Here is a 144,179-nt window from a genome sequence, read left to right as displayed (position 1 = left end):
CAGGCTGCCCACCTGCCTCAGGCCCTTGGCCACCCTTCCCCTCCCTGTGCCCAGTCCCCAGTCGTGCCAGAGAAGCTGCGCTGCCGCCTGGTGGGAATTGGGGGAAGGGAAGTCGAGAAGAAGGGGTAGAAGCTCCTGGGGTAGAGCTCGGGCCTGCTGCCCGCACAGACTGCCGTGGCCGAGAGAGTAGGATCCTGGCCGTCCCTGTGCCTGTCTTCTTGGAAGGAGCAGGGGCGCCTTGTAGCTGCGCCCGCCCGTGAGGAGCGGGATTCCGCCACAGGCACTCAGCCAGCAGCTGCAGGCTCTGTTGTTTTTACACCGGTGACAAATGAAATGGCCAGACACACTGCAGTGTCTGAAGAAACCTCTGTAGAAGAGCAGGATGCTGTGGACACGCTGTGGCCCAGACAGAGGCTGCCAAGCAGATGGAACCTGCACTAGGCCAATTTGGCCAAAGAAGGCCCCATAGTCTCCGTGAAAGAGTTCCAGGCAGAAGCTGTTGTGTCAGTAACAGTCTCAAAAAAAAAAAAAAAAAAAAAAAATCAAACAACAACAACAACAAAAACCCCACAAACCCACCAACACTAAAGATCAGTTTTGAGTCTGATTTGAAAGCTAGGATCCAATTCTGCAGAGGCATTGAAATGGCGAGATGCCACCCTAATAGCCAGATCTGCAGGTCCCTCCATCATGCCAGCAAGAATGCTCCATTCACCCTTCCTCAGCTTCTGGTTCTGGTTTCAGAGCTCTGTCTGTATGGGAGGGGTGTTAAAGCTAGAGGGGCCTTTACCGACTTCCTCTTATGCCCAGATCTGAATATGGAGGTCAAGAGGGAAAAGTGACACGTCCTAAGTCCGAGTAGAGTGAACACCCTGCAGAGAGGCCTGGTCTGCTCGCTCGTCAGACTCTGGGACTTGTGCTGCGAGTACTTTACCCCTTTATAGATTCTATACCTACTTCATTTTGTGTACTTACAAAGATAAAAGCATTTAATCATTAGTTATTAATGTTAAGTACACAGCAAAAGCATAAATATGACCTTTATTCTTGGCTTCAAACCTGATCTAACTTGCTGAATTTCTTATGGGGTCATAGATTCAGGGAGATTCAAGGTGAATGACTGATTGTATTTGTTTTCTAGGGCTGCTGTAAAAGATTACCACACATTTGGTTGTTAAAACAAGCAAACAAACAGGAATTTATTCTCTCGCCATTCTGGAGACCAGAAATCTGAAATCAGGGTGCCAGTAAAAGGCCCTAATCCTTGCAAAGGTTCTAGGGAGAATCCTTCCTTGCCTTGTCCAGCTTCTGGTGGCTCTTGCAGTTCCTTGGCTTGTGGCTGCATCACTCCAATCCCTGCCTCCATCTTTACATGGACTTCTCCTCTGGGTATGCATCTTCTCTTCTATCTCATAATGTCCTTAGATTTAGGGCCCCCACCCGTGTAATCCGGGATGATCTTCTCATTTTAACATCATTAATTGAATTGTATCTGCAAAGACTCTTTTTTTTCCATAGAAGATTGCATTCACAGATTTTGGGTGTCAGGACATGGACATATATTTTGGGGGGTCACTATTCAACCTGCTATAACTATGGACTCTGTCTTGGACAAAAGGTTACTTTAGGAAATCAGTGGTAAAATTTGTCTACATATAAGATGCAAGTTGATGTGTTGCCCTGGAATCATTTCCTAATTGCTTCCAGTATGCAAATCTTACCTCTTTGATTAAGTTCTAAGTTGTATGTCCAGGGCTTTTAAAATTGAATTCCTCAATCTAATTATGAACTAGTGTCATCCCATTGTCTTGGCTTGCAAGAGTCCGATAAGTTTGCTGTTAACTTTATTTTTGTTCCTTGTATATAGTATGTTATTTTCTTCTCTGGCTGCTTTAAAAATTTTTCTCTTTATCTTGAGTTTTCAGAAATTTGATTATGATATGCCTTATTGTGTTTTTTATTTGTTTGATTACCTTGCTTAGGGTGTGTTGAGTTTCTTGGATCTGTGATCTTATTACTTTCATCAGACTTGGAAAAATTTTGTTCATTATTTCTTCAACTATTTTTCTCTGGCCTCTGTTTCTCATTCTGAGACTTCAGTTATATATTTTTTTCAGACAGCTTTGCATTGTCCTGAGAGTCACTCAGTCTCTGTGCATTTTTTCTTTCAGTCTTTTAAAAAAAGTTCTGTGCTTTATTTTGGATACATTCGATTACTATGAGTTTCTGTCCCTGTGTCTTTTCTGTCTAATTTTCTGCTAATCCTATCCAGTGAATCGTGAAGAATAGTTTTATTTTAGAATAGTCATAGATTTATAGAAAAATTGTGAAAATATACTCTGTATATCCGCTTTGCTATAAAGAAATGCCAGAGACTGGGTAATTTATAAAGAAGAGAGGTTTAATTGGCTTACGGTTCTGTAAGCTGTACAAGAAGCACGAATCTGGCATCTGGCTTCTAGGGAGGTCTCAGGAAACTTTCAATCATGGTGGAAGGCAATGGGGAAGCAGGCAGCACATCTTACATGGCTGGAGTAGGAGGAAGAGAGAGAGGGGAAAGATTCTACACATTTTTAAATGACCAGATCTCACAATAACTCACTCACCCACTATTGCCAGGACAACACCAAGGGGGATGTGTTAAGCCAGGAGAAGCCACCCCCATGAGCCAATCATCTCCTACCAAGCCCCACCTCCAACTTTGGGGATTACAATTCAAAATGAGATTTGGGTGGGAACACAGATCCAAACCATATCACCCCAACCCAGTTTCAATTTTCTGCATACGGCCAGCCAGTTTTTCCAGCGCCATTTATTAAATAAAGAATCCTTTCCCCATTGCTTGTTTTTGTCAGGTTTGTTGAAGATCAGATGGTTGTAGATATGCAGTCTTAGTTCTGAGATCTCTATTCTGTTCCATCAGTCTATGTGTCTTGTTTTTATACCAGTACCATGCTGTTTTGGTTACTGTAGCCTTGTAGCATGGTTTGAAGTCAGGTAGTGTGATGCCTCCAGCTTTGTTCTTTTTGCTTAGGATTGTCTTGGCTATACAGGCTGTTTTTTTGTTTCATGTGAATTTTAAAGTAGTTTTTTTCTAATTCTGTGAAGAATTTTAATGGTAGTTTAATAGGAATAGCATTGAATCTATAAATCACTTTGGGCAGTATGGCCATTTTCAGGATATTGATTCTTCCTATCCATGACCATGGAATGTTTTTCCATTTGTTTGTGTCCTCTCTGATTTCCTTGAGCAGTGGTTTGTAGTTTTCCTAGAAGAGGTCCTTCACTTCCCTTGTTAGCAGTATTCCTAGGTATTTTATTCTTTTTGTAGCAATTGTGAATGGCAGTTCAGTCAAGATTTGGCTCTCTGCTTGTCTATTGTTGGTATAAAGAATGCCTGTGATTTTTGCAGATTGAACATATTTTTTAAAAAGATAAAAATAAAAAATAACAATAAATAATACAAATAAAAATACAGTATAACAACTATTTACATAGAATTTACATTGCATTAGGTACTATAAGTAATCTAGAGATGATTTACTGTATACAGGAGGGTGCACATAAGTTATATACAAATGCTGCTCTGTTTTATGTAAGGGACTTGAATATCTGTGAATTTCATCATCCATGGGGTCCTCAAACTAATTGCCCTTGGATACTGAGGGATGACTGTACTTTATTTATTTTAATGCTCAAAATTTTACAGCATTGACTTTCCTTAGTTTGCTACTGTGTTCCTCTGTCATTTTACTTTTTAGCACTTTCTTACATACTGCCATTTTTTAATAGCACTTTTTAACTTCTGGCACTATAAGATGCCCCAGGCTCATCTTGTATATTTCCTGCCCCAGTCCTAAAATCATTCATTTCTCCAAGGAGGCCTGGTTCCTTTTGTTGGAGAATGGTTTTAGAAACCAAGATCTGAGCACTGGCTCTACTAAGTGAAATTTTCATTTCAGATGGTGTATTTTTTTTTTTTTGGGACAGAGTCTCACTCTATTGCCCAGGCTGGAGTGCAGTGGCGTGATCTCGACTCACTGCAAGCTCTGCCTCCCAGGTTCAGCCTCCTGAGTAGCTGGGATTACAGGCATCTGCTGCCACACCTGGCTAATTTTTCTTCTTTTTTTTTTTTCTTTAGTAGAGACGGTGTTTCACTATGTTGGTCAGGCTGGTCTCAAACTCCTGACCTCGTGATCTGCCTACCTCGGCCTCCCAAAGTGCTAGGATTTCAGGCGTGAGCCACCGCGCCTGGTCCAGATGGTGTACTTTTATCTTAGAAACTTCATTTCATTCTTTTTTTAATATCTTCCATTTATTTCCTCATTAGCTTCATATTTTCCTTGAGATATGCATTCACAATTATAATAGCTCTTTAAAAATATTCTTATCTAGTAGTTCTATCCTCTCTGGCTTTTATCTGTCATTGTCCTTATTGATTGATTTTTTTTCTCTCGATTATGGGTCACATTTTCTTACTTTTTGACATGTTTGGTAATTTTTTTTATTGGATTTTAGACATTGTGAATTTCACATTGTTGTGTGTCTGGATTTTTGTTTACTTGTTTTTTTGTCTTACTTTCATAATATTTTGGTTTTGTTTAGGCAGGCAGTTATACTTGCAGATCAGTCATCCCTTGAGACCTGTTTTTTAGCTTTGCTCAGGCAAGGCTAAAATAGCTTTCAGTCCAAAGATTGTTCCGCCTTACCAGAGAGACATGAATACCTTGGATAATCAGTAAGGCCTCTCCACTCTGGCTCTCAGGAGCTCGATCAATTCTAAGGCCCATGCGAGCTCTGGGAATATTTAGTTTAGCATGTTTTAGTCATTCTTTGTCCAGCAGAGTGGAATATTGTTGTCCACATGCATGACCCAATACTCAGCAAATGCTCAAGTAGACATACTCTGTATAATCATGGCCCAATACTCAGTAAACGCTCAAGTAGACGTACTCTGTGTAATCAGTTCTCTGCTTCACAACTTCCAGCTGCCTCAGCCTATCTGATCTCTGATGCTTGTTTTCTCAACCCCCTTTCCTGGCTCTCTTTGAGTCCTCCCATCATTGCAACTGCAGTATGAAAATTGCCTCTGTCATAGATGATCATAGGGCTTACTTTGTTTCTTTCTTCTCAAGGGTCATAGTCTTGTGCTGCTTATTACTTAATGCCTGAAAATAATTGCTTTGTATGTTTTGTCCAGTTTTCTAGTTGTTTTCTCCAGGATTTCAAGTCCAGTGCTTTTACTCTCTCATGGCCAATGGTCCCTTTAGGTTTTATCGTGATGATGATCTTAATCTCCACATCTGATCTTCATTCAAATGTTGTGCTATACATTGGGATGCCTTTTAAATTTGGAAAATCATGCTCTTGGAAATTTTTTAGGAAACGTTCTTATATTATGTCTTTGCTAACTTCCTGTCTACTGCCATCTACATTTTCATTTTCTGGAATTTCCATTGGATATTGGATCCCTTGGATTGAGCCTCCATTTTCCTTGGTTCTTTCTTTCTTTTGTTTGTTTGTTTTGGATACTGCCCTTTTCTTTATTATTGCCTTATATCTGATATGAGATTTACCTGACCTTACCTTCTGTATGAGTCCGTTTTCACATTGCCGTAAATAACTACCCGAGACTGGGTAATTTATGAATGAAAGAGGTTTATTTGACTCACAGTTATGCATGGCTTGGGAGACCTCAGGAAACTTATAATTATGGCAGAAGGCAAAGGGGAAGCAAGGCAGGCCTTACATGGCAGCAGGAGAGAGAGAGAACAAAGGGAGAAGTGCCACCCTTTTAAACCATCAGATCTTGTGAGAACTCCATCACTAACACAAGAACAGCATGTGGGAACCACCCCCTCGATCTAATCATCTCCCACCAGGTCCCTCCCTTGACACGTGGGGATTACAATTTGAGATGAGATATGAGTGGGGACACAGAGCCAAACCATATCATCTTCCAATTATTCCATTGAATTTTAAATTTCTATCATATTTTTATTTCTAAGAGCTTTTCTTTGTTCTCTACTTATTCATTTTTATATTACTTTGCTCTTATTTCACAGATGCAATATGTTCTCTCATATCACTAATGATATTAATTAAAGTTTTTTTGCAGTCTTTTTCCTTGTATCATCTTGCTTTTTTCTGGTTCTTCTATTCTGTTTGTTTTCATCTTGGTCATGTAAGAGTTTTTCCTTGAGTGTCTCTTCACCCGGCGGGGGCGGGGGGGTCACTTTTTTAAAGTAAGGCACCAAGGGCCAGTGCAGTGGCTCATGCCTGCAATCCCAGCAGTTTGGGAGGCTGAGGTGGGAGGATCACTGGAGCCCGGAGGTTGGGGCTACAGTGAGCTGTGGTCATGCCACTGCACTCTAGCCTGGGTGACACAGTAAGACCCTGTCTCAGTAATAATAATAATAAGAAGAAGAAGAAATCAAAAAGGCTGACCAGAAAGCCCTGTGTATATGTGTTGGGCTTATGACACTGGTGGCCTTTGTTGAGGAAAATTGAGGGACCAGCTCCACTGAGGAAAATTGAGGGACCAGCTCCACTGAGGAAAATTGAGGGTCTCCAAATATCATGAGTTTGCAAGTATTTTCTCTGGCATAGCATCCTGCAATTTCTTTTCTGAGGATTTTACTCTGGTTGCTTTTCTGGGTCTGAGCAGTGGGAAGGGGATGGAGATATCTCACTATTTACTAAAAGAATTGTTCCTCAATTCTTTTGCCTGGAAAAAACTCCATTTTTTGCCCTCTTCAGCATCTGCAGGGAGAGGAGTCAACCAGCCACTTGAGAACTGGATGGAGGTTGAGAATTGGAGAGACCTAACTGTTCCCTATTAGCTTAATCCTGCTGTCCTTCTGTTTAGTTTCCCCTAGTCCTGTGCCTTGCCTTTGAAGATTCTATATGGAAAATTAGCTCACTTCCCATAGAAAGCCCCTCAACTCCCTTTGTGGGGAATGAGGTTTGACTTTCTTTCTCTCTGCTAAGTCATTTGTCTTTCCTTTTTCCAAATTCTTTTTTTCTCATTGACACATAATAGATGTACATATTTTGGGGGGTACATGTGATAATTTGTTGCATTCATACATTGTGTAAAGATCAAATCAGGGTAACTGGGATATCCATGACCTTAAATATTTATCCTTCTTCCAAAATTGCATCTTCCCATTTCATGTTTATAGATATTTCTTAGTTTCCTAAGGATGGGGTGTATTTCTGTGACTTGTTCTCCTTGCTGTTTCTGAGTTATTTTTGAGAGAAGGCAGCCGGTGAGTATGTCTTTACTCTGCCATTCTGCAACCAGGTCTCTTACATTTTTATAGCAGAAAACATGGCTCACCATATCATGGATTTCTATAGTTCCTTTGTTTTTTAAAGTTTAAAGCCTAAAGTTAGAAATAAACAAACTTTTAATCTACTTTGGGCTTTACATTTGCTAACTGGAAGAGATGAATTCTATCGAAAAAGGGCTATGGACACATACCACCAAGCATCTGGGTAGAATACTACTTTAGTGCACAGGTGTTCTGCCTGTGTGACCACAAGGTAAACATCTGGATATTAGACATTTTCTTCGTTAGTTTTCACCAGATGTTTGGTGTTATGGAATAGGCATAGCCATGTAATTAAATTAACTCGCGAGTGAAACACTGAGTTTACAAATAACCGGGTGCAGTGGCTCATGCCTGTAATCCCGGCACTTTGGGAGGCCGAGGAAGGCGGATCATGAGGTCAGGAGATCGAGACCATCCTGGCTAACACGGTGAAACCCCGTCTCTACTAAAAATACAAACAATTAGCCGGGCGTGGTGGTGGGCACCTGCAGTCCCAGCTACTCGGAAGGCTGAGGCAGGAGAATGGCGTGAACCTGGGAGGCGGAGCTTGCAGTGAGCAGAGGTCGCGCCACCACTCCAGCCTGGGCGACAGAGTGAGACTCCGTCTCAAAAAAAAAAAAAAAAAAAAACCAAATAACTTGAAGCTACTCTTCTGTACATCCTGCGTGTGACCACGAATGAGTGAACCTGTCATTACATCAGCCCATCCACTGATGAATGCTATAAGAGGGGCCAAGGAATTCATGTCTGTGGGCACTGATCTGGTGACTGTAACTTTTCTCTTTCGTTCCTAAGGAATCTGTTAAAGTATCACAAGGAGATAGTTTTCCATCTATGCTTTCAGAGGCTGAAGAGCTGCCTTAGAGATCTGATTAAATGCACATATTTCTTCCACAAGTTGGATCTAGGATTCCTCCTACCATCCCTAATTTAACTGGGAAACAACACTTCTTTTTTAACTCTACTGATATCTTGAATATATAATTCAGCAAAATCCCCTTGGCTTGAAAACTGAGCTGGATTGGACTAGAGGACCGAACGCGTTTGTCAGGTTGGTGCTCTCGGTGGAGTGAGAAGATGTTTAAGTCTGAAGGCCACTGTCAAGGCTTTTTAAGGCTGGATATTAGCAACAGATACATATACACACATAAATCTATTTTTGATTACTCTGCTCTTTATTTTCAACCTGTTCTGTAAGGTAGAGCTCAACTCCTACTCCCTGGCGGAAGCTTTCTGAGCCTTTCCTTGGGCGTCCTCACTGGCTTCCTTGTTTACGATTGGCAGTTGGTTAGCTCTGTGCTTGACTGTTGCCAGTGTCACCTTGAAATGAGGGACCTGTATCTCCTGTACCTCAGAAGAGGTACAGTGGAAACCGGATGAAGGCACTTGCTCTTCTGGAAGCCTCTGAACTGGCGCTGTGGGCTTAGAGTAGTGTTGAGCAGAAATGTACACAGCACTTTGTTCTCCAAGGGCACTCAGTGCGCCCGGCCCCACCAGTGGCTTCCTTCCTGGGGATGCATCCAGTCGGCCTGGAATTTGCCGGGTCGGTTCTCTAAGGTGATGTAGGTGAACTCCATGGTACAAGGACCTCCAGAGCAGGTGCAGGACTCAGGCCAGCATGAGAGGAATGTCCCTCCACCCCTCACAGTTCTACACTTTAGGAAACTCTCATCCTTTAGGCAGCAGAGATACACAGGAAGGGCTAAGATGGGCCGCTGTCACAGGGAGAGCCGGCAGCCTCAGAGGGAACTGAGATGATTGCTGGTTAAAAGTCTCTGCATGGGTCTGTTGGGTGGCTTTGGGTAAAAGGACTCCCGCGGCCAGATGTGGTGGCTCACGCCTGTAATCCCAGCACTTTGGGAGGCCGAGGTGGGTGACGGCTTGAGCTCAGGAGTTTGAGACCAGCCTGGGCAACATGGTGAAACTCTGTCTCTACAAAAAATACAAAAAATTAGCCAGGTGTGGTGGCACACGCCTGTGGTCCCAGCTGCTCGGGAGGCTGAAGTGGGAGGATCACTTGAGCCTGGGAAGCCGAGGCTGCAGTGACCTCAGCCTGCACCACTGAACTCCGGCCTGAGCAACAGAGCCAAGCTCTGTCTCGAAAAAACAAACACAAAAAGGGACCTCTGCCAGAAGGCCCTTGGAGTGATATAAACGTAGTTGGCAGTAAAAAAAATTTATAATTAATTACCCAGGGCAGGTCACACACACACACACACACACACCCCCAATAAAACAGAAATCAGGAACTAGTGATTTTATTTGCTCTTTAATTTTTTTCATTTTCACATTTTCATTTTGTCTTAAAAATTTTACTTTTTTCAATATAAAAAGAATTAATAACCGACCTGTCATCAAGGTAACCAATATTAATAGTTTGGCATGTCCACCTTTCTGTCTTTTTTTAGTTCAAACTTTTTGGGGGGTGTCACTGTTGCCTTTGCAAAAAGGAGATTATAATATGAACATTTCTTTGCATCTTGACTTTCATTCTTTAGAATGCATCCTGTCCTCTTTCTAGATCAACAGATTTTTTTTTTCTTTTTGAGACAAGATCTCACTCTGTCGCATAAGCCGAGGTGCAATGGTGCATTCTTGGCTTACTGCAACCTCTGCTTCCCGGATTCAAGCGATCCCCCCAACTCAGCCTCCTAAGTAGTTGGGACTACAGGTGCACGCCGCCAACACAGCTAATTTTTTTTTTTTTGTATTTTTGTAGAGACGGGATTTCACCATATTGCCCAGGCTGGTCTCAAACTCCTGAGCTCAAGCCGTCCACCCAGCTTGGCCTCCCAAAGTTCTGGGATTACAGGTGTGAGCCACCGCACCCAGTCAACAGATATTCTCAATTTGTTCATTTATGTTGGTGCATGACATTCCAGAGAATAGATCAACCACAGTTAATTCAATCACTTAGTTATAAACATTCAAGTTTTTTCTAGTGATTTTGTCACTACAAATAAGTCTGTAGTGCTCTAATGTTCTACTATAATTATGTATTTATTTTAGAAAAACATTTAAAACATATTAATGAAAAAGAGATTAAAAGAAAGATAATTATACCATGAAGCTGGGAAACACTATACTATATAATACTATACAGTCAATGATTTTGAATGAATACATAGATGAATATATTAAAATGTTACCTGGGAACGTGGCTCCATGCCATCTCTCTCTTGCAATAACGATCTTTTCATTGCAGTCTATGTCTCCCAATGCACACTGCAAAGGCCTTAAGATCAGGAACCAGGCCTTTCTTCCTTGGCTCCTCCAAAGCTCTGAGCATCGCCTTGCCAAAGGCAAACAGTCCCAGGCCCACACATCCCAGGGTGCTCTAACACTTTCTTCTAAAAAATAGCAGTTTAGACTTCAGAATGAAATTTTCCCAAGTATACAATGTTATAAACTGTGTATTCTCATGCCAGCCCACAAACCCTTCGTTTAACCCATAATGAAGCTGAACTATGTACTTATAATATTATAGTTTCTTATTATTTCTGTGGGAAAAAAATGTTCTGAATTCCAAATGAGGATCTGGGCAGAGGAGCCCTCCTCTATTCTGTGTGTGTGTGTGTGTCTGCGTGTGTGTGAGAGACAGAGAAGGGGAGAGATCCTTTCCGTCATTGCCCTCAAACAAGATGATCTTGTCTTTCCTCTTCTGCCGCTCTGGCTGGGTGTGGACATTGAGCAAGTGAAATAGACAATATGATAAGTAAATATGAAAGTGCCAGAAAGAAAGCCGAAGAACAAATTTAACATAGATGTCTGATATTTTTCTTTGAGTCCTCATTCATTTTCGAGATTTAAGAATTTGAATTTGATTGCTAAGAATATAGTAATTGAAATTTAATGTAAGTGAAATGAGATTTACAATTAGAAAAGACACTTTAGTTGTTACAGATTTCTCAGAATTCTTAAGCATATTTAAAACATGATATTCATCAAAACAAAATATTATTTAGATATTTATGATGAGCATGGGATGTATCATTTATTAATAGCTATTGAGCTGGTCGACTGATACATTAGTTTTATACTTTGGGAGCACTGAATCCCAGAAAGTTTGTTCTTATATGTTATTATAAGTTCCTTTGGAGAGTCAATATTTGAACTGCTAAGATAAAAACAAATACTTCTAAAAAGGAAGTATTTTGATGAAATGAAAGACTGGGAGAAACTATACAGCATTTGTAGGAAAAAATTATCATCTATGTAACTTGAATATACACATAGATTTAAAAATTCTTAAAAGACATGTGTTAATCCGTGCTTTCTGTTTTGAAGCATGGTAGAAAAACTAGCTAAGCATTACAGGCAGTGAATATCAAAAATCATAAGCATATCAGGAAATAGGTTCTGAAATCACCTATAAAATTATGTAATATTTTGTCTTTTTTTTTTTTTTTTGAGACGAGTCTTGCACTGTCGCCCAGGCTAGAGTGCAGTGGCGCTATCTCGGCTCACTGCAAGCTCTGCCTCCTGGGTTCACTCCATTCTCCTGCCTCAGCCTCCCGAGTAGCTGGGACTACAGGCACCCGCCACCACGCCTGGCTAATTTTTATTGTATCTTTAGTACAGACGGGGTTTCACCATGGTCTCAATCTCCTGACCTCGTGATCCACCCGCCTCAGCCTCCCAAAGTGCTGGGATTACAGGCGTGAGCCACCGCGCCCGGCCGACACGGGGTTTCACTGTTGGCCAAGCTGGTCTCAAACTCCTGACCTTGTGATCTGCCCTCCTTGGCTTCCCAAAGTGCTGGGACTACAGGCATGAGCCACTGCGCCCGGCCAGCATTTTGTCTTAATAAAAGTCAAATCTATTCTCAAAAATGTCAACTTTTCAATAGGAAAAAGAATCACCCTTAGCCCATCACTCAGAGACACCCACTGTTAATGTTTTGATGTACTTCCCTGTGGTTTCATGTATGTGCCCATCTTTATGGTGGTCATACTCTTTTCCTTTTACTCTCAATGAATAGCAGAAATATTTCCAACTAACATGCTTAAGTTCATAATCAGCAAAAGTATCAACAAATGAAAAGATATCTGTGTGGTAAGATATTTCTAAGCATTGTGAGAGGTGATAGAATGAGGGATAACGTTCCTCCAATTTCTCCATCAGCAAAAAAGGTTTGTCAGAAACTGTCATAACAGTGTGACATCCACTGCACACATTGTGAAACAAGTGGCCATAATGCTGTTGGTTGTGTAGAGTCTGGATAAGTAAGCAACAATGAGGAAGGGGCCCCATGTTGGAGAGGGCCCCAAGTGGAGAAGAACAATGAACAGTTGTGACAGATGGCTAATCACAAACATCTGTGAGCACAACGACATCTGTTTTGCCCGTAGCCCTTCCAGCACGACCCTATTAGACTTCCCTCCAGCCTGTTTCTTTGCAGACAGCCCCTTCTCTGCTGTGCTGCCTGTTGCAACCTTGCAGCATATTTCATACTTTCTCTAATAAATCTGCCTTTTTTTTTTTTTCCTACAACTATCCTGGTAAATCCTTTACCAACTGTGAAGCCTGCCCTGGCTAGTAGCACCCATGACACATTCTACATCATTGGAAAGACCAAAAGATCTTATCAAGATAGGAAATAAAACTAAAGAAAAATGGAGGCATTTTGAGCATGATTTGACGATGATGGCCCTGTAATGTGGGTATCTCACAAGTGGCTGGCCCTGCCTGGCTGCCCAACACAAACTTGCTAACTAAGGTGATGCTGGCCAAGCCTTCTCCTGTTTGCAGTACTGTTTCTTCTCTCCTTCAGTCTTACAGCATTTCAGTCATGTTTGGCTGCGTTTTCTTTCTTCTCTCCAATTATTTGAAATGAAGTAAAACTAACAGTTGATATTAATGACTTTGATTTTTTTTCCTATTTTTTTAAGCAACATAATCTTTTTCCTAAATGACATCCTACCCAGAACTTCAATATGTAAGACAGAAAAAAGCAGACCTTCTTTGTTTGGAAAGGAGCGGTGCCTAAAGCCAGAATCCACAGTTTCAGGTTGAGAAAATATATGACGGGCTGTTGAAACCAGTATTTTCTTTCAAATTACAGCACATTCAAATTTTACTTATGCTGATTGTTTTGCCAGCAAAAATTCAGTTTTGCAGAAACCATTTATCACATAAGGAGTTTCTGATGGAAAAATCTGGAAATTTTTAGAAATCAAAAAAGTGCTGGTTGGGCGCAGTGGCTCACGCCTGTAATCCCAGCACTTTGGGAGGCCAAGGCGGGCAGATCACGAGGTCACGAGATCGAGACCATGGTGAAACCCCGTCTCTACTACAAACACAAAAAATTAGCCGGGCGTGGTGGCATGTGCCTGTAGTCCCAGCTACTCAGGAGGCTGAAGCAGGAGAATGGCATGAACCCAGGAGGCGGAGCTTGCAGTGAGCCGAGATAGCAGCACCACTGCACTCCAGCCTGGGCAACAGAGCGAGACTCCATCTCAAAAAAAAAAAAAAAGTGAATACATTTGAAACCATTACAAGTTTGAAATGAATGTTGGTTTTGTGGTGACACAATCTCTGAAAATTATTACTGTTCATTCAAGATGGAATGAGGTAAATAGTGTGTGCCTGAAATCCACAGTTAAATATACTTCTTTTTTTTTTTTTTGAGACAAGGTCTTGCTCTGTTGCCCAGGCTACAGTACTGTGACACCATTGAAACTGACCCAGTAGTCCCATAGACAGTTTTTTTCTTGGAAAACCATATAAATTGATCCTTCTGGTCTTAAAGCTTGAAATTTACATTTGTTTTATCTGAGCTTCTTCCTCAGGAAAGGACCTCCAGGTCTGGCAAAAAGTACCTAAGAACTGAAACTTACCAGATAATCATATCCAGACAATGAGATGCCAGGCCCTCATTCATCATGATTGCTTCCTTGCCCCTCCCTAGTTCCTGCTTTCTTACACATTATTACACTTCTTCCCTGCTACATAAACCCCTAATTTTAGTGGTCAGGGAGATGGATTTAAGACTAATCTCCCATCTCCTTGGCTGCAGCACCCGATGAAAGACTTCTTCCTTGGCAATAATTGTTGTCTAGTGATTGGCTTTCTGTGAGGTGAGCAACGGGACCTAGACTGAACCCCTGGCATTTTGGGGACATGGTCACGGCGCACTGCAGCTTTGAACTCCTGGGCTCAATAAATCCCCCCATCTAAGCCTCCCAAGTAGTTGAGACCACAGTCTCGAGCCACCATGCTCAGCTGATTTTTGTAATTTTTTTTGTAGAGACAGGGTCTATCTGTGTTACTCAGGCTGGTCTTGAACTCCTGGGCTCAAGCAATCCTCTTGCCTTGGCCTCCCAAGTGCTGGGATTATACATGCAAACCACCACACACACCTGGCTTGGCCTAGCTTGTTTTTTTTTTTTTTTTTCTTTTTAAAGTTGTGTATTTGTGTGGGTGTGTTTGGTAAAAGAACATTAATTAATTTTATTTATTTGTGGAAATGGAAATTGGAGACAAAGTTAAAGGAGAATAAATATTTTGACTTAGGAATTCAAAAGCAGAATTAAAAAGACTGAATTGTTTTAGAGTGTTATAAATGTGTCATGCAATAGACTGAGAGGGCAACAAAGAACAGTTGAAAATTCCTCTAAAAAATCAATGACTTGGCAGGTGCAGTGGCTCACACCTATAATCCCAACATCTTGGGAGGCTGAGGCAGGAGGATCATTTAAGGCCAGAAGTCTGAAACCAGCCTGGACAACATAATGAGACTCTGTCCCTACAAAACATAAGAAAATTATCCAGGCATGGTGGTGCACACCTGTGGTTCCAGCTACTCAGGTGGTTGAGGCAGGAGGATTGCTTGAACCCAGGAGTTAAAGGCTGCAGTGAGCTGTGATTGTGCCATTGCACTCCAGCCTGGGTGACAGGGAAAGACCCTGACTCTAAAAAACTTAAAAAAAAATCAACAACTGAAGAAATTCTTGCATTTCATTGATGTTGCAGAGACAATTGGGAAATATATAGTGTCAATTTTTAAAACCACAAGTCCATCTTATTTAGAACCCTTCAAAATCTTCCTATTGCTCTTAAAATAAAATGCAAACCCCTTATTCTGGTCTCTTCCACCTGTTCACCACATCCCTGTCCTCTTTCTGTCACACAACTCTGAAATCGGTCATTTCCTGTCTGTTGCCAGAATATTGCCAGGCCCTCTTGCTTCCCAGACCTCTGTCCCCACTCTTTCCTCTGCTTGGGTGCAGCTGGTATCTGTGGAGGGTCGAATTGTGTTCTCCTCCTGCAAATTCTTATGCTGAAGTCCTAACTCCCAGTACCTCAGAACATGGCCTTATTTGGACATAGGGTAGTTGGAGATATAATTAGTTAAAATGAGGTCCTATGGGAATAGGGTGGGCTCCTTATCCAATATGATCAATATAAGTGTCCTTATAAAAAGAGGAAATGTGGGCCGGGTGCGGTGGCTCACGCCTATAATTCCGGCACTCTGGGAGGCCGAGGCGGGCGGATCACGAGGTCAGGAGATCGAGACCATCCTTGCTAACACGGTGAAACCCCGTCTCTACTAAAAATACAAAAAATTAGCCAGGCGTGGTGGCGGGCGCCTGCAGTCCCAGCTACACGGGAGGCTGAGGCAGGAGAATGGCGTGAACCTGGGAGGCGGAGCTTGCAGTGAGCCGAGATCGCACCACTGCACTCCAGCCTGGGCGACAGAGCAAGATTCAGTCTAAAAAAAAAAAAAAAAAAAAAAAAGGAAATGTGGACACAGACACATGTGCAGGGAGAACACCACATAACCATCAAGACAGAGATTGGGGTGATGCATTTACAAGCCAGAGAATGCCCAAGCTTGCTGGCAAACCACCAGAAGCCAGGAGGTGTGGAAGTCTCCCCCACAGCCTTGAGAAGGAACCAACTCTGTAGATGCCTTGTTCTCAGACTTCCAGCCTCCATAACTATAAGACAATAAATTTCGGTTATTTAGGCCACTCAGTTGTGGGACTTTCTTACGGCAGCCTCAGCAAACTAATACAGGACCACATCATTCTTCACGTCTTGGCTTAAATCTCATTTCCTCAGAGCAAGCTTCTTGACCACCTAGTTGACACAGTATTTTCTACCAAAGCCCCTGTTGATTTCCTTCAGAGCAATGAGACAAACCTGTGACTATTGTGTTGGTTTGCTTGTTTATTTGTCTGTTGCCTTCACCTTCACTAGAGCATCAGGGGCATGGGTGCAGGGGTCTTGTCTGGCTCTTGCTGTCTTCACAGCAGCTCTCAGAGTGCCTGGAGCATCCCAGTGCTCAATAAACATGGATGGTAAATGACGCCAAGATGCATCAAAGGTTAAGGAGAATGCGCCAAGAGCTGTGTATGTGAATTGCCATGCACATTTGGTATTTAGCAGAGAGAAAGTTTTTTAAGGAAGTGAGAACATTTTTAAGTGTTCTCAATCCTTTGTTTTATGACACTCTGCTGTCTTTCTGATTGGCAAATTTCCAAACATTTTCAAATAGAATAAAGGTGTATTATTCCGAATGCTATGAAGTTTGGGACAGAGGAGAACACACTGAACATCATCACGCTTCATATGCTGAGACCAAAGGCTTACAGAGAAATGGTGAAAGTTGCAGCAAATGAGCAAAGAACCTGAATAGACATTTTCCATACAAGACATACAAATGGCCAACAGGTGTATGCAAAAGTGCTCAACATCATGAATCATCAGAGAAATGCAAATCTAAATCACAATGAGATGTATCTCCCTCCTGTTAGAAGGGCTATAAAAGGGAACCTTTGCACACTTGGTGAGAATATAGACTGTCGCAGCCATTATGGAAAACAGTATGGAGGTGCCTCAAAAAATTAAAATGGAATTACCATTTGAATGAGACTACCAAATGGAGCCACCATGCGATCCAGCAATCCCACTTCTGGGTACATATCAAAAGGAAATAAAATCAATATCCTGAGGAGATGTCTGCTCCCTTATGTTCACTGCAGTGTTATCTCCAATAGCCAAGATGTGGAAACAGCCCAAGTGTCCACTAATAGATGAACAGATAAAGAAACTGTGGTTCATATATACAATGGAATATTATTCAACCCTAAAAAGAGAAAGAAATCCTATCTCATTTGCAACATGGATGAATTTGGGAGACATTATGCTAAGTAAAATAAGCCAGACACAGAAAGACAAATATTGTGTGGTTTCACTTATATGTGGAATCTATAAATGTTAAACTGATAGAAGCAGAAAGTAAAATGGTGGTTGCCAGGCATTGGAAGTGGAATGGAGCGATGTTAGTCAAAAGATACAAAACGTTTAGTTATGTATAATATCAATATGTTCTGGGAGCTAATCACAGCAGGGCGGGTGGCGGATGTTTTAATTCATTTGTGGTAATTGCTACACAATATATGTATTGTCAAATAATCACGTTGTTTACTTTGAATATGTTCAATCTTTATTTGACAATTACATATTTTATTTTTACTTACTTTAAATAAATAAATCTATTTATTTATTTACAGATAGGGCCTCCTTCTGTCACCCAGTCTGGAGTTCAGTGGCATGATTATAGCTCACTGCAGATTTGAACACCTGGTCTCGAGGGAACCTCCTGCCTCAGCCTTTCAAGTAGCTAGGACTATAGGTGCACGATACCACACCCTCAACTTGTGTGTGTGTGTCTGTGTGTGTGTCTGTGTGTGTGTCTGTGTGTCTGTGTGTGTGTGTCTGTGTGTGTGTGTGTGTGTGTGTGTGTAGACAGTCTCGCTATATTTCCCAGGCTGGTTTTGAAATCCTGTCCTCAAGTGATCCTCCTGCCTTGACCTCCCAAAGCTCTGAGATTACAGGAATGAGTCACCACGCCTGCCTGACAATTAAATATTTTAAAATAAGAAAACAAATATAAACACTATTAAAAATTTCTTCAAATATACAGATGACCAGTGAACCAAGCAGTCTCCTAAATTTAGGTTACAAATTTGAAATTTATTCTTTAAAATATCTTCGATACCCGAAACCATTATAGTAATTGCTCTGCAGAACATGAAGGCAAAGCTATAGACACCATGTCCCTCCGTCTTTAAAGGTAAAAGGACTACTTTAGAGTTTGTCACCATAGAGAAATAAGGAATATTTCACATGTTTCACAGCCATTTGGGAAATTATGCCAAAAAACACTTCATGAAGTTTTCAAAGTTGAAAGCCTTCCTTTGGGAAAGGAAAAACACACGCATGCACGCACACACACGCACACACACAGACACACATACAGACACACACAGACACACACACAGACAGACACACACACAGACACACACACACACAGACACACACAGAAATCCAGGCAATTTTAGAGAATGTGTTTTCCCTTCATAACAGGGCAGAATGAGTATCACCCAAAACTGAGTAATATATTACTCAATGTAAACTCCTGATTTTCAGAAAATAGTTGCAACAAAATGACCCCCACTTCCTAGTTTCTTGTAAAATGGAAGGAACCATTACATAAAGTAACAGTCAAACATGCTCAAGAAGTTTTCAACTTAAGGCCAATGACCTTTGAACTTTGACTGATGGTTCTTTCAATCCCATCACTGTTCTATTGTCGCAAAAAATTTAACTTGGCTGTGTGTTTATTCAACTTGGACTTCACAATAATGTCCTTTGCAACACGGGACTGTTATCTGTGGCTTCTGTATTGGCAGCTGTACTGGCAAGCTGGAACCCTCGTTTTCCGTGACTTTCTAACCTCCTGAATTGCAGCACCTTGGAGGGGAGCTCCAGTGGCCAAGACAGAAGCCGTCCCAGTGATCCTGGGAAGAACACTGAGCATCTGCTTGCAGACCTGGGGCTCCTGATTTAATCATAGCTATAAATACTTAGGTTTTCATTTATATGCCTTCACGTTACGCATTCCTAAGTTGAATGTACAGTTCTAAAGGCTGTGATTATAGGTGGAGATGATGTTGGTGCCATTACTGGGATGCCACAGTGGAAATCAACATGTCAACCTACGAGACGGTAAGAAAACGTCTTAGAGGGACTTTCATTCATCTGGTTCACTGCTGTATCCCTAGTGCTGGGAATGTTCCTGAGCACTCAACAAATGTTACTTGAATGATTATCTTATGAAACTTTGTTTCAATTTTAGGAAACTAAGTTAAAAACCTATTTGAAAGGGGTCAACTTTGAATGTGTCTTTACATTTCTGCCTTAGTTAAGATCCACTCAGGGAGAGATCCCGCACTATTGTGCTCAAGTAATATTGTCCGTACCTGACTTCCCTGAAAAGAAATGAGTCCTGAGGCAGCCAGGCAGATCTTTTAGGATATTCCATCCCACAGGTGAAATATAAACATGCTTCATCCAGGAGATGACTCTAGTTTCACTATACAAGACCCTTCAACTTTTTCACATTAGACTGAAGTGTTTGGTCAGATTTCCTCAGTATGGCAAAGGTTACTCTTTTTTTTTTTTTTTTTTTTTTTTTGAGATGGAGTCTCGCTGTGGCTCTGTCACCCAGGCTGGAGTGCAGTGGCACGATCTCGGCTCACAGCAAGCTCCGCCTCCCAGGTTCACGTCATTCCCCTGCCTCAGCTTCCCGATTAGCTGGGACTACAGGCGCCCGCCACCACGCCCGGCTAATTTTTTTGTATTTTTAGTAGAGACGGGGTTTCACCGTGTTAGCCAGGATGGTCTCGATCTCCTGACCTCGTGATCCACTCGCCTCGGCCTCCCAAAGTGCTAGGATTACAGGTGTGAGCCACTGCGCCTACTTTTTTACCCAGGCTTCCAAAAAGGCTGGAATTTCCACAGAGATTTATTACTATATGCATCTCATCAAAGGGCTAAGATACTTCTTGACTGTGTATATCAGTACCATGTGGCTGTTTTGGTTCATTTGTACATTTTTGGTTTGCAGTGACATGTCATCAAGGGCCTAAAAACAGAAATTCATTCTATGTTTTATGAGTTTAGGGGCCTGGAAAATTGCAACAACACCCGTGCTTCAGGGAGGCCCCGGGACTCAGGAAAGGGGGCAGTCTGTGAGTCCTCCCAGTTTCCCAGCTAATCAATGAAGTGAACAGTGCAAGGTTGTGGAAAAGATGTTCTCTCTGATTTGGGACATGTACAATTTGTTGCACCTGAGGCATGTGTAGGAGTTAATGTGTTCAGAGCTCAGAAGTTACAGATTTTGGAGTCATCAGCAAATAGTGATATCTGAAGCCTGGGCGTGGAGGAGAACACCCAAAGATAAAGCATGTAGAATGAGAAAATAAGAGGGTTGAGGATAGAATGCCTGGAAACACCATAATTTAGGGGGCTGGCAGCAGACGAGGAGCCGGCCAAGAACTAGAATAGGACAGCAGGCTATCACATGGGCATCGCGGAGAGCAGGCTGCACAGTCAGCATTCTTAAATCCTACACAGAGATGGAGGAGATGCGGATTGGAAATGGTCCCTTAGAAAGATCACTAGAAGGAAATACATAAAAATATCCACAAGTCTATTCCTGACTAGTGAGATGTCAGGTGGCTTATGTTCTTCTCTCACCATTCTTGCATCTTCTAAATTCTGTACAAAAAACATTAATTACATTTATATTAAAAGCTATTAAAATATAAAACAAGGCTCTGATCAAGTCTAAAATATTTTATGAGAGCCTGATGAAAAGAGCAAGTAATTATTAATTCACAAGTATTTCAGTGCCTGTGTGCTGGGCACCATGCTAAAGATAAAACAATGAACAAGAGGACGGCTCTGTTGTTTGACAAAAAGGAATGGAGGCTGGTTTGGCAAAGGAGGGATGTAGGGCTTGTGGGGCACAATGGCAGGAGATGAGGCTGGAAAGGTCGTTTGGTGCCAGATTACAATGGACTTTATGTGTCTTGTCAAATAATATGGTCTTTATTCTGAAGGCTACAGAGAGGCTTTTGAGGGGGCAGTGTTAGGTTTGGAATTGTGCTTTACCTGAAGTTAATTTTCTACTGGATTTTGGCAGTAGTGTGGCTGCTGGCCTGGGGGAGTCCAAGCAGGAGACCAGGAGCACAGGCAGCAGGCAAGTGCAGTAGCTGAATGAAGGCAGTGACCTGAGCACGGGCCAGGCCCAGAGATATTTAGGGGTAGTGTCAATAGGATATGACTGATTGGATGTATGTTGCACGAAGTAGGACATTAAGAAAAAAAAGGAACAACAAATTTCTTTCTGCTTATCAAAGACCATAATGAGGGCAATGGCCTTTCCTGAAACACGTTCCTTGGGAAGTCGAGCATGAGCATAACAATAGTTTGGAAGCTATCTGCACCCAGCAAGTGAGTTTCCGGTCAGCCTCATGCATGGCAATAGGTGGTTAGGATGCAGGATACAGGTTTGTGGCCCCAGCCCTGTCTGGCTCCCCTGAAATCACACCACAGAGGCAGCTGCCTTTCATAAACACAAGGCAGGCAGTGTTAGCTGGTCCAGCTAGACGTCATTATTTCTTTCACCTGGGGCCTGTGCACGGAGGCTGCTGACATGAGAGTGGAGGCCCACGTGTGTGGTGAATGAGACGTTCAAAGTGACACCTTGCATTCTTCCCTTCTTCTCCACTCTCCTCTTCCTGCTCCAGGGAAAATAAAGGAAGATGATTGTTTTGGTACAGAAAAAAAAAAAAAAAGAATAAATACTAGGTTTTTAACTTGTGTCCCCGGGTTGCGTAAAGAATGACAACTATTCTATAGTTTGTATAGACTTTCCCTCAGTGGTCATTGCTATATGACGTAAGAAAGTCAGTGGCTGGGCCACGCACTGTCACAGGCCTGTGGTCCAGCTACTTGGGAGGTTGAGGCAGGAGGATCGCTTAAGGCCAGGAGTTCAAGGTTACAGTAAGCTATGATAGCACAGCCTGGGTGACAGAGCAAGACCCTCTCTTTTTTTTTTTTTTTTTTTTTGAGACAGAGTTTCGCTCTCGTTGCCCAGGCTGGAGTGCAATGGCACGATCTCGGCTCACCATAACCTGCACCTCCTGGGTTCAAGCAATTCTCCTGCCTCAGCCTCCCAAGTAGCTGGTATTACAGGCATGCACCACCATGCCTGGCTAATATTGTATTTTTAGTAGAGACGGGGTTTCTCCATGTTGGTCAGGCTGGTCACAAACTCCCGACCTCAGGTGATCCTCCTGCCTCGGCCTCCCAAAGTGCTGGGATTACAGGCATGAGCCACTGCACCTGGCCTACCCTGTCTCTTAAAAAAAAAAAAGTGAGTATTAAAATAGAGGGGATAAGGAATAATGTGTATGTGAGGTCTATTTCTGAGACCAGAGCCACAAAACAGAATCCTGAACCTTAGCCATTTCCTTACCACACACGTTTACTTGGATACTTCCATTTTTCCAGTCTATATAATTCAGTACTTGTGTGACAGAGAGGTGTTGGAGGTTGTTTTTTTTTTTTTTTTTTGGCAACTGTTTACAAACAGCTATGGTCTCCCTGGAAGGAACTTCCTCTGTTGAGTACAGAAGTCTGGGAAAAGACTGGTGAAATTGCATGCGAGGAAGAAACAGGTCTAACTAAATGTGAATCTATACTTTTAAAGCAAGGGACCACAAAGGGTAGGTCCCAAGGAAGTTGCATTGCTTGCTGCACCTGTCACACAGGCTGTACCTTCTTCTCTCATTTATTTCCATTTACAGCATTGAAAACCGAGGCCAAGGGTGACCAGCCAGTGAGTTAAGGAGGCCCCCGCTGAACTTTGCTTGAAGTGCTCCAGTATAAAGCCTCTCTCCAGAACCAGCCGCCACCGAGACGTCTTGAAGTCAAAGTAACTCACACCCTGGTCCACCTCGCCCTGCAGTGAGGAAACTTCGGTCGCACAGGCTCCAGAACTCATCTTGGCGTGGGCTGTGACTTACTGGGGGATGGGCCGCCTTTTCGTTCTAGCTCCTAAATGGAGCGGAGCGCCAGGTGGTGTCAGAGGGGGCGGCGGCCCTCCAATGGTGGCACCCTCAGCCACGGATAAGGTTCCAATTAGGTAAGGACGCAAGTAATGCTGTCGTTTCGGCTGACTGCTCCTTTCATTCCTTGGAGGTGGTCAGTGTCACAAAACGAATTTTCATTTACTCTAAACAGTCACACCAGCCCTGCTAACTGGATGGTCGGAGCCCCGTGCCTTCGCCGGACGCCCTCCTGGAACCTTGAGGCCACCCTGAGGATGGAGACTCGGGTGCCCGCTCTCCTCCCCTACCGCCGCGGGCCTGCGCCCCCCACCCCGGACCCCAACTCGGGCGTTCTAGCCGCACGTGCGGACGCCCCTGGGTGCGAGCCACGGACTCACGAGCCGCTGCTTGTTGCTCCCGCCGCCGCGACCTGGGGAAGCGAAAATGAAATTGACTTTTCCGAGAAATGATGAAAGCGACGCTACCCGCCAATGAGCTGCTGCGGCGAACTTCCGCACCTCCCGGCCGGGCCGCTCGCGCCCTCCCTCCGCCTCCACCTCCCGGTTGCACAAGCTTGAAACAAACACTGGGGAGGAAGGGCGGAGGGAGGAGGGCGGAGAGGGGAGGCGAGGGAGGGAGCGCGGCCGGAGGAGGGCGGGGGGTGGGGGGATTTCCAGCCGCGGCTCTTCGCAGTTTCCTCTCCTTGTTTTGCTTTCGATCTGGACTGTTCTCAGGCAAGCCGGGGAGTAACTTTTAGTTTTGCTCCTGCGATTATTCAACTGACGGGCTTTCATTTCCATTTCACACACCCTAGCAACACTTATACCTTGCGGAATTGTATTGGTAGCGTGAAAAAAGCACACTGAGAGGTAACATTTTTCAAATAATAGTTGTGACTGTGAGTGTGTTTCTCTCGAGGGCATGTTTCTGGGGACTGTGGGGGGCCGTGTGTGTATGCGTGTCCTGATGCCTTGACACGATGTTTTGCAGACGGAAAATGCCGGGGTTCCTAAATATTAATACTGATTTTTGGAGGAACAGTCGGCGCAATTATGGATAATCTGATTTTAGGGGAAGCAGGTTCTGCTGCTGTTGCTGCTGCTACTGGGGCTGCTGAAGCTGCGAGGAGGAGGAGGAGGAGGAGGAGGTAGAGAGGGAGGAGGAGGAGGTTGGTGGAGGTTTAATTTCACTTTTGGATTTGCAGATGCGGAGAGGTGGCTCCATGGACACAGACCTGCTGTGTGTGCTTCTGCGCCCCAGGTGTTGTGTGTGGGGGTGCAGGTCCGCTGGAGTCGGGCCTCATTTAAAACAAAATTGTGTGTATGTGCGTGTTTGTGTGTGCGCAGCCACCGCCGCCAGCGGATCCGAAGGAGGGGAGCGGGTCCTTCTCGGTGCCCGCGGCGGCGCCTCTCCAGGCTGCCTCCAGCGTAAATAAGCAGGCACCGCCGCCCGCCCGGCTGCCCGCGCCCGCTCTCCCGCCGGGAGGAGCGCCTCCAGCCACGGCCAGAGGAAACTTGCTGGGGCGCCCCGCGGCGGTCCAGGGGCTCGCCTGCCTGCCGGGCTCGGGGTCGGGTCGCGGGCGTCGGGTGCCAGCGGCCGGGGCGGGACGGCGGGCTCGGAGCCGGGCCGGGCGCCGGGCCTGGCCGACGCGCCCTGCTTCCTGGGGGCTGGGCTGGGCCGCCGCCGCCGCCGCCGCTCGGAAGGGACGCCGCGTCCTCCTTCCCGCCGGCCAGCGCCCGGTCGGGCCCTGGGGCTTTGTCACTGCACTTGTCCCAGCGCGCGAGGGGCTCGGGCGGCGGGTCCCAGGAGGGCACCGCGCCGAGGGGTCAGCCGCCCGGGCCGCGGCCTAGCGCCGTGCGCCCCCGGGTCCCCGCAGGCGCCCCCGGCCGGCCTCGCGCGCTGGGCCTGACCCGCCTCGGCTACGGAGCGGGCGAGGTGGGGGCGGGGAGCCTCCGGGGACTGAGCGGCGCAGCGGGGGCCGGCGTCCCCTCGGGGTCCCGGGGCGCGGGCCGCGGCGGGGTGGGGACGCGAGTGCCCGCCCCGTGCCCTCCGACCTGGCTCCGGGCGCCGGGTGACATTCGCCCGCTGGCCGAACATGGTTGGTGCAGAGCCGCGGCGGCCGCCACTTCCTTTCCGCCTCGCCGGTAGGGCTCGCCCACCGAGTGAAGCCGGCCGCGGCCAATCGCGGCGCCCGCCTGCTCCCAGTGGCACGGCCTGGGGGCCGGCGCCCGCCGGGGCTGGGGAAGCTGTTCCAAGTTCCAAGGGTCGCGGGTGTAACTCATGCCCCTCCCAGCACGCGCCGGCGTCTCCCCTTGGTCCCCGGTCTGGGTGCGTTTGCCACCCTCTCCTCCTTGTTCCCTAAGAAGCGGGGGAGGGGAAGGAGGCAGGCAGCCTGGGCCGGGCGCCAGGGCCGTGGTCGGGCACCAGGTGAAAAGCCCGGGTCAGTCTGTGTAGGCCGGACCCTTGGCGATCGGCTGCGGATGTGACCCCGGGGACTGGCAGCCGAGGTAGCTCAGAAGAGCGAGGTGGCTTTCGCTTGTTTCTAACCCGCTACTGTCTGAAACTTGGGGACATATTGCCCGCCCCCTCCCTCTTCCACCTCCTCCCTCCGGTTGCTCCTTGTCCTTGGTTATGGAAGGAAAAAACTCAGTTGTTCTAAATGAGGAAAAGTGGTGCTGGCATTGGTCTTCAGCCACTGGCTTCCTTATGGCTGTGACTCGGTCTGCTTTTGATGAATGGCCAGGAGGTATGGAGGATAGTTAGATTTCCTGTTGTGGATTTTCAGGAATCACTGAGACTGCTGTCAAGCCTGCAGTCATTTACTAGTTTTCAGATCGGCTGCAGGTTCTCTTGGAGCAGTTCAGTTTTTGGTGCTTAAGGGCAGGTGCACGAGGGGGTCTGGGGTTAGACCAGGCGGTGGATAGTCTTGATGCCAGGCAGATGCAGTTATCCCTACCAGGCCCAGAGCGTGACTCTGTTTAACTTCACTGCGCACGCAGATTCAGGATTCTCTGATTTCCCCAACTTTCCTTTATTCTTCTTTTAGGGGGAGAAGGGGCAAAAATAGAAACCTAAAAAATCTTGGGAAAAGGAGCCTTTTCTGAGGAAACTTCAGCAGATGAAATATTTAAGACTTGAACTGGGATCTGTAGGGGGAACGGTGGAATATCTATTGATTGATGTGTCAAAGTCCGGAATTTCACTGTAATTAGTGAACGATTATAACTTGTAACTTTGTCTGTTGTGTAAGAAATTACATTTTGGTCTCTTAGATCCAAGAGTTCTTGTCTGTTACGATTTGTAACTGCTTGTTAAAATTAAACATTTACATATTTCATTCTCAGTGAGTTGTCATTTTTTTGTCAGAGAAAGTTCCAGTTATTTCAGATTTACTTACCTGTAAAAATGTCAGCATAATCAAAAGTAAGGATTTGTAGTCAAACTGGAAGCAAATTATGGCAAACACATGCGTGCCATGAAGTTCGGACAGCCTTATGAACAATGGTCCCACTTTTATCCCAGTTTCTGAAACACTTTGTTAGGCAAATAGTGTACCAGGGCAAAAGATGTTTAAACTTACTGGAAAAAGAGAAACTTTGGATGCTCCACATTTGATGTGCATCAATTTTCTCATGTTACCAACAATGTTATATTTTTATTCTTAACATCCTCTCGTACAAAACTGTTGTTTTTAGAGCATTTTCACATAATATCCTTTTGGTAGTGAAAAACCACTGTACTCTATCTAAATGGAGTGTCTGGGTTATAGTTCCCTTATCTGCCTTATACCAAAAAGGGCTTCACGCAGACCAAAGAATTTATGTACACACTCAATAAATATCCTTAGAACATCTATTATAAGCCAGACACAGTGCTAGCCTCTGTATACTCAACTGACAGCGAGAAAGACGGCGTCTTTACACCAGGTTGTGTTCTGGTTAGTGAGCTGACCATTAACAACAAAAAATACATACAGTTATTACCTTTTGGGGTTAGCTGTAAGGAGGGTAATAATAATTCTTAACTATATCTCATTGTGTTGCTTTCATGAACAATTGAGATACTGTATGTGAAAGAACATTGCATAAATTATGGCAATCTACAAATGTGTAAGGCATTAACTTTCAAACTTCTATCAGATTATTCTTACTGTAAAAGGGCCAGATAATCATGACTGGATTAGACACTATCTTTCTCATAGAATTTCCAGCAAGGAGGGATTTTACTTCTGAGCATATATAAATAATGATAAAATATCAAACATGGAATAACTGTTTTATGTAAAGTATCAAAAAAATTTAACAGTGAAATTCGATATTGTCAGTGAATTTTTTCCTGTCAGAAGGAAAGTTAGGTGGTATCCATGGAGACCAAATGATATGGAAATAACAGTGATTGGACCAATGTATTTTCCCTCTTTATGTCAGATAAGAAAATCTTCCCAAGCCTCTCTGTGCTTTAGTCTGAATCTTCTTCACTCTCTTGTGTCAGCTTCTTTGTTATCTGTCATTGCAGGTGTGCACTGGGCTGATTTTAGTATTTTGCTTTTACCATCCTTTTTTTTTTTTTTTTTTTTTTTGAGACAGAGTCTTGCTGTGTCGCCCGGACTGGTGTACAGTGGCACAATTTCAGCTCACCGCAACCTCTGCTTCCAGGTTCAAGCAATTCCTGTGCTTCAGCTTCCCGAGTAGTTGGGACTACAGGCGTGCGCAGGCGTGCGCTACCATGCCTGGCTAATTTTTGTATTTTTAGTAGAGACGGGGTTTCAGCATGTTGGCCGGGCTTGTCTCGAACTCCTGACCTCAGGTGATCTGCCCATCTCAGCCTTCTGAAGTGCTGGGATTACAGGCGCGTGAGCCACCGCGCCGGCCTGCTTTACCATCTTGGCTCATGTGCATTTATTGAATGCTTACTGTGTGCCCAACACTGTATATGTGACAACATACATGCAAGTAAATATTAACTGATAGTATATATTTATAACATATATTAAAATACATAATATATGCAAATAAACGAAACTGCGGTGAAATGTCAGTTATTATTAGCAAAAATTAGTTCTTATTTTCATCTGTGTCAGACACGATGTTCCTTTCTGCACAGGGGTAGGAGGTCAGGACCTTCCGTCTCTGCCTGCCCCGTTGGCCCCCTGTGTTTGGCCTGAGTGTAATCAGTGGTCGGTGCACGATGCCAGCTTAATGCACAGTGTGCTGAATTGAGGAGTGGCTCTGGTGGTGGGAGCGACTGATGGAAAAGTGGGTGAGGAGTTTCCATCAAACTTCAATTTATCAACAAAGAACAAAGAATGATGAATAACATATAGGGTCCAGATTTGAACGTGAAGCTAGTATTTTTTATAGAGTACCGAGTAAAACACACAAGCAGGAAACCCAGCTCACAGGTCCCCTTTGTCCCTGGGACTCCATCTGAGGCTCTTTGGATTCAGAGCAAGCAGTAGGCCTGAAGTCTTCGCATTGACCTTCAAAGATCCCCTAAAAATAATTTTCCCCCTCAGAAGCTCCATCTTACGACAAACTGTCTCTGAAACAAATTGTGTTTATTTAAGAAGACTTCACGTATCCTTTTTCTTTTATTAGAGTCAAAGTCTCACTCTGTCCACCAGGCTGGAGTGCAGTGGCTCGATCATAGCTCACTGTAGGCTCCAACTCCTGGGCACAAGTGATCCTCCTGCCTCAGTCTCCTGAGTAGCTGGGACAACAGACGTGTGTCACCCCAAAGCCCGACATGCAATTTTGTGTAGAGACGGGGTCTCACTATGTTGCCCAGACTGGTCTCAAACCCTTGGCCTCAAATGATCCTCCCTCCTCAGCATCCCAAAGTGCTGGGATTATAGGCATGAGCCACTGCACCCAGCCCTTGTGCCCATTTTTATTCCTCAGAAACACATATGACTTCCAGTCAGAACTCCTGATTGCCTTGAGAAAACTAGTATCATCAAATCTTGTTGATCTCATTATAGCCAAAGGTAGAGACCTGTGGTGTGTTGGACACGTTGGCCAGCTCCGTGTGAGAGAAACGCACCATCCTGTTAGGCTTTCTGACACACTGAAACGAGCCGAGACCCTCCATCAATAACTCGAGGTCTGCTTGGGGATCCAGGGACCCCATGCAATTATTTTGAATGAATAATTGATTTTGTTAAATGTAGTAACACAGGCAGTAGTTTTCTTAAATGCACACATTGTGTTATTATTTCGTTTGTTTATTAAATATTTGTTGACAGCCAGCTGTGTACAACGCTCTGCGGTGGAAGGTGCGTGAACTCAGATGCCTAGAGTGGCCTTTTAGTTCTCCAAACACTTCCCCCTTTGGAAGTTTTCACTCTGTAAAATGTGGCTGGATAATTCTGTCATCCTCAGGAGATGGAACCTATGTGTGTTATGAAGATCACCTGGGGAGGGGACTTTTAGAAATTACACAGGACCTTTTAGATTTGAGACTATCTATAGCCGCCTTTCCCTTCCTTCCCCTTCCTGCCCTGATAGCAAGCCTCTTATTCACCACTGGATCCCTGTTCCCCAGTCTCCCTCAGGTGTGTGGCCAGAGCAAAAATGGAAAGCCACTGAATCAAGGATCTCTTCCCAGGGCCAAATAGTTGATCTTTTCCTTGGCTCAGATGAAACCTCTTTCCACATTTTAAAGAGCGCTTTGGACAGGGGCCTGTGGTCACTCTGTTGGCTCTGCCCACTTGCCCTTGCTTGCCATACAGAAATGGGACTCAAGTTTGTGATACATTGAATTTTCCTTTTTTTTTCTTTTTTGAGAAAGAGTCTTGATCTTGTCTCCTGGGCTGGAGTGCAGTGGTGTGATCTCAGCTCACTGCAACCTCCGCCTCCTGGGTTAAAGTGATTCTCCTGCCTCAGCCTCCCGAGTAGCTGGGATTACAGACACATGCCACCACGCCCGGCTAATTTTTGTATTTTTAGTAGAGATGAGGTTTTGCCATGTTGGCCAGGCTGGTCTCGAACTCCTGACCTCAGGTGATCTGCCCACCTCGGCCTCCCAAAGTATTGGGATTACAGGTGTGAGTCACTGCGCCCAGCCGAATTTTCCATTTTGAAGAGGCAAGAAAGACTTTATTTTATTTTATGTATTTGTCTCTTTGTCCAGGAAGGCCATGGAGAATTAGGCGTTTGGTTTGGTTTTGTTTCTGTTTTGGTTTATAGCTCTTTTATCAGTTTAGTATTCCCTTCTGATAAGCAAGAAAGAGCGGAGTTGACAAAGAATGTCTGCGGATGAGAAGCAGGTGTGTGAGGTTCTTTCTGATGATGGATTCTAAGTATCTGTATCCCAAAGGCAAGACTAATTTAGTTCAGCAAAATACCTTAATTTAGGATTTTGTGTGATAAAAGCCTGTCCTGTTTTCATTAAATGAAGATTTTTGAGAACCACTTGCTGTGTAATTTTCATAAATAATTTCATTTGGGCATACTTAACACTCTGTTGCTATCTGCTGAAGGCATTTGATACTCGCACACCTAATGCCATCAAAGGAGAGATGAGCATACACTTTAATTTGTTCTTATTGAGCGTACATTTTAATTGTTCTTATGAATGTCAGATTTTGGGAAGATCCAAAGAAGTACTCTGTAGACAGAATACGCTGTCCTGGCCCCCTAAGCTTAGAATCCCACCAATTTTCCCATTTCATGCGATTGACCTTTCAGATGAGGAGGAACTGCATACAAATTGCTTTATTTCAAGTAATATCTACCACGTTATTTTTGAAAGAATTCTTTTGTCCTTTTTACCCTAGATCTATTGCAGAAGATGAGAAAAATTGCAGTGGTGATAAGAGAGTGTCTTAACACCTAGATATAATGGGTGTGTCGGGTGATAGGATAGGAATGGGAGGCTGGTGGAAAGTGAGAGCTGGGGGATGGGGTGATGAAAAGGAAAATAGGTGACTAGTGCCTCCTGGATTCTTGAATGGGAGAGAGTGAAGAGACAATCAGGCAGGGAGATTTTCTGTCTTTGCACAAATGTCACTGAAAGAGTTTTAGAGGTCGGAGGGGTGAGTTGAAGTTGGTCAGGCAATTAGTAATAACTCAAGGACCAGTTGAAAGACTGGAGGACCCTCCACTGCTGACTTTGGGGTCAGATCCTTTTATCCTGGGGATGATAAAGGCTGATGGGAAAACTGCTAGGCAGCTGCTGACATTATACTACCAGGAAACCTGAAGTTGTGAGTAGTTGTCACTTGGACATGGCTGAAGTCACCTTAGGGGTACAGTTATGTTGCTGCATCATGACATTTAGGTCAACAATGGACCATATACATGACTGTGGCCCCATAAGATGATAATATCATACTTTTACCATACCTTTTTCTATGTTTAGATACACAAATACTTCCATTGTGCTACAGTTGCCTACAGTCCTCAGTACAGTAACCTGCAGTACATGTTTGCAGCCTGGAAGCCACAGGCCATACCATAAGCCTGAGTGTGTAGGAGGTTACACCATCTAGGTTTGTGTAAGTATGCTCTGTGATGTTCACACAATGACAAAATTGCTCAATGGTGCATTTCTCAGAATGTATAAGTGTGCTGGTGTTGATGCATTGTTTGGGGATGGGGAAACTGATACTCACTATGGGAGGCCCCAAACTCAATCTAAAATTGCCTTTGGAGGCAACCACGGAAATACTGTAATAGCTCTCTTAGGCCCTTCTCCCCCCGTACTGATCTTCCTTGGTACTGTTTTATTTTATTTTTAAATTCTTGAAATAATACATAATAGATGTACGTATTTTCAGGGCACATATAATAATTTAATGCATTCATATTTGTAATTTGTAATGATAAATCAATGTAATTGTGCTATTGAAATTGTGGGAGGTAAATATGGAATCAGGGAAATAGAATGGGCTGATAATGTGTTTTCCTAAAGAACAGATGGGATTGGCCAGGCGCAGTGGCTCACGCCTGTAATCCCAGCACTTTGGGAGGCCGAGGCGGGTGGATTGCCTGAGATCAGGAGTTCAAGACCAGCCTGGCCAACATGGTGAAACCCCGTCTCTACTAAAAATACAAAAATTAGCTGGGCATGGTGGCGGGCGCCTGTAGTCCCAGCTACTCGGAAGGCTGAGGCAGGAGAATCGCTTGAACCTAGGGGGTGGAGGTTGCAGTGAGCCGAGATCGCACCATTGCACTCCAGCCTGGGTGACAAGAGTGAGACTTCATCTCAAAAAAAAAAACAAAAACAAACAAACGAAAAAACAGATGGACAAGTTAAAACTGAACTATGAATTCCATAACTGGGTAGTGTGGGTCACTGAGTTGGGCACTGAGTACTCCACAGTGACTGCAGTCAGGATTCTACATTGAAATAAACTTTCTGGAATTTACCTTGGTGCTATATACTTAAAGTCTTAAAAATGTTAAGCTCTCTGTTCCAGTAATTCTGCTTCTTGGAACCTACTTATGTGAAGTAACCAGAGATGGGAACAAAGATTTATGTACACGGATGTTTATTGAATTAGCTTTTGTTATGTAAAAACTTGGAAACAAGCTAAATATCCAACAATAGAGACACATTTGAACGAATTACGGCACATCCAGACAGAGTATAGGTAGCTTATAAAGCTCGTGTTTTCGAGCAGCGTTTAGTGATAGGAAAAGATTTATGATCTATGTTGATTGGGTGGGGAAAAAAGGATATGAAATTGTGCTTCTAATTTTATTTTAAAAACATATGTGTATATTGGGGTATTTTAAAAAACCTGGAAGAAAACATATCTTTTTGATGGTGGAATTGTGGGTGTTTGGCTTTTTGTTTCCTCATTGAAACATTTTTGTATTTTCCAAATTTAAAACAGCAAGCACAGTTACCAATTACCCTTTTAACCAGAAAAATATTCTCAAGAGAGTGCTAACATGTCATCTCTGCCCTCACCTCTGGGCCACGTAAGGTTAGGAAAAACACGCTGGGTGCTGCTGCGGAGGAGGCTGTGCGTGGATGGGGCCAGTCGCGAGCCTTTCTGCCTCCATATGTGGAGCAGGCTCTAGAGCCAGGGCTTTCCTGGCCAGGCTCTTGGAAGCCCTTGTCCTCAGACAGCTGTGGCTACTTGGAGACACTTAGATTGGTGGCTTTTTGGTGAGGCTGGGACATAATGTTTTGTCAGTAACTGTGAAGGGCTTGAGATATGATCTCACTTCACAGTTAACATTCTTTATACATATGAATACTGCAGAAACACAAAACCCCTGGGTAGGAGAAAAGAGTTCCTTGTTGATATTTACAACTGGGGCAACAGCCTGAGTGACACTGCTGTGTCAGGCCCCTAAACCTTGACCCTTAGGTGACACTGAAAACTAATGGCATGTACATGTGGGCTACTCTTTGTTGACAGGGACAGAGCAGCTGCCCCTCTCCCGTCCCAAAAGGAGAGAGAGAGAAAAAGAAAAAAGAAAAAGGAAAAACAAACAAACAAACAAACAAACATCTTAGCTCCCCTGACATGGGATGAAAAGGTTCCAGGGGTCTTATCCTAACCTTTTAGAATGTGAGACACTTATAACCTGGGGATGTCTCCAAGGTCTGTTTTTCATCCCTTTTGAAATACACATGCCTAGGGAGATACGTCTACCCAGCACCTTGGGAACCAGTCTAGGCTGAAATTATTTGGTCCTCTTGAGGAGATTAGAGGTTTTATTATCCTTTTGGAAAAGAGCATTTAATGTACACAAATGGCTACAGATCTAATTCTCATGGTAAGTGAAGTATAAAATGTTTGTAGGGGAAGTGAGAGTGAACATTCCCTGTCTTCACATCCTATATTTTCCCTGTCTTCATGTCCTATATAGTCCCTATCTTCATGTCCTGTACATTCCCTATCTTCACATGCTATACAGTCGCTATTTTCATATCCTATATGGCTCCTATATTCATATCCCATACATTCCCTATCCTATACATTCCATACCTTCATGTCATATATGGTCCTATCTTCAGACCCTTTATAGTCCCCATCTTCATACCCTATACATTCCTTATCTTCATGTCCTAAACAGTCCCCATCTTCATATCCTATACATTCCCTATCTTCATTTCTTAACAGTCCCCATCTTCATATCCTATATAGTCCCCATCTTCATGTCCTATACATTCCCTATCTTCGTATCTTCATATCCTATACATTCCCTATCTTCATGTCCTATACATTCCCTATCTTCATGTCCTATACGGTCCCTATCTTCACGTCATAAACGGTCCCTATCTTCATATCATATGCATTCCCTATCTTCGTGTCCTATACATTTTTTCCCTTTATATTATATTCATTTCTGTATCTTAGGAGGTGAAGGCACTTTACAGGAGTCTGGAAAGAAGCCTGAGAAGTTTTATTTCCCCCTCACACCTGCCTTTACAAGACCCCTGTTGGAGAATGACAGTAGAACTTAATCAGAGTGTGACCTCTGACTTTTCACAGCTGAAGACCTCAAATCTCCAATTTTTATCTGAAAAAATATTAGAATAGTTTCTCTCTCTTTATGAACATGGAGACTTTTTGGATTGTTACGGAAGCAGGATTGGGCGTGACCATTATGAGTTCAGAGGCTGAATGCTGTAGCACAGCCCATCAAAAAAAAAAAAAAAATATATATATATATATGTACATACACGATATTGTCCAATACAAATATAATGTGAGCCACATGTATAGTTTTAATTTTCTAGTAGCCACTTAGAAAAGTAAAAAGGAGTAGGTAAAATTAATTGTAATAATATATCTCATTTAACTAATTTTATCTAAAATATTTCCGTATGTCATTAATGTAAAAACACTAATGAGATATTTTGTATTTGTTTTTCATACTGAGTATTTAAAATCCAATGTGTCCTTTACACCTATAGCACGTCTTAATTCAGCCCAGCCACATTCCAAGTGCACAGTAGACCCATGTGGCTGGTGGCTACCATCTTGGTTGGTGCAGCATAAGGAAATGAATCAAAGTGTGAAGAGAATACAGGGGGAAGGTTGTAGTACAGTCCTGAAAGGACTGAAGGAAAGTAGAGTTGGGGTGGTTGTTTTGGTCATAACTGTATGAATCTCCTTGTGCCTCTCCCCACAAACCGTACCTGATCTCTTCAGCCTAGAACAATGAAATGCTCTGAATTTCTATAGAAGCAGCATACTCTACGTCCCATTCCTAGGGTAGTTAGCTATCTGCATCTTGATGAGATGAATGTTTTCTAGACTCTTGAACTGTTATGAAAATCTTAGATTATTTGGATTTTTCCATTTGTATCACCTATGTGGTAACTTATTTGAGAGCCAGGATCTAGTCCGATTTATTTGCATTCCTCACCAGTGTTTGACACCTTTTAGACCTAGATAAATACTAGTTTATTTGATTTTCAGCTGTAAAGCAAAGGTTAGCTTGAAAGGCTGAATTCCAGCTCAGGAAGGATGGCACAGATCTAGTTTGTACTAGAAACCTATGTATATGAATTGAACACATAAACATTAGCATTTGTCACTTTGTATTAGGATTTGTTACTTTGTATTAGGGGTTCCACACCCAGAAGGTGAAAAATTGTTTGGTTTTTCTCCTTTGTATCCAGACCTTTAAAAAATCTTATGAGTTCATTCTTTTGATGTTTAAGTTCCAATGATGATACTAATACCTTCTTGTAGGGATAAATAAGCTACATTTGGTGATGAACTGGAGATAAACATTTGGAAGCTGCTACTTTTTCCATGGGTTCTTTGTTAACAATAACTTTGTTATTGACAAACGCAGCCCATGACATCTAGGCAATGAAATTCTTTTGAAATCAAGTATAGTATTTTACAGGTGCCTTCATTTGTTCTCTTTGACTGTAATTGTTGGGTTGAAGCAACAGACTTCTCCAGAGAGCCAAGGCAATTTATTTTCACTGAAGAATACCTAAGAACTGCTTAGGTAGCTTTTCTCTGCAAGATTAAATGCGACCTTCATGGAATCATGTTAGCAGGGCCAGCAGCTAGAAAAATAAAGACTAAACCAAACCTTCAGCAGCGAAATTCCCAGCCGCTCAGTGGCTCAGAGCTTTCCTGATTGCTTTCTTCCAATGAAAACACTGTAGATTAGTTTTAAGTGAATTCTAGTAGCTTTGGGGATTTGCAACTGACAGAAGAACAGCAAAGTGTAATCTCACTTTAAAATAAGAGTCCTGAAGGTAAATCTTTATTGGCTGTTTCTTGGGATGCTGGGATTTTTGTTCATATGGGAAAACTTAACTCATACACACTGTTTAGCTGACCTTTGAAGGTAAGGCCCTAGAAGGCAGATGGAGGCTGGACGCCTGGGGATGTGGGGCAGAACTGCTGCTCCTCTTTCTTCTCTCCATTGTAAGGGGGGTGGAAACTTGGGGAGCCTGCGAGGAAGGCCCCTGTAGAGAATGTAGATGACTCGTTCTTTCTACTTGTGGGTGTGGTCATCCTGATGATTGGTGAAGTCAGGGTGAATTGAAAATGTTACAGGAGAGGATTTACTTAACTTACAGGTGCTTTTAATGCATTGCAATTTTTTTTTCTTGAAAGTCGTCGCAGTTTGGGAGATGGGGGGGGGGTAGAGGAGAGTGCTCAGCTGAAACCGTTGACTATTTTGATCATTCATCCATTCAGTCATTTATTTAGTGGGTGTTTATTCAGTGCTAACTATATGTAGAGGGAGGTATAAAACGAAAGAAAAGTAATCGTCTTGGATTTGAGGTAGCCAGGTAGGTAGATGGTCTGCATTCCTTAGAGTTAGGAGCCTCATTCATCCAGATAGAGACAACACAATTAGGCAAGTAAGATGACAGTTCCAGAAACGATTTTACTTGTCTGTGAATCCCTTTTAGAGTTCTTCCATGGACCCTCTGGGGTTGTTTCAGATTGTAGGGGAAGCCACAGTGCTGATGTGACAGATTTTTTGCCAAGTGTATACATTTTATTATTTTTTTAAAAAACAGATTCTTAATATACTGTAAAATAGGCATAAAACAATGTATCGTTTTGTTGTTCTTTCTGTTTTTCCACAATTCTCCCACATTGAGTTTGGAACGTGGAACTATGGTTTGGTGTCTTTTGTCATTAAGGAAAACTGATGGGGTTAAATCCCGATAATTATCTCCCCTCTCTACTTCCCCTTCCCTTGTGGGGAGACACTGTAACCAGCAGAGCTGCAGAATTAGTACTCCTGCCCCCCACGGTAAAGTGAAGGAAGCTGATGAAAGATATCCAGGAACTCTTGGCACTACTTTTGAAATTTTTATGTGGATTTGAAATAATTTCAAAATAAAAAGGTTTTTTTAAGGCTTCCCATTAGTGCTCTAGAGTTACTGTTGCTTATTTAAAATAACAGCCTAATAGAGTATATTTGTCAGTTCCTTCGTTTGCTTCCTCACATCGATCTAGAAGGGATTTTATGTAGCTCTTTTTCTAGATAGGTCCTACTTTAGATATCATTTAGAACCCTTTCCTCACAGGGCTTGAGAAGACATCGCCTTGAAAGGGAAACCGGCCCTTCATTTTGAAAATGCCTCCTTTTCTCTCTTTGCATGTGTGTGTGTGTGTGTGTGTGTGTGCGCGCGCGTGCGTGTGTGTGTGTTTGGCCATAGTGAATACTTTAAGTTGCTTGAAATTAAGGAATAATGATCATCCATAAAAGCACTGAAGGAAACAGTGGCAGCAAGGACGGAATTCATAAATGCATGTTGAAGCATTCTTTTTTAAACTGTGGTAAAATTTACATAACAAAATTTACCATTATAATCATCTTAAAGTGTATAATTTGGTGACGTTAATTACATTCACAAGGTTGCCTAACCATCACCACCATCCATTTCCAGAACTTTTTCAGTATCTGGATCAGAATCTCTATACCCATTAAACAATAACTCTGCTTCCCGCAGCCCCTGGCAGCCAGCATTCTACTTTGTCTGTGGATCTGACCACTCGAGGTATCTCATGTGAGTGGAATCATATAGTCTTTGTCTTTTTTGTCTGGCTTATTTTGCTTAGCAGAATGTTTTCCAGGTCCATCCATGTTGTAGCATGCGCCAGCGCTTCATTCCTCTGTAAGACTGAGTAATATTCCTACCTTGTGTTCGTCCATTCATCTGTTGATAGACACTGGGATTCTTATTAATTTGGCTATTGTGAATAAGGCTGCTGTGATCATTGGTATAAAAGTATCTGTTTGCGTCCCTGCTTTCAATTATTTCAATTCTGTAGAATGGCTGGGTCATACGGTAATCCTATGTTTAACATTTGAAGAACCACCAAATTGTTTTCCATAGCTGTACCATTTCGCATCCCCATCAGCAATGCACACAGGTTCTAGCTTCTCCACACCTTTTGCCAACGTTTGTTATTATTATCCTTTTTTTTTGATAGGGCCACCCTAATAGGTATGAAGTGGTAGCTCGCGATGGTTTTGATTTGCATTGCCCTGGTAATTAATGATGCGGAGCATCTTTTCATGTGCTCCTAGCCATTTGCATATCTTCTTAGGAGGAATGTCTATTCAAGGGCTTTCTTCATTTTTGATTTTGTTGTTTTTGTTGAGCTGTAGGTTCAAGTCATTCCTTTCGTGGTTTGGAAAATGACACACTAGTAAGTCTGAAAAACTAAGCTTCTCCCCATTACAGTATATGTAGCATGTGGCAAAAGTTCTGTTTTAGAATTTTGAGATGCTGTAAAGCTGATGAAGCACACTTTGAGGAATTAACTTATGCTGGAGTGAAGTAAATCAGAGCGCATAGGTAAGCGAGAATCAGTTAGAATCTCGCACCATGCTGGAATTGGGAGTTTCCGTAGCAATGATTGCCTGCCACTTCCCTTCATTTTTTCAGCTGGAGAAATCAAGTAACCTGCTCAGTGTATTGTGGCCAGGTTAAGTACTTAGTATGTTTTGTTGAACTGTGCAGTAAATAATTATTTTTTTCTGTTGTATTTTGAATCCAGAAATGTTTTGTGAGAGGAGAAATAGCAGTGCTTGAATATGGTAGTGAATTTATCCTCGTGGCTGCCCTTGTGGTAGCCTCTCTGCTTGGGACTCGAATATGGTAGTGAATTTATCGTCGCAGCTGCCCTCTCTGCTTGGGACTCATGAAAAAAGCCTCAGAGTTCTTCACTTCTGTGTTATTTCAGGATAAAGATTAGTAAAAGCAGCCTCAGAGTAACATTTGGGGACTTAAGAATTTAAATATAATCCATTCAATAATGGTTCAATAGTATTACTGAGTGCATGAAAAAAATATTGCCGTAATAACAGATCTGTTAAGTAAAATGAATAAAAGCATTTGTATATTTATTGTGAATTGTTGACAGCGTGAGAAGCCATTCATTTGTTCTTACAAGAGCCATAGTAGATAAAGAAATTCAGTGAAATACCACAACGGTATGGAAGCAAAGTCATTGTTGGTTTAGTTTTATGTCCTGCGGAAATTTTTCATTGTACTCAATCCTTTTGAAAAGTTGAACTTTATTGAATAATATAGCCTGGCAAGGTCATGTGTGGATTATAACCGAGTTGTAAATAATTGTAAGAAGGTGCATAATATATGTGTTGTGAGGCAGAGTGGTAAGAGGAGTTGCAAAAATTTTTATTCTCTTTAGGCTTGGGGCAAAGATTTTAAAAATCCTTAAAATTAGTTTTAAGTACTGTGAAAACAAACATGATAATGAAGAAATTAAATTGAAGACTCTCTTCTGCAAACAAATATCTTAAATAAAACCCTCCAAGGAAGTCATTCCTTCCGCAGACATTTTTGAACAGCTGTGTGTGAAGCCCTATGCTGCGAAGATGTAAAGTTGAAAATTTCGGATCCATGCTCTCAAAGAGCTTATCGTTTGGTTAGAGAGACAAGGAGGTACATAACCATTCCTGGTCATGAAAAGAACGAAAGATGGGCTTCATGGAAGCACAGCAAGCCAAAAGCTAAGGGAGAGAAGAGGAAGAAGCGGTATCTTCTTTTTATTCTTTTTAATTTACTGGAGCTACCCATCATGAACTAAGAGTTATCTCTTTGACCAGAGAAACTGGGGCGTGCCTCACCACTGACTTCTGACTGGCCGGAAGGAGGGAGGCAATGTCATCTGGTGGCCAGTGGGTGAGCAGGGCATTTTTGGTTGAAAGAACAGCAAGAGCAAAGACATGAAAGGTTGACAGTTTCTTCTGCTCCTGGTGCATGGACCGCTCTGCAGGGTGGCTGGAACAAACAGATGAAGGAGGGAGTGTCAGAGCCAGTTCCTGGTGGCCACAAATATCTCACTCAGTGCATGTGTTCCTGTTTCCCAGTAAGGAAGGGTTTTGTTCTGAGGATACAGCCAGCTTTTTTCTTTTTTTTTGGAAGGTTATTGAGGATTTGGAACATTTTCCCCTGTGCATTTCAGAAAATGATAGCTGATGACTGTTAGCAGCAGGGCGTGTCGCAGCTGTGCACCTGCAGCATTGGAGAGGAGCTCTGAGGCGTGTGCATTTGTAGTCTGTGGTCCATTGCGGGAAGGACTGGGTTGTGCCTCTGATAATAGCCAGGCCTGTCTTTGAGGTGCTTTTATATAAGTTTCTAAGAGGAAATGATGAATAGGTACAAAAATATTTTTTGTACTCTCTTTTGTTTGTTTTGAATCGGTTTGTAAAGAGAGTGATTATGAATAAGTTTATAATCCTCAAGTGAGGAGGAATTAAAGACAGTTGGCTCAAATTCAGGTAAGAAACCCAAGTTAGAGAATCAAAGATAATGGCAAGATCCCCCCAGAAACAATGCCTCCATAGGGCAGAAGTTAGGACAGGGCTTCCTATCCGCCCAGAGTGTCCCCAGGTCCTCCGAGTGACGCCACGGAAGGGCTGGGCGAACACCTCAGGTGCAAACCTTAGCCAGCAGGACTCAGGAACTGGAGGGAGCCCCGGAGCTGGCCGTGCCATGTTGAGGCTTCTTCCCTGCATTGGGACCACATGGATGATCCAGGAAAATTCCCCTCTGTCAAGGTCAACGGACAACCTTTAAGTCACCTGCCTCCTTAATTCCCATTTGTCACGTAACACAGTCTATTCACAGGTCGCAGACGCCAGCGTGTGGGATACTTGGGAGGCGTTATTCCACCTGTATCATGTTTTAACCAAACCACCTCACACTCTTCATCCCACGCAGCTACAGAGTGATTAGGGAGATGTGGCCATCAGGTGCCGAGGCCTTCACAGCTGGGGTGACCGGCTGCCGTGATGGCATTGACTGGATGTTTGCCGGACTCTTCACTTCCCTGGGGGGATAAATTGGAAGGTGTTATTCAAAGGCCTAGATATTCCTGTGGTTTATTTCAGTATTTCACCGTCTCCACTCTGTTATCAGTAACTGCCTTTTCTGAACCGATTGTATGTTGTGGAGGGCCGAGCCACATGACTCGCGTAGACTCGGTACCCTCAGCACGTGTTGGCTGAATTCAGTTGCAGTGATTGACTTGGTCCTGCAATTGTTATTTCCTGTCCAGACACAGAGACGCCTGCAGGACACTGGTGCCCCTGGGCTCAGGCACCCCGTTTCCCGGTAGGGAAGGCGGACCGGGCAGCAGGAAAGCGCGTCAGCCGGGTGTGTGCCCTGGCTGGACTGAGGGGTTTCCTCCGCTCAGGGACCCTCGCTAAGGTGCAAGGACACATGGCTGACTCTGGACTAGCAGCTTCAGGGAAACCTTCCAGCAGCTTCTCCACCGCGGCTCTCAAGTTCCCTGTGGCGCAGCTTCTTTGTGTCACCAACGGTGGCTCAAACATGCGGTCGTCACCCCTCCCTTGCCCTTGTCGGTGTTCTTCCTTTTGTTGGGAATGTTCTGTCTTCCCTTCCACCTGAGGATCCCTCGGCTTCCAGGCCCAGTTCAGATGCCCCCTCTTCTAGGAAGGCTTCCAGAGTCCTCTCTTTCTTCTGGGTTTTTACATAAAATATTAAAACTCCTCCATAGGCCTTTGAAAAAATTCATCTATTTAAAGTGCAGAGTCACATTTTTGTGAGGCGAATGAACTAATGGGGGTGAGTCTGATGCAGAGAGGGAACTCAAACCAAGTGTGTCAGACGCCCGTGATCAGTGTGATCAGTGATGGTGGGTGCACGGCCGCAGGGCAGGTGCCCACTCCAGCGTGCTCTTCCCCGGCAGGCTTCGAGTCTCACCAAGTCTTGCTTGAAAGCTTGCTTTAACACTGACGTGCCTGCCTTCGTCTTTGCAGGGTAAGTCCTTTGAGGCCAGAGATCATGTCTTCATCATCTTTGTATGCTCCACAGAGCTTTAGATAATGCTTGGCACACAGCGATTTTCATGTGGTTGGCTCGGGGTAAGGTTTTTGGAATGAAAAGTTGAACCAACGTAATTCAAAAGTGTATTAACATCCTTAGCTGGATTCACCCGGAAAATGGCATGTAAATAGTAAAATTTTTTTTTAGGTTGTATGCTTTTTGTAGTCATTTTGTTTCCTTTGCTTGTCATTTGTTCATAAGTTTATCCATCACAACGTATAGTTAATATCATCTGCCTTATCCTCCTCAGCCCTTGCCCTCAGTGAGTTTTCCAGGAGGGATTCATCCACTTTCTTATCAATGAGTGATTGCTACATGTCATTATGTGCAAGCTACGGTGCTCGATGTTTTGAGATGAGTGAGATGGGACTCCTCCTCACAGGACTTTATACAGAGATAAGCCTGTTGCCAAGTACCTGAAGCTGTAAGCTTTGGTTGCATCAGAAGGTGGAAGGAGGCTGAGTGCGGTGGCTCATACCTGTGATCCCAGCACTTTGGGAGGCTGAGATGGAAGGATCAATTGCGGCCAGGAGTTCAAGACCAGCCTGGGCAACATGGGGAGACTCGTTTCTCTACAATTAAAAAAAAAAAAAAGAAGAAGAAGAAGGGAGGGGGAGGGGGAGGGGAGGGGAGGAGGAGGGGAGGAAAAAGAAAGGAATCAGTGGGATAAGAGGTTAGAAGAAGAAGGTGGAGGGAATCAGTGGGATAAGAGGTTAGAAAGGTGGGATGGGGATGAATTATGGTGGCCAGGAGTCCAGATTTTATTCAGTGGGCGTTGTGGAACCGTGGAGGGATTTTCTGCAAGGTCAGGAGCCATTTGGGGAGATTAATCTGGCCAAGAATGTGCAGGGTGGAGAATATGCTTCTGTTACAGAAGGTGGACCCTGGACATCGTCTCGCTCCTTGTGGAACACGCTGGCTTAGTCGCTGCAGTTAGGTGGGGCACGGGCCCTACTGTTTGAAATTCCTTTGGGGAAGTCTTAGGGGAGACCAAGGAAATCTCACCTCATACTTTTCCTCCTAACATAAACTATCTATTTCTTCTCACGGTAGCTCTGCTAAGTTGCTGTTAAGATCTCTGTTTAGTGATGAGGAAACTGTGGCTTGGAGAAGTTAAAGGTTGTGAGTGGTAAGGTTCCAATTCAGGTGTGCTTGACGCCAAATCTGAGCTCCCACTCCCATATTATGCTTTAACAAGGAGAGGAAACGAAAAGAAACCACTGTGGTCCCGGGAGGGGTTGGCAGAGAGGGGAAATAGTGACCATCTGATGGATGCCAGATCCGACCCTCCAACCTCTGGCTACCATTCGGAAACTGGTGAGAGGCAGTAGGTATCTTCCAAAAATATTTGAAGACCATTCTGCAGCTTGCAGAGGAGACATGGATTCTTGCTTCGGAGGTATTCCTGTACTTAGAGTGGTAGCAATTTTGGCTCTTTTTCCAGTTGGAATTCATTGGTAACTGGGATGGTTTATCCCAGGAATAGAATCAAACTAGCGGAAACTGCAGTGCGTAAGTTTATAGTTTGTGTGGTGGAGCTTGACCAGATTTGAACATAAAGAGTTAAATTGGATGTCTCCATAATAATTAATAATAATAATAACACCAAGAATAGCTGGTAACCTTTATGGAGCGCTCCCTGGCAGAGGGGATAGCTTAAAGGAAATCCTCAAAGGAAAAGTGGCAGCAAGAAGCAGACCCTGAGGGCCAGCCTGTGGATGTGGAGTGTGGGAGGAAATCATTTATTCTCATCCAGGAGGCCCTTCAAATCAACCTTTCAGAACAAGTTATTTTCGGGCAACTGGTTTTTGGGAAGGCGTTGGTTTTCAAGGTAGTCTGCTAGTGATGTGATTGAAATCAGAAAGCAGCAATTTTGTTGCTCTATGCAAATAGGTTTTCTTAGGTTCCAGTTCCAGTATGCTGGCTCTTTGAGTTTCTGTTATTTGACTTTTCACAAATACTGGCCACAATGACATCTCCTCTCTCTTGTCCCCTTGTCTTTTCTGTGTTCCTGAAGGGGAAAAACACACCTTTTGAGGTCTGTGGAGCTCAAAAATGAAGTCAAAGGTGACTGGGTGACACAAACAGCTCAGGTAATTCAGGTCCTGCTGTTTCTGCCACACTCATCCTCCTCAAGCCAGCATGGCTCAGTTATCCACTTTGATGTCCACCCTTTTCCCATGTGCCTCCTCTTATTGAACTTGTTCTCTGTACTGTTACCTCTCCAGTGTCTACACCAGAGGACTGAGAGGTCCTTTCCGGCTTGCATACTGCAGGCTGACACAGTCTTAAAGGAACTTCCCATGCCCTCCGAGGAGGAGGAGCTGTGCCTTCTCGAGGTCACGTTACTTCTCCCGTACTGCAAAGGCAGTGCTCAGAGGACGTGCTGATTAAGGGAAATATAGGATCACTTCTTTTCCCATTTTCCATATGGAAAGAAGCTTTGAAAATGCAGTATGTGCTCGAGTCCATATGCTTCGAAATCTGTGCATGATTCTTGCTTTGCTGAATTTCAAAGGCTGATGCCATCTAGATGCTTTGACCCAGGGCCAGACACACCTGAGGGTCCCAGCATGAGTTCAAATTTATAAAATACTTTTAAAAGTCAGTCTACCCTTTTAGGTCTTAATGGCCTTGCATAAATTTTTCTAGAAAATGCTCTTTAAAAAAAATGATGGAGTAAAAAATACTCGTAGATTTTCATAATTTAAATGTATCTGGAAGGTAATTTATCTGCAATTCACAGTTTTCTCATGTTGTCTGTTTTTTACGGAAAAGAATATTACCTGTATATCTGCATCAAATTTAATGATCATTGTAGTTTTTTTTTTTTAATTTTAAGACAGCATGTTTCACACATGATTAGATTACTTGGGAAGCATTCCTAGAAGTGACATGGCTGGGTCCAAGGGTGTGTTTTTAAAATTTTTAATACCTGTGGCCAAGCTGCTGTTTGGAAATTTTGTACCTATTTTATATTCCCACCCATAGTGCATGTAAGATGCAAAACACTATTCTAGATATTTTACGTGTTTATTGCTTTTTTCTTTTCTCTCTCTTTATTTATTCTTTCTTTCTTTCCCTTTTTTTTTTTTTTTTTTGAGACAGGGTCCTGCTCTGTTGCTCATGCTGGAGTGTAGTGGCATGATCATAGCTCACTGCAGCCTCTACCTCCTGGGCTCAAGTGAACCTCCTGCTTCGGCCTCCCAAAGTGCTGGGATTACAGGCGTGAGCCACTGCATTGCCTTATTTTACATGCTTCTTCATTTAATCTTCACAAAGCCTGATGAGAACAGAGAAGGTCAGTAACCTGCCCAAAGTCACAGCTAAATGATAGAGCTGGGGGCGAAAGCAGGCAGTGCAGCAGAGCGCCACAGTCCATGTTGCTGCCGCGCCCGCTCTGCACTTCCGTGGCGGCTGGCATGAGAACATGAGCAAAGAGAGGCTGTGATGAGACTCCTTCCTTCTGGGAGCCCCTAGATACGGCTATGGCCTCATCTTTCACTCTCCTGGATTCATCAGGTAGGATAGGTGCAGAATGCTTTTCCTGGGCCAAAGCCTATGGTCTCGCATTCTTTGTGCAGCGGTATAATTTGGAAAGAAGCAGTGGCCACTTTGGAGAGCCACCCCCTTTGCTCAGCTCTCCTGTGCCCCTGTGCTGCTGTCATTGCCCCTGTCACCTCTGCCGGCATCATTTCCCATGACTGCAGTGCTGGGGGGACTTGGGCCTGGCCTGGGTCCCTACATCACCTGAGGAGGGTCTCCAAATAGAGCTGTGAAGGTTTCACAGAGTTTGTGTAGGGATTTCAGGCTTTAAACCCATGCTTGTCTTTGCTGCTGCATTTGGTGTGATGGACTGCAAAAAATGTGTATGTTTTCATCGGTGCAACCCTAGGGTCACATAGGGTCAAAAGGCTTCCTCTTTTAGGAAGAGTCCCAGACAGCTGCTCACTTATCTTCTTGTTCCATCCCTGTTTGTGGGGGATTTGTATTTTTAATTGTCTTTCACTCTGAACAAAGACTGAGCAAGCAGAAAGTGTTGGGAAGGGCCCCAGGGAACATTCTGGCTTTGTGTTTTCTTTCTGATCTGTGAGCCTGGGGGACTTCAGTGTTCACGTTCCTGACAGGAGGAGACAACCATAGGAACTAGTGTGGTGTCCAGTGCCAGCTGGGGATGCACACCAGTTTCCTAGCATTTATGTTTGAGGAACAGTGGCACATGTAGAAAAATACTATTTCCCAGGGGTTTTATATTACCAAGAATACCCCTGAAGATGAAGCCCATTTTTGGATCCTCAGTTCTCATGATAATGGAGTCTGATGACCTAGAGTCAGCTTTGGCATGGGCTAAGCCAGAGCACCCTTTTAAAATGAGGATGGTAATGAGACCAACCCCATGGGGTTACTGTGAGGGTTAAATGAGATAATGTATAGAGTTTAATGCTGAGTGCACCATGGGTACTTAGTAAATAGTCATTGCTCTCATGATCCCCACCACCACTATTATCTCCCTAGACACCAGGAGAACAATTTTGTGAAGCAACTTTGGACTTTTGCATGTATATATTTATAAATAATTCAGTGCCTGCAAATGTAGAAGCTGATTTAAGTACCTTGGCCCTTAGGGTAGGAAGGTCTCTGGGGCCCCTTCACCTTGACCCTCTTTACCTTTAGAGCTTTTTCTTTCTTCACACTTTCATGAGGAAGTATGTGCCTCTCTGAACTGGATTTCTACCCAAGTACCGTGGAATCGAAACAGTTCAGTGCTTTTAAACTTCTCACGTTGCATGATATTTGTCATTTGATTCAAAATTACGTGATGAAAGAAATGGAGGAGGTAAACTTGCCAGACAATTCCTGTGTATGTTTTTGCGTTTGTGCCTCTGGGTATTTAGTCTTTTCGGTTTGCACCAAGGCTTCCGCGGAGGAGTAGGGCATGTGAAATGGAGCAGTTGCTTATGGACTCATCTCAGTGGATGGTGTGGATGTCATTCATAGTGCATGTACAGCAACAAACAAACAAACAAATGCCATTTAACTTGATCCTTGGAAAGGTATTTTTATAATAACTTTAGTTTTTAAAACAAATATTTAGAATGTCATGGAGAAAGAACAATGATATTACAAATGCCATCATAAAGGAACCTTAGGGAGACTATTTTAAAGAAATTTTGAATCTAAATATTTAAAGCTTTTCTTATTTTATAAGTATTTTATGTATTTGATTGGTAAGGTAAAGCACATACGTATTGTTAGATAAACCCGACTTAAAGGAAATAATACTTTTAAATGACTACTTAAGATTTCAAATTTTATAAAAATATTCAGGAAAAGTATTTTTCCACTTTCTAATAAGGAGAAATAGTTTGCATTACATTTTTTCATTTCAGAACTAAACAGTGCTATTATTCACTACATTAAGCCTAGTGTGTGCCAGATTAATGTGTAATATAAATACAGTTTAAGGAAAATGATGCTGATTTTTGTATAGCCTGATAACAATAATATATTCCAAGGACTGAAATAACTTGAAATCTACTGCAAGCCCCAAATCCCTTATTTGCAATCCAAAATGCTCTGAAACTGAAAGTTATTATCATGACTCATTTGGCAGGATAGTCTGCCCTGAATTGACATGAAGCTATTCATAGCTTTTATTTATCCCAATCAGTGTGAATGTTCGTGTTTTGCTGCAGAAATATTAACTGTGTTGGATTAAGGGGTTCTGCCCTAATTACTTTCCGGGGTGCTATGTTCCTTGTGGTGTATGGTATATGTACTGCATTATCTTGCTAACGTCCACACACTTTTAAATTCCGAAGACTTTATCCGGCCCCAAGAATTTGAATAGAAGATGGTGAGCCTGCGTCAGTATACATAGCCCCTACAACCAGAGGCTTCTCACATCCTGGTGTTTCCAGGAACGGTCGCTCTTTATATCTGTTTCAGGTGTCAGTATTAATGAGACCCCATTCACGTTCAGAAGTGCTCCATTTTGGCTTGGTCACCATACTGACCACATACCATAGTTCTTGGTAACGGCCAACGCAGCGTTGGTGAACATCAGTACATTTCTAGTGAATTCCCACGTATAAAATAAACAAGATCTACATAAACAGGATTCAAGATTGCATCTTGAAAACCTAAATTCATTTCAAGCATTATTGATAAGGTATCCCCGACTGCCCGTCTAGACAGCATTTCCCATGCATTGGTGCACGCTTCTTTTGATGGCAGTTCATCCTTCTCACTGTGATTGCCTGTGTCCCTGCCTTTCTAGGCTGCAAGCTCCTTCCGTCATCGCGTATCACTATGCTGGGCGTATATAGCAAGTTCATTATTTAGTCAACTAATACTTATTGAGCGTTGGCCTTTGCCCTACTCTGGGCCCTGGGAATAGCATGCTGAACAAAACAGAATTGGCTTTGGTCCTCATGGAGATTCTCGTCTACAGATTTGGGGGACTGGTCTGGCCAGATGGAGAAGGCTTGCTGTCAAGTGACTTTGAAGCCAAATCTGAAAAATGAGTAAGAGTTAGCCTGTGAGAGGGGATGCTCTTGAGGCTGAGGGGCGACAGACACAGAGCCTTGGGACGGACCCCTCGCTGGAGGCTTGTGGGGTAAGGACAGGCTTTAGGCAGTGGAATGATGAGAGTGTGTTTGTGCTTTTGGAAGGATGTTCTGGCTGCAGGGCAGAGCTGGGTTGGGGTTGGGGGCCGAGGAGAGCAGTCTGAATGGCTGCCTGGTCCAGGCTTTGTGGAAGGAAGGAGCGGTTCTTCACCCCTGGTTTCGGTTTCTGTTCTGAGTGTGGGAGCTGTTCGTGGACACTGCTGTGTGCTCTTCTCCGGAGTCTGAGGCCAGGGGAGTGACTGCAGTGTTCAGCCAAGTATGAGCAAGTGGAACTGACGGTTATTCAGGCTTCCGTCTTGCACACGTCGAGGAAACGTTGTAAACAAGAAACAAAAAGCAAAGCCCTTACTCATAGTGGGGCTTCCCTGAGCCAAGTGCTTGAAAAGCTGTGGGAGTGGGAACTGTTGTCATGATCGAAAATGAAACTATTCTGGGAATGCCAGCTTTGGGGCGCTGGGAACCCTGAAGTGTCCTGCAGAGAACTGGTGGTGGAGGGGCCTCTGGAGGACAAACATCTACAATTTGCAAATCCATCAGTGACCCAGCGATGGCACTTCTGGCGGTTTTTCTTCCACCTTAACTTTGAGGTGAGACAGTGTGACTTGGAAACCAATTCTGTGCTTTAAAATATAAAATATAAATAACTTCTATTGAATTAGCACAGAAGTTTGGCTGGAGGTAAATCTTTGGTGCCTAAATCTGAGCGCTTTTCTCTCAAATACGCACGAGAGCTCTTTGGCGGTCTTATTTTTCCTCTTCTACACAACCGAACAATTTAAATGAATTATGGACCATCACTCCTCATCTCCCCCAGGAAATGAAGCTTACAGCCTCCTTGTTCAGCTAATTGTTGCTTGATTAAGCTGTCCCTTATGGATGGATAGATAAAGTGATTGATGCATGTGCTTATTAATACCATCCCCGTGCACGGAGGAAGAATAAACCGCCAGCAGCTTCATTTAAGCACCCCAAAGGGGGTTTCCTAGAGTTTGTTGTATTTGCAGAAAGGCTGTCATCGTCTTTCCCTCTGTCCTGGAAATTACTTACCTACTTGGTATTGTCTTTCTGGCCAAGTCGTTTTCTTCTGAGCTAATTTCAGACTTCCACCACAGTTTAACAATAGTACAAAGAATTATTTTTCTACACCTTTGGAGAGTAACTTGCCAATACTGATATCGCATCACTCCTGAGTACTTGAATGTGTCTTTGCTGTAACGAAGACAGTCTCCATTGAGACCCCGGCACGACCATCAGACTCAGGAAACCAGCACCGCTGCGTGAGTCCCCTCCCACCCGCAGACCCCGTTCCTGTTGGAATGTCTCAGTCATGTCCCTTGCAGCAGGAGAGTCTGATGCAGGACTAGGTGTTGAATTTCGGTGCCCTGCCTCCTTCATTATTCCTTGACTAACATGAACTTGACACTTTTGACAATGACAAGGCAATTATCTTAGAGAATGTCTATCCATTTGGGCTTGTTGACGTTTCTGGTTATGCATTTCTTACAAGAATATCACGGCGGTGAGGCTTTCTTCTTCTTGCATCCTTACAGGTGATACATGCCTTTGATCTGTCTTAATTGGTAATGTTCATTTGATCTTTTAATTAAGGAGCCATCAGTCAGGCTTCTCCATGATAAAGTTAGTCTTTTTCCCTTTGTCATAAAAAATATTTTGTGGGAGGTATTTTTGAGGCTATGTAAGTATCCCATTTTTCACCAGCCTTTTACCCACTGGTTAGCATCCACTGGTATTTCCTGGCTGAGTATTACTTTGATAGCTACCAAATGTCGATCTTCTAAGTCCATCATTCTTCCTACGTTTATTTGTTTGCATTCTACATTATGGGAAAGCTTTCTCATTCCCCTATTTATTTATTTGTAGATTCCAATTTTGTTCAATGACAAATACATTTCAGTCATGTATTTGGGTGCTCAGATTGTCTTAGATGTGGCCAGTGGAAGCCGCATCAGGTTGGGTTCTGTTGTCTTTTTTTGACATGTTGCTATTATCTTTTGAGCCCTTCCTTATTTTCTGGCCCAGGCTTATCTTTTGCTTTCCCTGCCCCAGCTCTGGAGTCAGCCATTTCTCCAAGGAGCCCTGATTCCTTTTGGTGGAGGATGGTGTTTGGAAACCAAGATTTGGGCACTGCCTGTGCTCATTGCTGTTGGGGTCTTGCTGTTCCCACGCCCTTTTAGTGGCAAGGTTAGAGAATATGTGTATTAGTTACATATATACTTACACATATGCATGCTTTTTTTTTTTTTGAGACGGAGTCTTGCTCTGTCGCCCAGGCTGGAGTGCAATGGTGCGATCTCGGCTCACTGCAAGCTCCACCTCCTGGGTTCAAGCAATTCTCCTTGCCTCAGCCTCCCGAGTAGCTGGACTACAGGCACCCGCCACCACACCTGGCTAATTTTTTTTTTTGTATTTTTAGTAGAGACGGGGTTTCACCGTGTTAGCCAGGATGGTCTCGATCTCCTGACCTCGTGATCCGTCCGCCTCCTATGCATGCTTTTTTACCTCTGTATTTATTTCTGTGTTTATTGAGATAGAAAAAGCACAAATTCAAGTCAAGTCCTCCTAGTGCCACAGCCTGGGTTATTATAGTTTCCTTTCTTTCTGTATCTGTAACTTCCTTCTCCAGTAGTCAAAAGCCTAACTTCCATTACCCTGGTATGTAATATAATTTACCCAGTTGCCTGTGTGTAAGTGGTCTTGTGTCCCCACGGCTGCCCCACCACAATGACGATGCCCTCCTCACCTCCCTGCTCTGGCTCCCAGTCCCTGCACAGGGCTGTGGTCTCCCTGCTGTGTCTATCCTCACTGCCCACATGGCTTTCGTATTCTGTGTGCCAGGTGGCTGCTGCCCCAGCCACCCTAACAGGTGCCCTCTTTCTGCCAATTCCTACCCTGGCGGCATCTGCCCCTCCACCCCTAGTGTCTACTCTGTTAGTTTCCTGTGGCTGCCATAACAAATTACCACAAACTGGGAAGCATGAAACAACAGAAATTTATTCCCTCACAGTTTTGAAGGCCAAAAGTTGGCAATTAAGGCATGGACAGGGTTGGTTCCTATTGGGGACCCTGAGCGGGAATCTGCCCCATGCCTCTCTCCTACCTTCTGGTGGCGGCTAGCAATCCTTGGCCTTCTTTGGCTTATGGAGGAGTCACTCTAATGCCTGCCTCTGTCTTCATACAACATTCTCCTTTCTTCTATGTGTGTCTGTGTCCAAGTTTCCCTCTTCTTAAAAGGATGCCAGTCATATTGGATTTAGGGCCCATTCTAATCTGGTATAACCTCGTTTAACTTGATTATATCTGCACAGACTCCACATGCAGAAAAGGTCACATTCACAGGCTCCAGGTGGACATGAATGTTGGGGAGCCACTGTTCAACCCAGTACATCTTCTTTGCTGCATTGCATCAGATGGGCTTTCGGAGTAAATCATTCATAAAGGAAGGGTGGAGGAGGAAGGGTAGAAGGAAACGCAGTTGTTTTGAGAAGAATGTTCTCTATTACTATATTGTTCTTCTTCTTCTTCTTCTTCTTTTTTTTTTTTTTGTGTGTGTGTGTGTGATGGAGTCTCACTCTGTCGCCCAGGCTGGAGTGCAGTGGCATGATCTCAGTTCACTGTAACCTCTGCCTCCAGGGTTCAAGCGATTCTCCTGACTCAGCCTCTCGAGTAGCTGAGATTACAGGCGCACACCACCATGCCCAGCTAATTTATATATATTTTAGTAGAGACGGGCTTTCACCATGTTGACCAGGTTGGTGTTGATCTCTTGAGCTCATGTGATCTGCCTGCCTTGGCCTCCCAAAGTGCTGGGATTACAGGCGTGAGCCACTGTGCCTGGCCTATTGTTCTTATTTTCTCATCTAAAATTAGGGCACCCTGCTGACATCAGGACAGTCTTGGAAAACTCAGGACTTAAGAATGAGCACAGGATGGCACTTAGTGTGATGACAATGGGCTGTTCAGGAAACACGTTCACTTTCTGTTCTGTGCCAACCCGGGGTTGGGGCACACCCCCGCCCCCCAGAGGCCCAGTTCCAGGTCAAACAACTGTCTCCTGGTGCATTTTGTCAGCCCGGTGCATGCTCTGAGTTCTGTAAGTGTGAGTGAACGGGGAGCTCTGACTGTCATTGGTGCTGTAGGGGAAGAGAGCAGTGTGTCAGCACGTGGACTCTGCTGGGGACTCATGGGGAAGCCACCATAGTACAGCAGGGCCTGGAAGTTTGTGCATGGTCCTTGATTGCCCTGATGGTTAAAACCACCTGCCCCCCACTTTTTTCACATTATGTTCTATGCATTCCTGCACAAATTAAATATTCCAAATAGTAGTTCTCCCTTATCCGTGGTTTTGCTTTTAGTGGTTACAGTTACCCATGGTCAACTGAGGTCTGAAAATATTAAAGGGGAAATTCCAGAAATAAACAATTTGTAAGTTTTAAATTGTGCACTGTTGCAAGTAGCATGATGGAATGTAACATGCCACCTCTTCCTGCCCAGGATATAAATCATCCCTTTGTTGAGATAAGGGGATCTTCTGTAGTCCCAATACTCTATTATTTGACTCTATTACATTTTCTTTAAACATCTTCCTACTGTCTGGTATTTGGGTTAGTTTTGCTATTATAAATAATGCTCTTTGAACAAGATTGACCACAAATTTGTGTCTGCAGAAACTATTATTTGTTAAATATCAACTATTGATGGATCAGGTACTAGGCTAGGCACGTTACACATCTTATTTAATCCTTACCGCAAACCGTGCAAAAGTTATCCTGTTTTACAGAAGAGAAAACTGAGGCATAGGGTCTTGGGTTCTATTACCTTCTGCGTTTGGTTCCTGAAGCAGTGCCCTGGGAAGTGGCTATAGTTGCCAGATGGAGACCTGAATGGCTTCTACAGTTGTGGAGACGGTGACCAGCACCAGGGGATTTCTGAATTTTTCGGGCAATGGCTTGTTGATTTCTCATTTAAGGTCTCATTTTTATCACTATACTGTATATGAGATAAGGTCCCTCTCCTTATCTCATATACAGTATAGTGATAAAGCGTCACTAGGCAAGGCTGGCTCCTGCCCACTTGTCATGGATACGGGAGCCGCTGAGGTCTTACCTGGTCTCTGCCCTGCCCTTAGGGGGCTGTGCTGTCCTGGAGTCATGTGGCTGTCAGACCTCGGGTGCCATCCTGCGTCCTGAATTGCAGCTGCCATCCTACTCCATGGTGAATAAGGATAGGCCTGTGAAGGGCCTAATCACTCATTAGGAAGTTGCATGTTGTCAAATTAATGAGCTAAGGGTCAGACATGATTGATCACCATTAATACCCAAACCATTTCCTAGGGCTGTCATCTCAGCAGGAGTTGTGGTCATAGATGAGTCTACACTGGCTAGGGAAAGCTTTCTGGGATGGGTGGATTTAAAACTGTCTCCTGGGCCGGGCGCAGTGGCTCACGCTTGTAATCCCAGCACTTTGGGAGGCCAAGGCGGGCGGATCACGAGGTCAGGAGATCGAGACCATGGTGAAACCCCGTCTCTACTAAAAATACAAAAATTAGCCGGGCGTGGTGGCGGGCGCCTGTAGTCCCAGCTACTCGGAGAGGCTGAGGCAGGAGAATGGCGTGAACCCGGGAGGCGGAGCTTGCGGTGAGCCAAGATCGCGCCACTGCACTCCAGCCTTGGCGACAGATCGAGACTCCATCTCAAAAAAAAAAAAACAAAACTGTCTCCTGGATTTCTCAAAGAACTAAAAATAGAACTGCCATTCAACCCAGCAATTCCATTACTGGGCATATACCCAAAGGAAAAGAAATCATTCTAGCAAAAGACACCTGTACTTTTATGTTTATTGCAACACTATTCACAATAGCAAAGATATGGACTTAACCTAGGTCCTCATCAGCAGTGGATTGGATAAAGAAAACATGGTATATATACACTATGGAATACTACGCAGCCATAAAAACAATGAAATCATTCACAATAACAAGCATGGAGCTGGAGGTCATTATCTTAAATGAATTAATACAGAATCAGAAAACCAAATACTACCACATGTTCTCACTTATAAGGAGGAGCTAAACACTGAGTACACATGGACATGAAGATGGGAACAAGAAACAGTGAGGATTCCAGAAGGGGAGAGAGGAAGCAGGGCAAGGGTTGAAAAACTACCTCTTGGGTACTATGTTCACTACTTGGACAGCAGGATCATTAGGGGCCCAAACCCCAGTATCCTGCAGTATACCCATGTAACAAACCTGCAAATGTACCCCCTGAATTTAAAACTAAAAGCAAAAACAAAAACAACCTGTAATCCCGGCACTTTGAGAGGCTGAGGTGGGTGGATCAGCTGAGGTCAGGAGTTTGAGACCAGCCTGGCCAACATGGTGAAACCTTATCTCTACTAAAAATGCAAAAATTTGCCGGGCGTGGTGGCGCATGCCTGTAATCCCAGCTACACAAGAGGCTGAGGCAGGAGAATTGCTTGAACCTGGGAGGCGTAGGTTGCAGTGAGCAGAGATCGCGCCATTGCACTCCAGCCTGGGTGACAAGAGTGAGACTCTGTCTCAAGCAAAACAAAACAACCCCTCCCGCCCCGCCGCCCCCACCGTCGCCACCCCCACAAAGTACTTGGTATCAAGTGGTAAAAAACAAACAGGGCTGAGAGATTTAAGTAGGTTAGAGAAAGGAGTTTTGGGGCACAGGGGTTTTTTACTTCTTAGAGGGCCTGATACTAAAAATGAGGTCATTTTTAGAGTAGGAAGCAAAACGGCCCCATAACGAAATGTTTGCTCTTCATATGTGCTGAAATGGCAGGAGGTGGAAATTGACAGATATTGAAGATGCTTCGTACTTCAGTGGTTTTCAGCACCTTAAATAAATGCCAATGTGAAATTAACATTAAGATAGTGGCACGTTTGCCTTCTATGGGACTTACTTGTGCTTCTGAACTAGTTCTTCAGGTTCATCAGTTATGGGCTGGGCAGGGCACACTTTCCTCCCCTTCTGCCTTCAAAAGATCCTGCAAGCACCCAGGTGACCCTGCTTTATGGCAGAAGCAGCAACTAAAATGAAACAACTGATTCATCTGCATCCAGGTGATGCAAAGCAAGGAAAAAGCCCCTCTGGTTCTCTCTTGTTTCCTTAAAGACAGCATGGAGGTGAAGGGGTGGAGAGACGGTGAGTATCTTTTTTTTTTTTTTTTTTTTTTTGAGACGGAGTCTCGCTCTGTCGCCCAGGCTGGAGTGCAGTGGCACAATCTCGGCTCACTGCAAGCTCCGCCTCCCGGGTTCACGCCATTCTCCTGCCTCAGCCTCTCCGTGTAGCTGGGACTACAGGCGCCCACCACCACGCCCGGCTAATTTTTTGTATTTTATTTTGGAGTATGGGAGTGTTTTCCTAGTCCGGACTACAAACGGGAAGCTCGGGTTCGCCAGGAAACGCAGCATGTTTTGTTGATGCCCACTCGCCAGGAAAGTATTAAATGGGGCAGGAAGTGTGACTTTAGAAGGGGCTGCATAAAGGAGGCTGGGAAACTGCTTCCTGTGCACCAGGGCCAGCTCAGGAGCTGGAACGCTGCTTGGCAGGCTGTGGGGATCTTGCTGCCCTGGCTGTGTCTCCTTCCACACAGGCTCCCAGTGCAGATGCCAGGTCAGACGGAGGTGTGGGTCCCTCTCTACCTCTTGATGTGAACCCCAGTTTGGCCTGCCTGTGCAAGCCTCATATCCAAAGGCTAAATAAGGGCCTAAGACTCCAGTTCAAATATGAGTTCTACCACGCAGTAGCTCTGTGACCTTGGGAAGTTACTTAACCTTACATGCCTCAGTTTCTTCATCTATAAAATGGGGACCACAGTAGTACCCACGTTCTTGGGATGCTGTGAATCAGGTGAGCTTATCCTCTTAACGTGCTTAGAACTTGCCTAACACTGTTAAGCGCTTAATACTCCTTAGCTATTGTTAATACCCTCATGGTGGAGGATATTGACAACATCGGGATAAGTGGGACACTCCCTGCTGGCCAGCTGGTATCATTTTCAAGGGTTTGCAGGTCTAGATCTGGATCAGGCAGTTACTCACAGAGAAGCTCTCTTGTTTACCAACAGGTTGTGTTCCAAAGGTGATTAAGTTTGCAGAGTGTGCATCAGGCTTTTTAAAACTAAGCTTTTCTCAAAACAAAGACGTTTCAGTAGCAGGAACACTACAGGGGTGTCACGAGCAGGTATTTTCTTTCCACCAGACACCTGACCACTCACTGTGATTTGGAAAGATTAGAACTGGCCTGGAAACTCTGTTTCCATCTTTGATGACAAAGCTTTCCTCGTTCATGGTAGCCACATTTCAGGTATTCAGGAGCCACCTTGTTGACTGGCCCGATAAATAACAAGTTAATTGTTGCAAAATGTCTACTGGATAGTGCTGGTCTACATTCATTGGGTGTTTGCTGGGTGCAGAGTACAAGGCCTATTTAGGCCTAAGGAGCATTGGTCTCAGTGGATTAAAGCACATCACGATGAACCGTTGACTTTAGGGCAGTGTAAGATGCGTGCTAACTCACTGTTAGAGGCAGTGAGCTTTATGACTTCAAGGGAGGGGGGCATGTATGTGTCTTGTGTTGGCCAGGCCAAGTATTGTGGAAAGGAGACATTTGAACAATCTTTCAAGGTATGGCGAGATGTTTCCAGGCTGGGCCTTTCTCCTGAGCTCCAGCCTCGCACAGCTAATAGCCCAGCCATCACCTCTTTTTGGGTATCCCAAAGATCTCCAACTCTGTAGGCCCCAAACCACTCTCAGTATCTCTCCTCAAACATCCCGCATCTTCTGTTGCAGAGTGGCACTCCCACCCGTCTAGTTTACGAAAGGGAAAAAGGTCACACCCAGATGAGTGTGAAGAGGGAGGGGAGGTAGACATTCAGCAAGAAGAGCCTCGCAGATCTCTTTTCTCTGTGAAGCTGGAGGTGGGGAGGGATCTGAAATTGCACCTGTGGAAAATGGGAACAGGACCTGAGGAGAGGAAGGCAAGAAAGATCTGCAGAGACTCTGAGAGCTCAGATGAGGCGATCAACCGTCCATCTGCTGCAAGGTTCTCCAGCCTATCACAAATGTTTGCAGTGTGAGCAAAAAAGATGGAGGCATGAGGTCCATTTGTAGAGGGAAAGTGGTCAGGCCACTGTGTGGGAAGGAGAATGGAGCCGGGGAATGGGCATTCTAGGGAGCAGGGCAGGGGGCCTCTGGAGCTGGAATCCCATGTTAACGTTGCTGCCCATGTTAATACATAAGCCTACATAGTCTTGTACTCTCACCCAGCAGACACGCAGTAAGCATAGGCCTCCACTGTGTGGAATGTGGAAGTGGATAGAAGGGAGGGTGGCCAGGACGGGGACGCTGCAGCAGCTCAAGGCAGAGCGGAGCAGCCCCTGAACAGGCTGCAGCGGGAGCATGGAAGGAGGCCGTGGGTAACGGGGATGGTCCGATGGATGGAGACTGCACCCCTTGGTGGCTGACATGGCAGTGGGTGGGAGGGCCAGGGAAGTGGCTACTGAGCCAGGGAAAGTCAAGAAAGTGTCAGCAGAGAGGTCTAGCTGCTTTCCCATTCGTGTTCTTGCACTGTGTTTCTTAACATCTGCCTAGGGAACTGCCTTTTGAGAGTTTGTGGGGACCTTTCTCAGAAAAGTACACATCTGGGTGAACGTTAACACATTGCATGTATTTTTAAGACTTGATCTCTGGATGAAGATCTGCTGTTCTTGTTAGGCTGCATTGAGAACTGTTTTTTAGAGTGACCACTGGGTCATCTGCAGAACCAAGAACCAGTGATAGGTGACTTTTGTGCACACACACATAGGGGCCCCAAGTCAGTTTGCTCGATTGTGGTTCTGATGCAGCACACATTTCAGGTACCAGAGGAGTCTGTGGTCAGAGACAAGGTAAATTTTATAAAGTAGCTATGGGAATAGCTTCCGAAAGGATATAGAAAACGTGCCTAATAGGAAAATTGTGCATAGAACGGCAAATATGTAAAACTGTAATCTGGATGATTTGCAGCCTGGAAAACTAGTTTTGTGGTATTTAAAAGCATTTTAGACTTTTAATTTCATAAACGTTTATATTCCATTAATGATGAAACCTATTCACCACTGGCCTCCTGTTTTCCCACGACTCAACTCGAGATGTTTATTAAACATCTGGAATCTGGAAGTCCATTGGGTTAATGGATACTAAATAACAGTGATTTTCATACTTAATTGCTTATCAAAATTATTCTAGGAGAATAAAAAAAATTCCCAGTTCTTATTTCATTCGAGTGGGGCCAGGGACCTTTTTTTTTTTTTTTTTTTAAGTACCCCCGCTCCGCCCCGCTTTTTTTTTTTTAAGTTTTAAGGTGATAGCATTGCAAGGCAGTTTTGGGATAGTGGCATGAACAGAACAGAAAAGAATAAAGGTGGGTTATGATGTGTTTGGAGTAGCAGTCCTGCCCCATCATTCATCCTGAAAAATCTACATAGCAGGAGAATTGGTGGTTGAATTGCTTAAAACCTTATGAGTTTTAAGCTGGAGACTCCCATTCTTAAATGAATCTATGACTTTCTAAAGTTCAACAAAACTTATAAAAATCAGTTTTGCATTGGTGCAGATAATAAGTACACTGAGAGGCATGGTTTTTTATGTATCTAGCCCTCCATCCAAACGTTAAACGTCTTTCTGATTTCAGGACTGGCAATGGCTGACTTCAGCCTTCAGGGTCCCATGAGAGTCTGGAGAGTGATTTGAATATCGCAGGCAGAGCAGGATTAAGCATGACCACATAGGAAGGTCTCAGGCTACCTCTCTCATATACAAGATCCTATTATCTTTGCTCTGAACGTGCTATTTTCATGCCATGAAGTTCTTGTACGTTTTGTTTGCTTCTCTTAGTCAGTACAGCTCTTAGGGTCTGCTTCTCCTTGTTCCTCTGTTTCTACAAAAATATTTAAAAAATTAGGCCAGGCGCGGTGGCTCACGCCTGTAATCCCAGGACTTTGGGAGGCCAAGGCAGGTGAATCACATATCGTCTTCTCCTGCATTCTGCTTCCCACAGTGCCCCCTCCCTCTCTCCGCCGTCCACATGCTCACACACCTGCACACACACCGTCGGGAGGCAGTCCAGCCTAGTGCAATGTTTTTATACCCCTTCGACCCCCAGGACCAGTGTAATATAATGTGATGTGACATTAAATGGAAGCGAACGTTTCATAAAACAATGCTTACTTCACTTTGTTCAGGGTGCTCCCTCATTTTCCATTCTATCATATAGTAAATTAAAATTAAGTTAAAAATGCTGATCTTAATGCAATAAACGATCCCACGACCCTCTGGTGGGTTGTTAACAGAGACTTGCAAAACACTGGTCTAGAGGTTTCTGGCATATTCTTTGGAGTCAGACGGATGTAGATTTGAATGTTTGCTTTACCACTTAATGGCTGTAAGTGGAGCTTTGTAAGTAGCTTCATTTCCTCATCTGTAGAATGGGGAGTAGCTACTCTGCCTCATGTGGCTTGTTGGAAGATTAAATGAAATAATGCGTGAAAGGCATTTGGGCTGAGGGTCAGGCACCTAGTTAGGGCTGGAATGGTATTAATGATGGGGATGATGATGATGATGTTCAACTTCTAACCCCAGCTTTCTCTCAATTTACATAACTTTCATGGAAATTCTTACTTTTGCTGAAAAAGCACACAGAAGTCATTGTGAGGAACCTGCCAGAGGAACTTGCATTTGGGAAAAGACTATTGTGTGCCCAGGAAAAATTACTACTAAACACTGCTGTTAGATTCCTATACGCGCGTCGTCGTGTGTCTGTCTGTGTGTGTGTGTGTGTGTGTGTGTGTGTGTGTGTACATTCCCATAGCCACTGTCCTGACCCAGGGCGGTAGTTCCAGCTCACCTCCTTCCCTCCGTTTGGCTCTGTGTAGAGTGCTGCATGACTCATGAAACTGAGCATGGCTTTTCCTAAGTCACACACTCAGAAGTCGTTACAGCAGCCTGCGTCAACAATCTCAGACTCTAGCTGGGCATCCGAGACCCTCCTGAGGTTCAAGTCCTGGCTCCTCATCTAGAGGCGTGGGTGACTTGGACGTTTTCTTTTCTTTCTTATTTCTTCTTCTTATTTTTTGTGGGGGCTGCCTTTTTGGCTATGCTCTTCCTAATCTCTAAAATGGGGATAATAGGCTGCGCACGGTGGCTTATGCCTCTAACCTTAGCAGTTTGGGAGGTTGAAGTAGGAGGATTGCTTGAGGCCAGGAGTTTGAACAAACCCGGGCAACATAGGCAGTGAAACCCCTGTTTCTACAAAAATATTTAACAAAATTAGGCCAGGCGCAGTGGCTCACGCCTGTAATCCCAGGACTTTGGGAGGCCAAGGCAGGCAGATCGTCAGGTCAAGAGTTGAAGACCAGCCTGACCAACATGGTGAAACCCCGTCTTGACCAAAAATACAAAAAAATTAGCTGGGCATGGTGGCGTGCGCCTGTAATCTCAGCTACTCAGGAGGCTGAGGCAGGAGAATTGCTTGAACCTGGGAGACAGAGGTTGCAGTGAGCCGAGATTGCACCACTATACTCCAGCCTGGGTGACACAGCGAGACTCCGTCTCAAAAAAAACAAAAAACAAAAAATTAGCTGGGCATAGTGGATGCACCTGTAGTCCTGGGTACTTGAGAGGCTGAGGTGAGAGGCTCTCTTGAACCCAGGAAGTCAGGACTGCAGTGAGCTAGGACAGCACCACTGCACTCTAGTCTGGGTGACAGAGTGAGACCTGTCTCAAAAATAAAATGAAAAAATAAAATGGGGATACTAGTATTTAATTGGTTAGAGCTGTTATGAGAGTTAAAGATGATTGGTGTGAAATACCCAGTGCTTGCTTCTCACACACCGGTGACTCTAATGAAGACACCCATGTTGGTGCATTAGGCAGTTGCTTTGCTCACATCAGCAAACGCATCTTCAGTCCTGCTTTGGCCGCCGATACCAACCTTTCACCTCCCCTGGCTTGCCTGCCACCTTCTCCCTGCCTAGATAGCACCTCCCCATCCATTAAGGTCTTCCTTTACCATAAAGCTTTCCCTTGCCATAAAGCTTTCTCTTAGAAGCCCATTTAACAATGATTTATGTATTCCTTATGAACTAGCTAACTTAGTTGGCAATTATTAATACACTACCTTCTGATCTTTATTGCATAGTCTTTTATTATAATTATAGGATTATTAGTTCGCTTTATGTGATTTGTCTCTCACATCCTCAGTTAACTATTTGTTCCTTGAGGGTAGTGATCATGTCTTACCCGTCTTTGAATCCCCCACAGCACTCAGCACAGTTCCTTGTAACAATGTGTGTTTAATGAATTTTTGCTGATCCATTGGGTGACTGGGTAACAAGAAAAGGCGTTCCATGGCCAGGCGCGGTGGCTTACGCCTGTAATCCCAGCACTTTGGGAGTCCAAAGTGGGCAGATCACGAGGTCAAGAGATTGAGATCATCCTGGCCAACATGATGAAACCCTGTCTCTACTGAAAATACAAAAATTAGCTGGCCACGGTGGCATGCACCTGTAGTCCCAGCTACTCCGGAGGCTGAGGCAGGAGAATTGCTTGAACCTGGGAGGCAGAGGTTGCAGTGAGTTGAGATCGAGCCACTGCACTCCAGCCTGGCGACAGAGCGAGACTCTGTCTCAAAAAAAAAAAAGAAAGAAAAAAGAAAGGCTCCAGAGATAATATGAATCCTAAGGTAATGTTATGTTCCTCAAGATTTGATTTATATTTACTTTTGGTAGTTCCAGGTCATTTTCATTTGATCAGGGATTGAGATGATTCAAAGCTGGGCTTCAGCCTTGGATATTAGTTTATTTCTACTTAGTTGTATTACTTACAAAGCTTGTGGGGGTGTTTCCAGGAACCCCTTTACCTAGCTGGGTCCTGATCTTCAATTTTTGTCTTCTCAGTCACCTGAGTGTATCAAAAGCTCTGCTCCATTTCAAAGCCCCACAGCCTCCTCTTCAGAAAGGAGCAGCTGTCCCTGCACTAGGATGACAGCAGCCCTAAATGTCAGGTTCACCTTCCTGGGTTTCTTTTTCTCCTAGATCTTGCCCCCCTAATTTTTAACTACCTTGTTAGCTCTCCGATGCATTTAAATGGATTTTAAAAATATATTTTGTCCATGTTTCTTAGTTGTTCAGCCTGGGAGTCAGGTCTGAATTACCTATTGCGCCATTACCAGAAGCAACACCCCCCTCTCAGCTAAGGAATTTATTACCTTAAATCCAGCAGGCACATTTAGAAGTCTCTGGAACAGAGAATTAACATGATTAAATGGTATTTTAGGAAGATGACTGTCAGTGGTATGCAAGACAGAGAGGAGTTTGGAAAGTCTCAGTAAGTAGAACAATTAAGAGGTCATCATAACTCAGTGCTTTCTAAAGTAAGATGAAGGCAGAGGTTACAGTGGATAAGCCTGGGTGTTTCATGTTAGATAGGTCTGAATTTAAACGAGAGTCTTGGCTCTCCACTTACTAGCAGGTAATAAAGGATAATAAAGTCCCTACATCCTAGGGTTGTAAGGGTTAAATGACAAAACTGGTAGAAAACCCTAGGTTTATTTATTTATTTTTATTTTTATTTTTTGAGATGGAGTCTAGCTCTGTCACCCAGGCCGGAGTGCAGTGGCGCAATCTCGGCTCACTGCAAGCTCCGCCTCCCGGGTTCACACCATTCTCCTGCCTCAGCCTCCCGAGTAGCTGGGACTACAGGCGCCCGCCACCGCACCTGGCTAATTTTTTTGTATTTTTAGTAGAGACGGGGTTTCACCGTGGTCTCGATCTCCTGACCTCGTGATCCGCCTGCCTCGGCCTCCCAAAGTGCTGGGATTACAGGCGTGAGCCACCGCGCCTGGCCAAAACCCTAGGTTTTTTATTTTTTATTTTTAGAGGGGGGCTCTCTTTCTGCCACCCAGGCTGGAATGCAGTGGTGTGATCATGCCTCACTGCAGCCTCGAACTCCTGGGTTCAAGTGATTGTCCCACCTCAGCCTCCCAAGGAGCTGAAAAGACAGGTGTATCCCACCACACCTAGCAAGAAAACCCTAGTTTTAATACCCAGCACATAGTAGGTGCTCTGTAAATGGTAACCGTTGCTCTTACTATTCTAAGAACCAAAATTCAGTTATTTGGGTGAAAATTCAACCTCACTGTTAATAGCACTAATCATGGATAGTACTGTCAACTTCATGGGGGATCATTCGTGACTTACGAATATTCACAATGAATAGCTTGCATGCCTTATACAGCAGGCTTAGCACCAGTGATATTCTCAGTACCCACCATGGGCTGAATTGACTTATGGCCAGATGCCACGGTTTTGAAGCCAGTCCCAGCCTCAAATCTCAAAGGTGTAGAGATAGGTGATTTTACAAAGTGCCTTTCGTCAGGCTGCAGGGTAGATGCTTCAGCGCTTTTACTTACTTTGAAGTACAGGTTGCTCATATATTAGGTTTGCAGAACCATAAAATTTTAGCAGTTTACTTCTAAAAACAACCTGATGTACAAGAAGAGAAGCTTACAAAAAAAAATCAGATTATGATTCATCATATCGTGGATAACCCCAGGAATCATCTGTTTAAAACGTCCCATTTTTCTAGATGATCAAAGTGTGGACCAGGAAGATGGAGGGATTAGCCCAAGGACACACACCAGCAATGGCAGAGTCAAGGCCGCAACACAACTGTCCTGATTTCTGTGCATTTTGGTTCTTAGACAAACATAGCCGCTCTGTGTCCTCTCCACTGAGTTACCTGCCTTCTCTAACTCCGTTCGAGGTTCACGTGGCCTGGCTGTGAGTGCCTGTGGGAGGCTTGCCTTACAGAAAGACCAGCGTGTCACCTTGACTTTCAGTAATGGAAGCTAGATGATACATACCGAGTAAGCATCTTTCTTTCCAGTCCTCAGTCCTCTGACCCTCTGTGCCTGTCATCTCAGTCTTTTAATCTCTGGAAGCATAATTAATCTATTTTTAGTGTCCAACTAAATGATCCGTTTCTGGCGCTAGGCTTGAGGTAGATTCTGCCTTTGCTGTTTTTCACAGAAGTAAAGATGTATGCTCACCCTCGGCTAGTCATGAGAAACCTATGCCAAATGGCAAACTTTGTACCGTGTTGTGTGGCAAGGGCACTGGTAATGCACTACCTGCCCAGGGCGTGGGAGGTGGGTCAGGGGAGAAAAATCAAGTCCCAAAGGAGAAGGGCCTTCATGTGACTGGGTTAGCTTTTCATTGAGTCTCATTGGAGACGTCCTAGCTACAAACAAATCAACCAACCAACCCAAACAAACAAAACCTGAAGTAAGTGTAGCCCTTTTGAAGTTTATTTTTTTACTCTGACAAAATACTTGTTCAATTTTTTGCTTTTTCTAAAAGTTACTTATAATTAATAACAGTCCTGATTTAAGATCATGAACTTTTCTAGTAAGTTTGAGGTTTGGCTGAGCTGCACCCTTACTAGACAGGCACATTGCGTAAGTGAGGAATGGACCCAGCCAGTGGATGACAAGCCCGGCACGCCGACCAGCGGAGAAGTCTATCAGAATGGCCAAAATGACCACACGGCAGGAGCATGGGAGAGCCAGGCCGCTGAGCATGAAAAATAAGGGGACTCTAGAGCTTTGCTTCTCAGAGTGTGACCCAAGGACCTAGGGGCTTGTCAGAGATGCAGACCACAGTGGTCGCCTTTAATCTGACTTGGGATTCCTGTGCGTGTTCAAGTTGGCGAAGCGCTGGTCTGGATTTCACAGTCAGCTCTTCCCTTTACATTGGCAAAACTGACCCTATCATTCTTTTGCTAAAATCCTTCGGTTTCCTCTTCAGTCTTAGGTCATGGTCATGACCAAAATCCTAGGCTTGGTGTTCTGGGTGAGCCGGGTCTCTGGGCCCTCCCTGTCACTGACTGCCGTCCACAGGGGCCACCTTGCCTCAGGGCCTTTGCAGCTCTCCCTTCTCTGTTAGTTGCTCAGGGCTGCCATAACAGACGGCTTTCACACAACAGAATGTATTCCATCACAATTCTGGAGGCCAGAAGTCTCAGATCAAGGCATCAGTAGGGCCCTGCTCTGCCTCAAGGCTCTAGGGGAGAATCCTTCCTTGCCTCTTCCAGCTTCTGGTGGCTCCAGGCATGGTCGGCTGCAGCAGCCTCACTGCAGTCTCTGCCTTTGGCTTCACGTGCCCATCCTCCCTCTGTTTCTGTGTCTTCACGCGGCATTCTTCTGTGTGTCTGTGTCCACACGTCCCTCTTCTTATAAGGACATCGGGTTCCTGCGAGCTACTGGTCACAATATTTTGTCAGCTGATCATTGTATAACCTTGTCCTATGTGTTTCTGTTTGAAGACACCCTCTGTACTATTTATTGTTGATTGATTATCATTGAACTTACAGCACTATAATGCATGCCCGAGCAAAGCTTATCTAATATACGTATTTTCCCTGTAAGGCACATCATAGCCTAGTTCTTAGAAACCCAGGAAGGCACTTCAGCACAATGCCTGGGGGCCATTTTAAACAGCAAAGTCACCAACAAAAAGCATAACCATGTGAAAAATGTCGCACTCCGTAGCCTGTGAAAAGGACACTTGTTTGCCATAGGAGAGCAAGAGCAGGAAGGCAGAGTGTGGCCTTGTCCAGCCTCAGCTGGGAACACGTGCATCAGATGACTTGAATTCAGCACACGTCCGCAAGTGACCACGAACGCATCTGAGTATTGATCTGGGGGTTGCGGATATGTTTTAGTGAGTAGGCAAATTCACAGATACAGAATCTGCGAACAGTTTGGATTGAATGTGTCTTCACACACAGGCTTTAGTTTTAAAGACAGAAAGTTGGGTTTTTTGTCTTGGTGCTTTGCTTTACCTGACAATTGACTTTTTCAACTACGGTTTCAGTTTAAAACTGATCTTCATTGTCTTTCAGAGAGATTCCCGTCTGTGTGAACTTTAAAAGCCATCACTAACGTAAGAACAGGAACCACCGTGGGTTGGAGGGGGGCACCTGATAGGAACCATACCATGTGGCTTTTTGAACTATTTCAGATGTGACCATTGTTTTTTTTTTTTTTTTTTCCCCCAACTGGGTTATTTGTGAGAAAGATAATGGAGGAAATGTGATATTATTCTGAGTACTAGCTGGAAGCAGGGCCACTTCCACACACCTCTCGTGTTTCCATATTGCTAGGCTCAGGCTCAGCCGCAGCACTGGGGACCACGCACAGCGCTTCTGCATGTCAGGCTGTCAGGAGAACTGGCGTCTGTTGCTCTCTACTCATGACCTCTAGACCTACCCCTCTCCTGTAACTACTCTTCCCTCGCTCTTCCCTCTACTTTCTTGACCGCTCTGGGTTTAGTGGTCTCCAATCTGTGTCTTGAGGTCTTTTCCAGAGGGAAGATCAGGCTGGGCTGGTGGTCACCACCCTGGCGGGCAGAGCTCTTGCAGGGTGAGCCTTTGAGGGGTCACTAGTGCAGTCCTCTGTGCACAGCTTTCCCCAGCACTCCCTAGTCTTTTCTGAAACTCTCTATCATCCTGTACCCAGGACTCTTCATGGGGCATGGTACCTCCCTTCTTTCCAGTGTCCTGTTCAACTGGGAGTTCCTAGATGGCAGGGAATGGCATCTTTCCCTGTTCCTGGAGCATCATGCTCAATACATGACCTTTGAATGGGTGGGTGAACACATGAGTGAATGGGACAAATGAATGAATGAGACCAAGAGCAGCAGTATCTGCAACTCCTTGCGGCCATTCCATGTTCTTGTGAAATATCTCTAAGGTTCCTGTTTGTGTCTCAAAGAATGGTGGCTGGAGCCTCCATATGAGTGGAGGTGGCCAACCTGTGACGACGCCCCACCTAGGCCATCAGAGCCATCTTCAGAGCTGGCCTGGGCCTGGTAGTGAGTGTTTCCTGTGTGGAAGGCAACATTTGGGCTTTGTGGGACTAGCAAAAGACCTAGAAGAGGGCAGAGCATGGGAGCTCACGTCTGTAATCTCAGCACTTTGGGAGGCCAAGGTGGGAGGACTGCTTGAGCCCAGGAATTTGAGACCAGCCTGGGCAGCATAGGGAGACCCCAGCTCTACAAAAATTTTAAAATATTAGCTGGGTGTGGTGGCTCACACCTGTGGTCCCAGCTACTGGGAGGCTGATGTGGGAAAATCGCTTGAGCCCAGGAGATTGAGGCTGCAGTGAGCCGTGATCACGCCACTGCACTCCTGTCTGGGTGACAGAGTGAGACTCTGCCTCCAGAAAAAAAAGGCGATGCTCTTCCTGTGGTAGAACTTAAATTTGGTTAGGAAAAGAGAGTGGACTGGACACAGCTGAGAGGTGTATAGGTAAGGCAGGGGATAAGATGAAGGACTTTACTTAAAACAACTGCCCTAAAGCAATGTTTGATTTTTCAAAGGAGCAGTGTAAGATCAGTGAGTATCATAGGAGCTGGAGGCAGAGGGACTGCTTTAGGCGGGAGTGGTCTGGGAAGCCCTTGTGGAGGAGGAGGCTGGGTCTTAGAAGGCGGGTAAGGACCTGCAAGGCCAGGGAATGAAGAGCAGAGGGCATGGGATGAGCACGGAGCAGGAGGTGCCTGCAGCAGTCAGTGGGCCAGACTGTGGGAGGCATACAAAGAAGAGGCTAGGGGCTCCTACAGGCCCAGGGTGAGGCCTGGGGGCCGTGGGGGTCATGGAAGGATGCTTGTAACTCTGGCATATTCTGGGCGCAGGGAATAGAGGAGAGAGGAAGTCCATGGCAAGCTGGAAAGGAGAGTTATTGAGACATCAGCCCAAATGCCAATGAATAGAATTTTCAGAGCTCAATTTTGGAGGAAATGAACAAAAGAAGGAAGGGACCAATCAGGATTGAGAAGAGGATTACAGTGTCACACTGTCTGTGAGGTCCTATAGAATGGAGGCTTGCACCTGAACCGTCTTTGCTTTTGGAGCCCAGATTAGATGTAAATGCAGGCATAGATAGGGTGAAGATGAGTGGGGGACAGTGTGGAAGTACTTTGTTAGTGATTCCCCTCTGGATCTATTCCGATGGACCAGGAGAAGTCTATCTTAGAAAGGAATCTGGAAGCAGCGGGGAGGCATTGTGTGGGCTGGCGGAGGAAGGGTGGTCAGACTATGAAAATGATTTTCAAAGGGAAAGTAAGTTAAAGGAAAAGGGGGTGATGTCAGGTCAGCGGGGAGGCTGGCATTGAAGGAAGACACTTGGGTGAGAGGTTGCATTCGGGTAAAAGCAAAAGCAAAGGAGATACCTGTGCAGGGTGCTGGGGGCTCTGGAAGGAAAGTCGGGAGGGACGGGTAGTTGGTGGAAAACTTTGGGAAAGCCAAATTAACTGATTCCTTTCGATCTTTAAATGTTAATACTGGGGGTTGAAAGCGTTTGTATAACCCAGATTCTCAAAAGGAATGGCTTGGCTATCATAATTTTTTCCCACAACTGCTTTGCTCTGCCCACCCCTTGGCTCTTGGAAGGATAATCCCCAAAGGCACTGGGGTCTCTGAGCAACCGAAGCCTCAAAACACAGCCAGTGTATTGGGGATAAAGCCTCCCTCTAGGCAAATTCCCGTGGAGGCGTGTGGGTCCTGGTCTCCAATGTCCATAGGACCCTCCCAGTGGAGGGCAGGCCTAGACCATCCTGTGTCCCCAGATAGCCCCCCGGCCGGTGCGAGGGCTGGGTTTGCACAGCTGGCTCTAGGGCACAGCCCCTGAATACACCAACCCCCCAGCCCCCGGTCCCCAGCCCCAGGAAAGGAGAGAAGGAAAGGGTCAGGCGGGGTGTAGAACTCTGCAGTGCAGACACCACACTGGGTGGCACCAACGCCTGACGCTGTGTTTCTCTCCCGCAAGGGCACCATGCCGGTGGAAAGGATGCGCATGCGCCCGTGGCTGGAGGAGCAGATAAACTCCAACACGATCCCAGGGCTCAAGTGGCTTAACAAGGTGAGTGGATCAGGGTGGGTGTATGTGTGAGAGAGGTGCTGGCTGAAACACGCCCATGCGGACTGCCAAAAGTAAAATGGTTTATATTCAAAATCTTAGGCTCATTCATGACAAAAACCAGCCAACCCCAAATGATCATAAAACATCAAGTTATCATCTCAAAGGCTTTTTTTCTTTTAGAGACAGGGTCTCACTGTATTGCCCACGCTGGAGTGCAGTGGTGCAATCATGACTCACTGCAGCCTTGACCTCTTGGGTTCGAGTGATCCTCCCACCTTAGCCTCCAGAGTGGCTGGAACTACAGGTAAATGCCACCACACCTGGCCAATTTTTGTATTTTTTTGTAGAGCTGGGGACTCGCCATGTTGCCCAGGCTGGTCTTGAACTCCTGGGCTGAAGTGATCCCCGCACCTCAGCCTCCCAAAGCATGGGGATTACAGGCATGAGCCACTGACCTCGGACACAAAAGGATTTGTATCCTGTCCGGCTGTAGCATCAGCCTGGAGTCTCCAGGGTCTGCTCACCTGTGGTGTTTTGGCTGACTGCCTATGGAAAGCTCCTTGCCATGTTGTTCTTTGAGGATTCTTACCCTCTTCCTTCTCCAAATTCCTTTTTTTGCTTCTCCTGGCCTTTTAGGACTAGAAGACATGGGAACTCCAGGGTTTTATATTAGGAATGGAGCATTTCCTTTTCAATGTTCTCTGTTTAAAGAAAGCTTGTTTTTGTCTTTAAAAAAAAAAAAAAAAAAAGCCTTCTTTTTACCTGTGTAATGAAGCCCTATCTGTGCGTCCACCTTTCCTAAGAAAGCAGCCAATCATTTACAGCCTGCCCCTTCCATGCACAAACACTCCCTTACTTTGTTAACCTAAAAAGTCTTAATTTGATTGATCCTACCTATTAGGGGTGAATCAGAAAGAGATAATGTAGGTAAAAATGAAAAACTTCTAGAACTATATAATCTAGAAAAGCAACTAAATATATATCATGCCTTCTTTAAGGAGGCCCAGGAGAGAAGTTCCTCTTTACCAGGAACAGTTCTGAGTAAATGCCTTTTTCCTCTTCTCCACTCCCTCCCCTTTTCTTTTTAATCTTAAGGACACAGTGAATAATTTAGCTGGCCAGGCTTTATCTTTGTATCAGGTACAAGAGCTTTGAGCCAGATTGCAGATTGTAGCCTGCTTCCAACAAGGGAACAGGATATTGCAGTATAATTTTTTTTAACTAATATCATTCCTGGCCTTATTGGCTCTTTTCAGATATCTTTCAAATCTTATTTCTTTTCATTCTTTTCCTTTTATCCACTTATTTTGATTTTTTTTTTTTTTTTTCTTTAGACAAGGTCTCCCTCTGTTGCCCAGGCTGGAGTGCAGTGGCACAATCTCAGCTCACTGTACCCTCTGCCTCTGGGCTGAAGCGATCCTCCCACATTTGTCTCCCAAGTAGCTGGGACCACAGCTGCGCTCCTGGATAATTTTTATATTTTTCGTAGAGATGGGGTTTCACTATGTTGCCCAGACTGGTCTGGAACTCCAGGACTCAAGTGATCTGCCCACCTTGGCCTTCCACAGTGCTGGGATTACAGGCATGAGCCGCAGTGCCCAGCCTGATTGTGAATTTAAGGTTACTGTGTTGAATATCTCTGTTTGAGCCTTTCTGAAACAAGGTGGAGAACTAAGTAAATAGAAGTGAAGAAACCATATGCGTATTTCCTGTGACCTGTCCCATATCTTAAGGTCTTACCACAAACAATGTATTTTTCTAGGATTGCTCTATCTGTGTTTGAGATTTACGTGTGTAATCAGCTTCTCCCAAAGAAACAAACAAGAAATGGAGTTGCTTCTTGGTCAGCTCACTTAGCAGGGGTGCTGTGGAGGTATAAGGAAGGGGGGACCAGAGTAAAGGGGAACTGGAGAGTCAGGGTAGCAGGTGACACTGAATGAAAGCTGACGTGTACTCAGCACTTACTGTGCGCCAGGCACACTTCTAAGCAAGGTACGTGCATTAACTCACGTCCGCCACCATGGGGTAGGTACAGTTAATATTTTCCATTTTACAGACAAGGAAACCGAGGCACAGAGAGGTTAAGTAGGATTCTGTTTTGAGGAACAAGGTAGCATTACTGTTTGATGTGGAGTGGGAGAGGAAAGCAAATGCTTCTGTGTTCTCAAGAGAAGTAAGTTGTCTGTTTTTGCTTTTCCTTTTTTAAAAATACCTCCACTAGTTCTGGTTGGCAGGATGCAGTGGAGAACAGACAGTGTCTCACACCTCTCCTGCTGAGCAGGTGCCTGGTATGTTGACCACTGTGATTGGTTTAGACTAACCGTTAGTCCCTTCTTGGTGCTGTAGTAGATGGAACTGTGGCTCCCCCAGAAGATATGTCCACATCCTAACCCCCAGAACCTGTCGATGTCACCTCATTTGGAAAAAGGGTTTTTGCAGATATAGGGAAGGACCTTGAGATGAGATCATCCTGGATTTTCTGGGTGGGCCCTAACGCCAATGAGGAGTGTCTATAAGAGACAGAAGAGGAGAAGGCACACACAGAGGAGAGAGACATGTGAGGACTGAGGCAGAGACTGGAAATAGGCAGCCACAGCCGAGGGACTCCAAGAAGAGGCGAGGAAGGATCCTTTCCAGAGCCTTGGAAAGGAGTGAGCCCTGGCTGGGTGCAGTGGCTCACGCCTGTAATCCCAGCACTTTGGGAGGCTGAGTTGGGCAGATCACCTGAGGTCAGGAGTTTGAGACCAGCCTGGCCAACATGGTGAAACTCCATCTCTACTAAAAACACAAAAATTAGCTGGGTATGGTGGCAGGTGCCTGTAATCCCAGCTACTTGGGAGGCTGAGGCAAGAGAATCGCTTGAACCTGGGAGGTCGAGGTTGCAGTGGCGGAGTTTGCAGTGAGCTGAGATTGTGCCACTGCACTCCAGCCTGGGCGACAGAGCAAGACTCCATCTCAAAAACAAACAAATAAACAAAAAACAGAGTGAGCCCTGCAGACACCTTGATTTTGGACTTCTGGCCTTCAGGACTGTGATGGAATACGTTTCTGTTGCTGTAAGCCACCCAGTTTGTGTAATTTTTCACGACAGTCTCAGGAGATTGATGCACCCTCTAAGGGTCAGCTCCTTACTGGGACTCTCGGTTGAGATGCCTTTTCTTCCATCTATTTTGTGCATGTTTTTCTGATACAGGACCAGAAGGCAAATGGATTTCTCTTTGCGCAAATGAACACTTGGCCTCTTTCAGGCAGTCCTTACCTGCTGAGTGTCACTCATCTGGCTCTTGGCTCGAGAGTTCTCTTCCTGAGGCATGGAAGGAAAGGAGACCTCTGTGTCATCTCACTGGGCTCCTCCGCTACAGCTGGACATGAGCCAGGCTGATGAAGAAGAGCGTGCCCGTGGCTGCCGGCCCGTGCCGCCTCTCAGCACTCCCTGGCACAGAAGCCAAGGCCTGCACTGTGGCCCCGAGGCCCTGTCAAGCTGCATCCTGCTGAGGCCTAGCCAGAGTGGGCACGTGGCACTGCTCGTGCACACGGGCACTGCCATCACTGTCACTGCAGGCCTCGGCTGGGGTCAGGATCTCTTCTCTGCATACCTACACTCCCACAGGGCATCTTTTTATAGGTTTCCACTAACTTGGGCTTGTTGGCATTCATCTGTCCATATAAATACTTAACTGAGAGCCTAATGTTCTTCTCTCCCATTCACAAGCGTTCCGCCTGGGAATCCTTGTTTATATTTTGAGTGGTTTGAGGTCATTCCAAGATCTCTTTTGCCACTGAAGACTGTTGTAACTCTTAGAATACACTGTCCACGGGGCTGTGGGACTCACTTCTGCTTCAGTTGGCATTCAGGATGTGTTCATGTTTATCGTGAAGTGCTCCAGGCTGGGAGCCCCATGCACCGGTGCCTTGGCTGTCTTCATCGTGTCTGCATGCTCAGGGCCAGGCCTAGTGCCTGGTGAGTGGGAGGCCCTCTGTCAAAATCGTTCTGGGAATACACAGATGAATGTTGTGGACTTGAAGGGGAGCAACATTGGTGGTGTTTTTGTTCTGTTAAGATAATCAGATTTATGGACACCGGCTCGACAGTTGTCACGTGGCTCTCAGAAAGTCCATTCAACCTACTCCATTCTTAGTAAGAGAGAAAGAGTTGGTTAATTAATGCCTTAAATTTGTTTCCATCCGCTATTGTCTTAGTCTGTTCCCTGTTGCTTATAACAGAATACCTGACTCTGGATAATTTATAAAGAAAAGGAATTTATTTCCTACAGTTATGGAGGCTGAGAAGTCCAAGGTTGAGGGGCTGCATCTGGTGAGGGCCTTCTTGCTGGTGGGGACCCTCGGCAGAGTCCTGAGGCAGTGCAGGGTATCACCTGGTGCGGGGGACGAGCGTGCTCACATGCTAGCACAGGTCTCTCTTCCTCTTGAAAAGCCACAATCCTACCCCCATGACAACTCATTAATCCATTAATCCCTGAATGGATTAATCCATTCATGAGGGCAGGGCCCACATGATTCAATCACCTCTTAAAGGCCCCACCTCTCAGTACTGCCACATTGGGGATTAAATGTCAGTATAAGTTTCATAGGGGGCAAATATTCAAACCATAGCACCTACTTTTAATAAGTTTGAAGGAGGGTGAGAATGGAATGCGTCCCTTGGATTCCTCTGAAGGAACAGTGAGGAAGTTTGGAAAAGTGCATTATAACCAGCTCATGAATGAGACCTTGGCTGGGGCCATTTACCTTTGGTTATGGGTATTTGCAAATGTGCATAGCATGTTTGAGTAGCCTAATGACAAAAAAAAATAGGATAGCAAATTTTCATACGCCTGCATCTAGATGTATGAATATTTTGCCTTATCTTTGTGTGTGTGTGTGTGTGTGTGTGTGTGTGTGTGTGGTATTTTAAAGCAGCTCCCTGACAGTGTACATTGTAAGACATAAGGACATTTTCTTATATATCCACAGTATACCATTGTTAATTGGACAAAACTAATACTGTTTAATATCATCACTGCTCCATTCATATTAAGAATGCCTTCTGTATTCCCAAATAATCTTTTTACAGTTGATTTGTTCAAATCAGAATTCAAAGACTGTCCACAGGCTGTGTTTGGTGTTTATGACTCTAAGTCTCTGCTGACTGTGGGCCTCTGTTTTTTTCCTTCTTGCCATTGACTTGTTGAGACCAGGTTAGTTTTGGGTTTGTCCACGTGCCTGCTTGTGGTTCCCTGGACCATTTCTTGAGGAAGGAAGGAGGCAGTCGCATCCGGGGTCCTGGTTTCTCTCGTAGCTCCGTGTGACCCCCAACACTGGTGGGGTTATTGCTGTTCTTATTTCCTCCTGGATCTATGCACTAAGGCAGGGGAATCATCAGACCTTTCCCTTTTTTTCACTTTGAAAGTAGACTTGTGTTTGTGTAAACATCAGGCTATCTCTGACCAGGGTAAGGAGTCCAAACAAAAATAGCACACTAATTGGAACATCTTGCAAATGTTGGGGGGAAGAAGAGGCAGAGGAGATAACAGAACTAGTTTCCATGTGGAGCCAGGGAACATTTGTTCTACGTTGCTCAAGATAATCTCAGATGATTTTCTGAAGTCAAGCAGCGCTCATCTCTCCTGCCTTCCTTCAGATGGGCAGAGTTCTGCACACACGTACAAATGGTGGGCCCTGGCACGGGGCATCTATCCATACACAGCATGTACCACACCACCTGTGCAGGACTGGTCACTCAGGGATGAGACACCTGGCACATACTGACGTCAGGGGGTCTACACACACATAGCAACACCGTCATGTCCCATGGAACACACAATTTGTGACCAGAATGTTTACTGGTCAGAATCTCAGTTTTAAAATGCATCTTGCCTTCTCTTACCTTTTCATATGGTCTTCTTCAAAAAAAGAATCTGTGATATGATTTTAAAGATATTTCTGATAAGTTTATTAGTCGTTTCTTTTTTTTTCCTGAAATATGAAAAACTAGTTAAAGGTGACATGTAGTTTAAAAAATATTTACCATTTTAAAGTGACATTCACGATGTCATGCAGCCATCACCACTGTCCAGTTCCAGAACTTTCCCTCCAAAAGGAAATGCTGTACCCGCTAAGCAGTCACTTCCCATTTCCCTCCCGGCTAGCTTGTGGCAACCAGGAATCTGCTCTCTGTCTCTATGGATTCACCTTTTCTGGCTATTTCATGTAAATGGAATCATTCAATATTTGGCCTCTTGTGTCTGGCTTCTTTCATCCAGCATAATGTTTTCAAGGTTCGTCCACGTGGTAGCATGTGTCAATACTCTATTCCTTTTTGTGGCTGAATAATATTCCATTGTATGGATATACCACATTTTGTTTACCCATTCATCAGCTGATGGACCCTTGGGTTGTTTCTATCTTTTGGCTTTTGTAAGTAGTGCTGCTAGGAACGTTTGTGTTTTGGTTTGAATGTTGGCTTAGAATTCTTTGGGTATATATCCAGGTGTAAAATTCCTGGATCATAAGGTAATTCTGTGTTTCACTTTCTTGAGGAGTGGCCAAACTTTCTCCAGAGTGGCTGCACCATTTTGCATTCCCACAACTATGTAGGAGGATTCCAGTTTCTCCACATCCTCCCCAACGTTTGTTATTTGTGTATCTTTTTTTTGGAGTCATGTCTGTGGGTTAGTCTGTTTCATGTTGCTACAAAGGACTACCTGGGGCTGGATAATTTATAAAGAAAAGAGGTTTCTTTGGGTCAGGGTTCTGGGCTGTACAAGAAGCATGACCTTCGCATCTGCCTCTGATAAGGCCTCAGGATGGGAGGCAAAGGGCATTACATGGCAAGAGAGGGAGGAAGAGAGAAGGGTGCAGGCGCCAGGCTCTTTTGAATAATCAGCTCTCACCGGAGCTAATGGAGCGAGAGCTTACACATTACCACGAGAACGACACCAAGCCATTCATGAGGGATCCTGCCCCATGACCCAAACACCATCCACCAGACCCCACCTGCAACACTAGCGATCACATTTTAACACGAGATTTTGAGGGGACAAACACCCGAACTGTTCCAGTCTACTCAGGCCTGTTGCACATTTCAAGAGGGTCCATAGTGTATGTTGCTAGGTTCAGTCAGCACTTTTGTAGTTGCGTGACTTTTGCGGTTTCTGTGGGACTAGGTTTGGTTGTGTGTGTGTGTATGTGTATGCATGCATGCGTGCAGATGCTTAAAAAGATCTACTTTATCTGTATCAATTTTGTGTCTTGCAAGTTAGATTTCAGATTGTATCACCCTAGAACTCCTTTGATCTAGAGAAAAGTGCAACAGCAAATTCTTAAGAATCTTGGTGTTTAAGCATAAAGCTTTAGATTCTGGGCGTGCACTTCAAGAAAAGCTCTTTCACTGAAATCAATTTTCACTTGTATTCATTTTCATGTGAACATCAATAAACGGCATTAAGTGATTTTGCTGTCGATTTTCATCTACATTAAAGCATAAAATGTCACCCAGCCCCTTTCTGATCACTGTCCTTTTGAAATTGGCTAACCTGAAGCCCTCTCTGTCGATGATACAGAAGGAACACCGAGGAATTTATGAAAAAGTCTCTCACTTTCAGTTCTCCTTTAATAACTGACTTTTTAGAAGATGGTAGAATTTTCCTTTTAACAGGTTTTGGGAAACTCTCCAATGTTCCGAAATAGTCTTCGTTCTGCCTTTGTGATTGGTTCTGTGGAGAGGCGCTGAGTCTCTTTGGGGACAGCTGGGACCCTTTCTGCGTTTCACTGTGTGAGACTAAAGTGCTGGAAACTCCCTGCTGACATTTCCTCTCCTTCCTCAGCGTCTAGTGCAGGGATCCGCATACCTAGCAATTAGCAGAACTGCCTTGAGAGCTTTGAAAGAGTACAACCTCCTGGGCTTTAATCGCCACAGAATCCAGGTCTCGACTGGTCTGTCATAGGACAGGGACTCTTCCAAATCTAAAAGCTGGGAGACAATGAATGGGTGATTAAGCAATAGCATAGAGAGTCGCATGACCTGGGTTTTGAACTTAGACACTTATCCTGCAAGTTCCTTGACTAAATAGTTAAAATCTGCTTCTCGGTTTCCTTAGCTATAAAATGGAAATCGTAGCATATACCTCACTCAGTAGGCTGTGGGAGGAAAACAAAACTGAGGTCCATGTGGATGTGGGTAGTCAGATGCACAGTGCCAGTGGGACCTTAGTACCTGCCACAAGAGCTGCTTGGGCCAGGCTCCTCATCTGTAGCTTTATTAAGAGTACGGCTTTGTTACTAAGCCATGGGTTTCCAACCATGTGTTTTTCAGGGTTGCTTGAGGTGGTTTTGAGTTACAAACCTCAACATTGAGAGAGATGTAGAGATAATCTGATACAAGGATTGTATTGAGGGATCTTTCTCCAGAAAATGTGTCATTTCATAACCTCTACCTCTTTGTTTGCACTTCTTGCTATTTCCTGCAGGCAGTAGACCCACAGGGATTCGAACATTACTTTCTATTTCTGTTGGATGCAGAAGCAAATGGAGATATTTGGTTTCTGTTGCTGTGACAGTGGCCTCACATGTACCCGACTTTTCTTTAGTAGCATCAAGGGTTTTGGAAAGTTGTCTAATTTTTAATTTACCTAAGATAGCTGGAGTTACTATTTACCAAACGATGAGAATAAATTATAAGAGTAGGCATTAGAAGTTTCAGTAGGTGGCCATTTTTCTGTGGTTTTATAAAAAAAGAGGCACAGGGCCCGGTGTGGTGGCTCACACCTGTAATCCCAGCAGTTTGGAAGCCTGAGGCGGGCGGATCACTTGAGATCAGGAGTTCGAGACCAGCCTGGCCAGCATGGCAAAACCCTGTCTCTACCAAAATTACAAAACTTGGCCAAGCGTGGTGGCACATGCCAGTAATCCTAGCTACTCGGGGGCTGAGGTGGGAGGATCTCTTGAACCCGGGAGATGGAGGTTGTAGTGAGCCGATACCGTGCCACTACGCTGCAGCCTGGGCAACAGAGCGAGACTCTGTCTCCAAAAAAAATATTGAAAAATAGAAAAGAGGCACAAATAATGGAACACACTGGCATATCCCAAATCATCACCTTTGACCTTGGAAAACATTCCTGCTCTGCAAGACTTCACGAGACCGACTGTCACTTGGGGTAGGCGATCAAGATGTGGGATCCAGCGGGGGAAGTGGGTTTGGTTTACAGTAGATTTTCTTGTCAACAGTCAACACATTCAGTGATGCTTGGTGGGGAATCTTGCTGGCTAGGCCTTCACAACCTTTTGCAATGGTGGGCCAAAACCCATGACTGCAGTTCTTCTTTACCTCTGTTTTTTTTTTTGTTTGTTTGTTTGTTTTCAGGAAAAGAAGATTTTTCAGATCCCCTGGATGCATGCGGCTAGACATGGGTGGGATGTGGAAAAAGATGCACCACTCTTTAGAAACTGGGCAATCCATACAGGTACTAAAACTCCCCGTGGCGTTTATAGAGGAAGGCACTCTTGCTTAGTTTTGTTCTCATTACACATAAAATATCCTGGCTCATGACCTCATGAAGATGGCTCTGAAAAACCTGTGACTCGTCCCTAGGCACATCCAGGACACATGGGGTACAAACTACAGCCCTCAGAAGTAACGCTCCTCTCATCCTATAGACTCTTAGTCCTTCAATTTCCTATAAATGTGGTATTCTAAGAAGTTCCCTAGGTGTTACCAGGGGAATAGAAACTCAGTTGTTCTGATGCTATAAACTTTGATCAAATTTATCTCCCCCCAAAAGGTAGTCAGAAATACATGTATTTATTACAACCTTTACGTAGGGAGCTATTTACAGGAATGGACTTTGTTGGAGCATCAGATGAAAAAGAGGCACTCAGGTTCCCTCTGACTGTTGACTCTGTAGCCTGTCAGTCTTCTGTATTTTTCTTACGCTGATGCTCCATTCTTCCAGCATTTATAGTTTCCTCAGGCTGTTCAGTAGAACCAGGGTGACCAGCTTGTCCCAGTTTGCCTGGAACTGTTCAGGTTTTAAAAGCAGAATTCCCACATCCCAAGAACCTTCTCACTCCCAGGCACACCAGGACAATTGGTCACTGGAGGTATAGCCTGGAGTGAAAAGGTTTCCTTATATTGCCTGGCCAGCAATACTGTGTTTCCAGAAATTTCTTCCTCTGTATCTAATGTTTTCTCTCTTGTTCTTAATCTTTGTCTATTTTGTTAGGAAAGCATCAACCAGGAGTAGATAAACCTGATCCCAAAACATGGAAGGCGAATTTCAGATGCGCCATGAATTCCTTGCCTGATATTGAAGAAGTCAAGGATAAAAGCATAAAGAAAGGAAACAACGCCTTCAGGGTCTACCGAATGCTGCCCCTGTCGGAGCGGCCTTCTAAGAAAGGTAAAGGCATTTACAGAGTAAAATAAGATCACTCAATTTGTGTCATCGTGCCTTCGTGATCTCTTCATTTCTACATCTGCAGTCACTTCCCAGGTAGAATAGCCTGTCCATGCTGTAGGGGATCATTCTGCCTCTACCTGGCTTGGAAACAAGGCTTTCAATTCACCAAAGGCAGTAAAAGATACATGTGGAATTTTGACCGTGTACAGATTAAAGCAACAGGTTCATTGAGAGTTTCAGAAAGAATTTAATGTGAGGGGAATGTTTCTCTGGAGGCCCTTCATGAATTAATCCAAAACTACATTTTTGTTGCCACAGGAAAGAAACCAAAGACAGAAAAAGAAGACAAAGTTAAGCACATCAAGGTAATCTTGGGTGATTCAGAGAGAAAGCCAAAGTTGGGATCCTATTAATGACTCATATTCTGCTTTGTAAAGACGAGTCACAGGGCCTCTGTGGACTGTGTCATCTTTCTTCCTTTGCTTGTGTCTTCTGTGCTTTACATGTTTGCTCTTCAGCATGTATCCACTTGCAGACGTAGGTACACAGGGCCCTACCTCATCCCGTTTCTCTGGGAAATTTATGAATGAAGTCACAGATTCTCACTGTGCTCGGCAGGCTGAGGCCTCCATCTGGCCACCACAGCCGTTGCCAGCGGTCATTTTGTGCCAGCTAAGCTCCACAACAGCTTAAGTCTCATACTATTCAGTATATTTTCAGGCTATTAAATATACTTTAATATGTATTAAATATTATAGACCTCTATAAATGTATGAACTGTATGTTACAGACATTCCGTCACAGGCCCTTTGGTGGGGGACGCAGTGGTCACCTTCAGCACTCTATCAGCACGGCTCTCAGTGGCTGCCTTCTGTCCACCGTAGAATCATCTCTCACACCCCACAAGGGTCTGCCGTGGGATGTGTGTGTGTGTGTGTGTCAGCTTCTCAGTAGGCTGTGGAGTCTGAACTCCCCTGCAGTCTGAGGATCTTTGTGCATAGATTAGATGGCCCTCGTTAAATAGTAAGAGAAGAGCCGAATATGCCCCGCAGAACTGGGGACAAGCTTCAGTTGCTGAGCAGAGAGCAGACACTGCGGTCACAGACCCAGGATCTCGGAGACATTGTCGAGCTCACTGGCCTCCCTTTGCAGATGAAGAAATTTAGGCGGAGGGTGTTTTTGCAGTGATGCTTTCAGTTTCACTTTCACTAGTTTTTATTTTTAACTAAATTTAAATATTGTACTGTATTAAAGGCCTAATTTTGTTTTAATTTTTCATTGTGGAAAGATTTTATGCACATAGGAAGGAGACAAATGAGTAAAATTTACCCCATAGGCCATCATTCAGATGAATTTTCACCTTAATCAGCTCCTGGCCAGTTTTGCTTCATCAACAGCCCCTCCCATTTCCTGACTTCTAACATGAAATTGCAGCCCTTCAACCATTTTTGACTTATAAAAGTAATTTATTTATTCATTTATTTATTTTTTAAATTGTGATGGAGTTTTGCTCTGTTGGCACAGGCTGGAGTGCAATGGCACAGTCTTGGCTCATTGCAACCTCTGCCTTCTGGGTTCAAGTGGTTCTCCTGCCTCAGCCTCCCAAGTAGCTGGGACTACAAACACATGCCACCATGCCCAGCTAATTTTTGTATTTTTAGTAGAGATGGGGGTTTCACCATGTTGGACAGGCTGGTCTTGAACTCCTGACCTTAAGTGATTCGCCCACCTCAGCCTCCCAAAGTGCTGGGAATACAGGCGTGAGCCATGGCACTCGGCCCCAAAACAATTTTTTATAGTTCAGCTTAATGTGTGAAGCAAATGCCAAACCTCATAGCATTTCTTCCATAATAGTTCAGTATATATATTTAAAAGACAAGTGCTCTGTAAAAATACCATGATGTCATTACTATACCTGAAAAAGTTCACAGTAATTTCTCAATATCAGTGAATATCCAGCCAGTGGTCAGAGTTTCAGTTGTTTCATACGTGTTATAACATTCATGTAGTTTGTTTACTTAAATTAAGACCCATCTAAATCCACATGTGATTTTTGAATGTCTTTTAAGTATGTATGTTTCTCCTATATTACCTCTTAAAACATTTTTTTTTTTACAATCGAACAAACCAAGTTATTAGCCATATCATTTCTCACAGTTTTTTTTTTTTGTTTTTTTTTTTGTTTTTTTGAGACAAGGTCTTACTCTGTCACCCAGGCTGGAGTGCAGTGACGTGATCATGGCTCACTGCAGCCCCAACCGCCCGGGCTCAGGTGATCCTCCCGCCTCAGCCTCCCTCTAGTAGTTGGGTCTACAGGTGTGTGCCACCAAGCATGGATAATTAAAAAAATTTTTTTTTACACAGGTGAGGTCTCATTCTGTTGCCCAGGCTGGTCTCAAACTCCTGGCCTCAAGTAATCCTCTTGCCTCGGCTTCCCAAAATGTTGGAATTACAAGCGTGAGCCTGGCCGAGTTTGTATTTTTAAGGCCTACATTTTGATTCATGTTATTTAGTCAGAAAAGTATAGCTTTCTCACAAATGTGTGAGAATTTGCTACAATTTCAAGTGTGACTGAATCGTATTTACTACTATTTTCCCATTATCTAGCTCTGTGCCTGGTCCAGAACAGATCACTAATACGTATTTAATAACTGAATAGATGCATCGGCATTTGTTGACTAAATAGATGTATAAATAAGTAGGATATGTGGGGTGGGAGTGAGGGGTTTTCCATTAGGATGCAGATTTAATTTCATAATCTCAGTTAATGGAGAAATAAGAATGGAGTAACAGCTGATGCCTTTTCAGCACACTTTGCCCACATGTATCCACTGTATTCCACCCAACGCCAGATGCCAATGATGCTAAGATGCACTGTTATTTTATGTGTCTCTTAGAGAAACTGCTTCCAATGAAACCATGACACGTAATGGATTGAAAGGCATGTCCTCTTTCAGGGATGTGGCAATGCGAGGAAATGTACATCTTAGTAGTTCATGCCATGTGGCGGTCCCGTTTGTCCGGAATCTCTACGGCCACATCGGCACTGGTGGTGTCTTCACGTGGCCCTAAAATGAGCAAGTTGTGGAAGGCACAGTCCTGGGTGGGCTTGACCATCCTGGCCCAGGGAAGTAAGTGAGAGATCCCCTTAGGTGCAGCCGTGTGGGTCAAGAGCCACCTTAGCCAAGTGTGTTTTATGAAATCCTTGTGCCATGAAGATATGATTCATACCTGAAACTTTTTTCTTGAAAGGACCTGATTCCTTCAGCAGAAGGCAGGTGATTCATTAGGCCTAAACACAGCCTAACTTTTGAATTTAGATCTACTTGCATTGTGCTTTACAGTGTAGCGGGGAAGCTCAGAAGAGGCCAGTGGGCTTCTCGAGTTCTGTGCTTCCTGGCTGTTCAAGCCACTGTGTGGACTCAGTGTCTCTGTAGAGTGTTTGAAAAGTGAACTCCCCAGGGCGTCTGGAATTGGAAAGTCAGAAGACAATTACTAGCTATTAATATATTACTTTTTAATTGTATATCAAAACACCCAAGCACTGAGTTAATATATCCTCTGCAAATACACTAAACCTGCTTAGTCTGTCCAAATATGTAACTGGATACACTAGGTAGGTTTCTTCTACTGAGGAAATTTGTCTTTCATATGGTAACTAGGTATGAAAATTTGCTGTTGAAGCAAGCTTTTCCCAGTCTTCAAGTTGAAGTTTTAATTAGTAAACAATGTTTACAACACGTAGGCCAAGTGTTAGAATTTTCTTGGGGTTCCTCATGATTGATCTCCATGCTATATGTCCCCCAACAAATAGTCTCCCCGAGACTGGAAGACCCAAGGCCCATTGGCCATGTGGTAGGTGCAGAAGCGGCCTCAGCATCCTCTGACATTTCGCTTTGTGAGCGTATCCCTACAAACTCAGTGAGCCACGTTTTCCTTGAGGTAAGCCCCACCTGTGCGGCAGTAACTGGATATCTAAGGAAATAAGAACAAGAAAAACAGCTGGGTACAGTGGTACATACCTGTCCCCGCTACTCAGGAGGCCGAGGTGTAGGAGGATGGCTTGAGCCCAGGAGTTCGAGGCTGCAGTGAGCCATGATTGCACCACTGCACTCCAGCCTGGGCAACAGAGCCGGACCCCTTCTCCACCTCAAAAAAGAAAGCAAAGCAATAGTGAGAAATCCTGGATTCTACATCATCAGTGCATGTATATGTTTCAGAAGATATCATGGAACAGTTTGCTCTGTGAGACTTGAGACAAGGCCAAGAATAATAAGAATAGAAGTAGTTAAAGCAGAGGGTGCTAGTTGATATTTTTGAGCTGATTCCAAGTTCCCAGCTATGATTATTGTCTCACTGAGTTCTCCCTGTGAGGGGCAGGTCATTTCCCTTTTATACATTTAGGAAATGGGTGCACAGAGAAGCTGATTCATTTTCCCAAGGCTGCATTGCTTTACATAGCTGAGATCTGAATCCAAGTTTGTCCACCGGGTGCCTCGTAGTCTTTGGGGCCTAAGCCAGGCCTTGAGGGGTGGACAGGGTCAAACTGGTGCTTCCCCAGCTCTAGGGGCATCAGGAATGAAGGCCTGGAGATTAGAGTTGGTTTGTCTTTCCTGGATGAGACAGGAAACTGGCTTAATTAGAGCAGGAGTTTGTGTGAGGGGACAATGGGAAATATAGGCATGTAGGTGGGGCGAATAGAAATGGGTACTTCCTGCTTCGGAGGGTTTTCTGCAGCTGAAACGTACGTGCCTTGAAACTGTAAAGTGCTTCCAGATCGAAGTGTTAGTGTTATGAAGGAGACAGAATTGGGAAGGGCTGCCAAAGTCGCTTGGAAAAGATTAGGCCTGGTCTGTATTCGTTCTGAGCACAGACCTATGGGTAGAAGTTATAGAAAAGCAGATAGGGGTTCGGCTGCTCTTTCTCATAGAGCTGTTGGCTCTAACAGTGACGTGAGCTGGATTAACACACGGCACACTCCCTGGCAGGGCTGCTACTGGAGTGATCCCTTCACTAGTTGGAAGAGGTCTTCAGTTTTCAAACGTTAATCAAATGAAAACACACGCCAGCAACTCACTTGAAAAACAGATAAGCTGAGAGGTGCCCTGGGTGAAGCAGGTTATCAGGCTTATTCTGCCTGCCCGGAATCCTCCCTTCCCATGTGGTGGCTCAGAACGGGAGCTCCGAACCCAGTCTGAAGAGCTTGAGGGACAGTTTTACCGAATGAGACACAGTTGAACTCCTTGGAGCACACTTAGAGCAGGAGGGAATTGATATGTAAAGGAGGCCTTTCTCACCAGTATGGGAAGGAGTGGGAGGCAGGAGAGACTGCTGTGGAAAGGCGGTAGCTGGTGCCACTGGCATGGAGGGAGGAGACGTTTCTCCAGAAAGTGGAAGAGGATACGGAGGATGCAGATAAGAGCGGCCTAAAGAGGAGGCCCCAGTGTTTTGCACCTTCAGAAAGGAGTGTTGGGAACGGAGGTCATTTTGTGGAGAGGGTGTTTCACTTTGGACATGCTGCCTTGGAAGTGACAGAGAGCCCTGAAGGTGAATGCCAGCTAGCAAGTTGGAGGGCATAGCACTCGAGTGAGTGCCCAGCGGGCAGATGTGTGGTCATTTACCTGAGAATGGCATTGGTGGCTTTGGAAACTGATGCCTTCTCTAAGAGGAGAAGAGGCAGAGAAAAGTGAGCTACAGGAAGAAGTCAAGAGGGAAGCTGCAGTGAGAGAAGGGAGGACGAGAATGACAGTGGCCTCATTCCAAGCAAGGAGCGGAAGGAAGGTGGTTCTGGGACCGGGCAGGAGGCCCCAGCCTGTCTTACGAGAGCTTCTGTTCTCAGTGGCATTGCGCCTCTGTGCTGGGTGTGTGCACTCGCCAAGGTCCAGTTCCCTGACCCACTTGTGAAGTCCAGCTGTCAGCCTCCACATTCTGTTAGCAGAGACCTAGAGATGCCCTGAAATTTGATGTCCTTAAATCTCGCTTCAAAGAGACTGGCTTTGCACAGATGAATTAGAGCGTTTTGGAAGGTGGGAGGTGGGCTGGAGGCCCATTAAACCGGGCTTCAGGGACAAGGGGCATTAGCACAGTGTTGACAGCATGGGTTCAGAACAGAGGGGAGTCCCTCTGCCGTCCTCTAACTCTGGTCCGTCCCCAAGCCCATTCAGCAAGTGTAGCTTCAAGACCAGCTAAAAGTGTATTATTTTACGGATCTAAAGAAGCGTGCTCCTGTCCCTGAACTCTGTCTTGTGCCAGTTTGCTTTTGCTTAAAATCCCTTAAACCAGAGACCAAACCTTGGATTCTGTAATTAGAGCAAAGGTTCTTGAGCATCAGTGTTTGGCGGCGTTCACGCACCGTGGAGGAGTCTGGACCCAAGCAGAGTGTTTTTTTCTTTGATTATCTTTGGAGCAAGGGGAGAAAATTAAAAGCCAAGAAAGCTATGGGTTACTTGATTTACAGAAGAGCCTCTATCTAAAGTGAGAAAGGGAGCAGAAAGAGGAGATGTGAATCCTGGCCAGGATTAACCGGGCCAGGTTACGGTGCAGCAAAGCAGGAGGCAGTTGAGCCAGGGCAGGAGTGGGGAATCGGGCGTCCAGGAGAGGCTTCGGGTGAAGAGTGTCAGGGCCTGCAGGATCTCTGTGTTCATTTTACGTAGAGAACTCCACACCCCTTTTCTTCATTTGAGATATTTGGATTTTTAATATAGCTTAGATTTAGATATTCCTACTTCTAATCATTTCAAAAATTTTGACCCAGTTTAGTGAAGATCCTTCTCTCTTGGGCCTGTTCTGTACCCTGGATGGAGGTGTTTCGAGAGGTGCTGGCTCCGTTTTACTGTGCCATTGACTGTACTGTCTGTCCAGAGTGACAGTGTCAGTGAGATGATTGGCACTGATGGCTTTGAAATGACAGGGTTTCTTCTGAAGTGGGGTGAGGGGAGTAACAGTGTTTGGAATAGTCTCTCCCAGCCTCCGTCGGTGGAATATATGATGCCATTATAGAAGTGTCAGTGCAGGATACAGGGTAAGAATGGAGAGAGTAGAAGGCCGGGCACGGTGGCTCATGCCTATAATCCTAGCACTTTGGGAGGCTGAGGTGGGCAGATCACCTGAGGTCGGGAGTTCAAGACCAGCCTGGCCAACAGGGTAAAACCCCGTCTCTACTTAAAATACAAAAAATCAGCCAGGCATAGTGGCAGGCACCTGTAATCCCAGTTACTTGGGAGGCTGAGGCAGGAGAATCTCTTGAACCCGGGAGGGGGAGGTTGCAGTGAGCCAAGATCATGCCATTGCACTCCAGCCCTGGTGACAGTGTGACACCCCGTCTCAAAAAAAAAAAAAAGTATGGAGAGAGTAGAACAGTGTTCAAAAGAGTGTCTCAGTCTCCACTGGAATTAGGGCAGGATACAAGGGCTTCTTAAGACAGAAAGCTCCTGGAATTGAACCATATTTCGTGACCAAAGACAGAGTTCAGTTCCGGTGTCTCCGCAGGCTAAAAGTAGCGTGATCTTGGAAAATTAATTTAGTCTCTGAGGCATCGTTTTCTCAAGTAATAAAAGTATCACTTGTCACTAATTAAACTGTAGATCATGTGTAACACTTAGAGGTCTTCAATGGAGAAATCAGAATTAATTTAGCTTTTTAAATATAGGCAAGCCTGACTGCCTCATTACTTTTATAAGAAACCTAGAAACAGAATGACTAAAAAAATAAGGTCAGACAGCAAAGGAAGCCCATACAAATGAGCAATTCTCTCGTAGCTTCTTCAGAGGCCTGCACTTAGTTCTTTTTGAGGGAGTTGAAGAAATGGAGGTGGAATAGTGAAAGGTGGGGCATGACTCGGGGTGGGGAAACTGATCACGGGTCATTGAGGATGCCATTGAGAAAAGAGGCTGCCGTCGGAGAGGTGGAGAATTGCAGCAGTGTCAGACAGTTCAGGCCGCCATGGAGGGACAACGTGGTCCATCAGAGGTCAGAATATGGGTCCGGGGGAAGGGATTTGAGAAAAGGCCATTGGATTTGGGAGAGCAGAGTTTTGTTGGTGACCTTTGGTAATGGTGAGTACATATTTACTAATAAGTGCCATGTACGTAGTTAGCTCATTTAATCTTCACCTTATCCCTATGACATGGGTCCTATTATTGTCCTCAGTTTACAACTGTCCGCGGTGCCCTAGGGTGGCTTACAAAGGTTAAATAAGGAGCCGCAACTAGTGAGGAGTGGAGGTGCCAGGCTTTGCTCCAGGCCCTTCTGATTCCAAAGCCGGAGCTCTCAAGACCCTTCTGGGAGCTTGATTCTGCAGGTGGAGAGGAAGCGAGACTGCAGGAACTAATGGGGGCCCAGGTGGAGAGGCGAAGTCCAGAAAGGCAGACAGCGGGTCGGAAGTTTGGTTGTGAAGGAAGGGAAAACCTGCTGACTCACCCAGGTCACAGGCAAGTGGTTTTTTGTTTTGTTTTTTTTTTGTTTTTTTTTTTTCAGAACGGGCAGACTTTTTTTTTTTTTTCTTTAAGAATCAGGCTCTCACTCTGTCACCCAGGCTGGAGTGCAGTGACATGGTCATAGCTCATTGCGTCCTCGAACTCCTGGGCTCAAGAGATCCTCCCAACACCATGGCCTCCCAAGTATCCAGGACAGGAGGCGTGCACCATCACACCCGGCTAATGCTTTCATTTTTTGTAGAGACAGGGTCTTGCTATGTTGCCCAGGCCGGTCTCGAACTCCTGGGCTGAAACGATCCTCCAGCCTCAGCCTCCCAAAGTGCTGAGATTCCAGGGTGAGCCACCGTGCTTGGCCCAAGAAAGGGCAGATTTCTTATTTAGAACTTGTAAGAGAGAAGGGTGCAAGATGCTGGGGGAGAAAGGAGTAAAAATCATGCCTGGTAGGGATGGATGTTCTGGGCCTGCCCTTATGTTGGACCTTTGGGACATCTGGTAAACCAGGCAGTGTATGGTTTATTTAAAAACCGAGCTATACAGTGGAGCGATGCCTTTGAAGTCATGTTATTAAGGTGGGAGTTTGCCAGGTGGGATTATGAAGGAGGAGGTTATTTCCCCTCCTTCCGTTAGTGACTTTTTGAGGATTTTGGGGGGATTGATTCCAAGTAGTGTATAAATAAGCTGATGAGAACACCCACCATGTTTCAGAGCCGACCACTGTTGACTTTTCCAAGCGCAGTCACATCTACTTGCATGATCCTCTGCTTCCAGTCCTGTGTTCCTTCTGCTCTCCACCCTCTTCCGCTTGGGATTCCTTGGGCGTTGTCCTGTGTGGCTTTTGTCTGACTTGATTGCTATCATAGCAGCAGATGCAAGCTCACCTTGAGAGCTGAACGTCCACAGGCACCTCAGGGCTGGCTTTTGCAGAGCTGTTTAGCACAAGGGAATGGAGGGTTCTGGTGCACTTGAAAAAAAGCGCACATTTAGAGCTCCAATAAGGGAAAGGAATTTGTTCTCATTATTTCATTAGTGTGTACGTGCAGAATTCTTGGGCTGGATGAGATATTCAGCCACCTGAAGGGCATTTATGTAAAGCCCATGGTGTGGGGTTGCCTGGCTGGACTCAGGCCAGGGTATGGCCCTCATGATCAGCCAGCCATCCAGTGCAGGGCCTCAGGTGGCCAGAGGCCATGGCAAAACTTATCTGCAGAGAATTCGTCTACAACTTCCTCTGGGCTCCTGTTCTTGGGCCAGTCACTGAGGCAGAGCTTTTCCTAAGAAATAATTATGAAAGAGGTAGCATGATTCCTCCCTTAGGAGAAAGCCGGGCATTGATTCTTCTGAGCACCCCTCAGAGGAGGAAGAGTGTGGAATCCACACAGGGCAGCCTTTTACAGAGACAGTGATGCAGCTCTGTGTAGCCCCAAAGCTATTGTCTGCAGGTGGAAGCATTTCCTAAAGGCAAGCCAGATGGGCCGGTACCGTTTTCTTGAAGGAAAATGGAAGGAGCTGAATATCCAGCCGTGTACCCTGGGCAGAAATGTGCTTTAAAACAAGCCAGTTTAAAGAAGCAGGGAATGAGTGTATTCGGCAGCTGAGCATGAATGACCCACGCATTAAAGCAAGTAGGCAGAGGGTAGAATTTCAGCTAAGAGAAGGGAGGGGAAAGGAAGTGTTCTCAATTCTTTTTTCTTTTCTTCTTCCTAGCAAGAACCAGTTGAGTCATCTCTGGGGCTTAGTAATGGAGTAAGTGATCTTTCTCCTGAGTATGCGGTCCTGACTTCAACTATAAAAAATGAAGTGGATAGTACGGTGAACATCATAGGTAAACTGTTTTGACGTCTCATTTTTTATACATACCAGCAGCCCCCTGGGGCCTAAAATTTGTAAAACAGTGAACTTCAAATAACATAGTCAGTGGGAGGAGGTCTTGGAATCATCTCAGAATGCAAGTTCCAGCCCCCAGATTTCAAGGCTGAGAAACGAAGGCTTTTGAGGATCAGATAAAGGAACTTAGACGGGTCAGCCTCCGTGGAAGAAGGCTGGGGTGACCTCCCAGGAGGAATGTTTGTTTCCCAGCGGCTCATGGCTAGCGATCCCAGTCTTCCACTATTTGTTCCACGTGGACAAAAGAGTATTTATTGAACTGGGGAACCAAGGAGTGGGAAGATGGTCCTCGCGAGTCTTCTCAGCAACTGCTTCCTGGCAGACAGAGAAACTGAGGCACAGAGACATGTTGCCAAAGGGCCCACCCTGATTCAGCAGATATTTTTGAGCACCTTCTGTATATCAGACTCAGTACTAGCAGCAGGAAATAGATGGAGGAGGCCCAATTTCTTTTTTCGTGGAGGGACACAGATAGTAAACAAAGACACCCCCAGATAACTGCAGTGTTACCATGTGTGGTAAATACTGCGAAAGAAAGGAAAGGAGAGAGAAAAACCAAGGTACCAAACTGAGATCGGAGGTCTCAGAGGAGCAGTGTTTTCCCTCCTTCGTAACAGTCGAACAACTTCCAGATGTGGCTGGCTGTGCCCACCCCCGAGGAGGGCAGGCTCTTCACGATGAACATGTGTCTTCTGATGTTCCTCCTGTCCTGTATGGCCAGATGCACAGGTGTAGTGCCCAAAACACCTCAGCCTGCTTTCCCTTTAAGGGGAAGGAGAAGAAAAAACTCCTTTTTATTTTTACTTTCTTTTAGCATTGAATTTTTGTTGTGTGTGTGGTGACTTCTGTTTTTAGGAAACGGAAGAAGCCAGCAGCATGCTGAATTGTCCTGACAGGGCTCCGCTGGCCTCTTGCCGAGGTCAGCAGTGCTTTTTTTGTATTGAAACCATCTCCCGGGCAGTGTAAAAAGTTTGCAGGTGCGGACATTCTGTCTGACCGGCCTCTGCAGTGCTGTATAACCCTGTTGTATTTCTTGATAAAACACAGCCCCACCCTATAACAAAGCAAAGATTGCTATGAAACCAGAGAGTCTATTCATTACTCTGGAATAAATAGAGCAGTCTGTAGTGACCAGACATATGGCAATTAGGAAGTCATGGAGTTGGGATTTTTGTCTTAATTTTGGCTGCCCAAAGTGCCCCCTGTAGGATATTCTTTTTTTGGTAATTGTTTCCAAATTTGCCTGTCTTTATCTACGGTGAAACTCAAGCAGCCTTTTAAGGCAAGCCTGCAAACCCAAGTGTCAACATGGGCTCCTGAAGGCGCAGGAGAGCAGATTCACACTTACTGACCAGTGTTAGGGTCCCCACGAGGGCCACCCAGTTGAACTCAAGGTTGGCAGACTCTGGCCCCAGCACTTGCTGTGGTTTTAGGATGGCCAGAGGTGACACAAGGCTGTGGAACCCTGGGTCTTCATCTCTTCCCGTATCCTTCGTTTCCCCTTCTTTTTGCCATATTTTATTGTGCTTCAGATAGAAATTCTATTTATAAGATAAAAAGTAGCTCTGGGGCTGAGCGCGGTGGCTCATGCCTGTAATCCCAGCACTTTGGGAGGCCAAGGCGGGTGGATCACAAGGCCAGCAGATCAAGACCATCCTGGCCAACATGGTGAAACCCTGTCTCTACTAAAAATATAAAAATTAGCTGGGCTTGGTGGCAGGTTCCTGTAGTCCCAGCTACTCAGGAGGCTGAGGCAGGAGAATCACTTGAACCCAGGAGGTGGAGGTTGCAGTGAGCCAAGATGGCACCACCGCGCTCCAGCCTGGGTGACAGAGGGAGACTGCCTCAAAAAAAAAAGATAAAAAGTAGCTCTGGGTGAATCTTTAGATGGAGGGCACCACCTCTTAGGAGATCACCCATGCTGTCAGCCGTGCCCATGCCTTCTTCCTGGAAGCTGAGTTGTCACCCCTTAGGAGAAGGGGCCTGAGACAAGACATTTGATTTTATCCACACCCCCTAGAACGCTCTTAGCAAGATGAAACTCCATATGAGATGTGAACCCTTACATCGCAATATGCCCAGACACAGAACCCACAACAACATACTTTATTCTTGGCTGTATTGGACCTGGAGTGCCTGGGCACTGAGGTGAGACTGTGGGGCCACTCCTCAGTCACCAGGTGCCAACCGAGAGACCTGGGCAGTGGAGTTTTGCTGCTGTGTTTTCAGCCTTAAGAAGTTTTTATTTACCCAAGAAAGCCGTCATCTTTTTGTAAGGCTATGTATTATTTTCTCCTTCCCTCTCTCCCTGGCTGCTGCTACCTCATTTATAATTAACTGTCAGCTCCTCCTGTCTTTCCTCACCGTCCCTCTCAAGTCCATCCCCTTGTTTCTGACACTGTGTGTGGGCCTGCCTTGGCTGTCACCTGGGCTCTGCTTCCATTCTGCTCCCCATCTATTCTCACAAAATAAAGAATGCCAGTGCATCATGTCACCGCTGCCCCCAAGAGAAGGAGTTGAGTGCCCCCAGGTCCCCGGGGTCTGGCATGACCTAGGCCCTGCCCACCGCTTTCATACCTGTCCGAACTTGAATTACTCTGAGCAAGTTACGCTCCCTGTGGCTGCTCATAGAGACAGTGGGGTTGGTGGCGGGTCTCCTTATGGTGGGGCAGCTGCAAAGGCTTTGTCCACAGGGCACAGTGAGGGGTGGACATGTGGCAGTTCCAGCAGGAGCAGTAGCTCCAGCCCAACACGTCTCATCCACACTTCTGCTCCCAGATCGCTGACCCTTGAGACACTGGTTACCTCTACTGAGTTTTGTTTTTGTTTTTTTTTTTTTTTTTGAGACCGAGTTTCACTCTGTTGCCCAGGCTGGAGTGCAGTGGCGCAATCTCGGCTCACTGCAACCTCCGCCTCCCGGGTTCAAGTGATTCTCCTGCCTCAGCCTCCCAAGTAGCTGGGATTACAGGGATGCGCCACCGTGCCTGGGTAATTTTTTTTGTATTTAGTAGAGATGGGATTTCACCATGTTGGTCAGGCTGGTCTCGAACTGCTGACCTCAAATGATCCACCTGCCTCGGCCTCCAAAAGTGCTGGGATTACAGTGTGTGAGCCACCGCGCCTGGCCTCTACTGAGTTTTTACTGGGATACATCCTGTGCTTCCCTTCGTGTAGTAGACTGAGATGCTGTTTTCTCACAGGGTGCAAGGTGCACGCTGCCCCGTCCCACTCTTGCCCCCTCCTGCATTCTGTCACCCTGGTGAGGTGTATGCAGCCTGTAGTCAGGGACAGCCTGGCCCAGGCACCTACAGAAGATCCCTGTCTCTGCATCACCAACCCCACGGTGACCGTCTCTCCTACCATGGCTCTTGAGTGCCTAAACCAAATCATAGCTGTATTTTATACCGAAAGAGCACGAGATTAGAAGTCAAAAGATGTGGGTTCTGGACCTGCTGCTGAAGTTTTTTATTTACCATGTGATTTTGGGCAAACTCCTTAATCTTTTGAAATTCAATTTCTATATAGATTGGAAATAATATACAATTATTTATAAAATGGAAATATTTAAAATTATATAGAAAATGGAAATAATCGTACTGATCCTGCCCATCTCACAGAGTTATTGTGAGGATGAAGTGAAATGTACAGCTCAATCACTCTGGGGCTAGAAGGGGGTAAATGATATGTTATGATTATGATATTACCAAAATCATATTAAAACATATTTGATTAAGAAAAGTAGCCTCCATCTGTGCCGTGTCATCAGGGCTGGTGTGAAGTTTAACTCCTGAAACTTTCAGAGGGATCGGGGGAAATTTCCCTGTATGATGCTCTGCTGATGGCCTGATTTTATATGCCTGCTAGTAAGTTTCATTCTTGACTCTGCAGCTACCTGGGTGACCTTAGCAATTTACCTGAGCTCTGGGTTTCAGCTTTTTTCAACTGTAAAATGGTAGGACCAAACCACCTCCAAGGACCCCTCTGTTTCTAATAATCTGCTTTTAAGCACTTTCTCTGAGGCGTGGGAGCAAGCTGCTTTCTCAGGTGGAGACCTACATTAAGTCAACAATTGCTAATAAAGTGAGAATGACCTTTTAAAGAATCAAACCGGTTCATCAGTAACCAGCCATAAATAATATTGTTATAATTCTCAGCAACTAGATTCACATAAAATTGCATTCCTGTGGGTGACTCTTTTCAGATGTACTGACTTTAACAAACTGGAGAAACTTAGTGGATTTCTAGTTCTTCTGTTTGAGAATTTCCCTGGCACACAATAGAGAACCGTTGAAAAGAAATGTCACTATTAGTTATGAGCCTGAAGACTCACTAAGGTGAGATTCAAAAGTTTTTATCCTGAGAGGGGCTAAGAAAGCCCTCAGTAGCTCAGTTTGGACTTCATTAACTCTCTCTGTTAAGGAGACCATATTATAAAGAGTTGAAATTTGGAGTCGGGTAAGGCTAACACTGAATCCCAGTTCTGCTGCTGATTGTGCCTCTGACCTTGAATTAGTTATGTAGTTCTGTCTCGTACGGTTGTTTCAGCATGTCTAGAATGGGGATCGCTATTGTGCTTTCCTCGTGGGTTGTGAAGTCTTGGGAGGTGGTAGGGAGAGGCAAAGATCAGTGCTCAGAAAGTCAGCTTTTGTCATTATTATCAGTCAGGACACTCTTTGGTACCTAGAGGAGTGCCACTTCTGACTCTGCTGTAGCAGGTAAGTTTGTTATTCGTGTGTCTTTTCCCCCGTCAGGAGTCAGTGTTGCTGTCTGTTTTGCCGCTTGGTGGTTCAGGGAAATCAGTTCACATGGCGAGAGAGAGAGAGAGAGAAACGGTTAGAGACTGGTTAGGGTGTTGATGCTCATCTGAGAGCATTTTGATATTGGGATTTCCCTGCTTCTCTCATGGGCTTTCACTCGAGAGCTGGAAAGTTTCTAAAGTACCCACGATGTTTGGATGGAGAGAAGCCATTGTCCCTTACCAGGGCATAAAGCAACACACTCCTATGGGGGAATCTGGCCTGAGAGATGACATAATTATATTAACGCGGTATCCAGATCATAGCCCAGAAAACAAAGACTGACTTTTCTGTCCTGGTCACCCACATTCAGGACACACCTAAAATCTTCATGGACGTGCTTATCTGCTTTTTTCCCCAAGTCATGTATATTAAGTGAAATATGGTAAAATTCACCCCTTTTAAGGCATACGGTCCTATAAATGTTGACAGATGTGCTCAGTGGTGTAACTACCACCATACTCAAGACAGAACATTTTCATCACCCCAACACGGTTCCTCCCTGGCCCCCAGCCCTCGCACCCACAGCCGGTTTCAAGAGTCCACTTGCCAGAAGTCTTGACGTTTTTCTAGAAAACATTGATTGTCACGTCCCGTATTTGCAGATTGTCACAGTCCCCTGCAGGACTCGACTCTGGCTTCAGTCAGTGAGCCTCGGCCCCGTCCCATGTCCATTTATTCAGGGGAGAGTCCCTGAGTGCCTCTCCGATGGGAGTTGTGAGCATGTGTCATGACTGGACACAAAAAGTTCATACTTTGGTTGAGGCGAGTTGCCATTGACCAACTCAAAGCTCCATACGGGTATACAGAGTTAACCAGCAACACGGGGCCAGAAGTGTCACAAGGTCGCGGCCCGTTGTAGTTTCGGCCGAGTGACGGGGACGGTGAGTGAGAGGCACCCAGGGGAGAGAGGCCAATCTGTGCCGGCGGGTCAGGAAGGGGCACCAGAAGTCAGGGGCATGGTGAATGCTGCCTGTTGCTCAACCCCCACCCCCGTGCCACTACGTCATTGAAGCCTTTGATTCCTCAAACTGGAAAAAACACCCCACTTCTCCAGCTTCCATTGTATGGCCCCCTTCTTTTTCTTTTCTTTCTTTTCAGTGTTCACAGCCTTAAACTGACTCTCTAGACGGTTAGTCGCTGGCCTATAGCCATGTATATGCACTTCTTACAAACCGGATCCTTGACTGCATCTATCTTCCGCTGCTCCTTCTAGCTGCCCTGGGAGGCTAGGAGGTGCAAAGCAGGTGTTCCATAAATCTTTGTTAGTTGAATAACCGACTAGGACGTCATGGGGAAAAGCAGTGAGAGAAAGAATTCCTGGTTGGAACAAAGGGATCTGACTAGGGGGATACTTGAGCTGCTGCCATTGTTTGTAGTCCCAGCTGGCTTGCTGTCTTTCTGTTAGGAGCAACATGCAAAGGAGAGATGAGTTTTGAAATATTGGAAGTTAAAATGGCTTCGACTTAAGTCACATTTATCTAACACCTTCATTGCCTTAGTGTGCAAGGTATGGCTGTGCCCTCCCTCCTCAAACTCTCACACCCCATTTGGTTTCTGCCTCCACCCACCAGCTGCTTCTTAGGACTTAGGATAGGGCAGGACACTGTCTTGTTTTCCTGCCATTTTATTTTACTTGGCGGGAAGAGGCAGAAGAAACTTGAGAGAGGTCAGTGTAGGTCAGCGTCAGTCTGTGTCTAGTGACCTGCATAACTGATGTCCTCACCCTCAGATAGGATAATCCAAAGGATGAAATAAATGGGCTTGGGAGTCTGCCTGCCATATATAGCCTGCCTGCCTTTTCTTTAATTTTATCCCTACCAGGAAAACCTAAACAGGATCCGGTTTCCCTTCCATTCTGTATGCTGTGGCTTTTGGACTCTATTATCACATCCCCAAATCCCCTTTCTGAGCCTCTTTTGTGCCTTTCCTTTCTTTATTAAAGAACCTATGAATTGCCACTGCCCACTAAAACCTTCCCTGCGTAGAAATCAGATAATGTGCCTATCACTCCACAGAAAGCAATTAAAACAGGAACCTGTTTATAAACAAAAATACTTCAGAAAATAAAATAGTTGGAGTGATTAAAACAGGAGCCTCTCCGTGACGCCTGGCGTCTCAAGGAGACTGGAATGTGTTCTAACCCGAACACTTTACTGATTGGTGAGAAAATGACAGCAACATAGAGCACCACATATACTCCAAGCTGTGTGAGTTTGGACAAGTCACTCTCCCTCTCTGTGCCTGAGTTTCTTCATCTATAACAAGATAACGATGCTTTCTCTGTCATCCTTATGGGTTAAAATGTTAAAATAACAGATACAGTTGATGATGGTGGCAAAGTGCTTTGAGGACCTTGGGAATTATTTCTTCACCTTTATTTATTGAAGCTAATTTTCAGGGACGTTTCATCCAACTAACAGCGGTATGAGGTCAGTTTCGTTCAAAATTAGGGCAGGACCTTAGGGACCTTCAAATGAAAATGGCCATGAAACATCACTACTTACCTATGAGAATGGCCAAAATAAATAAACAGTGACAACACGAAATGCTGCCGAGGCCGTGGAGAAATTTGATCACTCAGACATTGCTGGTGGGAATGTAAAATGGCACGGTCACTCCGGGAAGCAGTTTGGCAATTTCTTGTAAAATTAAACATGAAATTACCATATGACTCAGCAATTGCATTCTTGGGCATTTATCCCAGAGAAATGGAAACTTATGTTCATACAAAACCTGAACACAAACATCCATAGCAGCCTTATTTGTAATAGTCAAAGGCTTGTAGCAACTCAGACATCCTTCAGGGGGAGAATAAACACACTGGTACATCTATACCGTGGAATACTACTCGGCAATAGAAAAGGAACCGATGACTGATACACGCAACAACTTGGGTGACTCTGCAGTGAATTATGCTGAGTAAAAAAACAGCCAGCCCCAAAAGTCTACTGTATGAGTCCATTAACATAACATCCTTGAAATGATCAAATTAATGAAACAGCAAACAGATTAATAGTTGCTCAGGGGTCATGGACAAAGAGATGGATGGGGAGGTACTGAAGGAAGGTGGCTATGGTTACAAAGAGTAACATGAGAGAGATTGGTGGTGATGGAACCGTTTGGTGTTTTGACAGTGGTGGTAGGTACATGAACTTTCATGTGTGATAAAATTGCACTTAGTCCTGGTGCAGGTACACACTCACACAAGAGTGCAAGTAAAACTGAGGAAATCGGAACAAGATGGGTGGGTTGTTATTAATGTCAATACTCTGGTTGCGATATTGTCTTCTAGCTTTGCAGCATATAACCATTGGAAGAAAATGAATAAAAGGCACACAGGATCTCTCTGTATTATTTCTTACAACTGGATGTGAGTTTACAATGATCTCAAAATAAACAATGTAATAAAAAAAATTGAGGCAGGTTTCAGAGCCAGGGTGGTCAGAATCTATCTTATCAGTGTTCTGGGGAGCTGATGCTACTAATGTTTGCTAAAATTGGAGGTCTGACTCTATTCCATTGTGCTGATATTTCAGCTAGTTGGACATGTTGCCTGCAGAGCAGGAAGAGAGCTGGGAGTGTCAGCAGAGCAGTCCCCAGCTAGATGTGACACAATTGGGTGGATTTTCAGGGTCCTTCGTCTTTAGTAAGGTTTGATAATGTCTCCCTGGATCGTAGAACCCGGAAAATAAGCACAGCGCCTTCTTTTGGAGCAAGAGCAGGGAGCAGAAATCGGTCAAGTTCAAAATACTGTCATGTCTGGCCCTGGGGCTGGGGCTGGATGCCGCCTCTGGTCCTGTGGCCTTGGCTGTGACGGGGTTGACTGTGGAATTCTGCTGAGCTGGATAGGACATGGCCACCGCGCGTGCCATTGGCAGGCATGCTGGAGACAGACCTGGGGAGCCAAGTGCTGGCCGGCTGCTCCCTGGGAGACATCACTCCAGAGCTACAGAGCTCAGGCGTGTTCTTCAGCCCCATGGCAGGGGACAGATGGTGATGGGATCCTGGCGACCTGGCTCTTTTGGGGAAGACTTTCTTTCTTGAGAACGTGTGCTAGAATTGTGAGGTCAGGAGACTTTGCATGATGGCTGTCTTTTCTTTGAAGTTGTAGGACAGTCCCATCTGGACAGCAACATTGAGGATCAAGAGATTGTCACCAATCCGCCAGACATTTGCCAAGTTGTAGAGGTGACCACTGAGAGCGATGAGCAGCCGGTCAGCATGAGCGAGCTCTACCCTCTGCAGATCTCCCCTGTGTCTTCCTATGCAGGTAAGCGTCAGCGGGAGGCTCCGGTAGGGTCACCCATCTCACCACCCCACGGAGCATCTCTCCTCTGTCCCAGGAGTTATTCTTCCTGGAGTTTTTCATACTTTAATTATCTTGATCAACATCTTCTTGGACACTTTTGTTCTTAGGTAGAGGACGGGATCACAGCATTTCTTCACTCAGTTGGCCATGACTTACTTTCCTTCCTTCCTTCCCTCCTTCCTTCCTTCCTTCCTTCCTTCCTTCCTTCCTTCCTTCCTTCCTTCCTTCCTTCCTTCCTTCCTTCCTTCCTTCCTTCCTTTCTTTCTTTCTTTCTTTCTTTCTTTCTTTCTTTCTTTCTTTCTTATTTTTTTGAGACAGAGTCTCGCTCTGTTGCCCAGGCTGGAGTGCAGTGGGATGATCTCGGCTCACTGTAACCTCCGCCTCCCAGGTTCAAGTGATTCTCCTGCCTCAGCCTCCTGAGTAGCTGGGATTACAGGCACCCACCACCACGCCAGCTAATTTTTGTATTTTTAGTAGAGACGGGGATTCACCGTGTTGGTCAGGCTGGTCTCCAGCTCCTGACCTCAGGTGATCCGCCCACCTTGGCCTCCCAAAGTGCTGGGATTACAGGTGTGACCCACAGTGCCTGGCCTCCCATAACATTTTTCTATATGGTTACAGATAAGATTTCTTTAGGGCAGTAGTTCATCAGAGTCTAATTTATTAGCCCAAGTTATTAGAAATTTGGCCGAGTGTTTTAATGGATTCTCAGTTTGAGCAGGCTGGATAGGAGCTTAGAGATGATCTCTTCCTGTTCCTTCATTTCTGAAAGGGAAGGGGCTTGCTCAGGGTCGTACCGTCAGCAAGTGTCTGGGTCAGGACTTGACCTCAACCTTCAGACCCCAAGCTCATTGCTAGATCCATTCCATTCCACCAAGCGTACTTGTCCTTTCCACGTATTTTCTCTTTCTTTTTGTATCTAGTACAGGTTCTAATTAGGCCAGATGACTGAGCCCATTTCCAATTCCCCAGGGACTTGGCTACGTAATGACAGGAGTTGGCCCAGGCAGAGTCACAGGGAGAGGAACAGATCCAGTTGGTTCTTCCATTCTTACAGAGTAAAAGCATGGCTCCTTTTGTTCGCCAACATTACTTCATCTTCTCCTCTCTTCCTGATGATCTCCATTGAATTTTGTGGAAATCAATCGTAATTAGGAAATATAAATTGTGAGTCAGTGTTACTGCCTGCAGATATTAAAAATAAAAAACAGAGGCCTATCCTAGCAAACTGCAGTTCAGCTCTAGTAAATAGTTCAGGGATTCTTCCCTGTGCTCTTTACACGCTGCCAAATGGGGTGTCCTCCAGTAGGTGCCACCCCCACCACTGGCTCCAACCAGCATTGGAATTAGAGTTGACTCAAAGGACCGTTGTTTGTGAATTATCAGCCACTAAATCTAATCTCATTTTCCCCGAATGCCAACTTTCTTTTTTTTTTTTCACTTTTAGAAATTGTGGTAAAATACATTAACATAAAATTTACCATTTTAGCCATTTTTAAATGCACGGTTTAGTAGCATTAAGTGCATTAATGTTGTGCAGCCGTCACCAGCATCCACCTCCAGAACGTTTTTCATCTTGCAAAACTGAAACTCTGTCTGCATTAAACTCCAAGTCCTATTTTCCCTCCTCCACCCCAGCACCTGGCAACCTCCTGCCTATTTTCTATCTCAATGAATTTGGCTATTCTAGGTACCTCATATGAGTGGAATCATAGTGTTTGTTGTTTTGTGACTGGCTTATTTTACTCAGCATAGGTCCTAGTGTGCATTTATGCTAGGAACGTAAGTGGGACGTCAGAATAAACCTTGGCCACAGGAAGATTATAATCTGTCAAACAGGATGAGCTTGTCGTCAGTGATTTATTCAGCAAATGCATTTTGAACTCTTATACGTGCCAGTCCCTGTTTGGTCCTTGCCAGTATATGCAGTCACAAGAACTACTATTTTTTGCAGGTTTATTGTGCCCTGGGAACCATGCTCAGTGCTTGGATACAGTTGACTATTTGTTGCTGTTGTTAATGGAAATAGGGTTGTGCCATGTTGCCCAGGCTGGTCTAGAACTCCTGGGCTCAAGTGATCTGCTCGCCTCAGCCTCCCAAAGTGCTGGGATTACAGGCATGAGCTGCCATGCCTGGTTTGATACAGTTGACGTGTTTAATTATAATTAGAGTAACCCTGTCAGCCTGGGCGTCATCATCATCCCGTTTTTAAAAGTAATGAATCTGGCTGGGTGTGGTGGCTCACATCTGTAATCCCCGCACTGGAAGGCTGAAGTGGGAGGATCACTTGAGCCTGGAAATTGGAGACCAGCCTGGGCAACATAGTGAGACCGCACTTCTACAAAAAATAAAAAAAGTTAACCGGGTGTGGTGGCATGTGCCCGTAGTCCCAGCCACTTGGAAGGCTGAGGCAGGAGCATCCACTTGAGCCCAAGAGTTCAAGGCTTCATTGAGCCCTGATTGCACCATTGCACTCCAGCCTGGGTGACAGAGCGAGATCCTGTCTTAAAAAAAAAAAAAAAAAAGAAAAAAAATATATATATGGATCTATGGCAGACATGGGTAAAGCAGTGTGTCTGAGGGAGGAACACCTGGGAGCACAGCTAGAACCCATGAGCCGTTGATGCCAAAGGGCGTCCTTAATCCCCACCCTGTGTTGCTGCCCTGGACAGCTGCACGGGCTCTGCCATTCAGAACACAGCCACATCCCGTGATCTCATTTGATTTTCACAAGGACCCACCAAAGGAGGCAGAGCAGAATGTTTATGCCTTAATTTTACAGTAGAGCTAACTGAAGTGCGAAACACTCAGCCACTTTGCTTATATTTACATAGTTATGGCTAAAAACCCATGACTTTCTGCTATATCCTGCTGCTGCAGGCATCGTTACACTCCATGTGGTTTTCTTTCTCTCTTCTTTTTTTAGGGGGTTGGAGCTTTAGAATAGACTTCTATGTTTATCTGTTGAGTAAGACTTTTCTGAGGTCTTCTTAGGGATTCTGGAAAGACCTCTTCTTGCTGTTCTGCCAGCAGTGGCATTTGCTCAAGCAAAAGATTCCGGAGAACAGCAGATCCATGCAGAGAGAAATGAACATTTCATTACTCTCTTCAGGACATTTGCATAGATTTGAAAGGAAGGATTTCAGTGCCAGGATGGCAGTCAACAGGAGGTTTTGCTGGAGCCTGGCTTTCCAGCCTGGCCTTTGGTTCTTTCCGTTGTTTTCATTGTCTGGATTCTCCAGAGCCTTGTGGAGGGAGGCTTACTGGATGGAGGCAAAATGTTCCGTTGCTGCTGCTTTTCTGGAGCTCACAGTGATGTAAAACATTTCCCTGTTACTGACTGTGGCTAATTTTAGTTCCTCCGTCAGAAACTGTATAACATGCTGCCAGGAAAGGCAGCTTTCTGCGTGTATTCACCTTTCTTGCTTTCTGTTCTCTGATAGAGTCGGCCATTTGCCTGTTTTTCGTGATGGAGTTCCTCTGTTTGGGCTGTTCATCTGAATTTCAACCTCCTCTGACCACCTTTTTTTTTTTTTTTTTGAGATGGAGTCTTCGCTCTGTCGCCCAGGCTGGAGTGCAGTAGCGCGATCTCAGCTCACTGCAAGCTCCACCTCCCGGGTTCACGCCATTCTCCTGCCTCAGCCTCCCGAGTAGCTGGGACTACAGGTGCCCGCCACCACGCCTGGCTAATTTCTTTTGTATTTTTAGTAGAGACGGGGTTTCACCGTGTTAGTCAGGATGGTCTCGATCTCCTGACCTCATGATCTACCCATCTCAGCTTCCCAAAGTGCTGGGATTACAGGCATGAGCCATCGTGCCCGGCCTCCTCTGACCACCTTTATTCATCTGTTTGGGAAACTGGTATTTGGGGGCTGCTGTTTGCTACTTTTTCCCCCTACTGATCATTGAATTATAATCCCAGTGGTATATTACAAAACCACATTCAGTTTTGCAAGTCTGTCTTCTCCTCTATGGTCTAAATATTATGGTGAGAAAGAGAAGAGACAGTACTTGCGTTGGATGTTTTAAGACAACATAAAATTCTGGTGTGATTTGTGAAACTTTCATACTGGGGAGGGACATTTCAAAGTGCCACTTTGGGAAGCTCTGGCAGAGAGACATGTCATGTTTAAAGGTCCATTACAAAGTGACCCCTTGCCTGATCTGTGGCATCAGAATTTTATTAGGTGGTTGATGGTTTAGTAAAAGAAAATCACAGGAGAATAATGGGGGAGGTTGGGTAAGAGGGGTTGGAGCGTAGATTCGAGAAGAAAGTGTCATCTGAAGGACTCACTGGCTATAATGAGAGAGTGGAGATCGCCTGCTGACCAGCAGCCGTCAGTAAAGGCTTTGAATCCTTCGGGAAACCACACCAGGCTTGCATCTTGTTGGGCGGAGCAAAGACACAATAGTTTTGAAATTAAGAGGACTCCGATTTGAAAATAATTTACTCCTGGTGAAAGTAATTGAGAATATGATCAATAGAAAGAAATTCAAATCAAACTTGCTGAACAAGAGCCTTCCAGAAAGTGTAGCAGAATGTCAGAGTGCAAAAAGGCTTTCAGGTAAAAATGTATCCTCTCCCTTCCCGCAGTGTTCCTGGTTAGACAATACGTATATTCTCAGGGAGGCGTTAAAAACTGGACTGGATAGAGAGTGAACCTACAACCAGCATCACCCTAGAACTGGAAGAGCTTTTGAGATCATCTAATCCAAATCCTCCCCTTCCCTCCCACCCTAGATGCTTTCAGGAAAACTGAGACCAGAAAGGTTAAGAGAATTACTCCTGTGCCTGTTGGTTCTGTGCAAACACCTTCAGCTTATTCGGCTTGTTTGGAGTTGCTAGAGAGGTGACTCCAGACTTCTTTATTCCATTGTATTCGAAGTAAGTAATAAACAAAAAGCAAAAACAAATCCAAACTAATCAAAAGGGAAAATGAAATAACAACTTATGTTGATAGTTCAATAGCAACACCGATCTGGAGGCACAGCTGCAGTCAGCTCCCTTGTGTAAGAAGTCAGCGTGGAAGTGGCAGTGGTGGAGTCAAACCAAGGAAACAGAGGACATGGGGCACGGTGCATCCAGCAAAGCACTTTGAGCCACCGATTCTGGGGTCACAGAGAGAACTGCTGCCCTCAGGGGGAGGTTCAGGGTTCTCTGCTCCTAAGCTAAGGTACTCAAGGCCCCTTTTTAAAACTGTCAGTGTCCTAATATGGCACATCTTCCTGACAACTTCAGATGCTGTGGAACTTAATCTAGACATGACGCTCTTTAACTCGCATTTGTGTCAGCTGAAAACAGAAGTTCAGAGCGTGTGTATCTTTTCTTATCCGCAGCTATTTCGCTGAAGGTGAAAACTGGGTACGTAAAGGAAGTTAGCATCCCGGTCACATTCACAGGCTGTGCAAGGTCTTACCCGGGAGCCTTACCCCAGGATCTGACTTCCAGCCCCTCCTGCACCTGCGACTGGGGCTGTGCTGGAATCCCAGCCCCCAAAGCATGCTTGGTGGCGTATCTTTGTTTGTACTTGGCGGGGAAAGGAAAAGAAGACAGTGATATTTATGGAAAGTCATTAGGAGTGAAGAGCATCTGAACCCGTGTGAAAGGAAGAGAAACCTTGGCTTTGGAGCACAAAGAAAGCTAAGCATAAAATGGAAAGCGGATCTTGAAATGTTGTCAGAGGCCAGAACAGCAGGGAAGCGGGGCTGCTGTGTGCAGTGCACAGGCCCTGGAATCAGAAGTACCGTTTTGTTTTCTCTCCTCTGTGCTGTCTCGGTTGGCAACTTCGGCAAGTTTCTCAACATCTCTGTTCCTCATTTATCTTCTTGGGAGTGGCTGTTCCGATTCCTGCCTCCTCGGGATGCTGAGCCAGCACGAGGGTTCTGCGAGGAGGGAATTTTCTTTCTCTGTTGTTTTTCATGTGTTTCTGCGTGGAAACAGTTCTTGTGCTCAGCAATGTCAGGCCATCTTCATAGCTGGGATCATCGTCAGCTGAGGCTGAGGGCTCCTCTGGGCCTCTGTGGCTCCCAGCACAGGATGTTTTGGGGAAACATGCCCAGTCTGAGGAGTGGAGAGATCTGTCTTCTGCATGCTCACGGCCAGCCCCCCGCGATTACTCAGGCTTGTGTGAAGTCACTGGAGAACAGTGGCTGAGAAACAGGCCCAGGGACTCCAGGCTGGGACCAGTGGAGTCACATTCTTACTCTCCTTGTTTAAGGAATGCACCTGTGGCACAGTTTGTCCATTTGTTCTTTTGCCTTTAATTGATAGAGAGCCTGATCTGGGGCTAATGCTCTCACTGGAAGAAAGGGCTCTGTCTGGGCTGGAGCCATCTCATCCCAGCTCTGCCACCAGGAAGATGTGAGACAGCAGGGACCGGGAGGAAAGCTGGAAGGCACTGGAGCATAAGAGCTCTTCTGCATAACGGGGGATGACAGCAGCTGCTTCCTGACGTAGGACCCCTGTGAGACCTGCATGCAAAGCCTCTGGCATGGCACTGACCCATAGGGCTCCCTAAATGTTTGCTTCTTTTAGAACACGAGCTTCACTTTCGGATTTTCTTGTGTTGTGAAATATACGTCACCTAAAATTTACCATACTTTTGGGTATGGGGTTATTAAATTCAGCATTGGAACTAAATGGGAGGAAAGGCAGTTAAAGGTTGCCATCAGGAAGAGAAGCTATTGCAGTTACTGTTTAGGCCTTGTCTGTAAAACGAATGGCTCAGGCTAAGTGATCTCTAAATGCCTAAATATTGCACAAGCTCTGCCCTCTGTGATTTTATTTCTCAATGGTTATGGACACTGGAAAAATCGCACACCATTGATGTTTTATTTTACAAAATCAAAATGTTTTAAGCATAGGTCATGTGTAATCACTAGACTTTGATTCCATTAATCCAGCCTGTTGTGCAAACCCAGTGTTAAGCAGTGCTGATGTACGGAGTGTGTGCTGTGTGCCAGGCCCTTGCTAGGCTTTTCCCATGTACCCTCTCACTCACTCTCCATGTAATCCTCTTAGCTGGTGGCAGTGCCCTCATTTTACAGAGGAGAAAACTGCTGCTCAGTAAAGTTGAGAAACTTGCCCAGTGTCTCACAGCTGGCAGGCCAAATGGGGATGGTAACTGATTGGCTGCCATAACCATGCAGCCACAAACTTAGTGGCTTGAAGCAACACACATTTGGATCTTACAGTTTCTGTGAGTCAGGAATCCAGGCGTGGCTTAGCTGGGTCCTCTGCTGCAGAGTCTTGCAAACCTGCCATGGAGGTGTTGGCTAGGGCTGCTGTCTCATCTGAGGCTCAACTGGGGAAGGGTCGATTTCTAAGCTCACGTGGTTTTGGGAAAAATTCGTTTCTTGCAGGTTGTTGGACTAAGGGCCTCAGTCTCTTGCTGGCTGTTGGCTGGAAGCAGTCCTTAGTTCTTTGCCATAGGAGCCTTCCCAACATGGTTGCTTGCCTCAGCAAGGCCAGCAAGGCAGAGTGTTTCCTCTCCCAGCAGGTTTCTGTGTTATGTAACATGATCTTGGACACAGGATCACATCCATTTCATCCCCCTTGCTGGATCTTATTTGTTAGAAGCAGACACATTCCATCCACACTCAAGGGAGGCAATCCCAAAGAAAGTGAATCCGAGGAGGTGAGGATCATGGGGGCACCCCAGATCTGTCCACCTACAGTAACCCACATGGCAGATGCAACTCTAGAAATCCAGGATCTAAGTCCTAAATGGGTGAGAGGTAAAGGAAGGATCTGAGTGGGATGGGGATAATGCAGGAAAACCTTTTGGAAACGGTCAACTCTGCATTGGGAATTAAATGAATTGGTTGGCATGGATTGGAAGACAGGACCCGTGTGGGCATTGTGGACAGAGCTGCAGTGAGGAGGGCCCCAGGGACCAGCGCCCCTTCCTGGGAGGTAGTGCCCAGTGTAGACACAGGCCAGCCCTGGCCAAGGGAGCCTCCTCACAGCTCTCAAGCCTGGTTTCTCTGAAGATTACAGAGTTGAAATTCACTCTAGCTTCTCCCATGTAGAATGTTTGACTTTACAAAGGGAGGGAGGTGATGCGTTTAGTTACTCAGTCTCCTTTTTATAAACACTGGGGACAGCTTGAGGGACAGGAATGATGGCCCTGTGTTTTTCTCTCTGTGAACAGAAAGCGAAACGACTGATAGTGTGCCCAGCGATGAAGAGAGTGCTGAGGTAAGCTGCCGCCCAGCCCGCCCACGATGCTGCCAAGGAAAAGCCTCCCGACCAGCTCCGGGCTTTCCTCGCTGCTGGTTACGCACCTTTCCTTTAGATCACAAGCTTCACTTTGGGATTTTCTTGTGTGGTGAAATATGCATCACCTAAAATTTACCATACTTTTGGGTTTGGGGTTATAAAATTCGGCATTGGAAGTGAAAGGAGGAAAGGGAGTTAAATGTTACCATCAGGTAGAGAGAAGCTGTGATGGCAGGAAAAGGGAATTGAAGTGGAGGCTGGGAAATGCTGATGCTCTTACCACTTAAACATCCTACTTCACCGGCAAAAATAGAACAGGCTTCCCAGCCAAAAGCAGTGACCAGCACACGTCAGAAAATGCTAAGCAAAAGCCTCTTCCACGTGTGCGTGGGTTCCCTCCCCCTGTGACCCGTGCCCAGAGCGCTGGTTGTGTGCCCCATCTCGATTCCGAGTGGGTCCCATCGCCTCTCCCTCCCGTAGATGGGGCGTGCACAATGGCAGAAAGTGGGAATGGAGATGGAAAGCATTCCTGCTGGCCGTCTGCTGGGGGTCTGTGCTTCAGTGAATGAGAGAGAGAGAGGGAGGGAGCAAGAGAGAGGGAAGCTCATGGTTGTTTGAATTAGTGGTTTCCCACGTACTAAACACTTTCAGAAAAAGTGCAGGCATTCTGAAAAGACAGATGTACACGCTCACATACACCCTGGCCTGATTTCTTCAAGGTTGCAGCTCTAGCCTCTTCTCTGAATGAAGCCAGCCCTGAGGCCGCTGCTTGCTGTACACTATGGAGCTCTAAGCGGCCCCCATTTGAAAGCAATCAAGGGGTGTTCGTTACCTATCACTAAGTTCCTCACTGCCTTTTCTCTGAAAATGCAGGTTGGCTCAGGTTGACTGGGCCAGTACTGAGGGACTGAGTCACTGTGCCACACTGGCCGTGGTGACCTGAAACCTATCGAGCCTAATCGGGCCGAGCCGCAGAGCACAAGGGAACCAGAAACCAAGCTGCTGCCTTCTTTTCCTGCCTCCATAGAGTAGTCTGGAAAGTATTTCTGGGAGGTAGCAAATGGGAATTGATTTAAAAAAAAAAAAAAGAAAAGGGAAGAAAAACCATTACTTGGCATATGAATAGCTGGGTGCAATAGATTTCAGTTGAGGGATGTAGAGGTGCTAAGCCTTTGTTCATTCTGCAGTTTTAAAAAATTCAGCTAAAGCGCCAACACATGGGAACGACACATTTTTCATTTAAAAATTTTTTTGGTGGGTTGTTGTTTTGAGACAAGGTCTTATTCTGTTGCCCTGGCTGGAGTGCAGTGGTGCAATCATAACTCACTGAGCCTTGACTTCCTGCGCTCCAGTGATCCTCCCGCCTCAGCCTCCCGAGTTGCTGGGGCTAAAGGTGTGCACCACCGCGCCTAGCTAATTCTTATGTTTTGTAGAGATTAGGACTCACTGCATTGCCCAGGCTGGTCTCAAACTCCTGAGCTTAAGTGATCCTCCAGCCTCAGCCTCCCAAAGTGCGGGGATTACAGGCATGAGCCACCACACCTGGCCAGTGATGCATTTTTAAAAAAGCCATCCAATAGAAGGAGAAGGAAATACATATCTTAATTACTTTCTTGCAAGGGGCGGCCACACTGGCGGAAGAGGAATATTGAAGGCAAACAGTACCTCAGCAACATGGGGACTCGGGGCTCCTACCTGCTGCCTGGCATGGCGTCCTTCGTCACTTCCAACAAACCGGACCTCCAGGTCACCATCAAAGAGGAGAGCAATCCGGTGCCTTACAACAGCTCCTGGCCCCCTTTTCAAGACCTCCCCCTTTCTTCCTCCATGACCCCAGCACCCAGCAGCAGTCGGCCAGACCGGGAGACCCGGGCCAGCGTCATCAAGAAAACATCGGATATCACCCAGGCCCGCGTCAAGAGCTGTTAAGCCTCTGACTCTCCCCGGTGGTTGTTGGGGCTTCTTGGCTTTGTTTTGTTGTTTGTTTGTATTTTATTTTTTTCTCTCTGACACCTGTTTTAGACAAATCTAAGGGAAAAAGCCTTGACAATAGAACATTGATTGCTGTGTCCAACTCCAGTACTGGAGCTTCTCTTTAACTCAGGACTCCAGCCCATTGGTAGACGTGTGTTTCTAGAGCCTGCTGGATCTCCCAGGGCTACTCGCTCAAGTTCAAGGACCAACAAGGGCAGTGGAGGTGCTGCATTGCCTGCGGTCAAGGCCAGCAAGGTGGAGTGGATGCCTCAGAACGGACGAGATAATGTGAACTAGCTGGAATTTTTTATTCTTGTGAATATGTACATAGGCAGCACTAGCGACATTGCAGTCTGCTTCTGCACCTTATCTTAAAGCACTTACAGATAGGCCTTCTTGTGATCTTGCTCTATCTCACAGCACACTCAGCACCACCTTCTCTGCCCATTCCCCAGCCTCTCTTCCTATCCCATCCCGTCCGGTCCCATCCCATCCCACCCCTTCCCACTCTTTTCCTACTTTTCCTTCCCTCAAAGCTTCCATTCCACATCCGGAGGAGAAGAAGGAAATGAATTTCTCTACAGATGTCCCATTTTAAGACTGCTTTAAAAAAAAAAATCCTTCTAATCTGCTATGCTTGAATGCCACGCGGTACAAAGGAAAAAGTATCATGGAAATATTATGCAAATTCCCAGATTTGAAGACAAAAATACTCTAATTCTAACCAGAGCAAGCTTTTTTATTTTTTATACAGGGGAATATTTTATTCAAGGTAAAATTCTAAATAAAATATAATTGTTTTTTATCTTTTCTACAGCAAATTTATAATTTTAAGATTCCTTTTCTTGTTTATCAGCAGTTGTTATTACATCCTTGTGGCACATTTTTTTTTTTAATTTTGTAAAGGTGAAAAAAGCTTTTATGAGCTCATGTAGCAATCAGATTATCCTGTGGATTGATAATAAATGAATATGATATATAGTTAAATTTTTAAGGGGCATCACTCCTGGCTTTGTCTGTGTCTGCTTTAAAAGAGCACAATCACGGAATAGGACTGACAAAGTATTGTTTCTTTTTGGGGACCAAAATGTTTTCCTTTGTTGACCACAAGAAACCCTGGAGGTTCCTACTGTGAGGCTGCAGATGACTTCTTCTGTTGAGTGCTCGCCTGAGCAGGGGCCTGTGCTGAGCGTTTTGCATGACTTCCCGTCTTCATTCACACTTGTGCTGTAGAATAGGCGCTCATCTCCATTTCATGTGGAGGAAATGAAGACTTAATGTGAAGATGCCTTTACGTGGCTCATAGTGGCACTAAGAGGTAAGGGCACAAGTTGAGCCCAATTCTCTGTGCTATGAAGGGGGTCTTTGTTCTCGTAAGCATATCCGTTATCTCAAACGTCTGTCTTCCTTTGTGTTGGGAGCATTCCTTATGGAGGGGGAGTATTTTAGCCACTCCACTGGTTTCCTTCTCTGCTGTGAGCGAGGTTCACCCACCTCTGTGTCTTTCCTGTTTTCATCCTTAGGCTTACACGTACGATGAACGTTTTGTGTTTGTGTCACTTGGAGGGGTGCATGGACAAGACATTTTCCACAACAGGAGATACGTGTTGGGCTCTAACACCATGTCCATCACTCGTCTTTCTAGGACCCGAGGCCTTACACATAGACCCTGCCCTCAAAACTTGGGGTGTCTTGTGGAATAAAAGGGGTGACTTCAAGAACACCAGTCTTTATCAGTCACTTGGTGTTTGAAGGTATAGTCTTGGCCTGGAGAAAGCCACAGCACCAGCCTCTCCTGCATCCCCAGTATCTTACTCTGTAAAATCAGAATATGAAAACTTCGCTTCCGGCCTACTACCTCTGGGGGGTTGTGGAGGAGATTGCTAAGTTAATATTTGAAGAGGTTCCTTTAATGAAAGGACAAAAGGCTATTTTTATGCCTATCTCCGTATGTGGCTGCAGATAGAATTAGCGGTCATAAAGTGATCCAGCCCTGAATGGAAATCAACTGTGCATTTTCCTGGCGGATGCGTTGTCATTAAAATGCCACACACAGAGGCGGGGCTGCTTCTGGAAGGAGCGCTTTCGTTGACTGTCTCGGTTTCTTAGTGGAAGGGGAGTTGTCAGGAGGAAAGGGATGCTCCCTGGCTCCTTGGCACCCTGCTTTTCAGTTAAGACCTGCTCTTCCCCCAGGTCCTGAATGGAGAAGTTCAGTTCTTTGAGACTTGCATCTAAAACCTTTTACTGAGTCATCCTGTTTTTAAATAAATTAACAAAACAGCAACAGAAGGTTGCCCTGAGTCACATGACCTGGGTATCAAAGGGTTTAAGGTAGCTCAGGTCTCCTCCCCCCTCCTTCTTCCCAACACAGACTCAGGGCTTCTTCCTGCATCTCAGGTCCCGAATGCCATTCCTGCTGCCCTCCCCCTGCTTCTGTAGTGTAACCAGACTTCCCAAGCCCCATCAGGTGGAAGAAAATTCAGGATTTGGAAATGCACCATTTAAGTTCCAGAGATGATACGCCATTGCCAATAAAGCCATGAAAAACAGAAATCATGTTTAAAATACTTCTGAGAAAGCCTGTATTGTTTCTAAGTGATACTTGCCAGCAACGCAGGAAAACAAGCTAGTCTCAGGATGCCTAGGGTTGACATGGGGAAGAAAAACAAAGGCAGTGGGGCAGCTCATGGACCCAAGCCTCAGACCTTGTCGTCACTTAGAGGAAGTGCCAGGGACGCATGCTTCTGGTTGGTATTTGTGTGAGCTGATAGGCTTTTATGATGGGCTTGGGTGCGTGTGTGCACGTGTGCATTTAATAGCAAGTTCAAGTTCAGCGTAACTGCCTTTGGAACAATAGTTTCCATTCTCTGCAGCCAGTACCTGGGTCACTCCCTTGATAATGGGCTCACTGTACAGCTGCGAACTGTGAATTCAGGGACATGTACTTCCGCCCAGCCTTGAGGTTGCAAGCACCCAGCACATCCACACACCTTGACGAAAGGGGCTTCTGGAATGCCATTTGCATATCTAAATAAATCCACCCTCAACCGTACTGTTTTGTCCGTGTTTTGATGAACCACTGCCAAAGGTGGTATTTAGTCTATTTAAAAGGATTTGTAAAAAAGAAGAAATATACATGGCTATGGGATACAAATTCTTGGACATCAATACTCTAAAACAATACCCTTTCCCCACCCGAATCCAAAGTGTACCATACTGTCATGTAACCACTACTGAGACGGAGATTTTAGAAGTGAAGGAGATGAGTCATTTGATTTCAAGAGTCTGAGTTTTCAAACTCGTGCTTTTGGAAGTACTTTGCATGTGAATGGAAAGATGGTAAGCCCCAAATGGCCTCCTGCCCCTAATTCAGAGAGATGGAACATGAGACTTCTGCTTGAGGCCACTCTGTAACCTGCATTCATTAGGCTTTAAAGGCCCCCTGCTATTGTAGTTTTGAACGAATAAGCCCAGATAAAAGGTTAAAAAAAAAAAAAAAAAAAACCCACTGTTCTGCCAGATTTCTCCTGATAAAAGACAAAAGCTAGGGAAAGGTTTACACACAGGTAGCCAAGATGAGTTCCTGGCATTCAGGGGTCAAACGGCTAATGTCTGAGTACCATTTGGTTTGGAGGCAGAAACTGGTTTTTACATGGTGCCGTTCAGCCACCTACCTCACCCTGAACTCCATCCCGGAGTACAATGACATGGCTGGGGCCAGAGTGATCAGAGCTGGTAGGACATGACCCTGACCTCCCTCTGTCCCCAGGCTGCAGTGGACCCCTCCCAAGGGCAATTGGGTGACACCATCAGCTTCTTGAGGCTGTTTCTCAACCTCATTTACACCCCAACGTGTGAATCAAGGTTGGGTACTACTGGGCTGTCATCCCCGGGATCTCCTCCTCCCCTGAGCCCCACCATCCCGGTGTCAAAAGAACAAGGCTGGGACTCTTGGCTTGGCCCCCTTAGGAATGTGTCCAACCACAGGCCTGGAGAGGAGAGCCCGGCCGTGCGAAGCTTCAGGTCAGGAGATGCAGGAAGCTGGCAGGAGTCAGGGGGAGATGCTTTCTCGTGAGGCTGCCTGGCCTCTACGTCCTCACTGGCCCCATGGGACACTGGTACGATCCCCATTCCCTGTCTGGGCTTGGGCATCACTGGTCCTGCTGTGCAGACAAGTGAGGGTTTTGTAGAGGTTTGCTTCTGTGGCCACACGAACAACAGGTGCAGACGCACTGTGTCTCTGCTTCTGAAAATAGTGCCTGGAAGGAAGGAAGTGGTCAGGCCTAATAGCTGGTTTTAGCAAAAATGTTAAGTCTGTCCAAGAACCTGGGTTGTGCTGTGGAAGGATCAAGATGTAGCACATTTCAGAGTTCACATAGTCTGAAAAGAGCCTGCTCTGGAGTCTGACCAAGTTTCTTCAGAAGAAAAGCCGTGTGCGTGCTTCTGTTCTGTAAGCACGCTGCCCTTTGGAGGTTTGGTCAGTTTCCCCGTATCTGCTTTATAAACACGTTCAGACAGAGCTTGCTGGTGCTGTGGAATGTAGTGTGCTGGGATTGTGCAACCGCTGCCCAGTTAACCCCTTACATGCGTGGCTGGAGAAACACCAATATCACGTGCAACAGCCTGTGTCGCGAAAACAGTTAATTTTAAAAACACAACTTTTTTTTTTTTTTTTGCAGGTGCAAAAAAACTCCAGAGTGATAGCATCTTTAAGTTTCACTTTTGGTTGAGAAGCACATTTTAAAATCTAAACACCCAAACATCTCTCCACATGAATCATCAGGGAGAGGATATCCGAGATGTTCTGGCAGCTTGGGTTGTATGCCTGAGAATACTCTTATTCTCCAAATTTTCTCTAATGTGCCAGTTCAAAGGCGTTGACATTTCGAATCCACATGCTGCACCGGAACTCACTGCCTGAAGTTTCAGGATAATGTTAGCAGCGAGATGGGAGTGAGTTCCTTAATCGGGGGATGGTGATGACTAAGCCTTTATTCATTCCCAGAATTAACATTGATCCATATTCTCTGCAGAGTTCACTCTGCTGAATCCCAAGGGGACTTACCCGGTGCTGTGACTCTAGAGCACATCTTTATGCTGCCGTATCTTTTCTCTGGGAAGCTCATGTTTTGAATGTAACTGAGATGCAGAAAAGATTTCACAGGCTCAGCTCTGAAATATTCAGGGTACGAGCAATAGAAATTTTAGTAAAAAACATAAAATGCAGCCCAAAGCCATTGCTTGGATTTTACCTGATGGTTCCGGGGATCCTGTGCAACACAGCTGGTATGGGAAGGAGACCACAGGTGGATTTGTGTTTTCAAACTTTTATTTGCAAAATTGATCTAAAGTAATGTAATTACAGTGCCTTTCTCAGCAACTAACATATTTAATTAGGGTAACCAATCATCTTTTTGCCCAGAACTGAGGGGATTCTCAGGACATGGGGCTTTTAGTGCTAAAACCAGGAAGGTCTCAGGCAAACTGGGAGGGGATGTCACCTAAATGTGATGCTGAGTTACATAGCATGAATGACATTTTGTGTTTTTGGAGGATTTTTAAAACCCAGGTAAATGTTTCATGAGGAGGTGTTATTGAGGATATCTTGTTGATGACCCTATTAACGCATTAATTTAATGTAGTGTTTGGTTAAGAAAGGTGGATTTCGTTCATTCAACCCTATGTACTGAATTCCTGCTATTTTCTAGTACTGTTCTAAATGTCAGAGTTGTTACAGAAGTGAACAAAACAAAGTATTTATTCTAATGGAGCTTAAATTCTAGTAAGGTGGACAATCAACAAATAATAAAAATAATCTTTGGATGACAATCAATGCTATGGAGAAAAACAAAGCAGGGTATGGAGTGATGAAGATATTCAAGGCTTTCATTTTAGAGTTTAAAGGATCGATTGCACGGTTGGCGGTTGTGAAAACCAGCAGTTAGAGGGAAAGAAGGAAAACAGCATATATCAATGGGGTTTAGTTGCAGGAAACAAAAACCACACCAGCTATTTTAAGCAGAAAGGCATTGTCTAGAGAGAAGCAGGTGTCTACAACATTGTCGGGAAGGCTGGGGGAGCCGGCTTGCGGTGCTTCCACATCTGCCACCACCGTAAAGGGAGGAAATCAGGAGCCTGTCGCTGGAAATAGTGACTCTGAAGACACATTGTTTCAGCTGAAATCTGTTCATTAGAAAGTTCTGTCACCACCATTTTAATGTCTCTTGACACCCATGCAATCAGTGGCTGAACTTTGAGACATGGCTTCAGAAAGCCCCAGTGTTACCACAATCATGCTTGCCAGTGTTTACAGCCAATCAGTAGGAAGTGGCTTCTGCCTCCATTCTGACTTCCAAATCTCTTGCAAATGCATATAATTGGTTGAACCTCATTCACAGTTAGAACCCCAGATGCAAGTGAGAATGGAAAAATGGCTCTCAGAGTTCCCGCCTCTGCAGTAGAGGAAGACACTCCAGAAGGAGTTGAGAATGGGTGCTGAGTGCCTCTTCAGGATGTCTGTCACACCTCAGGAAACCTGCCAGGAATACCAAAGGGAGTGAAAAATCCAAGGTAAGAATATCCAGAGAATGAAATCTGCATCCCATACTTTCCATATGTAGTGGGAAGATAATACGTTTTTTGAAATCAGATAAACCTGGGTTCAGTCTGCTCTTATTTGCTGACGACTTTGGGCAAATCTCTTTGTATCTATGAGAAAAAGTCTCTTCACATATAAAATGGGGGGTATTAACACCTTACTTGCAAGGTGAGAATTAGATAAGATAATGTAACGTATGAAGTACATTGTAAGCACTCAGTTATATCAGCCACACCGTCTGCATATAAAATAGCTAAGATCCATATTTTGGAGCACTGATTCCAAACTACCCATCTTCTCCCAGACTTCCATGAATTCAAGATTTGACCATTGAGGATCTCAGAGCTCAGACATGTGACCCCAATTTCTATATAGCTAAAATCAGTCTTTCCTTCTCTGAGCTATCCTTTTTTTGGGCAAGCCTCATTCCGTTGTCAAGTGGCATAGAAGGAGCTGAGAATTTATTCCTTTCTGGTAGAAGTTGAAGGAGATATAAACCTGCTGGCAGTTAATTTGATTTTTGTTTTTTAAGACAGGGTCTTGTTCTGTCACCCAGGCTGGAGTGCCGGCTCACTGCGACCTCTGCCTCCTGGGCTCAAGCCATCCTCCCACCTCAGCCTCCTGAGTCGTAGCTGGGAATACAGGTGCATGCCACCATGCCCAGCTAATTTTTTTGTGTGTTGTTTGTAGAGACAGAGTTTCACCATGTTGCCCAGGCTTATCTCAAACTCCTGAGCTCAAGTGATCCACCCGCCTCAGCCTCACAAAGTGCTGGGATTATAGGTGTGAGCCACCATGGCTGGCCAATTTTGTTTTTTAAACAACATAGATTCAAACTTTTTAAGCTTTATAAAGCCACCCAGTGGAATCACATTAACTTTTGATTATTGAAGTGATTCTAATTTGCTTCATTCTGGCCACTGATACAGTTTCCCTCGTGGACCAGTTTGCATTATAATTCCCACTAGATCCTGGGATTCATGACATTTTGACTCAGCAATTTTGAAACTAGGAATATTTCAACATATTCATAAAACAGAGCCGCAAACATTAAGCTTTTGTATCACTGACCTCAAGAAAACCTGTGGACAAAATCTGCTAAAGAAGTATGAGCATCTATTTCAAAAGTTAGTCATTATTTTAAGAAGACTGTGCTGGAAGACGGGTATGTAACACAAACAGATACAAAAGGTACATTTACATGTCACTGTGAAGCAGTGATGGCTCCTTATTTAGATCAGACATCTGCTCTTCCAAGTGCATTTTTTCCACTTGCAATAGTAGCTCCCAGGGAAGGGCTGTGGGTACTGATGGGCCTGACGGTGGGTGGAAAAACCCAGGCCTTCTATGTGTCATGCAGCAATGTTCGGCAATGTAAAAGATGAGGCCTTTTCCTATAAAGGAAATCAACCCAGGTAAGTCAGGTTTATCTGAAAGCCTTTGTGCTGAGAGAGGAATTACATGTGGAGGATTTCATGGCCAGAAATGAGAGGAAAGGGTTTCTAGCTGACCCAGTAGGTGGGGGTGGGGGGTGGTATTGTTTTCTTTTGGAGGGGGACAGGGTCTCACTCTGTCACCCAGGCTGGAGTGCAGTGGCGCGATCTCAACTCACTGCAACCTTCACCTCCCAAGCTCAAGCAATCCTTCAACCTCAGCCTCCAGAGTAGCTGGGACTACAGATGCCCGCTACCATACCCGGCTAATTTTTGTATTCTTTGTAGATTCGGGGTTTCACCATGTTGATCAGACTGACTTTGAACTCCTGGGCTCAATCGTTCCACCCGCCTCGGCCTCCCAAAGTGCTGAGGTTATAGGTGTGAGCCCCCGCGCCTGGCCAGGGATGCTGTTCTTCACTCTCCAGTAAGCAGAGTGGCTCCAGAAGGGAGGGCGAGGGCTAAGGGGCAGAGGCCTGAAGTCCTGTTTGCTTTATCTTCTGGTTTCAGTGTGTGTGCAGGGCTGCGAGCACTGGCAGGGGCATCTGGCTGCCCAAGGCACACATGGGGCATGCTCACTCTCACCCTGGAGCTCTGAGCGAGGGGACACTGAGCCCAGATGCGGTGACTCTTTCTTCCAGAGCTTTGAGTAAATTTCTTCCAGAGACATCTGCATCTTGGCGCGGCTTGGCTTTGCCCTCCTGTGTAGGTTCTTGTAATTTATTTCTGGAATGTCTGGAGTGGGGCATTTACTCTTCATTTTAAAGGACTGGCTGGGTGGGAATTGTTTCAGAGGCGGCAAGGCACAGCTCTTACTGGTACAACAGAAAGGGAGGGGCATTTGTGTGGGGACTTTTAACCACAATGAAAAGGTTGTTTGCTTTATAACTATTAAAAAGAAGGGGAAAACCTCCCACCAAAAAGCAAAATAACCACACAAATGAGCACACAAAGCTGCAAAATTCTTGGAGAGGATTAATTTCGGATTCCTTGATTAGATTCAAGTCGGTCTTTCACAATAGCCACATCATTACTAATTCAAAGGAAGTTCAAGGCCTTGGGAAATAAATCCTTCATCTCTTAGCACAGCCATGAAAATATGCATTTTCCTGTAAGCCTTCAGAAAATGATGTCTGAGCTAGAAGAAATTGACCTAATGGCAGTTCAGGCAGGAAGCTTAAAATCAGCTTAACTGTTGTCTTCTTCCTTTTTAGGTTGGTTTCCCTCCAAGCTGAGATTTGAACTCTCTTATCTCCAGGGTTAGGGTTGGAGACGGAGCTGTAAGGACAGAAAGGGAAGAGGAATACACACATTTTTAGCTGACGGACCTGGCCCCAGCTTTGCAGGCTAACTGAAACCCCCAAGGCCTTGAGATTTTTGAAAACTGCCGTATTTCCTCTAGTTGAAGACCCATTTTATATTTTTTCACATGTTAACATTTATGAAATTGGGATGTGTAATGTATGCCCTGTCAAAACAATTTTCCAGCAGCCATGCAGAGGAGTGACACACCAACGTGGCCTGCCTCACCTGTGGCCACACCTCCTTAGCCAGCTTCGTGGAAGTATCTGTTCATCCATTTTGTCACTTTGTTTTGTTATTTTCCAAAAATTTAGTCTCCAAAATCTTTAAAAGCTTCTAGTGATTTTCAAAAGAAGCTGCTTAATGTTTATCTTTAAAATAAGGAAAAACAGAATTATCAGTTTAGCTGAAGAGGAAATGCCAATAAGCCACTAGGATTCTCTATGACGCCCTCAAATGACATTGTCAATCTTAAGTGTGCTGACGAGGCCAAGCTCATAAGCGTGGCTGGAAAGTGGCATTCTCCATACCGCTGTGTGTAACTGTGGCTGTCCAAAATTGTGTGGAAGAATATTTAGTCTCTGATAATGAAACAGGTCAGAGTTAAACTTTGGTAATGAAAGCAGCATATAATGGCATGGATAAGTGAATTCTAAAGTCATTTAAGAAGATACACAGTAAGATGTGCCTCTCTCTCTCTCCTTTTCTCTGTCTTTTCCTTCCTTTTCCTCCCTTTTTTCTTTCTTTTTTTTTTTCGGGGGAGACAGAGTTTCACTCTTGTTGCCCAGGCTGTAGTTCAATGGCACGATCTTGGCTCACCGCAACCTCCGCCTACTGGGTTCAAGCGACTCTCCTGCCTCAGCCTCCCGAGTAGCTTAAAATAAGTTTAACTGTTTTAAGCATGTGCCACCATGCCTGGCTAATTTTGTATTTTTAGTAGAGACGGGGTTTCTCCATGTTGGTCAGGCTGGTCTTGAACTCTCGACCTCAGGTGATCCGTGCACCTCAGCCTCCCAAAGTGCTGGGATTACAGGCATGAGCCACTGCACCCAGCCCCTCCCTTCTTTGTTTCTAATCTCCCTTCCTTCTTTTCTTTCCTTCTCCCACTGAAATGCTGCTATTAAATTGATAGAGTATCTTATAATTGATGGCATCTTAGAAATGGGGAAATAGACTGTTTGTCAGGCTGCTTGACTTAGCAAGTGGGGTTGAAGGGATGGGGGTAATTTCAAATCAGTGAGATTACTGGATTTCTTTTTAAAAGGTGCTGATGAGATAGAATCACCATAACAGAGTCAAGCACAGATAAAAAAGATCAGCAAAGGCCAGGTTCCCTCAACTTATTTTGAATGGATGGAGAAATGGTGAATCTTGGGTTTGTGGCATGACCAGTGGGTCTTATTGGCAGAAAAGCAAGTGGCAGTCTCAAAAGAAGAGGGCATTTAGAATCCAAGGTTCAAGCTGGAAGAGATCTTGGTCACCTCCTTGTTGAACGCCTTAATTTAACAGATGAGGAAAATGGGCTCATATGGCAGAAACAATCTGTAGAGCTAGGACAGGATCCTGGGTGTCCAGCTCCCTGTTCTATGGATTTTCATTTGGAGAAGTCAGTCATGTACCTGCCTCAGGGCCTTTGCACCTCTTTTCTCTTTGCCCAGATCATTCTTCCCCTAAATGGCCACACGGCTTTCTTCCTCATCTCCTTCAAGTTTTTGCTTAAATTTCAGTTTGCCAGTGAGGTCTTCTCTGACCATTTAGACCAGAATATGGCATCTTAAAATATGACTATGGAAGACCAGAATACGCCACCCCAAAATATGCTTCTTGGGCATAAGGATTATTTTGAGCTGATTATTTTGAGAAACTGCAGACACAAGAGTTCTAATCTGAAAACAGATCCCTGTGCAGGGGAAATCTATATCTATAAAGGAAGTCTCCACCTTGTAAGAGTATCTCCCTCTCAGTATCAGGGCCAGAAGGATGCGTGGAAGTCACTGGAGACTCTTGTCAATGAAGCAGGTGCTGACTTAATTCTGCATAACAAACCTTACCCTTGTCCACCCTGAATTCCTGGTGACCTCCCCACAGCACTCCAACCAGTAATGCAGGAGAGCTGAGGTCTCAGCATCCTCATTCACACCTGGTATTGCCAGTTCTTTCTTTTTAAGGTTAGCCATTCTCACAGGTGTTTGTATTTTCAACTTACACTTTCTTACTTACTGATGATGTTGATCTTTTCATGTTTAATAGGGCTGAAACCAAGTTAAACAGATTTCTCTGCTGCAGCAGGACTCAGAGGTTTTTTGAATTGCCTGATGGGCAGATCGCTGGGAATTCTTTTTCTATGGTCAAGTAAAGATTACAAGGCTAGAATTCCAGTGAAGCTATTTTGGCAAATACTGACCTACATGATTGAAGGGGTCCAGAATATGCCACCCCAAAATATGCCACTTTGACATATGGTTTATTTTGGGCTGAAAGCGATTGAAAATGAGCAGATGCAGGACGAATCCTCTGCTCTCTCTTTTTCTACCTGAAACCAGGGCATAATATTCCCTTTGTGGAAGGTGTTCCTCGACTGCCATACCAGGAAGTGTAGAGCAACTCTTACCATCAAAGATGGAGGGTCAGCATTGAGATGAGTCTGCATAAACAAACTTTTATTTTTTAAAGTTTGTTCCATTAATCTCCCCCATGTATTTCCTAGTCACTTTCCCACAATTTATCATCCCTTTCCTTTGTTAAAATGATATATACGTCCCTGAGCCTAATCACTTTGCATTTCACTACTTTTCTGTGAACGCCTATGCATGTAAAAATATAAATACATTTGTATTCCTTTTCTCCTGTTAACCTGTCTTGCGTCAGTTAAATTTACAGGCTCCAGCCATTCAACTCATGGGACAGAAGAAAGTTTTTCCTCCCTGACATGATGAAGCACACATTCTTCTAGAGAGCATTTCATCTGTTTCCAACCAATTCATTTCATATTACTTCCTTCTGATTTCTATTCATAACAGAAACATTTTGGGGTTATCAGCTATGCTACCTTCAAGCCTTTGCTCATGCTATTCCACCTGCTTGGAATGCCTTCCCCTTTTTCCTCTTCTCACTTAATCTACCCAGCCTTTCCAGCCCTGCCTCTTCTGTCAGAAACGAGGCAGGAATAATACAGGGTGATCACAGAAGAATAGAAAATTCTAGGCAGTCATTTCACCTAACTAGCAAAAGGAAACTGTTGAAATAGCCACAGGAACTAGGGGCTGATAGGACCCTGAAAAACTAGGGTGTAGGCCCAGCTGGCTAAGACTGACTCGACCCAACATGGTGCTGGATTTGACTGAGGTTTCTCTTAGGCCCTCATTATTCATTCATTAACATACAAATCACATACCCACCATGACATGTTCCAGGAACACCCATATTTGGTGTAAAAGTGGGTGGCACCACAGTTCTGAGAAATCTCCACCTTTTTCGAGGAATTTTCATGAATATTCCACCCCTTGCTTAAAGAAACTCATAAAAGCAGCAGCCCCAAACACCCTTGCGCACAACTTTCTCTTGAGCGCGACTGCCCTCCCCTATCTTGAGTGTGTACTTTCACTTTGCAACAAATCTCTGTACTTTCACTATCTTCTGACTCATCCTTGAATTTCTTCTCCCGATGATATCAAGCACCTGGGCACCGGCTGGGGTCAAGGTCCCACTTGTGTTTGAGAACCTGCCCAGCCCACTGGTATCCATGACTGGGCCACTCATGGGACTCATGATCAGACCCTGACTAGCTCTTTTCTATATTTTCCCAAAGGGGTTCTGCTCCATTTTTCTAACTAGTTAGTGGAAGGCCCTAGTATCCTAGACCTTTTAAAAAGTCCCTTGATACATTCAGCTGAGCATAGCTATTGCTTACAAACATTTACTCAATTCGTATACAGTAAATCAACAGGCATTTATGTCAGTTCACTTAAACGTTAGCTCTTCATTTAGCCAGCTACCAAGAATAAATGTCAAAAAAGAACTTTGTAATTCCTGGCTAAACGGGGAGAAGACATTTAGTTGGAAATTATGGAGCTCACACCTGGGTTTCTTGGAACTTGTAGATGAAATTAAAAGTGTATGGCCAAGCCTACCAACAAAACCCCCAAACCGTGACTTCTCCTTTGACACATCATTCATGAAATGAAGGAATTAGAGAGGAGATCACCCAGTCCACACTTATCTCCAAAATGAATTGCACCCAAGGCTGGAAGAAACAAATGGAGCCCATGGCATTCAAATTTCTGTGCCCCTCTCTCCTCCCCTTGGTTCTCTCATGTGTTTTGTCAAAAGTTCCCACACTCAGCTCCTTCACCAAAGGGACTGGCTAGGTCAGGCAGAGGTTGAGTCAAGAGTGCTCATGTGTCCCAGGATGACTGTCGAGGGTGGTGGCAGCTCTCCTATGGCTCAGCCCCCCGGGAGTACCTCAGCCCTGCCACTGCATCAAACTGGGTGGCACACACTAGTATGGAGCCAGAAATCAATCAGTGGGAATATGATGCACCCAATTTTACAGTGACTGTGTCCTGAAACTCCCTGTCCTTTGTTCTTTCAACAAATATAGGTTGAGCAGCCATTATATATCAGGCACTATAGGAGTTCCTGGAGGATACTCGTCTGAAGTTAGCATGATCTTGACACAAGAAACTTACAGTGTTGATAAGAACTTCCACCAGAACTCCAGATGTAAGTTATGTTTCCTGGATTATGCTATTGGTGGTGATGGTGGGGGAGGGAAGGAGGGTGGGTTGAAATAAGAGCCTACTAGTAGTCACAGAATTGTATGGCTTTGACTCCCAGGCATAGGAGTCTGGGAGTTTTGAGGGTCTATCAGTATATGAAGTCCTTTGATCTTCTTGGATTCCAGAAGGCAGCACAGGCCTTGCTGTTTGCCCACGCCCATGTGGTCAGCTCTCTTGGGTACCGTGGCATGCAGATGCAGATGCTCACCAAGACACCCTGTAGTGCTGATTACTGGCTGAAGGCACTGAATATCTGATATGGTTTGGATGTTTGACCCCTCCAAATCTCATGTTGAAACTAGATTCCCAGTGTTGCAGGTGGGGCCTGGTGGGAGGTGTTTGGATTGCAGGATCGGATCCCTTATGGCCATCTTGGTGCCATCGTTGTGGTAATGAGCAAGTTTTTTATCTACTAGTTCTTGAGAGATGTGGTTGCTAAAAAGAGTCTAGCAGCATCCTCCACTCCCTCTCCTCCTCTCTTACCATGTGATATGCACACACCAGCTACCCTTCACCTCCTGCTCCAGCACCATGCTTCATGTACAGCCTGTAGAACTCTGAGCCAAATAAATCTCTTTTCTTTGTAAATTATTGACTTTCAGGTATTCCTTTATAGTGATAGGAATAGACCAAGACAGTATCTATCTATCTATCATCTATCTGTCTGTCTCCCCACTCCCACTTCTGTGACAGGAGACTTATCACCTGGTCCTGCCCTCTACCCAAGCTTCTGTGACCATCCCCCATTCAAATTTGCCCCAACAGTAACCTCAAGTGGGCTTAAGTCCTTGTCACCCCAACTTGCACTAATTTTGTTTCCTATGCTTCAGAATTGTACTTGTTAATATATAAAAATATTCAGGCTGCCCTAGTTCATGTAACACCTTTGAGAAGTGGCAGTGAGCAACCACTTCCGCCAGGTACACACAGCCCCACACCGGTGTGCAGGGTCTGGTCAGTGGAGGACAGCCTAGGTTGCAGCTGAATCTTACCTCATCAGGGCACAGCCAAGCCAGGTCCTGAAGGCATGGCCCCTGGCTGGATTATTGCGAGGCAGTGGACACCTTCACAGCTATTTGCCTTATCTTTGTGACTGTTTCCCAAAGGTGTCCCTGACTTGAGCTCAAACAAAGGTCTCTCAGGGCCGCCCATCCTGACTTTCTGGTCACACCACAAATGACCCTCCCAAGGGTCACATCTTCACTAAACACACCTGGCCTCCTACAGACCCCACCATTGCTACAAGCCTGCGGCAAGAGGGTACCACACTTCTCTTCTCTGTCTCAACACATCCACATGGGCCTGGCTTTCACTAATTCCTCACAGCATGGCTGAGACCACAGTGTAATGTTAAACAGGGTTTCATCAGAGGTCAAGGCTAAAGGAAGGAACATAAAACCACATAGGGGTGTTCTGGCTACATGATAACCCCACAAAGACATGATATCAATATATTTCCCAAAGTCTGGTTTCAAAAAGTCTTGGGATGCAGCATTACACGTGGGCTTGCTGTGACAAATACACATACTCCTGGACTTTTGATGGGGTCCCATTCAGACAAACCTGCTGTAAATATCACAGCTTAGCTCAACTCCCTTAAACATGCTCAGAACACACATCAACTTTGCTGGGCAGAATCACCCAGCAACACAGGACAACGTAGAGTATCAGTCATTTACCCTCACGATTGTGGCAGACTGGGAGCTGCAGCTCACTGCTGCTGCCCAGTATGGAGAGGGAGTATCATACTGCACATCACTAGCCTGGGAAAAGAGCAAATGGCAAGATTCATTCCAAGTATGGCTTCTATTGAACGCATGTCACTTTTACACCATCATAACATCAAAAAATTGTAAGTTAGAGACCATCTACTTAACAGAGATTTCAATGAAATAGTGCCTTAGATTGTGAAGTATATATTAATTCACTGCATTATTAATTAGGATTTAAATTATTAATGTGCTGTCACAGCAGCCTTTCTTGGTAGAACCTCTGTGGACTGGACTAGAGGTGCTGTGCTGATTTTCAGGCAGAGCTGATCTTGTTCCTGCAGCTCCAGGATGGGTTGTAAGGAAGGGTGAAAGAACAACATGCAATATGGCAGGTTGCAACATGGTCACAAATTCTTTGGCACTTTTCCCATCAAGAGGTAGGGGCTGTGTCCACTCCCCTGGACTCTGGGTCTGCTTTGACCAATAGAGAATGGCAGAAGTGGTACCATATGACTCTCAAGGCTAAGTCATGGAAGGCAATCTAGACTTGCATTGTTGCCTGGAAACATTTGCCCTTGGGGCCCTGAACTTCCCTGTGAGCGGTCCCTGGAGCCTGAGGCCGCCATGCTACAGTGACCACAGGTAGATGCTCTGGTCACCAGCCCCAACTCAGCCAGCCGCCAGCCAGCCCAACTCAAAGACTGGACACAGGAGCCAAGATATTGCCTGGTCAATGGGTCATCCAGCCCCATCCATCCTAGCCCCAGCCATGGGACTCATCATAGCTGAGGCCCCAGACATCACGGAGAAGAGCCATGCCTTCTGTTCTCTTTCCAAATTCCTGACCTACAGAATCTGGGAGCATAAGGATGAAATGGTTGTTTCATGGTTTTTATGCAACAGTAGGTAAGTGAAACATGCAACCTCTTCTCAATCACTTCCTTAGCCTTAAGAATTAAATCCTACATCCTTAGCTCTCCAAGTAGAAGATTGAGGACAAATCATGCTGCTTATTTTTCCTTCTTTCATTTCAGTTGCAGTGGGAACAAGTTTTGCAGGCCTATTCGTTTCCCAGGGCTGTTGTAAGAAGTTACCACAAACTTGGTGGCTTAAAATAACAAAATGTAAGGCCCTGGGAAGAACCTTAGAATGTGTTCAAATGGTCATAGGTTTATAAAATTTACAAAAGTAAGACACTTAAACAATGGAGACTGCTGGTTATTTCCATTCTTGCTTCCTCTCTGTTTCTGTTTTCCTTGCGTGGGTGTTGGGAGTGGCCCGGGGTGTTTTTCCGTATTTGCTTTAGTGGAGTTCAAGTTAGAGTTATATTTAGTTTTGGTTAAATGGGACCTATTTATGTGGTTTTCTGACAATTTCACATATAGCTGAGTTATGAATAACCATCCTGATGAGGAATGACTTCCAGGAATGCTCCCTCAGCCCACTGGGCTGATTTTCCTGATGTGAAGACATAAATGTGCAGAGTCAGAGAACGCAGGGCAATTGATACCAGCCCTGGAAGTGTGTGGGGAAGGGGAGGAAAAACAATGTTTGAATATGTGGAGCCAGCAGCTCGTCTGTGGAAAATTCTTCCAGCCATCACAGGATAAAACTGTTGGTAGAGGACTTGATTCTTAATGATGCTTATTCAAAAGTGTAGTTCTCCCCAGTTCAGAATAACCTTGGGGATATAGTTTAGATACGTGTCCTCACCCAAATCGCATATTGAAATGTAATTCCCAGTGTTGGAGGTGGGGCCTGGTGGGAGGTGATTGGATCCTGATGGTAGATCATGAAATGTTTAGCACCATCCCTCTTGGTACTGTCCTCATGATAACAAATGAGTTCTTGTGAGCTCTGGTCGTTTAAAAGTATGTATCACCTCCCCCTTGCTCTCTTGCTCCTGTTCTGGCCATGTGACATGCCTACTCCCCACTCCCTTTCCACCATGATTGTTAATTGCCTGCGGCCTCCCTAGAAACTGAGCAGATGCCAGCACCATGCTTCCTGTATAGCCTGTGGAACTGTGAGCCAGTTAAATCTATTTCCCTTATAAATTACCCAGTCTCAGCTGTTTCTTTCTAGCAGTGTGAGAACAGACTAATATACTTGGTGATGCAGAGTATACAGTTGTAAGTTCATCATATTTATATTTTTAGCTTTTGATAGGAATTGCATGAACCAGAATTGTCAGACTTTCTATATTTACAGGACAGAAATCTGTAACATTACTATAAATAATGAATATGTCTACAAAAGCTCCTGTATGAAAGGCCATAGAGATTTCCCGAAACTTGACAACAACCCAAATATGTGTATGACATCATTAAGAATGAATTGTGAAGCCAAAAGAAACTTTTCCAAGCTTCTTGATAATGAAAAACAAATTTTGACCAAATATGCTGGAGAAAAGGCTGCATTATATTTGCATTCTCCATACTTGGTCTTAGCCAAAAGTCTGAGAAGCAATTATATTTCTATTCTTTTTATTTAAAAAATTATAAAATAGGCAGCTAATAAACATATGGAAAAAGTATGATAGAGATGTTTTAAGCAGTTATTTAAAGAAAAATCTTAATGTTTTGGACTTCATGTTTGTGTTATTTGCCATTTAAAAAAATTATTTATTGTCTTGTGCTCTTTTCTGATTCTAAATATTAACACTCATATATAATTTTATATTTATAATCTTACTTTTTTTCCTTAAACAGGATGCCTCAAATTTTATAAGCTTTGGGATCCCACAAATCCTGAATCTCCCTGTCTCCTTCTTTAACCCACCCAAACCAGACCGGAATTTCTATTATTCCCTCCTCTACTTTCCCATATTGAGGACCTGACCTGGGAAGAAGGTAGCCTGCACTGTTATCTCACTCGATAGATAGTTGTTGACCAGGGCAAAAAGTTTATGCTAGGTTTTCTTTGGATTTACTTTTTTGGAGCTCAAAGCATGAATGAGCTTTGACGTAGTGGCAGAAATGCTGCATGGGCAGGGAGTCACGCCTCATTCATTCTTCCGTGGGGAAAGGGCTGATGAGTGGGTTTGTGGATAACAGGGGAGGCGATAGCATGGGTTCTCAGACTTTAAAGAGGCCTATTAAATCGAAAGTTATCCTGGGCTTTGGAGCAAGGGAAATAACACTTCCTTTCTATTTTCAAAGAATTTCATGCATCCATGACAAAGAAATATTGAAGATGTGGCCTCTTGGGAACTGGGAACACCAGAAGTTGATTTTATGTAACATTCTCAGAAATAACTGTGGAATAGAATTGTTCAGTGAGTTTTCCAAGTCTGTAGTGTCATTGAAATCTTTCAGGAATTGAACAACAATGTTAAACTGTAGAAAGACCTTTCAAGATCCCAAGAATGGGTAAAATGATGTTGGATTCCCTTAGCCCTGCAGTATGAAGTTAGGTGAATGAGGGAAAGCAGCCAAGCAGCTCAGACCCTGCCTCTAACATAATTTCCCCTGTGATTCTTGTTATACCCTAAAGACATGCGCTGGAAGGAATCCTAACACAGGCCTGTGGGTATTATTGGGAAGGACAAGGAAAACAGAAAAGGGGTAGCGCTTAAAACAGAAAATCAATGAGTCATTGCTCCTGACATGTGCCAGTTGCCCCCATGAAGTTAGAGGAGCATAGAAAGAAACCAGTGTGATTGAATGGATCTTCAAATGGAGAACAGATGTTGTTACATATTTGCTTGTTCACAGCAGTATCTTCAAGTCTGAAAAATGGAAAGCTTCCAGGTCACAAAGAATGCGAAGGAACTCAGTAAAAGCTAAGAATCCTATGATGTGTGGGAGTTGATGGGCAAATTCTCGAAGCTCAAAGGAGGTAGCTTACAGGCCGATGAGGGTATGTACTATCTCACACTGTGGAGAGCAGGCTCTGGGGACCCTGGCACGTGAACAACAACAACAGCATAGGGTAGGGAAGGGCTATGTGTATAAACACATAAACAGCCTCTGTGTACATATCATTATTTTTTCCTAGTCCCAAGGTTTCCTCAGCTGTCTCAGAGGGAGGAACAGGAACTTCAACGTGATGCTCAGCTGTGCGAGGAAATGTGAAGTCTGTTATTCAGAGAAGTGAGAAAGAGTCTGTCTTTGGAAGCAGGACCTGGGTTTGAATCTAAGCTCAGCCACTTACTACCCTCGGTGGACTTAACGTCTCTGAATTTCAATTTTCTTATCTGTAGCATGGCCATGAGAATCCTTTTCTCCACAAACTCACAAGATGTTGTCAGGATTAAATAAGATAATATATGTAGGACTTGATAGACTGCAAACAGTCAATAGACGACAAATCTTTTTTTTTTTTTTCTTTGAGACAGAGTCTCCCTCTGTCACCCAGGCTGAAGTGCAATGTCGCAATCTCAGCTCACTGCAACCTCTGCCTCCAGGGTTCAAGTGATTCTCCTGCCTTAGTCTCCTAGTAGCTGGGATTATAGGTGCCCACCACCACGCCCAGCTAATTTTTTTGGTATTTTTAGTAGAGATGGGGTTTCGCCATGTTGGTCAGGCTGGTCTCGAACTCCTGACCTCAGGCAGTCCACCTGTTTTGGCCTCCAAAAGTGCTGGGATTATCACAGTGAGCCACTGTGCCTGGCTGATGGCTTATCTTATGAACTCATTTGCACCTATACCTTCCTAAGGCCTTTGTTACAAATAAATTATAAAATATGTGTATTTTTACATGCGAGCATTTTCATCTGAAGTCATTGGTTCATGGCTGTGCTCTATTTATTTATTATGTATGAGGGGCATGCTGGCAGGGATCCTTCCTGTAATTCCATCCCACTGCTGCCTCCTAATACAATTGCAAATCTTCCTTTCTATCAAACCTTATGAAATTACTTTTATCAACAAATGCCAGCTTTGGAATTCTCCTTATAAAAGCTAATTTCAGGCTTCCTTGGAATTCTTAAATAACTAAGCAAGCATTTGAGATCTGATATGCACAGGAAAGCACTGGCATAGGAAGAGATAAACTGCCTTAAATGCATACACGCTCACAAAACAGACATTGTTCTCAGCACTTTCTTTTAATATTTTGGGGGCCAAGCTACCTAGTCAAATGCTGCACAGTAGGCTTCTTCTGAAATCAGCCTCCAGCGAGGGATTGGCACCAATTCTGAGAGCTTCCATTTATTTTGTTTACAGTCCCTGTGCATTTTTGGAACACTGTGTTCCCTTTCTTGTAACGGCACAACAGCAACACTGCCATGTGGCACTGGAATGGGCTCCCCACTTCATGCTGGAGTTTCCTTTGGGCTGGCATTTTTTGCAAACAGCTTTGGGGCCTCTAGCTATCTGGTACAAAGGAAAAAGCATGGGCTTTAGAGGCATTCAAACAAACCTGGGCTCAGGTTCTGCTGTCGTGTGCTGTGTGCTTACTTAATCTGACTCTTAGTTTGTTTTTGTTTTCTTCTGCAAAAGGGAAATAATAAAATTATAGTCTTTGTAGGAGCAACGTGAGGACTGAATAAGACAATGAGTGTAAAGCATCCACTATAGTGCCCGGCAATGTGAAACACTCCAATAAATGAAGTAATTACTTTAATAATGGCAGTTAGGGAATGTGCAATGTGCTCTTCTTTGTTGGGATTTCCAGTATCAAACTGCTCTTTGCTTAAATAATTTGCTTAAAGAATCAAAATTCTTTGCTTAAAGAATTCAAAGACACACATAAAAATGTTTCACTGTAGAAGGTTCTGCTCAATGATACGACTCTTAGCAGTAGTAACTATCTTTTCAAATGTTCTGGTGGCCTGGCAAAAAGGCTGTATTAGTGACGAGTTGGTTACTCTCTGAATTCCTGCAGCCTTTTTAACCTATCTGGAGAAAGACAAGGCACACTTCCCTGGTTTGTTAACTATGAAGAAGCAGAAGTGAAGAGACGCGGACCTTGTACTGATGATGACATGAACACTTACAAGAATCCAAAACAGCTGTTGTAACTCTGCAGCTCACCCTTGGCGTGGCTGAAGACGGGTGGGTGTGGCCAGATTATACGTTGTTGATATGCAGAGTCATGTGCAATGGACACTCACTTTTCAGTGAATATGTTTTCTACAAACTTCTTGCACACGGGAGTTACTCTGTCAAGGTGAGTGTACCATGCTTACTGTTAGTGTCCTGAGAAGGCTTACTGCGGTGAGTCTCGTCAGTGGAGATGAGTGGGTGGGTGTTCGCCGTGTGTGTGCTAAGCATTTACTCTAGGGGGCTGGTGGCAAGCATCCCACAGCATGGTGGTGGGGCATGCATCATATGGCACGTAGGAAGGAGAGCACAGCTTAGAATTACGTAGGCCTGGACTCCAGTCTTAGCGTGGCTGCTCATCAGCTACCTTGAAGGAGCTATCTAACCTTGCTGAGGCACCTTGTTTTAAAATAAAAACAGTAATGTCTGCCTTGCAGAGCTGTTGTTACTATTACAGATAAAAACTGTACTGTATTTTGCACAGTGCCTAGTATAATGAGATAACAATAAATCATGGCTTATATTTGCCATTCCTTAAAAATAATCTAGATTTACATAGGAGAGTGATGGGGCCACAGGGCAAGCTAACTCATTATGTAAATAAACAGATCTCTGAGCAGGTCTGCTTACCTTCAGCATTGAATCCAGCCATTATATCATTAGTAGCTACTCACAGAGGAAAAAGAACACCTAGAGTTCATTACTATGTGAAATCCTGGCCAGGGCCTAGTTCCACAGCAAATCTTCTCCACACCTGAGCCTGCCCTGGGCACTGCATATGCTAAGGTGTTCATCTATCACTGAGCACCAGACGAACATGCTTCCCTTTCATAAGGACCTCCCATGTTTGGTTGGCCTCCTTGGTGAATGAGCACTGGAAACAGGATGAGCTGGGCAGACCTAGCCTCATCCATCTTTGCTGCATCCCCACAGGAAGGACCATCTCCCAGCTCCAAAGTACTGCTCCAAACGAACGTAATACAGATCAAGACGGCAAAGCATGGTCTTATGGACCTGCTGGGACTAGGAGCGGTTTGATCATCTGTGGAGCTATCCCACAGGCTGGGGCTGGGTAGAATCCATGGTGTGACATGGTGGCCAAAGGTTGGATGTTCATCAGGGAACTCTGCTCCCCTTCTCTGTTGCTGGGAAGTGGCTGCCCTGCCAGAGATGGTGTTTTCAAGAGACACCTGCATCTACTTAATAATGTGGGCCAGGTGACATTTCTGGCCATGGGAAGCTAGGAGGAAGTGATGTATGACACTTCCACACCTAGCCCACAAAACTCTCCCGCCCATCCTTTGCTCTCTGATCCTATCTGTTGGCAGCAGTGCTGGGGACAATGCCTGCAGGATGGCAGAGCCTGTCTCGGCATAGGCTCCACAGGATTGTGTGGCACGTCCCTCATTCTTGCCTTGTGCCAATTCCTGCATGAGTGGGAAGTGAATTTCCATTGTGTTTTATCACTGAGGTTTGGGGGCTGTTGTATGGTAGAAGCCACGTTACCTTAATTCAAGGTGATTTGTGATTCGCTTTCTCCAGCATGTCAGCCCAGGCGTGCTGGAGATTTGGCTCTGTAGTGACCAGGTAACTGAGGGTATCTGGTAGGGGATTACCCCAAGTAAGACCAAGTTACTTTGAGCCAACACTCAGTATCTGTTGACACATTTCAGGACAAGAAGGAAGCTTGACGTTTAAAATTTAATCCTGGGGCCTTGATGCTGAGTGGATTTATAATGCAGAGTAAGCCCCCAAAAGAGACAACTATTTACTACAATTTTTTATTATTTACTTATTGTTATTATCTTTTGAGACAGGGTCTCCTTTTGTCACCTAGGCTGGAGTGCAGTGGCATAATCATGACTCACTGCGGCCTTGACCTCCCTGGCTTAAATGATCCTCCCACCTCAGCCTCCTGAGTATCTGGGACTACAGGCTGGCTAATTTTTAAACTTTTTGTAGAGACAGGTTTTCGCCACGTTGTCCAGGCTGGTCTCAAACTCCTGGACTCAAATGATCCACCCACCTCGGCCTCCCCAAGTGCTAGGACTACAGGTGTGAGCCATCGTGTCCAGCCTACTACAAATTTTTAAAGGCTCTTTCTTGGAATTTCATTATCCAAGTAAACATTTTGGGAGTTACCTGCTCCATAATTATTTATCTAATTGGAATTTATTTATTTAATTGGAAAAGATTTATTTAATTGGAAAAGAAACACCAAGGCTTTATATTCCCCATCCTAGTTTATGCAAAATTGGTTAGATGTCTTAAGCAAAGAAAGAAATAGTCCTAATAACAACCATTTGGATTTCTAAATGCCTTAAACAATACCTATAGGCTACTAAACTGGCCAGATAATATTACAAAATCGGCTGTGCTGTGTTTTTCATTTCAACCCTTTCTCTGTGAGGAAGGGTCCCCAGAAAAGAACAGTTCACTTTCACTTCAGTAACTGGTGGAGATTACCCTCCCTTCCTTTTTCAGACTGTCCCACAGACTTCTTGCACTGGGAAATTTGCCAAGTTCCTCACATTTTAGCCACATAAGGCAAAACTCACCGGAAACATGCATTTCCCTTCTCTTCCAGCAACAATGACTTTACCCAGAGTCACCAGGAAGTCCTGTCCACTGTCAGCTGTGCAGTGTGTGTGTGTATGTTTCACCCAAAATGCGGCATGAAACAGACTTCCATAAAAAACAACAGAAAGGCCTTTTTGCAGCACTGCTTGGAAACCCCTATGCTGCTTGATAAGCCTTCTTCGCTGTTTTGCCCCTGTAGGGGCCACTCCTGCCTAAGCTGGGTGGTGGTCCCCCACCTCACCTGTGGGCAGCTCATCCTGGAGGACACAGCATGGGTGAGGGGCTCCCTATTCTCAGTTGTCTCTAGGCACACAAATTCTGCTACTTTTCTTTTTTAGGGAAGTGATTCCCTTCCAGAAAATATTTTTTTCTTGCTTCAAGTAAAATAATTTTTTTTTTTTTAAATACAGGGTCTCACTCTGTCACCCAGGCTGGAGTGTAGTGGCATGATCATGGTTCACTGCAGCCTTGGCCGCCTCAGGCTCAAGTGATCCTCCTTTCTCAGCCTCCTGAGTAGTTGGGGCTATAGGTGAACACAACCACTCTCAGTTAATTTTTGTATTTTTTGTAGAGATGGGGTTTTGCCATGTTGCCCAGGCTGGTCTTGAACTCCTGGACTCAAGTGATCTACCCCCCTCGACCTCACAAAAACGAGGGCTTACAGGTGTGAGCCACTGCACCTGGCCAGCACTCTCAGAATTGATCCTTGTCATGTTCCTCTCAGCCATCATTGTAGCTGAAGCCCCGGAGAAGCCACTAATTACCCTCTAATTGTCCTAGGTGTCGGTTTCTCTGTTAACATAATGGCTATAATCAGAGCTGTTAACCAGGAAAACTTCCCAAACAATATAAATTCAGTGAAAATATGTGCACTGCTCATACGTGGTTCCCCTGGTCCTGTTGCTGCATAAGAAGTCACCCCTTAATTTAGTGGGCTTAAAATTATCATCTTATTTATGCTCTCAGAGTCTGTGGGTTTGGATTTTATTTTATTTATTTATTTATTAAGATGGAGTCTCACTCTGTTACCCAGGCTGGAGTGCAGTGGCACGATCTCTGCTCACTGCAACCTCTGCCTCCTGGGTTCGAGTGATTCTCCTGCCTCAGCGTCTCAAGTAGCTGAGATTACAGGCAAGTGCCACCATGCCCGGCTAATTTTCTTCTATTTTTTAGTAGAGACGGGGTTTCACCGTATTGGTCAGGCTGGCCTCGTGATCCGCCCGCCTCAGCCTCCCAAAGTGCTGGGATTACAGGCCTGAGCAACCGCACCTGGCGGGTTTGGAATTTAGAAAGCAGGAGTGACTTGTCTCTGCTGAATGACAGCTGGGGCCTTGACCACTGTGGGTAACGCAGCAGCTGGGGTGTATTATGGTCTTACGGCTCCTTTCCTTATATGTCTAGCCCTGGCCTGGAGCACTGGAGGATGAGGTCTGCTGACTGCAGCGTCCATCCGGGTCCTCCCCAGGGACTGTGGCCTCCCTCACAGCATGGCTGCCTCGGGTACTCGGACTTCACATGGAAGGCCAGGGCTCCGAGAGCAAATGCCCCAGCAAGACAGAAGCTCAGCCGCCTTTGATGACCTAGAAGCTAGGCAGCATCGATTGTACTGCCTTCTACGGGTTGTGAGTGAGTCCCAAACCCGCCTTGACTAAGGAAACGGAATTAGACTCTATGTCTGGACCGGGTAGTGGCGAAGTTCTGGAAGCCCGTGAGTAGGAGATACTGTGACATTTTCATCTTTGGAAAATACCATCTAGCACACCTGAATCCGCTTTCAGGGGGTGTAAGGGGATTTCCATGGCAAAATTTGAAGCCACATGTGGTCAGCGCTTTGTACTGTGGAAACAAAGTGCTCTGGGCGTCCAGAAAGGGGGTAAGTTTTTTCTTACTGGGATAAATCTGGCTGCATTGTGAGCCGAGATTGCGCCACTGCACTCCAGCCTGGGCGACAGAGCGAGACTCCGTCTCAAAAAAAAAAAAAATCTGGCTGCATTTTAGCTAATCCTGGAAAATTGATCAACAAAAGCAAAAGACCAAGAAAGCTGCTTATATCAGTGTCTCCACCCACCCTCAGCCTCCAGTAGCATCTCTACGTTTTTCAATTTTATTTGTGTCACTTTAAATAAGGTAAGCTCTCCTTTGCTGTTCTGGTGTATTTAGACATACACGTATTTTGCTATCTTGGGTTCTCATGATTATACTCTTACATCTTTGCACACTTCATTTTGACCCCTTCCTACTACTTTGATTTTCCCATTACTTTATTCAAAATTTGGAGAGAATAAACCCACTTGGCTCTCTTCTCCCTGGTTGCTCTCTCCACTCATTCTAGCTCTCTTTGCTCCATAAAATTATGCTCACTCAAGTATCACATTATTTTTATCTTCAGTTGTATGTGTTGTTCCTGTGTCAAAGAGTTTACCCTGTGAGTGCTGTCCAGCCATTTGAACATGTTGCAAGGCAAATTTATGTATGTATGTATTTATTTATTTTGAGACAGGGTCTCACTGTGTCACCCAGGCTGGAGTGCAGCGGTGTGATCATGGCTCACTGCAGCCTTGAACTTCTGGGCTTAAGCAATCCTCCCACCTTAGCCTCCCAAGTAGCTGGGACTTCAGGCGGGCACCACCATGCCCAGCTAAGTTTTTAAATTTTTTTCTAGAGACGAGGTCTCACTATGCTGCCCAGGGTGGTCTTGGGCTTCTGGGCTCAAGTAATCCTCTTGCTTTGGCCTCTTAAAGTGCTGGGATTACAGGCGAGGGCCACCGTGCCCAACCTGGCAAATTTATTGAAAATTGGAGCAATATTGAATCATCTTTGTATCCCACTGACTAGCAAGAAGGTAAGATACCATGGCTGGCTCAACACAGCTACTACCTAGAAATACACTTCTGTGTTATTCAAACCAGGAGTCAGGAAGGAAAGCTAATTGAAAAATACCTTCTGAGTATCTGAATTGGGCAATTGCTATGGGGAACAGAATGACAAAGAAGTAGTATCCCACTCGCCAGAGGAGCTTCCCATCTGCTGGGGGTGCCAAAGCATGAACACATAGAAAGGTGAATAACCACAGCGTGGCAGGCAGGATAATGACACCCCTAAAATGTCCACATCCTGATCCCCAAACCTGCGAGTGTTACCTTACATGACAAAAGGGATTTTGCAGATGAGATTAAGTTAAAGATCTGAGATGGGAAGATGAGCCTAGATTATCCAGGTGGGCCCAGTGTAGTCACTAGGGTCGTGATAAGTGGAAAAAAGAGTCAACATAGTTGGAGTTAATGCAAGTTAAGACCGGACATGGCTGTCTTTGGAAGACGAGAGGGTCCTTGAGCCAGGGAGTGGGAGGATCTCTAGAAGCTGGCCAAGGCGGGAGGAAACACAGCCCTGTCTACACCCTGATTTTAGGCCGGTGAGACCTAACTTGGACTTCTGACCTTCAGACTGTAACATAACACAGTTGGGTTGTTTTAAGCTACTAAGCTTGTGGAAATTTGCTATAGTAGCATTTGGAAACTAATACAAATAGCAAAGTTGAATGAGATAAGAATCCAGAAAAAAAGTGTCATAGGTCAATAAGCCAGAAATCGCCACATACTGGAGTTTCTACTGCAATCTCATATGTTCATCCGCCTCATCGCCCATGAAAACTCTCTTTTCTGGAAAATGAAGGGTGAAAAATAATGAGCTCGTGGGAAAAGCAGAGGTGGGCAGACCATTCAAAACTTAATGGAACTTATAACCAGAGCCTTGTCACTGTTACCAAGAACAGTAACGATGCTAATTGAAATATCAATATAATCGATACCGTTAAATCTCCACTGGCATCACATCTCCCTCCCGCCGTATACATCCTTTGCAGTTTTATACCCTGGGCTTCTGGTTTCCTCCTTGAGAATGGAGTGTTCTTTTTTTTTTCAACTTTTATTTTAGAATTAGGGGGTACATGGGCAAGTTTATTACAAAGCTATAATTTAATGATGCTGAGGTTTGGAGTACAAATGAATCTGTCACCCAGGTAGTGAGCATAGCACCCAATAGATAGTTGTTTTTAACCCTTAACTCCCTCTCCTTCTCCTGCCTCTTGTATTCGCCAGTATCTACTGTTCCCATTTTTTGACCATGTGTACCCAAGGTTTAGCTCCCACTTATAAGTGAAAACATGCAGTATTTGGTTTTCTGTTTCTGAGTTAATTAGCTTAGAATAATGGCCTCCAGGTGCATCCATGTTGCTGCAAAGGATGTGATCTCATTCTTTTTTATGGCTGCATAGTATTCCACGGTGTATATATGCCACATTTTCTTTATGATATTTCTTTCTGAGACTGACCTGCTTCATTAAAATAAAGAATACAACCTGAAAGTAGCCTGTTTGGCCAAGCATTTCTTTTTAAACACTGGGGGATACGTCTTTGCAGATTCTTCATCTTCACTTACAACTTTCCCAGATTTAAAAAAAAAAAAGTCCAACTTAAAATTATAAAGCCAGTTCCTACTTGCACTAACGGAAGACACTTCTGCTGGTAGTCTGATTTTTTTCTTAAGGTTTTCATACAGTGCTAAAGTTTTCTATTTAATTCTGAAAACCCTACTGCTCATGGCATTAAAATATTAATCTGCTTGGAAAAAGTGATGAACAGGGAACTGTAATTGGTAGATGCCATGAGGGCTGTTGGTTCAAATGAGGGTGGGAGTGGGTGGGGGAGGCCTCTTGCTGGAGGTGGGCTTGAGCTGAGCCCGGAGAATGAGTCAGACGGGAGCTTACGGCATCACTTTCCAGGTGGAAGGAGGAAAATATGGTGCCTGATCCAACATGGGGCATCCCTGGTGGGCTGTGTTTGGCTCAGACACCCCAGTTGGTGTGGTCCTATTGGCCAGAGCAGCCGCTCTCCCACACCCACAGCTGCTGTTCTCGTGGTCCTGGGCTTGGGCCTGGAGAAGCCCCATCTCCAGGAGGCTGAGCCAGCCCCATGCTCACACCTAGAGATACTGCAGCTTCCTCTCTTGACCTTCAAGCCGCTTGGCCCCGAATTCCCCCTTCAAAGCAGGCTTCTGAGCTTTTGAGGGATTGTCACTCTTGGAGGAAATAAAAATGTAGAAAAATATAGCAGAGCACTCTAGAGAATATGTACTTTCTCAACTTTTCTAGCCACCATCCTTTAAGCAATTATAATGCTTCTGTCTATCACAGGACATTGAGAGGGAAAAGGCCTTATCGACATACCAACTACAGGCCAGGTGGGCCTGCGGTACACACACACCCCGGCGCCCACAGAGATCCGGGCCTCCTGTGTATGAATGTGTGCCATGAATTTAGACCTATTTCTCGCCTTCCGGGCTCTCTATTCCTCATCCTCCATCCAAGTGGCCGTCTTGTGCAGGTAGTTCTTTTCTCTCCCCTCACCCTTTCCCCCTGCTTCTCCCTACTCTCCCTCCCCCTGTTTCTCTCTGAGTCTGTTTCCCCCTTCTGCCTTCCAGCGCATCCTCTGCAATTCGAGGTGACCCTCTTCTCCAGCTGCCGCTGCAGAGCCCCAAGTGTGGTCCCCACGCCCCCTCACAGTACACTTGGCAGGAAGGCGCTTCTGTGTCCCCCCCGTCCTCATCCTCCACCGCAGCTGCCCTGCTTCGTCTCTTCCTCCTGGACTCAGGTTGGCCTTGGGCCCTGCTCCAAAAGGAGCACATTCACCACAGCTTCAGATTTCCTCCTGCTGCCTCTGCTCCTCGGAAGCAAACCTGGTGACTGCTGATGTCTAGGCCTAGACCATGCCTGGCAGAGCAGCCGTGGGGTAGAGAAACAAGTCCTCAAGGGGGCTGCGAGCAGAGCCACAGAGACAGTCAGGGAAACTGAGGTCACACAACTGGGAATAAGAAGGTGGGGTACTGGGGGGCTTGTCAATGTGGTTCTTCCACAGAGGATGGAAAGCCCCTTCATTTCTGCCCAAGAAAGTATCTTCAGCATTCACCGAAATCTCCCCTAGAGGGAAGCGCCACAGGAAGGGGAACTAGGAAGGAAATACAAGCTGGTGCTTACTCCATCCCCATCACAAAGAGGCTTAGAGAGAGACTTGGGAACGATAGGCATACGCAATTTTTTAAATCACTCATTCCAGAAATAATATTGAAAAATGAGTTACAGGCGATAGATTAGTTAAGTGCTGATCAGATTGACTAAGTAAGTGAATTACATTCAAATGACACACGAAGGAGCTCTCTCAAGGGCAATTATGGGTCCTTCGGGAGGCTTTAAAAAGAGGAGGGATGAAACTTGGTTAAAATGGGGGCTTATTAAAGGCAAGAGGAGTACAGAATGGTTGAGGTAACTTTCTCTGTGCCCCACTTTCAGCCCTGCTCTGCCAAGCGGGCTTGCAGGTGGGAATATTTGTTTGCTCTGGGTTCAGCAAGTCTTTGTGCCGCCTTGCCTAACCTGCTTCCAAGGTATCGGGTTTTAAGCTGGTGTGGCAAGAATGATATTGGCCTTTGTGTTCTAAAGGAGTGGCATGAAGCACAGTGGACCTTGATCTTCAATTGACGCCACAATCTCCCTAATCCACTGATCTCCAATCATCCCACTAGATTAGCCACCCTATCAGGCGGTATTTTTCCATGTCCCATGTGCTCAAGGACGAAGCTCTAAAAGCAAGCTTGGAAGCTTACGCGATGCAGTACAGTGTCGGGGGTGGGCAGGGGAGAGAAAAGCAAAGGACTTACATTTGTTTTAGAAATTGCTGCCAAAAGATAAGCTTGTCTGTGCAACTATATGACTTCTGACACTGAGGCAGGGAGGATTGTGAAACCAGGATAGACAGAATTTCAGCCAGCAAATAAATACACATTCACTTTAGCCAGGGGGTGGGGTGGGGAGGTGGCTGGGAAGGGACCGAGTCTATGAAGAGGTCTAGAGTAATAGTTTTTGAAGCGTTACTTATCTAGTGCTAGGCGGCAGAGTTCATTTTGTTTGTATGCAGTGATTACTTGCAGTCTACGTGCAGAAAACCAGTTTATCTAATGAAGCGCAGGACTACAAATAGAGGTTTCTTAATAGACCCAGGCGACTGCCATGGGCCTCACCCTGACCGCTGGGTCACAGAGCCTTACCATCGGGGACTAGGCTTTGGGAGGCACTGAGGCAAGTTGGAGAATTAGAAAAGGAGTCAGCCATGAGTTATGTCCTGGCTATTACCAAGAAATAATCTAAAAAATGAAAAGAAAGATGCGTATCAGGAGTTGGAAGCAGTGTTTTACTGAAGGACAGTCTGGAGACGTGCATTTTGTTTCCAGGTGTTCAAATGCACTTCCTGTCACTGAGGGGGCCCGAAAGCCTCCCGCTGGCTGCTCTGGGTCCCAGGTGCGTCCAGACGTTGCCAGACACGGCTCTGTCAGGTGAGGCAGGCTCCAGGGGAGGAGGCCTTGGCTTTGTTAATTTTGCAGAAGAGCAGGGACTTTGATGACAATTTTTTTGATCTAATGACAAGCTATTTCCTCTACCATTAGTGTCCCGAAGGGCAAATTCTAAAACCAAGGCCATTTGATAAAGCCTGGGGAATTTATTGCAAGGCAGATGGACACAGCAGCAGCACATAAGAGCCCGCGCATGGGGCTCCAGCCCGGCCACAGGGGGATCCTTTCTCAGCAAAGGGCAGCACTGCTGGCTTTGCCAGGGCGGCCCTCCCGGGAAGATCCCAGAAGAGATGGTCTGAGGTGTGTGAACACTGTGAATGTCAGGGACAGAGCTCAGCGTGGGACCCCGTGGGACTTCAGGTTGTTAAGATGTAAATGTTGGCCGAAAGCTTATGTGTGAATTTTATTTTTAAGTTGTGACTTCCTTCCTCTCTGCCTGGGCCAGTGCACAAGCTGGAGGAGGGAGAGTCCGTATCACTCTGCAGGAGATGTTTCTCCAGGTTTCTGGGTGTGTTCTTGAGTTAATAGAAATCTGACACCACTGAGAAGTAACTGACAAATGCTTCCCGGCCCCAAGGCAGGGTGACATGCACTGGCCTGACCAATGCCATTTGGAGCTGAAGACTCCAGAACATGGCAGAAGGTCATTTCTGCAGCAGTGTTAACTGTTCCACAGCTGAAAGAGGAACTAAAATTAAAGACAGGAAAGCAACATTGTGAAAATGCCTATGGCAGCCACTGAGAATTATAAAACAGCCTCAACTATCTCCTAAGAAATGATCACTGGGGATGCATGTTTTCAAACTCTCATTGGATGCCCTGTATGTACCTGTTGTAAAGTCGAGAAATCGCACAAGCACCAGCACTGCTTTCCTGATCACCTGTTGAAAATGTGATGGACATGAAATGCCAAAAACAGCATTAAATTCCCCACCAAGAGGACATCCTCTTGGTGTCAGCGGCTTCCTAGTAGCAGTTTTTCACAAAATCGTGTTTAAAAACATTTTTCTATAGGCAGTATTCACCTAGAATGAAAAACGTGGCTAGAATAGCTTATTTTATGATCTTAGATTTTCTCTGTGTTGCTGTGTCTCTCCCCCCATTTCTGAATTCTGTTTGGCTTAAATGTGTGATGATCTGACCACTGAGCTTTCTCACAGAACTAGGCTAGGAGGACAAAATATTGAGTTAGGAGAAGTTTTCCGCCAGCAATTTCCCAATAGTACTTTATTTCCTTTTTTGTCTTCTTTTTCTTCTTCAGAGGAAAGCAGGGTGCATTCTGGAGTGAGGACATGACTACAAGTTGTAGGCAGGAAATACTGTCTCATGACACCAACTTTTAAAAGAAAGAGACTTTAGAAAATGGTCATATTTTGGCCGGGCACAGTGGCTCATACCTGTTATCACAGCACTTTGGGAGGCCGAGGTGGGAGGATCACTTGAGGTCCGGAGTTTGAGACCAGCCTGGCCAACATGGTGAAACCTCGTCTCTACTAAAAATACAAAAAAATTAGCCAGGCATGGTGGTGCACACCTGTAATCCCAGCTACTTGGGAGGCCGAGGCAGGAGAATTGTTTGAACCCAGGAGGCGGAGGTTGCAGTGAGTTGAGATCATACCACTGTACTCCAGCCTGGGTGACACAGCAAGACTATGTCTCAAAAAATAATAATAATGATAAAATAAAAAAGAAAATAGGCATATATTTATAGTCTACTTTTTATATTTTGTTAGATGTCACTAATTACATAATGCTTTGTAGTTACTTAAAATGTTGCTCACAAATCCCAATGTAAGCCCATGAAATTGACCTCAGTGGTTACACTTTTCCTAAAACCCTGGGGATTTTGTTTTAAAAGGTTACTGTGTTTTTTCAGTTAGTGGGAAGATAATTATAGACCCTCCCCTGGGTGTAAGTGATGTAAAGGGTCTTTGGGGATACGAATTAAAGAGCAGGCTCTGGCCCTGACCTCCGTATTGAGGAGGGAGGCCCCCTGAGAAGGGAGGCCTTGCTTGTGCTGAAAGGAGCTTTTGCTACGTGGGGTCCCACAGGTTTGGGTGCAGGCAGGAGGAGCGGCAGCAAGAGGGCCCACTGTGGGCCCAGAAACATTTGGCTGGGACCTCAGATTCAAACTTGTACCTTGTTCTAGGGAAAAAATAAAAGCGGCTCAAGCCTTTCTTAACCCCTGGGAGACACTTGCAGGGAAGAGGCC

At 45.0% G+C, this 144,179-nt stretch overlaps 1 protein-coding gene, 1 long non-coding RNA gene and 1 other non-coding gene across 6 annotated transcripts; 2 read left to right on the top strand and 1 right to left on the bottom strand.

Annotated features, from left to right (window-relative positions):
* The first annotated feature begins 23,920 nt into the window (after window positions 1–23,920).
* Window positions 23,921–111,173, top strand: IRF2 (interferon regulatory factor 2). Of its 4 annotated transcripts, XM_030816370.1 has the most exons (10): window positions 43,179–43,655; window positions 44,544–44,619; window positions 70,068–70,160; window positions 79,522–79,621; window positions 80,381–80,557; window positions 80,876–80,922; window positions 90,697–90,814; window positions 99,781–99,945; window positions 108,138–108,184; window positions 109,826–111,173. In XM_030816370.1, the coding sequence occupies exons 1-10, from the start codon at window positions 43,615–43,617 to the stop codon at window positions 110,132–110,134; spliced, it is 1,173 nt and encodes a 390-aa protein (XP_030672230.1). In that variant the 5' UTR covers window positions 43,179–43,614; the 3' UTR covers window positions 110,135–111,173. The 4 variants fall into 4 exon arrangements, with proteins under 4 accessions (XP_003271519.1, XP_030672230.1, XP_030672231.1 ...); XM_003271471.4 differs by lacking the exons at window positions 43,179–43,655; window positions 44,544–44,619 and adding an exon at window positions 23,921–24,117; XM_030816371.1 differs by lacking the exons at window positions 43,179–43,655; window positions 44,544–44,619 and adding an exon at window positions 45,747–45,827.
* Window positions 67,106–67,188, bottom strand: LOC115836155. Its single transcript, XR_004031147.1, has one exon. It is a non-coding gene; the product is annotated as a small nucleolar RNA SNORD79 (small nucleolar RNA).
* Window positions 111,174–120,200: 9,027 nt separating the features above from the next.
* On the top strand, window positions 120,201–124,873 carry LOC101176216. Its single transcript, XR_178569.2, has 3 exons — window positions 120,201–121,655; window positions 124,113–124,234; window positions 124,416–124,873. It is a non-coding gene; the product is annotated as an uncharacterized LOC101176216 (long non-coding RNA).
* Window positions 124,874–144,179: the final 19,306 nt, after the last annotated feature.

Source organism: Nomascus leucogenys, chromosome 7b (assembly GCF_006542625.1).
Source record: "Nomascus leucogenys isolate Asia chromosome 7b, Asia_NLE_v1, whole genome shotgun sequence".
In the NCBI taxonomy this organism is placed as follows: Eukaryota; Metazoa; Chordata; class Mammalia; order Primates; family Hylobatidae; genus Nomascus; species Nomascus leucogenys.
The sequence above is the reverse complement of the archived record's forward strand: the minus strand, read 5'-3'. Positions and strand labels throughout refer to the sequence as shown.

What these genes read in the sequence shown, in the direction of transcription:
- IRF2 (XM_030816370.1), top strand. Translation starts at nt 43,615, where the DNA reads ATGAGGAAACTGTGGCTTGGAGAAGTTAAAGGTTGTGAGTG. An exon ending in GGGTGACACAAACAGCTCAG is followed by an intron (nt 44,620 to 70,067) that starts GTAATTCAGGTC and finishes CTCTCCCGCAAG; the next exon opens with GGCACCATGCCGGTGGAAAG. An exon ending in CCCTGTGTCTTCCTATGCAG is followed by an intron (nt 99,946 to 108,137) that starts GTAAGCGTCAGC and finishes CTCTGTGAACAG; the next exon opens with AAAGCGAAACGACTGATAGT.